The 121896-nt window shown below is 40.7% G+C and overlaps 2 protein-coding genes and 2 long non-coding RNA genes across 5 annotated transcripts; 3 read left to right on the top strand and 1 right to left on the bottom strand.

Annotated features, from left to right (window-relative positions):
- Positions 1 to 6789: 6789 nt before the first annotated feature.
- On the top strand, positions 6790 to 9957 carry dlx5a (distal-less homeobox 5a). Its single transcript, XM_078429038.1, has 3 exons — positions 6790 to 7268; positions 8002 to 8186; positions 9292 to 9957. The coding sequence occupies exons 1-3, from the start codon at positions 6935 to 6937 to the stop codon at positions 9604 to 9606; spliced, it is 834 nt and encodes a 277-aa protein (XP_078285164.1). The 5' UTR covers positions 6790 to 6934; the 3' UTR covers positions 9607 to 9957.
- A 4285-nt stretch (positions 9958 to 14242) lies between these two features.
- LOC144606432 (uncharacterized) lies at positions 14243 to 78487 on the top strand. Its single transcript, XR_013548947.1, has 3 exons — positions 14243 to 14326; positions 15074 to 15178; positions 78241 to 78487. It is a non-coding gene; the product is annotated as an uncharacterized LOC144606432 (long non-coding RNA).
- Positions 19601 to 24828, bottom strand: dlx6a (distal-less homeobox 6a). 2 transcript variants are annotated; one of them, XM_078422489.1, is made up of 3 exons: positions 24104 to 24805; positions 23232 to 23425; positions 19601 to 20259 (listed from the first exon to the last, which is right to left on the bottom strand). In XM_078422489.1, the coding sequence occupies exons 1-3, from the start codon at positions 24390 to 24392 to the stop codon at positions 20011 to 20013; spliced, it is 732 nt and encodes a 243-aa protein (XP_078278615.1). In that variant the 5' UTR covers positions 24393 to 24805; the 3' UTR covers positions 19601 to 20010. The 2 variants fall into 2 exon arrangements, with proteins under 2 accessions (XP_078278615.1, XP_078278625.1); XM_078422499.1 differs by lacking the exon at positions 23232 to 23425 and having other exon boundaries at positions 20092 to 20259; positions 24104 to 24828.
- A 10899-nt stretch (positions 78488 to 89386) lies between the features above and the next one.
- LOC144606438 (uncharacterized) lies at positions 89387 to 113488 on the top strand. Its single transcript, XR_013548948.1, has 3 exons — positions 89387 to 89503; positions 110520 to 110602; positions 113370 to 113488. It is a non-coding gene; the product is annotated as an uncharacterized LOC144606438 (long non-coding RNA).
- The last annotated feature ends 8408 nt before the right edge of the window (positions 113489 to 121896 follow it).

Raw genomic sequence — 121896 nt, 5'->3', positions numbered from 1 at the left:
CATTTGCTAAGAGCATATTAACTGTATAAGATTGTGAAAGTGGCACCATTCATGATCCCATGTTAATTATTGCCACTTTGTATGCGAAGCCACCTCTGCAAAAATGTACTTCATGCATACAAAGAAGCAAATTTGAATTTTCTGAAGAATGTGGTGCATATAGAGATAGCCTAACTACATTCAGAATTCTGGTTTAAAGTAGAATTAAACTGCATAGCACAGAAAAATGTGGAATTGTACACACAATACCTTTAGTACAGGCACATATTTTATTAGCTTTATACAAGTATGTGCTTCATTCAATGTCATGATTATCAGAATATTCAATTTTTAAACTCCAAAGTTATATATTTTTCCTAATCATGCAAGGGAAGTGGGCATTACAGACAAGGCCAGTATTCATTATTCATGTCTAAAAATAGGATTTTGCCCAGTGACGGTGAAAAAACTGCAATAAATGTACAGGACAGGATGATATCCGAGTTGAAGGGGAATTTGGCATCTGTTAACTGCACTTGTCCTTCTAGGCTATAATTTTCTTGGTTTGGGCATTGTTGTAAAGGAGGCTTTGGAAGGTTTTGGCACTGCATCATGTTAATGCCATATATCAGATGGCAAGGGTGTGAATGTATAAGATGATGTATGATTAATGCCAGCCAAGAAGATTGCTTTGTCTAAGAAGATATAGAGTTTCTTGAATGTTGTTGAACTTATTCAAGGCTAGCTGGGTAGTATTCTATCATAACCATGGTGGGTGGTGGAATAACTGTGAGAAGAGGTGAATTGTTCACCCCAGAATATACACCCCTGATGTCTCGCTCCTGTACTTAAGAGAACAGTCCAATTACCTTTCTATTCAATGGTGATCCCTCATATTGTTGACATCGTGGGGCATTTTCAACGATAATGCAATTGAGTGTTAATCAAATTTGGTAAGACCTGCTTTTGTTGAAGATAGTTATTGCCTGGTACTCTTGTAGCTTGTGGTGTTTTAGATTTCTTGTTCACGATATTAGACAATTATAAATGTTTTTGATGAAATATAAAAGAAAATAGTGAAAGTGTAAGAGTGTGGATAATTGTGAATTCCTTATATTTAGGCAACATGGAGACTCAGAATGCATACGAAAAGGAGATCATGGGAGAATAAGATTGCAAAGGAAGAGAGGTCAGAGGAAAAGAGAATTAAAGATGGAGATGGGTAAGGGGAAGGTTGTGGAGAAAGGTTGTGGGGAAGCGATCATGGGTATTTGAAATACTGTGGTGTGCTTGGAAGGAGTTGTACGGAGAATTGTTAAATATGAGACAATTGATTTATCAGACCTAGAAATGGTGGTGGAAGATGAAGCTGACAGCTCCTACATCCCTATAACTGAGGGTGAGGATTACATTTAAATCATTGTCCAAACTTGAGCCATGTTGCCTCATTTTGAAAATCCCAACTATTGTGCCCCCTCTACACATTGGTTTAATTGTCTTACACATAACTTTCAAAGTTAATAGCGAAACCTCCACATACGTGGGCTTTGACACTGGATTTCACATTTACTCAAACTATAATTCCACTTTCCAATTTAATGTTGTTAAATTATTCCCTGGATTTCTAGGTATTTGAAATCAATCCTTTGCACCAGTTATGGTTTAGGAATTGAGTACTTGTGAATACTCTGTATCTTTTGTCCAATTAGATATGGACAAATGCAGAAAATGGGACTAGCTTAGGTGGGGCACCTTGGTCAGCATGGACAAGTTGGGCTGAAGGGCCTGTTTCCTTGCTGTCTGACTCTATGACTGTGCAAATACAATAACTTGTTTGCATTGGTGCCTAGGATTGTGAACTTTCACAAAACGTTACCTGTTTTATCTCCGCAGTCATGTCTGAATGTAGCTGAAATGAGTGTCAGCCTTAACCCTATCACTAAATCTAGCACATCTGAGAGTGGTGCCCACACCATATAGGTTTTATGTTAGTTGGAATAGAACTGCCATCTGGAGTAAATTGATGACATAAACCTTTGGAACAAACAGTACCTCTCCTTATTTTTATAAGCTTGGAATACCAACAATGTGAAGTGGTTTCTTAGTTGATATAAAATAATATGAATTGGAAATCAGGATTTCCAAGTTGGTATTGGTATTGATTTATTATTGTCATGTACACTGAAATACAGTGAAAAGCTTTTATTTGCATACTACCCAATTAAATCAGATAATACTGTCCATGAATATAATCAAGCCAGCAGGTAGAGCAAAGAAAAAATACCAGAGTACAAAATATAGTTTTCAGCAGTGTAACAATAAAGATCCAGACAAAAAGTCCAATGTCTGCAATGAGGTAGGGTGGAAGATTCGGACCGCACCCTAGCTTATGGGAGAATCATTGGCTGCTTTCCTGAGGTAGCGTGAAGTATGGATGAAGTCAATGATGGGGAGTTTAGTCTGTGTGATGGACTGGGCGACATGTACAACTCTCTGTAATTTATTATGGACAAGGGAAGACCGGTTCCCAAACCAAAGTGTGATGCAACCCAACAGTATGCTTTCTATGTTGCATCTGTAGAAGTTGGTAAAAGTTATTAAAGTCATGCCAAATTTCCTTACACTCCTAAGGAAGTAGAGGAGTCAGTGTGCTGCTTTGGCATAGCTGCAATGTAGTTGGTCCAAACTAAATCATTGGTAATATTTACACCCAGGAACATAGCTCTAAACCATTTCCATTTCTGCACCATTGATGCTGATTGGGACATGTACTCCACTAGGCTTTCTGAAGTCAATAACTATCTCTTTTGTCTTGGTGACTTTGAGGGAGAGGTTGTTGTCCGGAGAGGATAGTCAGGTGATTCCAGGTATTTGAAAAGTAGAAATGTTACAGATTATCAAAATCTGAAATAAAGGAATAAAATGAGAAGGTACACAGTATCCGTAGTGAGAGGGGCAGAGTAAATATATCGTCAAAAACTTTATGAGAACTGGAAGAGTGAGAATGCAAGTAGATTGTAATTAGTAGAGAGATTTGAGAAATTGTCAGTGACACTTTGGAGACCAAACTGGAAAGAGTGCAGAGAAGATTTAAGATATTGCCACAACTTGAGGGCCTGAGTTAATGGGAAAGGTTGGCAGGCTAGGACTTTATTTGGAGAGCAGGATGCTGAGGGAGCATCTAATAATAATAATAATAATAATAATAATAATAATAATAATAATAATAATACGTTATTCGTCCCACAACGGGGGAATTTACAGCAGCAAAGTGGATAACAAAAATAGATAAGCAGATGTTCTTCAGATGTTGGGACTACTCAGCAGAGCAGTAAAACAGTTAATGTTATAGTTGAGTAACCTTATATCAAAACTCCGAGATCCCCATCAGTGCTTTTCCTTGAGATTATTTTTGTCGGGATCATGAAGAAGGGTAAAAATATCGAGGAAGGTCTGGATTGAACTGGGGTGTTCTGCAATGTGGTCACCTAAAATATGTTTGCTTTTCCCAATGTAGATGAGACAATATTGTGAGCATCAAATGCAGTACTTGATTGGAACAAAATTAAATTAAATTGCTGCTTCACTTGGATGGGCTTTCTGGGTTCTTGAATGGTAGGAAGGGAAAAGGTAAAAGGCAAGTACAGTACAGTGTTAATTCTTCTGTGAAAATGGGAGTGAGAAAGGAAGTGTTTGGTAGAATGAAAGAGCAGACCATTGTGCAGAGAGGGAATGGTTTCTTTTGAATGCTGAAGGGGGATGAGGGAGGGGAAGAGAGAAAGATGTAAGTGATAATCCAATTTCACTGAACCTGGTAGAAATTACAGAGGATGGTAGAGTCGAAGCTGAGAATGAGAGGAACCCTGCCCTTTCTGTGGCTGGGAGGAGAGCAGTGAGCAGAAGAGCAAGAAGTGAATGCAGCGAATTGTCAATGCTGTCCAGGCCATCACACGAACCAACCATTGACTCCATTTATGCCTTAAGATATCTCGGCAAGGCCAGTAGCATAATCAAGGATGCGTTGCATCCTGGCCATTCCCTTTTCTCCAATCTACCATTGGGAAAAAGGTATAAACGTGTGAAAACACACACCTTCAGATTCAGGGACAGTTTCTTCCCAGCTGTTCTTAGGCAATTGAACCATCCTACCGCAACTAGAGAGCAGTCCTGAACGACTATTTACCTCATTGGGGACCCTCAGACTATCCTTGAACGGACTTTACTGGCTTTATTTTGCACTAAACGTTATTCCCTTATCATGTATGTACACCTCGAATGGCTCGATTTTAATCATGTATTGTCTTTCCACTGGCACGCAACAAAAACCTCTTCACTGTGCCTCGGCAATAAACTGAACTAAACTGAAGTAGGTCACGGCTCAGTCCTGCCGACGATGTAGAAGGGCGATTGGGTTTCCCTCTCCATCGATGCTGTCTTACCTGTTGAATATTCCCATATTAAAAAAAAATGATTTCTGGAACCTACCTCCCCATGAAGAACACAACCCCTTTCTCACGGAGAGCCAGAGAATGAAGTCCGGAAGCACTTCGTCGCCCAGGCTTGCATTTAACAATATAATGAGGTTCATCCCACGCCAATCACTCCCTCCCACCCCGCTCTATTTACAATAATGACGATCTTAAGCTACTACATTCGCCTTTTTCCCCTTAGTTCGTTTGCTTTATTTTCAGATTTTTAAAAAAGTAATACGTCTAAACATTGAGGTTGGGGAGAGGGAGTTGAGATCGTGGGATTGTGCGTTGGAAGTTACCTACGATGCATGTTACACCAAAAGTTTTATTTTAAGCAGAAATGGTTAAACGGTTAAATAAGATGCAGTGTAACCACCATAAGAGATAGCTAAGTAGCTGGGATGCTTTCATAGGGCCACGGGTTAGAATCCACAGAAAGCTGTGTCGTGGGCCGATTGTTGAGGGAAGGACGAATTTGGGCTCTTTGAGAGCCATTGTGTGCTCACAGAACCAGGTTAATCACAACTGAAGCTCGGGTTTCAGTTTGTAGTGATGTCCTGTTGCCTGGAAGCAACCCGCGTTTCTTTTTTTAGTTCAACATTGTTTTTGAACAGCTTTCTTTACTGAAAATAAGTGATTTAGTTAAATAATGATTGCATTTAGATCTTAGCTTAGCAATACCTTTACAGTAGATGGTGGGTCTTGTGTTTTGCCCTTAACGTTAATTAAAAGGAAAATGGCAGACGAACGTATGCCCTAAGCATAAAGAAAATTAAATTCAATTGAGTTTCAAAATCACAATTAGTCAAGTAAAGCTCTATATTGAAAAAGGCTAGATTTGTTCATATGCGTGTGATTTTGTTTTAATGAGGCTAATATATCTCTTCCCCTTTGACGCTGATTGACCCGCTGAGTGCTTCAAGCATTCTTCGTTAATATGGGAAACGACACATTGAAATTACCATGAAACATGTTGTATTAGAGATGACCATTAGATGGCGGTCTAATCCACATAGTTCTTTATATAATATGGACAATTCTGCCAGCATTCTGCCTCAAATGCAAGGAAGCATTTATTTTGTTTTAGTAAATGTGTTCCAACAGATTTTAAACAAGCATGTGTCCAACTCGATTTTAATTTTACATTGTTAGAAAGCCTGTTTCTATCGTGCGCATGTGTTCCCGGTTATTTGCCTTGAGTTGTTTTAACTGCAATGGTATGACAAGACGGAATTGTTGTCTTTTAAAAAGAAAGCGCAGATATTTCGAAACCAGTGTTCCAACGAGTTATAACCATTTGCTCTTGGTCTTGACTTGGTCACCTGCTCTTGACTTAAAGTAATGAATGCGGTCGGCATAAATGTATATTTCCCCCAAACCACTGCAAATGAACCACAGAGCAGATAGCTTTCGTAAGTTAAGGAAAACTTTGACTGGTCTAAGAAACGCATTACAGAAATCTGGTATTTCATTTAATTATTTTTACGTCTCAACGATAATTCCGATTATGCCCAAGTCGTCGTTAACAGTATTATTAAAACGTTATTGAGAATATAAAGCAGGAGCAAAATATTAAATGAAGATCAGACCCTACTTGTGCAAACATACACTTGTAATCATTTTGACTCTTGCCGTTCTGCAATTATGCAATTCGGTCTTTTGAAATCGGGAAAATGAAATTGGTGTAATACGGGGGCGACTGGAGAACATGTGTGTTTATTATGTGTGCGTGTTCGCGTACGATTACATTACCAGTTTAAATGAGTAATAGGTGGTCTGGAATTGTAAATTTACTTTTTTACCATGTAAATTGTAATGCTATACTGTATAGAAATCAGTTATGAATTATAACTTTATATATGGATACCTTAACTATCAAGATTAAAAACTGTGGTATTATGGCACCCAATTAAAAAATCTCGTGGCTTTAATCGAAGACCAGCCGCCAGAAAAACATCAGCTCCAGATCCTGCAGTTGTCGATTTATATTTTTTAAATGTTAGCTGACAAGCAGCGTGGCAGGGACTTACGGTCTGGTTTCCAAGAAAGGCACAAAATGCAAACGGCCCGAAGTGAAAGGTGCCTTTGTTTTTAGATATCGAACTGCGATGTTATTTACAAACAATCGCTGCACAATGGGTCAGTAGTTTTGTATTTTGACTCGTATGTTGTTTTGTGTTTAAGAAACTCTGAGCATGCTGTTAAACGAGTTGGACGAGTTAGGGTGTTACTAATGGCTGGCTGCACTATCCAATGGAACAGTTCCATCTAGTGCGTAATGGCACAATTAAGGATTTAACCAAGACTTTGCTGTGTCTCAGCCACAGTCTGCCAGATTCCCTGCAGCACAAGCAGCCATGTCTACATAGATTACTCTTATCCCCACCCCTCCCCTCCCCACGCACACACGCACGCACATACATACAGACATACACTCGCACAGAAACACAGAGGCGACAAGCCCACCCTCCGCTCCCAGGGCTATGACAGCAATATTCGATCGCAAGGTTTCCAGCGTCCGGACAGATCAGCAGGGCACTCTCCAGCACAGCATGCACCACCCATCGCAGGAATCGCCGACTCTCCCCGAGTCCACGGCCACCGACACGGGTTACTACAGCTCTGGCGCTTCTCACCACGGCTACTGCTCGCCTTCGTCTTACGGCAAAGTTCTCAATCCGTACCAGTACCAGTACCACGGGGGGAGCGGCGCGGCCGCCGGTTATCCCGCCAAAGCCTACCACGACTACAGCTACCCCGGCCATTACCACCAGTACGGCGCGTACAGCCGGGCTCCGCCGACATGCAACCAGGCAGGTAAGGAGCCATTTTTTCACAGTTAACCCCCCCGACACCACCAATCCCTCCGGCGCTTCTGCTTGGCCGGGCAGCCGCAGAATTGCTCCTCCACTGTCAGTAATAGCTGCCTCCGCCACCTCTTCTGGGGACTCCGACAAAGTCGGCGGATCCAGAGACCCGATCCAGCGCCAGCTTCGTAAATGCGATTCCCTGCGGGATTTTCACACTGGAGTTAAAGCGAAGGTTGAAGCTGACCTGTCGAAATTCCTGGCGGTTGGAAGATAGAGAAATGTAGGCAATTTACGGCACAAACATAAATTATCACACGTCCTTAATTCCACACTTGTTCGACTTCAGCGAGGTGAAAGTGTCGATGTTTCCATTAAATGGGTAGATTGTTGTATTTTTCCTGGCGGGAGATTCTTGCAGGGAAACATCAGCTCCGGGTTTTTTTTAACCAGAAGCACGGGCAAAAAACCCACCAGAATCCCTCTATGCGTGTCTAGGGTGTAACTTGTGATTTCAGGGTGTTTCCTTCGTGCGTTTTTAACCGAACCGGGACTAACAGATATCTTGAAGCGCATTCGTTGAGTCGCGGAGCAAAGCACGCATTTTATTTCCCGGTGCACTATCTCCATTTTATCTCCCATTCCCTCTCCTGAACTTATTCTGCCGTCGGGCTGGTGAGTACGTTTCGTTCAAATTTTAAAGACTAAAGCTTTGGGGCGGGGGGGATTATTTTGGATTTCAGAGAAAGAAATTGTCGAGCCCGAGGTCAGGATGGTAAATGGAAAACCGAAAAAGGTCCGCAAACCCCGCACCATCTACTCCAGTTTCCAGCTCGCTGCTTTACAGAGGCGCTTCCAAAAAACCCAGTATCTGGCGCTGCCCGAGAGAGCCGAGCTGGCGGCATCCATGGGGCTCACTCAGACCCAGGTAAGGACAGCTAGTAGCCCAGCAGCGGCTGTTGGGACTCCTGTGTCACACACACACACACACACCCAGCGGGAATAGAAAGCCGCTGGGGAAACGCGCCGGGTTAGAGCCGGTGGTATTCGCGCTGTGTCAACGAGAATATAGAAATGTCAGATTAAACAAGGAGCTGATCCTATCCACGCAATGCCAAGTATAAATCTTCGCAAGGCAGACTCGCTTTCTGCAGTTGATCTGGTTGTCCTTTCCCCCACCGACTTAATGCCGCAGACATACAAACAAAATTCAAATATTTATTTTTGTATGTATGGTCTACTGTCCACGCGGCTCGCCTCCCCTCACACTTGGGCACCAGTGCTCTCCACAGCCTGGAACACCAGCCATCTCTCCCCGCCTCCGTCCGTGTGGCGAGGGTGTGATAATTCCCTCCTGTACTTCCAGCTCGATCGAACCTTAAAGAATCTTTCAAATTAAACAAAATTATAATTTCGGTTATCATATTCTTCATTTCTTCAGAAGTGGCTTGGAAACCATATTGCACATTATGAACGCGATGCCGTATTTATAAAAGAACTTCTGAACATAAAGTTAAAATCTATTCGGCGTCCTAGTGATTAGGTGAGGGAGGGCTTCGTTTACACAAACATGGAGAGGCTGTGGGAAAATGTACTTGGGTATTTTTTTCAAATATAACTTTATACCTACCATAGGTCTGTCTCGGTATTTTTCTTTTTTTTTTAAACTGCTGCTTATAATAAAAAAACTGCCACGAATTCAGCTCGGGAGCGCACTGGTGTGATTGGACCACAATTATACCGTTTGTAGATGAAGCTGGTTTACTTTATATCAAAATAAGCATTCGGGCATTGAAGTAGCTAAGGGAGATAGATTGTGGTGGTTACACGCTTGTGTAAAATAACGTTTTTTTGTTGCCTTGCTATAAAACACCTAAAGAGATGTTATCTTTCATATTTGGTTACAATGTGAAGCGACAACTAAAGGCATCCCGGAACAATGTAATTGCGGCAGTATAGCCCCGTCATTCTGCTTAATTTACCCGTATTTTGTGATCAATTAATTAATCAGTTATACGATTTGCTTTTGACAGGTTAAAATATGGTTCCAGAACCGAAGATCAAAAATCAAGAAGATCATTAAAAGTGGAGAGATCCCTCCAGAGCACAGCCCCAGTTCAAGTGACCCCATGGCCTGCAATTCTCCTCAGTCCCCTGCTGTTTGGGAGAGTCATGGCCCCTCCAGAGTTGTCCACACTCATCAACCCCCCAGCCACAACCTGTCTCCCGCAGGCTACCTGGAAAACGCCGGTTCCTGGTACTCAAATCCCAATTCCATTAATTCCCACCTGCAGTCTACAAGCTCACTACATCATCCACTAGCTTTAGGATCTGGGACTATTTATTAATCTGAAACGCATTCCAAAGCGGATTGATTATTACCGGCCAACAGTGGAAGTATGCAAAGAAATGCACATTTTTATTCACTCGGAATCCAGAGAAACCAAACTCTCCGCTTGTGACATTTCTGACACTGTCCATTTGTTCGGTGAATTTTGGTTCGCTACATTTCAAAGAGGAAAAATTGGCTATTTTCCCAATGGATTTCAGGGCCAAGAAGGATACTGTCAAAGGTGACTTTCAATCGTAGGCTTATGAACCCCTGTCCTTACTGGACTTTTCAGTGGCATCTTTCTCTGTACATACGTGTAGATAGTTGGATTAAACTGTATATTCTGTTTAAATAAAATTATTGACCCTTCAGACAAATTGTTGTTGGAAGCTTATTACATACAAATTGTGTGGTCAAACTGAATTATGTAATTAACAAACACTTAAACGTTAAAAAGTGATGAGTAATCATTGCTATGGCGACTCAAAGGCCTAGCCAAGTTGTTTACTGGAAACTAAAGGTAGAGTTACATATTTTTATGCATCCACTGCGTTTGTTTTTAAGTGACTAAATCTCAAGACAAAATCACAATTGATTAAAAAAAATACTGTCTATAACTTGAAGTGGCCATCACAGGATCCACGTTGAAATAAGTGAATTCTACGTTTTTTAGATATTTTCCGTTCTTATTTTTAAAGTAGAATGAATCCCACCCCTTGGCTATGACTTCAACTTTTTAAAAAATAGACATTTCCTTATTTGCTCGCTTTATTTTGCCTAAAAAACACCAAATCGTTATCAATTTGGGTATCCATTTAACTTACTGATCCTATCACTACCTTGACCTAGAAATGTATTAAAATGGATAAAAGCACCACAGAATTGAATGAAGGATGTCGTCAGAAATCTTGTTGCATATAAACAAATTGAACACATGCGTACAATTAGAATGAAGAAAACTAAAATAAAATGTATCGGACTAATCATAATCTCCAATGTTAAATAACCATGCTGATTTTCGTGCTTAAATTTAAGATTAGGTTAAAGATAAGCGTGGTCTTCTTTAAACTTTTATGATTTGGTCAGACAAGCAATCAAACAATCTGGAAATACATTATCCCAGGTGTAAGTGGATATGATAAATATTTCGTAGGAGTATGGCGATTTCTAACTAGATTTATGTCCGTCAAAACACAGATAATGTTTCCATCGCAACCTTCTAATAGCGAAAGACCAATACATCAAAAAATAAGTTGCTACTGGTTCAGTATCCTAGTATGATCATAAATAATGTATTTTCATGTCTTCATTTTAGTCAGCGCCTTCACAAGATTGTCCCGATTGCGCCGTGTTAACTCGATAACATGTCTCCAGAACCAATTTCGACAAAAACCTGATTTTAAACTCCCATAGCATTGAGCTGGCGTGATAAGTATTCGTTTACATTGCTGATGATCTTTGATTATATTAAAATGGAATTAGAAGTTCATTGAATGCAGCTTTTGTTCTTAGTTCGTACTTAGTTCACTTGAAGAAACCATGCGGTTATTAGTTACGTATCGAGTGTAAGTTAATTTAATTTAAGTAACGGCCCACTGGTACATCAGATCGGCTCAATGATGACGTGGGAACAACTATACAGGGTCAACTCACAGATGCAGTGAAATTTTATGTCATAAAATTGATGGCCGCTGACTTTTTTATTACCAGGCCGACACTTAACAGCGAAGTCCGCTCAGATGCTTTGCACAAGAGAAGCGCTGACTACTTGTTGTTGCTAACATAATTAAAGCAAGACGTATGGTTAGGAATCAGTACAAATATAAAGAATTCAAAAAGATTCTGAAGAAGGGTCGCGACCCAAAACGTCACCTACTCCTTTTCTCAGGAGATGATGCCTGACCCGCTGATTTACTCCAGCGTTTTGTGTATATCTTCGATATAAACAATGTATTACTATTATAATTTATCCATTACTGCTCGGTTTCAACGGAGAGCTGGGATTTGTTGGCGGCGGGGCGAACTTGGTGAGACCTTTATAAATTTTGAGCGGTTAGAGAAAATTTGTATTTGTAGAAAAATTGTATTTTGAGAGAAAAACTACGCGCCCTCAATGGAGCTTGGGGTGAGTGAATATTTAAATGCTATTGCGTGGATGTATAACATAACATGATTAACTGCCCTAACCTCGACCAAAGGCGATAGATGTGAAATATCAGTATTTTGCATGAGATCTCCGCCTATTAGTAGATATATAAGTGAATTGCACCATGAATCAATAACATTAGGTCCACCTGAACTTACATTTATTGGATTGCATTTTCATTGCAGAAATGAAAGTCAATCATGAGTCTCCAACCGAATCTATATTAAGACGCAGCACATATGTTTTAATTAGGGATTTATATTTCTCAGTGAAGACAATATTATATCGAAGTTTTCAAGTTCGGTTTGCAAGCATGGATATCTGCTATTCTGTGAGGCGTTGAGGGAAAAGGTTGAAAGGCGCCTTCGGTGCCTTAAGGCAGTGGTATTTTAGGTAGGATGCGCTCTTGCCGCTGGAATAGGGATGCGTTCGTTTTTCTGGTAGCCGAACTCTCCTGGGGACTGGCTAGCAGACTTCCCGCAGACTCTCTTTCTCTTTGTATTGCCCACAATTAGCAGCTTTGAGTGGCAGAGAGGAGCCGAGAGGGCGGTAGTTGAGATCACAGAGAGCCGCATTCCTGTGGGTGTAGACCGGCTCCAGCGCAGTGCTGCTCCCAGCCGCAGCCCGACTCAACCGACACACGTCTGATTCTTCAGAAAAAGAATCTAAAAATAATAAATCTAACTATTCCTGGGCGCGGAACCTTAACTATATATATGCGTGCGTATATAATCATATTTAAAAGAGAAATACGCACACATAAATGCACACGTATACGCAGACATACAAGTATTGTCTGAACGTATCTATTGTAGACACTCTCGCCCGACATCCATAGATACTCAAACAAGGCACCTGTGCAAGCGAGAGACACACGCCTTTCATCAAAGGGATATATAAATGACCAGGATTAGCTGCATTTCGTCGGAAACCCACAGGACCGAATATGATGGACAAAATAAACACAAACACATACAAAAGCGTTTCGCACTTTTAGTCGTGTTGGACTAATTATTTACTCAAATCATATATTCTTAAAGGATGAGCTGCAAGCATTTACCGCCAATAAAAACGAGTCCGTTTTGTTCATTGTAATTATAATCGGTAAACGCGGTACGGCAACCTTCACTTTCCATTGATGCAGTTTTAAAATGGTAACGTATCTAGGCAAACAAAATGGTAAAACGTGATGTGGGAACATGAGTACAGACGTTGGCGTCTGTGGTTCGCGATTATGGACCCCGGCTTCTGCGTCGTTCGAGTTACTGGGATTTGTGATCGAATTAACTCGTGTTCTACTGCTACATTGTAGATGAGGAAAAATGAGTAACATCCAGTCTGTTGATGTTATTCTATCCGTCTAGCAATCGAAGCATTAAATGCTGTCAAATCACAACCCCTTTTAATTGTTAAGCTGCATGTCCAACGACAAGCTTGGCTTGCTGTAATTTGATACGACATGCAACGGCACTGTTTAAAGCTTGTTGACTGTAGGATTTAAGTATCTAAGAATTATGGAATTGTGCACGTTTTACAGCATGAAATTAAGCCCCGTCTAATTAACTACAGCGGGTACTAAGTAGTCACAATCCACCCTACGTCATGTTTAATATCTCTTAATTGTTTACGAGGTGTGAAGGAGGTGGGGCAGGTATTTTAGCGTGGGCCTGTTTCAAGTGTACTCCGCATTGTTGCGGAATAAACAGAAATCTCAGAAACGTTAACGCTTTATCTACAACCGTTTTGAAACCAAGCTTCGCCTCAAAATCGTTCCCTTTAATCGATCGTGCATTCTAACCTAAAAAATAGTTGAAGCAAATACATTTCCCTGCACCCATTCAAATGTTTCAAAATAGCGACAGCGAAAGGGCCTAGGCAGAAAAATGCGCGCGTGTATGTATATGTGTGCGTGTGTGTGTGTATATACGTGTGCGGTGTGTGTGTGTGTGTGCGTGCGCTGTATGTGTGCGTCCGTGCGTGTGGGAGTGAGTGTGTGTGTGTGTGTGAGAGAGAGAGAGAGAGAGGGGGGGGGGGAGTTGGGGTGGGTAGGTTAAATTATGAAAATCATCACACGTGGTACAAAGAACCACCGGATTACTTATGGGGAAAATGCCCTTGGTTCACTTTTACTGTTCATAGTGTATTTGCATCGACATTCCGTGGTGACCTCCCTAATCAGTATGTTGATGCTCGGGAATCTTTAATTTGCTGGACTGGAAAAAAAAATGCTTGCTTAACAGTATGAATTATTTGTGTGCGGTATTTCTGAAAAATGAGACAACGAGTTGAAAGTATTGAGGAATGTATCGTTCATATTGAGACCCCCCCCCCCCCCCCCGGCTGTACAATGCATAAATACAGTACAGCGTTGCGCAAATCATCACAGTTATAAATAAAAAATGCATTCTATGTGGAAGTCAATGACCGGAGATAAAACTGGAAGCTAGTTTCCAACTTTCAAAACATCCTGACACTAGGCCAGTACATAAATATCAATGCGCGGCAGTATTCGCCTTGTCCAGCTAACAAGGGCTCGATGTTGAGAATTGTTATTTTGTGAGACACGGCGCCGCATCTGTCCTCAAGATGAGTAAGAGACATACTTCAGCTTTCAGAACGCTCGCCGACTCTGCCGTGGAAAGACTGCAGGATATATTGTTTGAATTTTAACTACACGAAATAAGCTTACTCTGTTATCTTTACAAATATGTCGATCGGATCCGGGAACTAACTGCTTACATTTTTTTTAAACCCCCATCGCATACGCTTTCACATGTAAACATGAGTAAGAAAGCGATGCGCTTTGTTATAACATTGCAAATATTATTAATTGAAACATATGCAAGTTTTGTTTAGAGGGTCGCTTTGATTAGTGACTCTGACTTGCTCCGACACAGTTAACTCACACGTGCTCTCGTGAATTGCTGCTTTTGAGATGTCCCTTTCATTCACTTTTTTCCCGTTTTTGTGCTGCAATTTCACCCGCTGAGAACATGTCCGATTAACATTGTGAGTTTCCCACTCAACAGCCATCTGTTCTGTGAAATAACGGAGAAAATAGCCGGACTGGACAGTTACAGCGATGTAATAACTCGTAGTAATTATCCCCCAGTCTCGATTAAGATGTTATTATCATAATCTGGACATTTACAATTGCCTACAATTTGCAAAGATGCGCCTCTTCTTGATTACGGCAGTTTTATCAACCTAGCCATCCCCAAAATACTGACAGTAATAACAGCTAATTTTGCTGGCAATATAAGAAGTGGCGGGGTGTGCAAACAATTTCACACCTGGATATGCTCACTCAACCGATGTAACTAAAGCTTCTGTTCAGTTTTACAGCACAAGGATTGGAATCGTCACGTAAACACTGTTGGCTAACAATGTCCCCCCATGCAAGGTTGGAAGGGTGTGCCCGTGGAACAGACATACCTGGCAGGTGTGAAACTAGCTCTGTACGTACAATTATGTATAGTTATGTTAAGAAATTTTATGACATGATCGGTGTATAAAGGTAAGCGTGTTTATGCCTGAGGAAAAGGGAAAGTGTTTTGCGGTTTTGTGAATGATTCGGGACTTCGATCACTCGTGGATATATATTTCCTCCGGACAACAGGACTAATTGTGGCTGGTTTGATGGATGAAGTGCGTTGAATCATTTAGTCAAAGGATGAGCTCAATGAGGAATGTTTAATGGAATATATATTCGGTCGTGCTCCGTTATGCCGCAGGCACTTTAATTGAATATATTGCTCCACATACAATCTTGGCAAGGGAATCATTGTGAGCCGATGTCTTCAGCAATCCATCTCCTTTCTTCCTATCTCCTCATACATCTATCTGTCTGACTCTCTCACCGTTTGTGTGTGTGTGTGTATGTGTGTGTGTGTGTGTGTGTGTGTCGCGCGCGCGTCCGTCAATAAATAAATCTATCTATCTATCTATCTATCTATCTATCTATCTATCTATCTATCTATCTATCTATCTATCTATCTATCTATCTATCTATCTATCTATCTATCTATCTATCTATCTATCTATCTATCTGTCTGTCTGTCTGTCTGTCTACCAGTCTATCTGTCTATCTGTCTATCTACCTATCGATCTATCTTTTTTGCATGTCTGCTGAGTTGTGAGATAACCATGTAATGATTATACAACCATTAATCATGTAATGATATACAACCATTATAAAAACTGAGATATTGCAATAATTTGGTAACGTAGGCCAAGAGAGCATTATGTAAAACTTACTGCAGATCTTATAAAAACTACTTTTTATTTCGAGAAAACTATATTTAATGCATTAATTATGTTGTAATGTCCAGTTAATGTTATTACAATAGAACATCTTTTCAACTACATGCAAGACGTGCTAATTATTTCCTAACATTCCCAAGCACAATTAATATTTTGTTTTACTTTACGAAACAGTGCTGTGTTGTGTCATTGTGGGTATGGCGACAGGAGAACCAACAAGCCATATTCATGAAAACAGTAAAACCTTACTTTCGAGAAGACGAAGCTAAAGAGTTAAACCATACTTTCCGTTTCGACCAACGTTGGCCGAAGGCAGCTCATTTCCTTCAGTCAGTTCACCTCAAATGATGTGATGTTTCCACTTCCAGCCAAGGTTGTGCGGCATTTTAAAGGGATTCTCTTTGTATGTGTGTGTGTATGTGTGTGTGTGTGTGTGTGTGTGTGTGTGTGTGTGAGAGAGAGAGAGAGAGAGAGAGAGAGTGAGTGTGTGTGTGTGTACATTTCATACTTCACTCCCTAGAGCAGCAAGTTATGATCTATGGCCAGTCCACATGCGGGATTTCAGGCGCTGTTGCGCGTTTGCTTGGCCTACCATTCCCACTCTTCTGTCAAGCGGAAATGCAACTTCAGCCCGGAAAAAAAAGGAAAATTGACTCCAAATTCTCAGATGCAATTTTTATATAGAGAAGCCGACACGCTAGAGGAGATGGGATGTACGAGCTTATGAGTTGGTTCACTGCATTCCTTCAAACATTAACAAAACAAGCAGCTTCCCGCAGCCGGAGGGGCGGATGTGATCGGACAAGCACATGAGAATTTGCACCTCCGCTTAATGTTAAACTTTATCTCCCATTTTTAACTAAAAAGAGAAGGGTTGTTTCCCAGTACTAGGCTGTTTGTACCTTGTGAGTTTCATTGCATCATTCAGATCCGAACAATATCACTTCAGAGGGATGAGGTGAACATATGTTGGGAAAAGTGTGTGATTCTCACCGTCCCCAAGAAGTTGACTTAGTACTCGGATCAAGAAGTATTCTGCGTGTTATCTTTTATTTCCGAATCGAGCGCATTTGCTGTGGGAATTAAGGACAGGAGTGGAACAAGCGAATGTTACATAACCGCTGCTTACTTCATTGACCCAGAGGAGCCGAAAGAAACATCTGCACCAATGAAGAGAGTAAAATGGCCCCCATCTGTTTTCCCTTCGCTGCTTCGTAAAACAAGAGTAAAACTCGCACTAATGTGACTGTCAAAATAATACATGCCATCCACAGGGGCATGAAAGGCAGAAGGTGCCAGATTGCCAGATTTTACAATGCATCAGCATGCAGATTACATTGTATATATAAAGCGTGTTATCGAAATCCGAAATCTGTGAGGTAAACCAAAATTGCTGTATCTTTTTAATGAAGACTATATTATTATTTATCACGGGAAAACAATTATAGCCAAAGGCACGATCGTATTCACAAATATCTCTGGCTGATCGTCCTGCAGAAAATATGTTATAACTCTATTCGCGGTGGTATTTTACATTTAATGTATCAGTCTTTATTGTATATATTAAATAGGTAATTTATTTCTAAAGTAAAGATGTGACCCAGTTACAAATATGAAGATAAATTGAATTAGAATATAATTTAGGGCTCATTTACTTTCTCGTTGGAATCTTCACTAGATTAGTGACTTCAATTTGATCACACCTACTGTTGCCTGTCATATTAAGACACTCGAGATCTTTCCTGCATCATTTCCAAAGGCAATCTCCTAAAGATACTGTTAAAGTATTTGCCTGCGGGATTATATTTCATAAGAGACAAAGACGGATATAGGGGGGCGTTGCGTCGCTTAAGAGAACCACGTATAGGCAGGCAACAGGACGACAGTAAAAACCCCACCATATATGTTGGCCATTCATTGCATAGTTCAGCAACCTGATTGTGCAGAAAAAAATCCCACCAGATAAACTGAAGAGTTAAAATCACACTTGTCCTGTAAACGCGCAGGTGGATATATTTTTCCCAGATGCGTAAAAATGCAAAATAGCTGCTAAACCGAACTCACACCCAGTCAAACGTAATGCATGTATCCAATAAACAGTGTGCACTGTGAACTGAAAAGGTGTAATGTCTTAAAATCGTGGCTTTAATACAAACTTTGATCAGAACGACTTGAAATCGGGGTTGAGATACTTGAAATATGCTCTAACAGCATTAGGGTTAAATATTGATTATTTTAGTCGTTTTTATCCTTCCGATCAATCGAAATTCTGTTTAATTTAAACTACGAATTTGATTTACTCTTTAAATAGTCCTGCAATTAAAATATACGTTGAGATCTCTGTTAAAACCAACGGGCTTTATTTAAATTATGCAAGTGTGGCATGTGCAGGGTTTTTCAGGAATTAAATACACATCCTTTCTCCAAAATCATCGTTTGAAGTTCAGTTCCTTTTGCAGATGTCTATTTCTTTCTGGTCCGTCTACTGGATTGGATTAAAAAGCCCCTTTAACTGGTTTATGAATAACACAACGTTTTATTCTTTCTCTTTTGTTTCATTCTTCTTCTTCCTGCATTTAAATAACGATAGCTCTTTAGTATTAAAAGTGGAAGAAAATTGCATGCAATTACCTTTGACTGTAAAAACGCTGTAATCAGCAGGCTACATCAAAAATTACCCTAATTATAGGCGCTTTTATGATGGTCTAAACCTTTCTCGCGAATAATACCGTAAATTGTACCAAGTATCTGCTTTAAATTGGACGGGGCTGCAGCTGGGGTTTTTTGTTTAGTATTGATCGTGCTGGACTTTTACACCAGATTTGCTCAGTTCGTGAAAAGCAGTCAATATTGCCAGTGGAGTGGCGGCTCCATTAGATGAGATCAGAACCGTGGCTGATAATAGAGCTCTGTAATTTACTTCCTTGTTTGCTCACAAAAACCAAACAACTATGTATCGGTAAGTAATGGTGGTTTTGTACATACTGCGAGTTATTGTCATTTTGGAATCTTGGACATGTCTTGTTTTTGTCAATTGAGATCAATGGGCAAGTTTCAACGGATTTCAATTTGATGTTTACAGGTCCATTGTTGCACAACTTCTGAGGGCAGTCTGACCCATATTTTCACCATTTAGTTATTTCTTGCTCAGTTAAAATATTCACTTGTGAATACATTTTATTCTAACGATAAATGTCTACAAGTAGTGTGTTCTTGGGATTTCGAATAGTACAGCAGATTATATTCCAATACCGTTGTCGCTGTTGCAAAATACTTTACTGTGGATTTCATAGTATTGCTGTAGACTCGAGTATGTTGATGTGGTTGAAACACCAAGCGTGCAACTTGTTTTTAAAATATATTTTGCTGTTAATTACTCATATTACTCAATATTATACCTATTCTGATATTTTCAACCTGCACGACCCCTCAAAGAAAACTGAGCGCAATTTTCTGAATGCAATTGGAAAGCAAGTTTCAAGATTATCCTTTCAAAATACTACAGATTTTACTAAGCGGGACTCATTACCAGTGGTCAGTGTAAGATCGAAGTGAAATTAATTACATGTACTTTTTAACAAAGTTAACCACAAAGCACGTCGACTTTTTATGATTTATTACTCAATATGAAAGAAACTAAAACATATAAACTATATACAACTAAAATTTAATCAATATATACATACAACGTGTCTTTTTTTATCTGTTTCCAGTGCGTCTCAGCATTACCAAGTTGCGCCGTTTTAAAATCGGCATAAAATCTCCCACATTTGCATTTGCGTTTTGTGATCATTGGATCTCATGGACTGTCTGGAGACGGTGGCGGCCCTTTCGTAATGTCTACAATCACCGTCCGTTCCTCCTCTTCGCCCATTACCAATCCAATTTAACGTGGCTGTCAGCAACTGCAATCGCTGCTAGATCTTCCATGCAAAATGGCTCCTGGGTATCTGGGCATTGTCGAACGATGGATTCCCTTTAACCCCACTGAGAGATTTTGGCTTCTGGATGTTACATCATCTGTCTTTGCATGGTGTCTTGGTGGCTCGTGGAGTACCAGGGGGAATAACCAGCCATGTAGCTGTTAGAGGTCATGTTGACACCTTTGGCCGAAGCTGTGATGTCCCATACTGGCGGGATGGCTGGGGAATGAGGGGAAAGACCGGCCGACCCAGAAACAGAATCGTTCTCAAGGGGATTTCCTCCCTGCTTCATCACTTTCTTAAACTTTGAGCGTTTATTCTGGAACCAGATTTTCACCTACAATAAATAGCATAAAAAAGTGAAAACATGACACTTAAACAACGGACAGTATGTCTGTTTACAGTTAGTAAAATGTTCAATGGCACGAGAATGACAGTTTAATATGGTTTAGAAATATAAGCAAAACGATACTGTGAGAAAGACTGCACAAGATAAACCAATGAAGCAAGTGGTCGTTTTCTACAAATAATTCTGCATTAATACTTCTGGCGGTTTCTGTTCTGTATCGTTGTTTGGATTATCCAACCGACTGGATCATTGCATTGCCGTGAGGCAATTACATGACATATTAAATGTTTTCATCATTTTCAACAATAGCACATAGAAAAATCGACTCTGTTCTGTGATAAGCCAACTGTGTTATAAATTGAGAGGTGAACATCATTTAAGGCGAGGATTCATTTGTACATCTACCTTCTGGCTACTGGCGCAGAAAGAAAGGAACATCCTCAGCAACATTTTTTCCCCGTAACTATTCAATCTTATTGGCGTATCTAACCAATTGAAGGACATATATTGAGCTCATTTTCTTATATATTGAGCTCATATATGCACCCCATTAATTCACACCGATTTGTAAACTGTTAACTCAGCCAGTCTGACGTTTCCTTGAAGTTCAAATTCAACATTATGAATGGGATTTTATGAGGCCTACGAACAAACGCTTGATGTGTAAGTTTTCACCTGGTTCCGACGTTTAGAAATGCATTGTGGTCTGCATTAGCAGCTTAAAAATAAAATTAATTGCAGTATTTTACTATCGAATTTGTATCTTTCAAACACATTTTAAACAATCTACTGATTCAACTCTGGAGAGTTAAACGGTGGCAGACTATTATAAAACTCCAACAATGTTGCTAAGACCCTTTTATCATCTGTCTACGATTCCAATTTGTGCCATGCGACTTGTTGTTCATAATTACAGCCACTTTGGGGAAAAATATGTTGCTGAATACGCGGATGTCGTCCCTTTCCTCCCGTTCATCTCACACAATTAACCATGATGCTGTTTTACATCATAATTGTTCCTTGTCAGATCTCTACCCACCCCACTATCCCCATCTCCCAGTCGTCCACCATCATTAGCGACAATCCCAACAAGATCCAAGGGTGAAGTAGAATTTGTTTGTGTTTGACAGGTGGTTCAAAACAGCAGGCACAATCAAAAATGTATTATGAACTTGACTGCTGAGCGTTATGTCTGAATGCAAAATGGGTTTAATCATCCATAAACAAATAAAATATTCTAACTAGACTGCTTTCGAAAGTTTTCAAATCTGGATACCTTAGGTTTATTAGAAGGAGCATTGTTAGAGATATGGAAGAAAAGATGACAACGACTGGAAATATATTTACTTAGATGCCGTACAATTGGTATTGTTGGATATCCGACCCAGTTTTGTAAAAAAATAATATTACATGAAATTTCTTATTTCAATAAATATTACATGATAGACTGACGTCCAAGAAAATTAGTTTGTTTTCGCAAATTAAAATCAAATCAGTCGAGTTAGCAAAATCCAGTCTACGCGCATCTTTATAATTCTGTAATGGTCATGCAATGTAATAAATCATTGCCGTTTCGTTAGTGTGGCTTTTAAGCGGATATTTTTGGGCGAGAACTGAAATGAGCGCGAAAGTTGTTTATTGATATATTTAAAGTGTGTGAACAATGAATTATTTCATTGATTTCTAATAGACAATATTAGAAATATTGCAAGAGGTAGGAGTTAAATAATGCACACGGAACAAAGATTATCCTCACTGGTCTAGAGTCACGTAAATGCGAAATAACTTCAAAATGCTGTACATATTTTCTGGTATACCACTGTACCATTCCAATGTCGCCGTAAATGAATCAAAGGAGCTTATATTTGTTGAGGAAATTCTGGCTCAGAAGTCCAGACGAGAGAGAAAAAAAATATCCAAAGGTTATTTACACAGGGATTGAAAACATTACAGAACCTTTACCCACTTTTCTTGCAAAACGTTTTTTCTGAGCAAATGGAAAATCATAAATTCAATTGCATAATCCTCAGCATATTCAGAGCTTTTAAGTAAGTGTTGGTATTTCCTGAACCCCTGTTCCAAAGAGAACTCAATCGAAATCTGCAAGGAAATACAATTGGCTCATGCCAAAAGGTACTGCAACTTCCACATTCTTTTTTTAATGGTTTATTTTCATCTTTAACTCCGCCAAATAGAAAAGGAGCATCTAAAATAGTAATTCTATCCTCATAATTGCCTACATATAATCAGGGCTTTGAGTTTGATGGACGAAAGAAAGGTTTTATTTTGATATAGTGTACTCTGTCATTCAATTGCACGTGGACTGTACATATGGTCCATTTGTGGTGAGCAAACTTATTCCATTGTGGCGTTGCATGTGTTACGTTTAGAAGTACCAAAGCCATAGACCACAAATCTCTTGCAGGTCTCCGCTTATACCGTAGGGCCAATCATTCTTTCTAAACAAACACCATATAAAACGAGAGTTGCACTTCAACAGCGAATCGTTGTTGGGAACAACGCTTAAATCAAGTTACATCTAATTACCTTATCTCAAAAGTATCCCTATGAAAAGGTAAAACATTCAAAATTGTTGTGATTTGATTAACTTGATATTCGCTGCATGACGGTGGACACGTGGTGCGTTTAAAACTGCAGTTACCATTTTGTTCTTCGGAGGACCGCTTTGAGGTAAGATGAAACTAGGCAGAAAGATAATTATCTTAAACTGAAAGCGCGACTTTTATTGCAACTTGGACAATGTGATCGAAACTGAGTTTCTGTGTCACATTTTCCGAGCCATTTTTGTTTGCAGCGCGCTGGTAACATACTGCCCTGCACCCTCAGCGAATGCTCACGGATGCGTCCTGTGAAATTGGACCTGCATAGTATATAAACATAAGGCGAAAAGAAAGGTGTTGCAGAAAGTGAGATCCGACGTTCGTTGTCGAGCACTGTACCTGCGTCTGCGTGAGTCCCATCGAAGCGGCCAGCTCGGCTCTCTCGGGCAATGCCAAATATTGAGTCTGTTGGAAGCGGTGATTTAACGCCTGCAGCTGGAGACTTGAATAAATGGTGCGAGGTTTACGGATCTTTTTCCCTTTCCCGTTGAAACGGATCTCGCCGTTTTCAATCACTGTCGTCTTTTGTTGCTCTGGAAAGCAAGCATACTCCGACATGTTCCACGGCCCTGCTCACAGCTTAGTCCTACATAGACTTAAATGCATATTGCGCTGGAGTTTTTTTTTCTCTGCTCTCGGCGATGGAAGCGTACTGTATGGACACGGACGGCGTTTAAAGGTACGGACAGTCCCGCTAACAATTCCAACGAGTTGAAGTAATCGGAGGATTCTACTATCTTTAGTTCCACAACACCACCCCGCCCCACAACCCCCTCCCCTCCGCCCCCGGCAAATTACAATGAAAAATCCTAACTGGCGGCTCTAAAATAAGTAATTTTACATTGGGATGCATCAATTAACAACAACTTAGTTTATTGTACATGCAAGTACAATGTGCTCCATATCGACAGAGGTAGCAGCGATATGCAGTTACTTAATGACCAAATTATTATTCCATCAAATAAGAAGACAGTTGTTTGTGCATTGGCATAACATCTCTATTTAAACGTCGCCCAAATAGACAGATAAATTAAAGTTTGAAATGTGAAAAATACGAAAAGGGGTGAAGTAAAGGAAAACGTCAACAGTCGGAACAAGAAATACATGGGTTGCTGAAAGGGAATATTGTATTGTGACTCGGAAAGTTTACGATTTAATCGGGAAGAGAAAAGCCCGAGGAGGTATAACTTTGGGTCTGGTTGAAGACTCACCTGTCTCGTCTAAACGTGTCTGACTGCCAGTGTTGTTGCTGTGGTAGGACGGCAGGTAAGGGCTGTGATGCGAGTGACTCACGTAGGGATAAGGAAGGGGTCTGTTGTAAGTGTTGACGGCCGGGTACGAGCTGTCGTGCTGGTGTGAATGTCCTGAGTGCAGGCAGTGCACTGGGTAGTGACTTTGAGACATGGCCGGAGAACTTTGCTGGGACTGCTGGCCGAACTCCATGAAAGCAGATTTGGAATCCGGGGCTTCCAAACCGTCAGCCATCGTAGTCATGGTCATTATAAAAATTCAACCGAAGGAACAACTTTCAAAAGCGTAATCTCTCTCTTTTTCATGAAGAAGGTAAATCTCCCGAGGAGAAAGCGTGGACTTGCAAGTTCCTATAGTTAGTTTTTTAAAGCAGAAGGTTATATTGGACTTTCAAGTTGTGTGGAGGACGGCTGGAGTTGAGGCGGTCTTTTAGTGGATTCTGCTAAAGTTAAGGCTCGGCTTTCAGACTTGATGCAGATGCTGTAATGTGCCACAAGTCGAATGATTTGTCTCCAAAGGGCAGCAACGTCTGATTGGTCATCTCTCCGCCTCGTCATCCTCCTGCCACTTCCACTGGCTTCAGCGGATGCAGTCAACAATGGGTTAAGCAGACTAACCTAAAGCACAGCCCAAACAATCTTTCGCAACATCCCCCAACAATGGCTTTCCCTTTGCAAAGATCCAAAGGAATTATGAGCCTCAAATCGCGCTGTCATTTCGATAGCACAATACCGAAAGATTATACTTCTAGTATCAGACAATTGAATTTTTAAAAAATCTTAGTTAATCTCATCTTTAATAAAGCCACATGGCAAAAGCAACGCAAACACGATCCACGCAATAATTACATGGGAGCATTTATGTTCGTGTGAATAATACAATAAATTAATGGATATTTTGCACCCCAGATTACAATGTTAATGCAATTAGCGGGAGAACGAAGACAGTTAAACTCAGTGGCTAGAGACGTCCCACTTCTCTCTGATTCGGAAGCACCAGCGCTCTCGGTCACCTCCTCCAGTTGCATGGCAATCTGAAAATCCTCTCCAGATTGAAGATATTGCAAATTATGAATGTGGTTGGCGGTTTGGCAAATTTGTGTTAATACACGAGTTAAAGTATCCAGACGTGCCTTACAAAATTAATTAGATTTAAATTATGAATGGCTTCAGTGCATTATCAATATAATTAAATATGTAACACGGTGTTACATTTAATTTTGGATGATGTGTGTAGGGATAATTATGGGCCTACTTGGAAATACACAAAATTTATCTTAATTATTCTAAAATTGCTACAATGAATTTGCCCACAATTGTCTTGTAATGATTATGACCGCATTTCGAATAAAATAGTGGAAATAGCATAAATTATCCTCTAATTATACGCTACTGTCGCATCAATTATCCTCTTATCAAAGTGGTTGTCTGACTGCAGCCTTTAGTACCAATGCTCATTTCACTATATCAAGAACTTTATAACTGTTATTTACACGATCTTTTAAAATCGCATCGCAAGGATGGCACCGTGGCTTTTCCCGCGTTCAAAGGAGAGTAAAGATTTGAGAAGATTCACTCGGAGACAAAAATACTGACATCTCTATTTACAGTTGTATACTGAAAAGTCGGATATCATACAATTCAGATGGATTTTACAAAAACAGTATTAGGCATTCGAACGAGGTAAGTCAAATTTAAGTTAAAAAAAACAAACAAATGTTAACCTCTCAAAAGAAAATTGATGAACAACATCACTGTTAATTGGAAGGGAATCTGTGCAACAACTCCTTGGCTGGGAACCCGAACTAATTAAACAAGGTATCAACGATATTAAAGAATTCTACCTTGATTGCAAGATTTGAAATTTGGAACAATATATATATATCTTTGACTTGTTGAAACGCACGCTGTGTACTGTCTGTTCATATCACTATTTTATCGCGTGATTACAGCACACCTGTCTATTCGGAGACAGATAAGGTTTCCTGATTTGTTGTTGTCTACGCGTTCAGAGCTACATCATAATATGCATTTTAATAAATGTATTTATTAGCTTCGATTTCGTAATAGCACGAGAATAGGAAATATAACCCACTTTGCACGATTAACAGAATTCAACACAGTGGCAGTTTAATTTACAATAAGACTTTCTCTTCAAACCATTAAGGTTAGCTATCGATTTCAAATCATTTTCACGAAGCGAACACATCGTTGATTTTTGTCTATTCGGGTTCGAGGAGCTTCAGATGAGCACAATAGCGACTGAAATACCACAGAGAAAAGAGAGCTGAAGAGGGGAAACCAAGTGAAGAGTGAAAGCATAACGGCTAGCTTTATCGTTAACAAATCAGCCAGGAAAGAGAGTCACTGAACTTGAAAGCAAGATCTAGGTCCTTTGAGCATTATTGTATAGTGGTAGGTATGTAAAGTTAGCAAAGGGAAAAGAAAACGTAATATTATAACAGTCATATTGCAAATTTTACTAGATTTTCTCTTCAAATTACAGAGGCAACGTCCTGAACAAATGCAGGACTTCCTTAACGTTATTGTACAGTTACATCTTTAGTTTACCGTCGTCGATTTAATAATCGTCATATTCTGTTTTATAACGCTGCAATTTAACATTTAATTGGCTTCTTTAAATGCTTTAAGTTATAGGACAATTGTACAACATAAACAGCGAGATGTTGGAATTATTACCGGCATTGCATTGCCAGCAGTGATTTGCTCCTTTTAGCCTTTTATTAAAGTTGCCGTTGTCCCAAGGAGATTCGTTGTCTGGTGTTATTTTTCCCCACTGTGAAGATAATTCGCATCGATGAATAGGATGGCAGCATTTCAGAAGAGGATAGGGCTATATTCTAAAACCCATGTGTGGTTTGGCAGGTGCAATCGCCCCCGTATCATCACTGAACCAAATATGAGCGGGTAGCATTTTGTTTGTACCCGCATGACCCCTGCGAACAATGTTATATTGTGGGGCAACGTCTCAAATTGTACTGCCATTTATTCAGTAAGTTTTCAGTAAGTATTTTTTTATGTATGGAAATGACGGACTAATCGATACTTGTTGGGAAGCCAGTCATTTTACACGCACATGCCTCTTCTGCCCTACGTAGCATCTGAAGATTTAACGGGCCTACAGTCATTGTTATTTCCCGTTTTTATCATCCTCACTTTTAATTCAAATGGAACGAGCGTTAATCAAATTGAATGATAATGTTTAATGTTGCCGTTAATGAATATTGTCTCAAATTAAAACGAAACATTTATTTTAAAACGCACAAAAAAATTAAGAATAATTCAGTGTAAAAACTCTTTCTTGTTCATTTGATTAGGAATTATCCGAATCGTGGATGTAGTAGGCAAACTTCAGCAAAGAATGAAGAAAATGATAGTTGCCTTGTAAAAGAGAATTGGGGTAGATATTTTTTGAAAACAATTTCATTATGAGGATGATGTTCTTCAAAAGAATTTACCAGCGGCAGTATTTCGACAGCGAATAGGATATCAGCACTACATACAGATAACTCATAAATTTATCTCACGATAACTATATAAATATCTAGGTGGTTACGTATTTAAATAAACTTCTTACAGCTAGATTTAAGTTTTACGTATTGAGGAGAAATAAACACACGGGTTGCAAAATAGTAGTGTACATGCAACACTTTTAAGGCAACATAGTCACTGAAGTATATTGCTGAATGATCAGAACTTGTTAAACAGTGCATGCATTTGTGGAAGATACTGTTTAAATCCAGTTAGCAGGCACTTAATCGTCTAAAGATGCACAACATCTTGCAGACATTATTCTGCTGCCATTGCCAGATGCCATTGTGTTTTGGTTGAAATTTAGGCGGCAGTGGGTGAGACCAATATATATTTTTTCTTGGCGAAAATAACACCATAATTATTATTTAGTTGTGGTAGACGAGCAGCGTCAATGATTTGCGCGCCAATAATGTCAAGGAAATTGTAAATAAAGTATTACATTCGAATTCCGCACCAGCTCCGCTGTGTAACCCGAAGCGACAAGGGTTTGAGATACAGATAGCTATTTTACAGCGCACCAACTACTTTCTCTTGCTATCACATCAAGAATATATACATTTCTGAAAGTGAATCCACACTGCGAACGGTTTCCTTGTTATCCTTTATTATCCTGACATCTCTGTTGTTATACTTGGCACAGCATATTCTAAAACGTACCCACTGAAAACAAAGCAGCACACCTTTGATTCACTTAAGTTAAAAGGAAATTAAAAAAAGATGTTCTGGCCTAAACATTTCAGCAGAATATTTAAAAATGGATACAATCTAAATTAAAATAGATGTTCCTCTTATAACTCAGGAATGACGCGTTTAAAAACATGGCTACACCAGTCTGCTAACACCGAAGCGACTGTTAACCTGGACATTCGCATCAAACTCCTTCTAAATATCGTCTAGTGGGAGAGGTACACGGTAAGTGTTGGCCACAAATTGCACGAGGGTAACGAATGTCAGATGCTTAGCTGTTCCGAACAAATAAACAAATAATAAAGATTAAACACATTATACTTAAGCAAGGATTGGCAAACCAGAATAACCAACTGTTCCATGTAATATTAATTAAAGGTCAACTGTAATGGGATAATTTCGAGGAAGTAAATTTCCACTTCAAATTAGGCCATTTTGGAAAAATATAATTTTAATAGCTGTGGGTTTGTTCAATGTTTCACGCGGAATACAGTGGTCACATAAATCTGGGCGAAGATTCCGAATAAGAGCTCAGCACCTCTCTGGTTTCAATGGATGATTTGAGTTATTTCTTACATTTTTGAGGTTTGGCTGGGAATTTAGCGGTCACACACTTCAAATAATCTAATTTAATCTAATCGAATAATGAATGTCACTGTTTGCTAAGTAGTCAGATATCCGACGCTGTAAATAGTGTACATCAACCTATCCCCCAATTGCTAATCCCACGCCCATTGGGCTCCCACTTCAAAGGAAGCAAAACAAAAAACAGGCATGCAAAAGACAAAATTTTAGACAAATGTTTACAATTAAATTTGGTAGCCGAATAATCGTGGAAAGCATTCATTTCTGAAGATCCACTTATTGGAAATTGCAATTTTAGAAATCAATATGGTGAATTGTGGTTAAATGGATTTCTCGCTCTGTGTGTGTGTGTGTGTGTGTGTGTGTGTGTGTGTGTGTGTGTGTGTTGTGTGAGAGAGAGAGAAAGAAGGGAGAGAGAGCGTGTGTGCATGTGTGTGGATTTGGACACAGCGATGGAAGAGGGTACAAGACGCGAAGGGAGAAGAGCCAAAGATTTCAAATAAATCTGAGTATGTTCAAACCCGTTAAACAAGTAAAATTTCTCCCGCACCGCTTTTAATCTCTTATCATATGTAAATGCATGTTTAACACGAGGTAATTGGCGATTTTAGGAATTCATTCCAAAGCTCTTTATTGCGTTTTTCGATAACCACTGCAGTCTGGCCGATTCATTCTTCTTAGGCGGCAATCATTTCCTATTCAAAATGGTTACTTACGCGGCAAAGGAAAATCATTGGATTTTAAGGATGATCTTACGTGTTATTTATCGAGATTTAAAATCCACCCTCACTATCAAGATTTTTTGACAACTCACTGTGTTAATAACAGACAAGTGCAACCAATTCCAAATCGCCCCGGCACCAGTCGCATTAGATTTGAGAATAGAATTACAACAAAATCCCAGCTAATACTGATACAAACATGAAGCAAGCACGGAAAAGGAGACCCGCATAATGTCACTGCAGCAGCCTAGAACAGTGCGGCTTGCTCTACAGATTTGTAAAAGTCCTGTTGGCATTCTAGAAAAGCAGCAACCTGACTTTGAAAATGCTTACCTTTCTATATCAACCCAAGTAATTCCTGTCCATGTTTTAATGTATTGACGCAGAATGTTCGAAGCCTGATCTGTTCTCATCCTTATTAATTGACGTGACTTTAGAGCCTCTATAATTGTGACATATTATGGCGACGCTTAGTCTATTTTTGCGCCTGTGTAATTATCCAACGTTTTATTTTTAGAAGAACTGGCATCGTAAATGTAACCAGAATGCATGTAATCATTCCGAGGGCTGACATTCAGAACCCCTCGTCCTGACCCCCCATTGCAATCATAGCCGCTAACAACCCTGTTTGAATGACAAATAAAGAAATTCAAATTCAATTCAAGCAAAGGGATCCAAGGGACACTGGCGGAAATACGGTATGCCAATATAGCATGTGAAGTCACCAACGCAGTGAGTCTGTTTGGGCTTGAAAGGGGACACGCATACACACATGTGCACATGTGTACATGTGTGTGTGTGTGGGCCTGTGTTTGTGCGTGTGTATGCGCGCATGCTTGTGCGATGAATGACAGGCAGGGCAGCAATCATGGGGTTTTCTTCTTTTATATCAGAATGCACTGTTCTTTGCCATTTATCCTTGATGATAGAAAATTGCCCTGTTGCCAGGGCGCTGCTGAAACAGAGGCCAAAATGCCACATTTCCATCTGTAGCTTGAAAGCTGTTCAAATTAATCCGCCAAACGAAGATTCGGTGATAAACAAAGAGGTAGAAAGGGATGTGTTGTTTCAGCTATCGTGTATTTCCTTTCTGTTTGTTCGCTCATTTATTTTCCGTAAAGTCAAACTAAAACGATCGCTTTTAACTAATCAAAAGTTTCAGTAAGTATTACAAGCCTGCCCTTTTATGGTTACAGGCTGTTAAGAGAAGCCTACAAATAAATTGCCAGGAACACGAAGTTCCCAATAACACACAACCAGCGGGTGCAAGTTGAAAGTTTACCAATAGTAAACAGCGGTGATATTTTGCGCTCCTTCACTGAGCCAAGTCTTTCTAAAATGCAGTGTTTTGGTCAAACAATTAGGGTGCATTAGGGGAAGTCAGCCTTCAATCTCATTTAATCAGAAGTCCCTCCCGAAGTGAAACACACTGACATTTCCATAGTTGCAAATGAACCAGATTCAATTCCCTTAACGTTATAATGAGTGTGTGGAATATCAGCAAATGTGATCGCACGGTACCACTGTAATAGGAAACTTTGCAGAACCCGTAAACGAAATTGCAAACTGCGAACGCCAATGGCGATGTGGACTTACAATGGAATATAAACCTATTGACAACCCCCCTCGCCCCCCTCACTCTGCTGAAAAAAGAGCCATGTACTATGAAACGGTTCAACATATAACAATATTTGAAGTCTGTATTTATCCAAGATAAAACAATTAAAAATGAATACCAACAACATTAGTATTTTTCCCCAAAAAAATGTCGCCTGGAGAAGGGTCCCGACCTGAAACGTCGCTTATCCATGACCCACAGAGATGCTGCCTGACCTGCTGAGTTACTCCAGCACTCCGTGTTTTGCCCAGAAAGGTAGTCGATCGAAAGATAAGACGTTTTTAACAATACTCTCAAAAATCACATACTTCTAAACGAAGGTTCAGAATTTCTTTAAAGATTCTGTTGGCGCCTTTTCACATGTCCAGTTGAGAACGTCTTGGTATATTTTTCGAGCGTTAATGCAGAAGGTCCATCAACTTCTATTTCAGAATATCTTAGATTGACTTGTCCTTTTCGTCTGAAATGTTACGGGATATCTCTTGACAAATTACGATTATATGGTCTGAAGAAGGGTCTCGACCCGAAACGTCACCCATTCCTTCTCTCCAGAGATGCTGCCTGACCTGCTGAGTTACTCCAGCATTGTGTGATACCTGGTGGAAATCAAAGGTGAGTCAGGCCAAAGATGAACTTGGGGATAGGCACAAAATGCTGGAGTAACTCAACGGGTTAAACAGTATATCTGACAGTGGAGTAGACCCAGGACAGAAAGAGATGCTGCCCGACCCGCAGTTACTCCAGTATTTTGTGTCTGCGTTCGGTGTAAACCAGCACCTGCAGATCATTTCTACACAGACAAACTCAGTTTAAAATGCAGTGCCATGTGTGTTTAGAGTTTTCAATAGGCCCCAAAAAAAAAGCGGAGGCAGTGAATCTGTACAGTTGGAAAGGTTCATAGGTCATGTTCTGATCCAGAAATTTGGTTGTACAAATCTCGGCTCCTACTCCAATGGAGTACTGGGGGAATGTGCTGCTGAAGCACATTAGCATGCAGGTACAGCAGGCAGTGAAGAAAGCTAATTGCATGTTGGCCTTTATGACAAGAGGAGTTGAGTATAGGAGCAAAGAGGTCTTTCTGCAGTTATACAGGGCCCTAGTGAGACTGCACCTGGAGTACTGTGTGCAGTTTTGGTCTCCAAATTTGAGGAAGGACATTCTTGCTATTGAGGGAGTGCAGCGTAGGTTCACTAGGTTAATTCCTGGAATGGCGGGACTGTCGTTTGTTGAAAGATTGGAGCGACTAGGCTTGTGTACACTGGAATTTAGGATGAGAGAGGATCTTATTGAAACATATAAGATTATTAAGGGATCGGACACATTAGAGGCAGGAAACATGTTCCCAATGTTGGGGGAGTCCAGAACCAGGGGCCACAGTTTAAGAATAAGGGGTAGGCCATTTAGAACGATGAGGAAAAACTTTTTCAGTCAGAGTTGTAAATCTGTGGAATTCTCTGCCTCAGAAGGCAGTGGAGGCCAATTCTCTGGATGCTTTCAAGAGAGAGCTAGAGAGAGCTCTTAAAGATAGTGGAGTCAGGAGGTATGGGGAGAAGGCAGGAATGGGGTACTGATTGTGAATGATCAGCCATGATCACATTGAATGGCGGTGCTGGCTCGAAGGGCCAAATGGCCTACTCCTGCACCTATTGTCTATTGTCTATTGTCTATTGCATGTTGGAGACATAGGAAACTGCAGATCCTTCAATCTTGAACAAAAAACAATGTGCTGTAGGAACTCAGTGGGTCATGCAGCAGCTGTGGAAGTAAATAGACAGATGACATTTTGGGTGGGGACCCTTCTTCAGTCTGAATAAGGGTCCTGCCTGAAACATTATTTATCCATTTATCCCCATAGGTGTTGCCTGACCTGACTGCCATGCAGTCTTTCAATTAAACCTGGGCAATATCTGGCCTCTCAGGGAGACACATAGTATTCTATGCCATTAACGAAAGAGCAGGAATATTATCTCTGTTGTTCTGGCTACCATCATCACTCCATCAACTTTCCTAACCTACACTGAAGCCTTTTTAATGGAGAAATGTAAAGCAGATACTGGGTTACTCAATTTGGCTTGACCTGACTTTTGTGTGTTGTTGCTTTCCATGGTAAATTGAGCAAATAGGCTAGTGGAAAAAATTATGGTGAATCAGAACCAGCTGTTACTAAGAGCTAAAAGTTAATGTGCTTAAAAAACAGTCTTGGACAATAGATAAGAACAACACAAAAAAAACTGAGAGGAAAATAGGCAAAATGGTAAATCTTGGTGACTGGGAGAGATACAGGTGACCAAGTAATCTTTCCCTTATCAGGGACGTCTAAATTCAGACAGTTACAGTGTCAAAATAAGTGATCTGCCATTGAGAACAGACATGAGAAGAAATTTATTCATCCAAGGGAGAATGATTTTTAGAATTGTCCTGCATAGGTTCAGATGCATGACATATTCAGGACAAGGTGATCGGTAGGTTTTTGGACATTCAAGGAATCTCGTGATGTTGGATCAGTTTAGAAAAGGAATATCAAAGTGTAAGATCAGGCATGGACAATGAATGGTGGAGTGGGCATATGGGGTTGACTATCCCACACCTTATTTTCTAATGAAAAATCTGATGCACTAAAGAGTGACAAATTTCCCCAGACCAAAAGGTTTCAAGCATTTCAATCCCCCAGACCAAACGGTTTTAAAGGATGATCGCAAATGGTACAATTTTTCACGTTTCAATTCCTCCTTTGGATTCCTCAGTGTAGAATAAGAACATACTGTGGCGGCTCCCAAAGGTCGGGCCATACTACTACCGACCCCTCGGCACGGGAATGGACCAGTCCCGGGAGGCGGTCCTGGACTCAGGAATATAAGGACAAGGTTTGGGCGCCAAGCCATTCCGGCAGACTAGACCCGTCTGAGACCCACGAACCAATAAATATACCTTCCCGAAATACCTGGCTCCTTGCCTTTATCGACGCGCTACATTGGTGACCCCGACGTGGTCCACGGGCTGGCTCACCCATCCATCCGGGCAACGATCTCGTTGGTAGCTGCGCGGTTCATGTGGCATGGTCTGCGCAAGCAGGTTGGCCAATGGGCCCGCACCTGCATTCCGTGCCAGACATCAAAAATTCAACGCCACGTCCGGGCGCCACTCCAAGGGATCGGTCTACCCTGCCGCCGTTTCGACCACCTGCACGTGGACATTGTGGGCCCCCTCCCGCTGTCCCGGGGCATCACCCACCTCTTCACGGTGGTGGACCGCTTCACGCGGTGGCCGGAGGCCATACCATTGGCTGATACGTCTACAGCCACATGCGCTCGTGCGTTGGCCGCGCACTGGATTGCTCGCTTTGGTGTGCCGGTGGTCATCTCATCGGACCGGGGGCCACAGTTCACCTCCGAGCTGTGGTCGGCCATGGCCCACCTGTTGGGCGTGCGGCTGCACCACACCACGGCCTATCACCCGCAGGCAAACGGCTTGGTGGAGAGGTTCCACCGGCAGCTGAAGGCAGCGCTGAAGGCGCGACTCGCCGGCCCCGACTGGATGGACGAGCTACCATGGGTTTTGCTGGGCATCCGGACTGCCCCCAAGGAAGACCTGGCTTCATCCTCAGCGGAGCTCGTATACGGGTCTCCGCTCACGGTGCCCGGGGAGTTCGTGCCCTCGTTGCCGGGGCGAGAGGAACCGCCCTCATCCACCCTACATCGTCTCCGAGAGCAAGTTGGCAAGCTCGCACCCGTGCCGACGTCCCGCCATGGGACATTCCGCCCTTACGTGCCATCGGCCCTCCAGGACTGCGCCTTTGTTTTCCTGCGCCGTGACGCCCACCAGGCGCCACTCCAGAGGCCGTATGAAGGCCCGTACCGGGTGCTGGAGCACGGACAGACAACCTTTGTTTTGGACATGGGGGGCCGGCCGGAGGCCGTGTCAATTGACCGCCTGAAGCCGGCCCACTTAGACATCGACCAACCGGTGCGGGTGGCCCAGCCTCGGCCACGAGGTCGCCCCCCTTTGCGGGTCCCACCGCCTGTCCCTCCAACTGTGCCTCCGCCGGCCCCTCTGTCGACCGATTACCGTACGCGGTCAGGTCGGGTTGTGCGACCACCAGTGCGTTTCGTGCCTCCGGATCTGGGGGGGGGTACTGTGGCGGCTCCCAAAGGTCGGGCCGTACTACTACCGACCCCTCGGCACGGGAATGGACCAGTCCCGGGAGGCGGTCCTGGACTCAGGAATATAAGGACAAGGTTTGGGCGCCAAGTCATTCCGGCAGACTAGACCCGTCTGAGACCCACGAACCAATAAATATACCTTCCCGAAATACCTGGCTCCTTGCCTTTATCGACGCGCTACAATATGCTTGATACTGTTATTGGAGAAAGGTGAAAGAAAAATGCCAAGGAATTACAGACAATTATAGACAATGGAAAGGCAGGCCCGGTGTCCGTTCTTTTGTAAATTACTAGTTTATGAGTGGCTGAATGTCTCAAAACTGTTGAGTTGTTTGGAGAGAGCACCTCTTACACCTATGTAGGTAATGCCTGATCAACCAGTTTGTATTTTTAAAGAGGCAACTGAAGCAGTGAATGGGGAATGTTATGATGTAAAATGTAAGTATTTGGTGTGGAAGGGCAGATGGCAGAGAATGATGGCATTGGCCAAGATTGGCGATACTGATCACAGACTAGGCTGCCACTTTGCCAAACACTTGCAGTGTGGCTGACATGTTGCACCCAGTTGGCAGCCATTTCAATTCCCTTTCCCATTCCCATACTAATCTGCCTGTCCTCTGCCTCCTCCACTGCCAAGATAATGCTGAATGCAAACTGAAGGAACAGTACCTTATACCCAATACCACTGCCAACCCTCACAGCCTCACTAACCGCACCCAGGCCAGACCCACGATGCCACCGCTGACCCGTACCTGTGTGCCGGCCCCTCGCAGACAGGGACAGTGACTGCACTGATCCCCCCCCACCTCCCCCGGATGGTCTACCCAACTGGGTTCCAGCCTGAGGACCTCCACAATGCACCATGACTCTCCTGGGCCCCACTGCTCCCCCTTCTAACAGAGGACTTCAATAATGGCACCTCTGGGTCCTGCTGCCCTTGCCCCTATTCTAGCCATGCTACTTCTAACCCCAACCCCTACACCCAATACACACACTTCCCCTACCCTCGGAGTACCTATAATCCCTACACAGTACTTCCTCCAAACCTCCCTCCACCACTGCTCCCCCCTCTAACCCCAGCCCTTACCCCTATCCAGTTTTCACCAAGCCACCCGACCTCTTCCTTTCTGATGCAGAGTGGTCCACAGCTGTGGCCTTCCCTTTGTATCCCTTCACCCACACTTCAACAATCTCCGAGCCTGCCATCATGTTGAGCTCTTCTTCTGTTGGTTCTGCCTTTGAGTCTTTTTCTCTGGTAAGGAGTCCTCACCATCCAGTGATGACCATCTCTCCTACCTCCAACATTCCTCCTCCTCCTAGACTCACCCCGCCAGCCTTCTACCCTCTTTGAATCTTTTTTATTTCCACCTGCCAGCATGATATGAACTGTCTTGACTTCTCCACTCCCCTTACCCACTCCAATCTCACCACCTCTGAACGTACAGCCCTCCACTCACTCAGCAACAATCCCAACGTTGTTATTAAACCTGCCGACAATGGAGGTGCATTTGTAGACTGGCATGTTGACCTCTACCGTGCTGGTGCCAGGCACCAGCTCTCAGACACCTCCTCATACCAGCGCCTTAACCATGACCACACAGACGAACACCAGGCCATCATCTCCCAGACAGTTTCCAAACTCATCACCTCTGGTGATCTCCCCTCCACAGCCTCTAACCTCATCGTTCCCCTGACCCATTGTTTCTGCCTGCTCCAGCCCCACAGAACTCATCTATACATACCTTGATTACATCCTATTCCTCCCTCCCCTTTCCAGTCCCTTCCGAAATACATATGAGACATCTCATATGCCCTTCATCTCTTCAATAACTTTCAATTTCTAGGCCCCATTGCCTCGTCTTTACCATGGACATCCTGTCCCTTCACACCTCCATCCCCCACCAGGAAGGTCTTAAGGTTCTCTGGTTCTTCCTTAAACAGAGACCCAATCAATTTCTCTCTATTTACACTCTCCTCTGCCTGCCGGAATTTGTCCTCACCCTCAACAACTTCTCTTTTGACTCCTCTCACTTTCTTCAAGGTAATGGTGTAGCCATGAGCACTTGCATTTTTTGTTGGTTACATCAAACAGTTCTTGTTCCAAATGTACACTCACTGGCAATATTCCCCAACTTTTTCTCCGTTACATCAAGGCCTGCATTGGGCCTGCCTCCTGCATCCCGTGCAGAACTCATTGATTTCATAAACTTTACTACTAACCTCCACCCTGCCCTCAAATTCACTTGAACTATCTCTGACACCTCCCTCCCCTTTCTTGACCTCTGTCTCGATCACAGGGGCAGGCAATCGACTGATGTCTACTATAAACCTGCCAACTCCCACAGTTATCTGGACGTCACTTCCTCCCACCCTGCCTCTTGCAAAGATGTTATCCCCACCTCTTCACTTCTCTGTCTCTGCCACATCTGCTCATAAGATGAAGCTTTCCATTTCAGGACATCTGAGATGTCCTCATTCTTTAGCAAACATGGTTTCCCCCCTGCTATTATAGATGTATCCCTCACTCTTCCCCCGGTACTTTCCAGTGCAATCGTGGGAGATGTAACATCTGTTCTTTTATCTCCTCCTTCACCTCCATCCAGGGACCCCAGCAGTCTTTCCAGGAGAGACAGATGTTCACGTGCACCTCCTCTAACTTCATCTACTGCATCTGTTGTTCCCAATGTGGCTTCTTGTGCATCAGCGAGACCAAGCATAGACTCGACAACCATTATGCTAAACACTGGTGCTTGGTCCGCCAAGGCCAACTGGATCCCCATGTTGTTAAACATTTAAATTCTTCTGCCCATTACCCAATGACCATTCTGTCCTCATCTAGTCCATCTACCCTCACCTGCATACTTCTACTATGGGGTCTTCTCCCTGCCACTACTCCCATCTTCCCATGCCACCCCCCTTATTTGGTCCCATACACATCTTCATATCTAATCAGATTCCATCATCCGAAGCCCCTTGTCACCTCTTCCAATCATGCCAAAGCTTCTGTTGCTATCTCCACCTCAGTCTTCTCATCTTACTCCATCCACCACTGGACCCTTCCTTACCTGGATCCAACTATCACTTGTGAGCTCTTGCCACACCTCCTCTCTCCTCTTTATATTGACCATCTCCCCACTTTCAGTGCTGAGGAAGGGTCTCAAAATGAAACATTGACTGTCCACAGATGCGGTCTGACCCGCTGAATTCCTCCAGCAGTTATTGCTCCCAAATCAAGAAATTGTGATTAGTGTTGTGCTGCATGGATTTTGATTGGGGCAGTAACTATTTATTATAATTATAAATAACTTAGATGAGGGGATAGAACACCATCCATCTAAATTTGCTGATAGCACAGATATAGGGAGTGTTGTAAAAGGTATTAATTGGAGTATTAACTTACGGGGAAATTGGGAGAGTAGCTTAAAATGTAATTATGGATTTCAATGCAGGCATTCATTTTGGACCTGAAAATTTACAAAGCCTTTAAAATGGGTAAATGCTAGAAGCAGTGGGATCCAAAGATGCTCAGAATATTTCATGAAGTAATTAATCAATTAATCTTTATTCAATAATAACAGATTATTAGATAACATGCTCGTATTTGATAATTTCATCTATACCATAATTTCAAACAATCTGAAACAAATCTTGAGTCTCCCAGAATTTACATTCTAGAGTTACCTCAATTGCAAGTTTCTGCACTAGAATGATTAGAGATACCACGTGTCTTGATCATTAAGATATTTTGAATAGGTACAATACAATCAAAACATTTGTGAAATGTTGTCCTTTGTTTCAAGCAGAATGGAGCAGAAGGGAAGAGATGCAATGTTACAGCTATATAACACAAGACTACAGCAGAAGAGCTGTGAATAGTTCTAGCCACCATACCTAAGGAAGAATATGTTGGCCTAGGGAGCGTGCAATGTAGATATACAGATAACTGGACTGTAAGGATTAAGTTATAAAGTGAGATTTTAAAAACCAAGATGCATTCTCAGAAATGTGGTTAAAGGATGATTTGCTTCTAAAATCACAATATTAATAGGACATGATAACCTTGTTGTACTTACAGAGTGGAGGTCTGGGGGCAAAGGCTTAAGTACTAAATCCAAGTCTTTTAATACCTCATAGGATGGTAAAAAGATTTGAGCTCACTTCTATAAGTGGTTATTTTGGGCAGGTCGGTTCAGATTGATATATTTTTGATGACTAAAGGGAAATAAGGAAAAGGTGGATGAATGGAGAAAGCTCATAAATCAGCCAAGACATCAGTGAATGTGGGATAGACTCAAAGGGGGCAAAAATCCTTCTGTTCCTCGGTTGCTATGCTGGCTGATCAATGGACATATTTTCTGCTGTGAATCTGACCAAAGGTCCTCATTAGCCACTAAGCATCTCAGAGCAATGTAAAGTTATGAAAAATGCTATGTAAATGGAAGTCTTTCCATATCAGGTTGGATATTGGTTGGGGATTAAGAGTTGGCTAGTAATCTATGTGAACTCATATCCTCTACCATCGGATATTCTGATGTCTAACCAAACAGTTACAGAGGATCTCGGCTTACAGCCTCACCAATAATAAACAGTGACTTTTTTTTAAACTGAAATAGCAGCCACGTTTACGAGCTAATTCTGCAGCAAGAACTTGAACAAATTACTTAACTTGGACGTGAGATTGGTAATTATAAATCACATTAATTAATGAATTAACAAAATAAATAATTAATTAATTAACATTCTTCCTTTTTATTATTTGCAATAAAATCTAGGTTGAGTACTACATAAGTGTTGTATGAAATAAACTAACATCACCTTAGCATAAAATTGTGAAAATTTAGTTCAGGGTTAAGGACAGTGCTTTTACCAGTTCTTATTACACCAAGTGATTATCTTTTGACAAAGATCAGGAATAATGTTCATAGTTTCTAATTTTTGGTTTGGTAAACTTTATGGTATTATATGAGTTCATGCAGTGCTAAGTATTGGATACACCATGCCCTTTATGCAAGTCACGTTATTTAAGCTGGTTGTGGATGTCACACTTTAATGAGAACAGGCAATCTATTGTGCTGGATTTGATTGGTGTCAATCATTCTACCCTGACTGCATGGGAGCTTTGACCCATTAGTACTAAAGTGACCTGCTGGTGAGAGTGGTGCAATGTGAATATGAATAAAGGTTGGTGTATATATGAACATCGACACAGCCCTCTCACTGTGCAATTGCATTGAATAACTTATTCATGTAAGCGTGGAGCGTACTGAACTGCAAGAATCTCGTGTACCTGAACAACATTGATGTTTGCTAGCAGGGAAAACACATACCAGAAAAAGCATGTCATTTTTCAATCATTGTATTCAAAAGTATTTTTGTTTTGCCAGAACGGTTAGATATTAGACTAAATATCTGACCGTTGGTTTGTCTGGTTTGTCTGCTCCTGAAAATAAGCACTTTTAATCGTGTTTACAAACTTGCTATGAATCACATTTAGTCATTTCATTATATATGCTTAAACAGGAACAAAACCTGATAAAACATAATTTGCTCACTTGTCTTCTTGTGTCTTCTTGGTAGCACATCTGGCTTGCAGAAATGAATTTTCATCCATATCCTGACAAACTCAAAAACATCAAAAACAATCAATTGTTAAACCATTTATCCATTCCATTCTATTATGCTTCGTGCATTAATTGGATTAATGAATGTCATTCTCGTTGTCATAAATGCAGAAAAAAATACAGTGTATTTCCAGAGCCAATGAAAGAATAAAACATCTGGGTTGGAAAGGAGTATTTGGAGAGTGGTTAGAATGTCATCAGTGAACATGGCTGATTAGGTAAGTGTCATGTTACAGCAATCAGGGCTTGCAGGTATGTTAATAGAGTCATTGCATCTTAATTAAAAATGGTTATCTTCGGTGGATTGAGTCAGAGCCTAATAGTTCCTATAGAGGCTGGAGTTCTGTAAGTGGAACATGATTCCAGGCATTGTTTAGAAACCATCTATTTCAGGGAGATAGACACAAAATGCTAGAGTAACTCAACGGGACAGGCAGCATTTCCGGAGAGAACGAATGGGTGACATTTCACGTCGAGGCCCTTCTTCAGATCCGAATGTTAGGGAGGCTTGGTTTACAGATTACAGTTTATAATCTAACATATTTGATTAGATATCGAAGGCCAGGTGAATTGTGAAATGACAGAAATTACAATTTACGGTTCAGCTTTCTAAAAAAATTGAGCAAATTCAGGCTGAACGATAATAAGATCAAGTATGTGTGATGGAAAAATGAAATATGATTTACATTTAAATTTAAAATGTTGAAAGCTTATCTCAATGGTTTTATAACAAAGCAAATGCCTTGTAAAGTTATCTTGTATGAGAAAGGGTGGTCCTTTTATCAGTTTTATTATATTGCAAACTTTATCTTTGGAGTTTATCTTATTGCTTCCTTTATCTTCTCTGTGATATCTAAACTAATCATGATTTTCTAATTTGTCTTTCTAATTTGAATGTCTGCTTCATCCATTCATATATGCATTTTGACTTTCTTGTCACATTTTTTGAGGTGGGACATTTCTCTCCTTACTCACCTCTTTCCTGTTGACCAGATATATCTCTTTATTTTCATCTTTCCTGCATATTTTGTAATCACTTTCATTCTTCTATTCCCACACTATGCCTTCCCTTTATCTTCAGAATCACCTCCTGCTCTCACAGCAACCACTCCCTCTGGTTTTCTCCAAGGGTTTCATTCATACAAGTATCAACCCAAATTACCCTATCCTTTCTTCATGCTAGCCTTCCCATTCTAGTAATCACTGAAAACTACTTTTGCTGACATTTTTTTAATCCTGGTCTGTTGATTTCACTACCTGATTAACTGATTAACAGCAATTATTGTCACCGCAATTGCTTCCTAGTTAACAAGATCTTAGCCATCAAAAACCTTGCAAGAAATAAATGAAACAAGATTATGAATTTTGACGACAAGGTAAGAACACAGAACATAAAGAACATAGAACAGTACAGCACAGGAACAGGTCCTTCAGCCCACAATGTCTGTGCCGAACATGATGAAAAGTTAAACTAATCTCCTCTGCCTGTCCAGGATCTGTATCACATCATTCTCTGCATATCCATGTGCCTTTCCAAAAGCCTCTTAAATGCCACTTTCACACTTCTCTCCACCACCACCCCTGGCAGCATGTTCCAGGCACCCACCACTCTCTATATTAAAAAATTGCCCTGCACATCTCCTTTAAACTTTCACCGTTGCACCTTAAAGCTATGCCCTATAGTCCTTGACATTTCAAACTAGGGAAATGACTGTCTATCCTATCTGATAATTTTATACCGTATACTTCATAAGAGAAAGAAACAAGAGAAGCTAGACACAAAAAGCTGGGGAAACTCAGCGGGATAGGCAGCATCTCTGGAGAGAACGAATGGGTGATATTTCGGGTCGAGACCCCTCTTTAGTAACTCTTCAGACTGAAGAGGGATCTCGACCAGAAACGTCACCCATTCCTTCTCTCCAGAGATGCTGCCTGTCCCGCTGAGTTACTGAAAAGGATCTCGACCCGAAACATCACCCATCCCTACTCTCCAGAGATGCTGCCTGTCCTGCTGAGTTATTCCAGCTTCTATCTTCGGTTTAAACCAGCATCTGCAGTTCCTTCCTACACAAGAAATAAGAAAAGGTCATTTGGCACCTTGTTTCTGCTCCAATAAGATCATAGCCGGTCATTTACCTCAGAGCCATATTCCCCCAGTAACCCCATACCCCTTGATTCCCTTAACATCCAACACACGATAAATCTCTGTATTGACTGCCCTCATTAACTGGACCTCTGCAGACACTTTTGACAGAGAAATCTTAATTTTCTCCCCACAAGGGAAAAAAAACCCTGCACACCTCAGTGCTCAATGGAAAGCCTTTATTTTGAGACTTTGACCTACTGGTCTGGATAGCCCAGCCAGGGGAAGCATCATCCGTTCTTTCTTGCCAAGCCCCTCAGATATTTGTATCATTCAATGACATTACCTTTCTAAATTTAGTGAGCATAGAATAGATATAATCTGCCTAATCACTTATCAAAGAACATTTATCTAATCCCAGTGAATGTTTGTTGCACTCCCTTTCCCCCCACCAACATTCTTCCTTGGTCAGGATGACCATCCTGTGCATAGGCACACAGTCTTCCAGACACCACTTCACCACATCTCCAAATAATTGCCATAAGATATCCTCACTTGAGTCTTTTCAATACTCTTGCAGAGGTTAACCTACCACCTGTGTAAGAAGGAACTGCAGATACTGGTTTATACCAAAGATAGACACAAAATGGTGGAGTAACTTAGAGGGTCAGGCAGTATCTCTGGAGAAAAAAATAGATGTTTCGGGTCGGGACCCTTCATCAGACTGATGAAGGGTCCCGACACAAAACATTACCTATTCCTTTTCTCCAGAGCTACTACCTGACCCGCTGAGTTACTCCACCATTTTGTGTCTGTCTTAACCTATCACCTACTATCCTAATTGCATGTTTTGAGAGAATCTTAACATGATTTATTTTTCACCGCTACCCGTTTCAACTACCAAAGTGCTTTCTCTTTTATGCACCTGATCTTGTTCACTCCTCTTATTCTTCCGATTTTCCTCAGAGTCTACCATCTAAGCCCACTTAGAGTTTCTCAATACCAGGTCTTCATGCTTGTCCACATTCACACTGCACAGTAAACAACCTTTCGTGGTAGGTGATATGTTCGAGTTAAATTTCATCCATTGCTTGGCCTACTTCCCCAGTTGATCTAGATCCCATTGTAATCTTAAATAAATTTCTTCACTATACCACCAACTTTGGTGTCATCTGCAAACTTACTAATCTAAACAATATTGACATCCAAATCATTATTATAGATGATAAACAACAGTGGACCAAGTACAGTTCCGTGCAGCACCCCACTGGCCATAGGCCTCCAATCAGAAAAAAACAACCCTTTCTCTGATTCCCTCCTTCAAGCTAATTTTGTATCCAATTGGATAACTCACCCTGGATCTCATGCAATCAAATCTTCTGGATTAGCCTACTGCACAACATCTTGTCAAAGACCTTGCTAAAGTCCATTTTGACAACATCCACCATCCTACCCTGGTCCATCCTCTTTCTCACCAAAAAACTCAGTCAAGGTTGTGACATATTTTCCCCATGCATAAAGCCATGCTGACTATCGCCACATGCCATGCTTTTCCAGCTGGTAGATTTTGTCCCTCAAAATCCCTCCAGTACCTTCCCACCATTACTCTATGGTTCAAATTGACATGAAAGATCCAGCTCCATTATTTGAAGAACAGCAGTTCTTAGGATCTCCTTTCTTAAAAAGCCATTAGCTGAAAGCCATTGAAAATGCCATTAGTTTCATATTTGTTTCCATGATCTCGCTGTGTGGGAGTCTACTTCCTTATCCTGTTGCCATACTTGCATTGTGGCAGTCACTGCACTTCAAAGTAATTAATAGCACATAAAGTACTTTGACATATATCTAAGGGAATAAAGAGAACGTCATAAAGACGTCTTTATTTCACTGTTCATTTTTAACAGTAATACAATGAATGGTACAAGATTTTGAGAGTTCCACCCCAACCATTAATCACTAGTATAAGAAGCTTTGTTGAATAATCAGTAATTGCTCCTGTCTAATTAATGGTTTTAACTTGCTTCACAAACCAAGGAAAGGAAACAATAGACATTTTTCATCTAAACTGAGATAGTTTAAGATAAATACAATTTCCCATAAATAAAATACTTCTTTATCCATCTCCATTGTTAAAAATGACATGTTACGAATAAAGAGTGACTAAAGCTGCAAACTTTGAGGTACTGTTTCTAAAAATGTTTGCATTACTGAGAATAGTGTCGTGTGATGTCATTGCTGTATCGTCAGTGGACTGAAAGTCTTGTTTCTAGGCTCTCTGGTCCTGTAACTCTATGACTAATTTGGGTCTGCCTTTTATACCTTATAAGGCTCAATAACTTTGGTCACTTCTAAGAATTGCCTGAGCATTACATTTTTTTAATAGAGGTTGATTTGTACTGCATTACCTTCTCATTTTTAAGCAGTCCCCTATTGTTGAGAATTACTCTCTTTCATTGCGGTTCTGAGGAGTGAGAGATGCCTGTATATGAATTATTTTAGCATAGATGGTGTTGACAGAGCAAGGAGACTCAGACAACTGGAGACCATATGAATATTCAATTTAGAAGCAGAAATCAGTATTTTACAGAGCCTTCTCTGCCCTTTAATAAGATCATAATTGAAGTGATTGTGAATTTCTGTTACCTTTCACCCACGTGCTTATAAATGATCTCTCTGCCCCACCTTAAAAAAGCATTCAAGGTGCTCCATCACCTTTGAGGAAGAGAGTTCCCAACACAATGGAACTCTGAGAAACAAGTTTATGAATCACTTCTATCTTAAGTCGGTGGCCTCAAATTTTTTAACTAATTTCTAGCTGTGGATGTGGATACAATCTCCATGCTGCAAGACCCCTCAAGACCTTATATACATAAATCAAGTACCCTCTCATTCTTATAAACTCCTTGTGAATACAAGTCTAGCCTGTCCAAACATTCCAGATAAGACAACTCATCTATTCCAGGTATTAGTCCAGAAAACCTTTTCTGAATTGTTTTCCATACATTAACATCATTCCTTCAAGTTCAAATTTCAAAAACACTTTATTTGTCCCCGTGGGGCAATTTACAAAGGCACGTAGAGTAGTACAAAAACTATTGGGGGGGGGGGGGGGGGGTAGGGCTTAGCAGGGTGGGCAGCGGGACAGGGGTGGTTGGGAGTTGAGGAGCTGAACAGCCTTGGGGCCAAAGGTTGCCCTTCTCCTCTGTGTCCTACAGCCTGGGCAGCGAAGCCGGCGTCCTGAGGGGAGCCACTCAAATGCAGAGAACAGGCATGTGAGAGGGTCCTGTAAAATCCTGCCAGCTGACCTTAGCATCTGCTGGTCGCATAGGGTGGAGAGGGGTCTGACAGGGAGTCCAATAATTTTGGAACAGACTTTGGCTGTGCTCTGCAGGCGGTTTCTGTTCTGAAGGCTGATGGAGTGGAACCAGCAGGTGAAGGAGAACGTGATGACGCTCTCAATGTAGGAGTAATAAAACGTTATGAGGATGTCCTTGCTGACCCCAAAGTAGTTGAGCTTCCTCAGGAGATACTGCTGCTGCTGGCATTTCCTGAGGAGGCGAATTTCAGCAGGTTGTCGAAGACTGTGCCCAGGTACTTGTGTTCCTCAACAATCTCCACAGGCTTCCCGTGAATAGTGGCGATGACTGCCGCAGCCGGTTCCCTCTGCTTGTTGGAGAAGGTCACTACCAACTCCTTGGTCTTGTTTGCATTTAGTTCAAAACAGGAGTTCTTGCACCAGTCGACAAACTCATGAAGAGCCGAGCTGTGGTGCTGTGAGGGGCCTGAGAGCAGAGATAGGAGAACTGTGTCATCAGCGTACTTGACCAAATGACAGTTTGGCTGGGTGGACCTACAGTCATAGATACATAGACGATAGATGCAGGAGTAGGCCATTCGGCACTTCGAGCCAGCACCGCCATTCAATGTGATCATGGCTGATCATTCACAATCAGTACCCCGTTCCTGCCATCTCCCCATATTCCTTGATTCCGCTAGCCCTAAGAGTGCTATCTATCGTGAATTCATCCAGTGAATCAGTGAGGCAGAGAATTCCACAAATTCACAACTCATTGTGTGAAAAAGGTTTTCCACTGTGTCATCAGTGTACAGAATGAAGAGCAGGGGTGAGAGGACACAGCCCTGTGGGGAGCCAGTTGATGTGTGAAGGAGGTTGGAGAAGGTGTTATTGACCAGCATTCTCTGTGACCTGCTGGTGAGAAAGTCCATTATCCACAGGATTAGTCGGTCATCTAGGTGAGAACGGGTGGTGAGTTTCTCTGCAAGAATGTGTGGTTGCAGGGTGTTGAACGCAGAGGAGAAGTCTGCAAACAGGAGTCTGGCTGTAGTGTTGGGGAGTTCCAGATGTTTATGTATGGTGTCTATAATGAATGCTCTATAATGAATGCTTTTGCGTCGTCAACCCCTCTACCCGCACAGTATGCAAACTGGAGTGGGTCCATCTGTGAGTCTGCTGCTTTAATGATTTGGTTTTTGACGACCCTCTCCATAGCCTTCATCACAAGAGAGGTGAGAGGCACAGGCCTGGGGTTATTCAGGACCTTGATAGTGCCCTTTGTTGCTATGGGAATAACTGTGGAGTGTTTCCACAGCTGGGGGACTATGCCACTGGCCATGGAGCTCTGGAACAGGAGCTGGAACACGCCCCCCAGCTGCTCAGCACAGCACCTCAGGGTACGGCCACTGATGTTGTCTGGCCCAGGTGCTGAGTTCGCTTTGGTCTTTTTGAGGGCTCTTACCACATCCTCTGTGTTAATAGTGAGGGCAGAGTCTCCAGGTTTGAGTGCGGAGATGGTTGTATCCAGCTGGGTGCTGTTGTCTGTCTCGAATCTGGTATAGAAGGAATTGAGGTAATCAGGTAGTGATGCTGGGCTGCAGCTTGCAACTTGAATAAGCTTGCGGGTGGTAAAAGCCGTATTCACAGCTGCCATGTTCTTGAGATCCTGCCAAGCTGAGCAGAGGTTCCCTTAGTTAAGCAAGGAGACCAAATCTATAAATAATATATGAGCTGTGGCCCTGTGTAATTCAAGCATAATTTTCATATTCTATTCAATCAACAATAGCATTGTTTACTAAATACTTACCTTGCCTACACATCAGTCATCTGTGAAGAGTGCACCAGGACCCAGGTACTTCTCAGACACCTCTACATCGTAGACCACCCCAACCCCCCACAAAAGCCTGAATTTCCACACATTTCTCTCAGATCTCCCCCTTTCCCCACCTTTGGTCACTTCACAACATCCACAATCCCATCCTGGATTCTCCCACCCTCCCCCCACACCGAGTTCCCCTACTGCCCCACCATATATACCTTCCTCCACTCTTACCACACTGGTCTCCAACTGTACCAAAGCACAAGGTGGGGTTGTAACAATCATTGTGACCTGAACCAGATTTTAATTTCCTTTGCATGTGTTTATGTTTCAAATTCCCCAATGGTGAGAAGGAATTGCCTTTATTTAACACCTTCTACAGACTCAGGAAATCCCAAATTGTTACATCCAATTTAAGCATGTGGCGACTGTTGTAGTGCAAAATATGGCTACTGTTGTAGTGCAAAAGTGGATTTATCGGTGGATAAAGGCAAGGTAGGTTGATTTGAAATGTTCAGCAGCTTTATTTCACAATAGCAACATCTAGTTTAAAGTTTTCTATTTGGAAAGTTATAAAATAATCAATATACAACTCCACTTACATGAGGCATTGTACTTAATGTAAACAGAATAAATATGCTACATAATCTATAGTGCTGATGTAAACCTTCTCTGACTACAGTTCCATCTATGTGACCACGCTTCACTGGCTTTCTGCTGTCTGTTTCTCTATTCTTAATCCATGATTTCACAAAGAAACGGGCGAAGCAGAGAGTGGAGGTGGGTTCCTATCACACAGATAAGTTAATATGCCGTTTAATCTTTAGGATAAACAACTGTAGTTTAGCGTATTAACCATTCTTTATGTACGTATCATTTTTAAACAAAGCACGCCTTAGAAAACACATTATTTTAAGAAGCCAGCAATCGCCTGAACCATTATCCAAATCTCTTCTGTGGAAAATTGTCAGAAATTTGTGAACATTTAACTATGAAAGTTAAAGCTGGACATAGGACGGATAGAAGATTTAACTCTTGGTAATTTATGAGAAACAATCTAGAGTTGATCATCTGGTAATGCATGCTTAGTACATATAGTGACTGTCTACAGCAGACATGCCAAACAGCTCAACCACTTTCACTTGAGCTGCCTACGCAGACTCCTTCACATCAGGTGGCAGGACAAAATTCCCGAACGGGCCGAAATCCCCAGCGACCACACCTTCCTATGGAAAGCCCAAGCCAGATGGGCAGGCCATGTCGTCAGGCCATGTCGTCAGAATGCTCGAGAGTCGACTGCCAAAACAGCTTCTGTATGGAGAACTGTGTCAGGGCAAGAGCTCAGTAGGAGGACAGAAGAAACGGTTTAAGGACTGCCTCAAAGTGTCCCTCAAAGACTTGGACATCAACCTCAGCACTTGGGAGTCTCTTGCTCTGGACCGTCCAACCTGGCGTAGCAAGTTCACCACAGGAGCACGTGCAGCAGAGAACAGACGCACTGCAGAGGCCCAGAGGAAACGCACCGCTCGCAAGGCCCGGGCTACCTCCACTTCCACTGCAGCACCCATCCACTTGTGTCCTACATGTGCGCATGCCTTCCAGGCCCGGATTGGCCTCACCAGTCACTTCCAGACCCACAGTCACCAATCCTCCAACTGAAAGTGAAGTCATGGTCATCTTCGAACCCGAAGGATGAACAACAACAACATATAATGACATCTCATTGTAATTCCATAATTCTTTGGGAAGTTTCAAGGTAGGGTGCCCATCCTTCCCCACTTGTAGGAATGTATTTTATGTGCTCCTATCTGTCTTTTCCTTGAGAGCCTCCCATTACCTATTCATTGTTTTGCTTTATTACTTTTACTTCCATTCTGCCTTTACCACTCCCACATGACTTTTTGAATTTGAGCATGCCTGTTTGTATATGTTGTGCCTTACACTTCCCCTGATTACATATTGCGGTCATTGTTTCGCTGAAACATACTTTACCTGCCCACTTAATTCCCCGAGAAACATTGGAAAGGCTTTCACTCAGATAAATGTACACTTGGTTACCAAACAGTGAAGCAGATAAAGCAGATAAAGTGAGGCAACGTGTATGGTAGTGTAAGGCGGATTTTAATTATTTTAAATTGGGTTGGGGAACATAAAATCTTTAAAAAGCAATTTTGTTGGACTGCAAATATCTTAATCAAGAACATTCTCCTGTATATACTCAGGAATTTCTTCTTGTTGAATTCCTTGCAGACATCAGTGTCCTTAAATTCATTGCCATCTTACCCAGCTCCAACTTATTATGTGATTGTATTCATTCAGCTTTACTAAAGTACTGTGCTTTGGACAAAGCAAACTATTTGTTCTCAGTTATGCTGTTATAGGATTGAAGACTTAGAAAGTGCCAAAGTGTAATAAACTAAAGTTGATTTACCCTTTGAAACGTACTTTTGCAGTTTTGACAATGATTAAAATAACATACTTATTGGAAAATGTTCCCCAGGAGTTTTGCTGTTGGGATTGTTGACTAATTTGCAGTCAAACTGGCTTTGTCGCCAAGTTTTTGCTTAAAAGACAGTGGCTACAGGCATTTTGGTTTCAAGATACTAATTCCTGCAGTCTTAGAATTGGAAATTGCACAACAGGATTGAAATCTTCCAAATGCTTAACCACTGAAAAATAGCATGCAGAAGTAAATTGCATTTGTATACTTCAGTAGTAATACTCTGAATATCATTGTTATTTTTACAGTACATGTCTTCTCTGGGTAATGAGTGGGTTCCATTTTTACAGCCATCCATAAGTCGATTATGTCCGTAAGTTGGAAAATACACAAAAATCACCCAAAGTGATAACCATAAATAATAATGTATCCCAGAGATGTGGTAAGTTCTTTAAGTATGCAGATAGATTCTTCCCCCAGATGCAGGGGCCCCACTTGGAAGATCTGAACAGGAATTAATCACCAATTTGCTTATTGAGATGGGGAGTTCCCGGAAAGGCCAGTATTTGTCGTCCCTTTTAAGAAAAACAAATGATGCTTAGCATTTGGTAGTCCCATTGAGTAAGTACTGAAAAGTCTAAATGAAGGAAAAGCTCGCCCAAGAGATAAGTATTTGTTTTCAAAGAATACTTTCCTGGAGCCATGAGTGATCTGAGGCACTGACAACTGTTCACTATCTGCTTATGGAGGAAGCACTGCCTCTGTACATTAGGTACAGGTCCTCCCTAGGTTACCAACACCCGGCATATGTACAACACTCACATACAAGTAAGTGGTTGGGAGTTTACAGGAATGGATTTTCCGGCTGCTGCGGACAGCTGGCAGCTTCTGCTGTGTGAGAATATAGTCTGTGGCAATACCTGGATGGTTGAGTTAAACATCCTAGTCCTTTTTCTTGTTTGTCTATGTTTTTATTTAAATATATTGGCGGACAGCCAATTTGGCAATTGCTTTAAAAATATCATGCAGAAGTATAATTAAATCCAACGCCAACCTTGTTTCTGTTTCTCCATTATGACTTACCCCTTGATATTGCACGCTGTTTAAAAATAATATCCGTGCATTCGTTAGAATTCTAAATCTATAACCATCTTCTTTTGATTTTGTAGCAAGCAAAAATTAAATAAGGCTTTCTTTTTAAATCCAACAAGTCTAAATCTCAAATAAAATCAAAAGTCTCAGAAACATTCAGCAGATCAGAATTAATGAAGGGGCATTCTCTTGCAATATTAACTCTGTTTCTCTTTTCATCTAATGCTGCCTAACCTGCTGAGTATTTACAGCCCTTTCTGTTTATATTTTTAAAACAATTATTATGAATTTCCAACATCCGCAGTTCTTTTCATTTTCCGTTGCTAAACCTTACTTGGAAATAAATGTTGAGAATAAACACTTCTCTTGGCCTTTAATACAAAAGTTAATGTTAAGTGCAAATAGCTCAACTATTGTTCCCTTCATTTGGCCTGAATAATGATTTTGTCCAGAATTAACAATCAGTAAAAATAAACAACTTGCTGAAGAAACTCAGCAGGTTGAGCAGCAGCAGTGGATTGGATGGAACTGTTGATGTTTCAGGTTGAAACCCTGCATCAGGACTGTCTCTCGTGCCTCCATTCATTGTTGCATTTTGGACAATTATGTGTTATTGTTTGCATTTTTATGGGAGCATGTCCAAACCACAAGCAGCTGATTTGAGACTCACAAATTGTTTTTTTTAGTAGAGTACTTGAAACAAAGAGAGGGGAAAAAATTATCTTGTGGATTTGGTTTGATCCTGTTTGCGGGGGAAATGATGTGCAGTGTCAACCTTCATTACTCATCAGAGCATCCTCAGAGGAAGTTGCCAGGTACTAGACTCAACAATTACCATGGCAGTTATCTCAGACATATGAATGTCCAACCAATTAAATGTTTTAATTTCACAATATTGTACTTGTTGAATCACATTAAATCTGTGGTGATTTTAAGGCATTTTCTATCTAATCCTTCACTCCACATCAATCTGGAGATTGTAGGGACAGGTTGTTAAGCCTAAACAATAAAGGATTATATTTCAGATCCACAATTATTTAAATATCTACAGACTGATATTATTTGAAGCTAAAAGAAATGCACATTTCATTTAACTCACAGGTCAATTTGTTTGTTCATTTTTTTCAGATCTTGATTTGGGATTAATTGTCATTCATTCAATTAATGTCTCTTCCACCAAAATAGCTGGCGTGGGCAGTACATGAATAGCAAGTTGCATGTTTTAAATTGAAAGAGAGTAGGAAGTTGATTTGCATTGCTCGAATAGTTTGGGAATAACAGAATGAAGGAAATGAAGGAGAATGAAGGAAAAGAAGACAGATAGAGAGAGGGAGCAGAGAGAAAAACAGGAAACAAAGACGAGAGATGTATAGGTTTGGGTTCATTTTTATTGCTGTAATATTAGGGTGAAATTGTCAACATCAACAAGGGTGTAAAATGGGCAATAGTGATGGGACGAAAATCCAGCAGAGTGTATAACCATCAGCAGATCAATTGCCTCCTGTTTTACAATCCCCAGAATAACGTTTCACCTCATATAACTGCAGAAAACCCCCCCAAAAAACAAGGAATAGCTTTGACTGTGATATTTATAATGAGACACGCACAGGCTAGAATAACAGTGCATTAATAGTAAGATCAGAATGGATGTAGTTTAATCACTATGGAATTAAGTTCTTTGTTGAGTGGACTGAGCTGCCCATTGATTTTTAGGCTGGACCTGACAAAAGACATTTCGTAATATTAAATGTAATACATGACTGAATGGCACAGATCCTTTTACTTTCAGTCCTATTGGTACATCTTCTTTAACGAGGTCTGTATAATGGAATGAAAATCATTTGAATTATGTTTTCACCCTTGTAGATCTAAACTGAGACCACCTGGGTTTCCATTTTAGCCACAAAGGTTTCTAGCAGAATCCTTGTCTGCACTCGACATGTTACTAATAATCAGTGGCTTGCCACTGAGCAGAGTGGAGGCAGCTAAATGTCTTACTTCACAATGCCAATGTGGGTTTAAATCTGCTGTCATCAGCCATTCCTGATTTTCAACAACACTTCCAGTTTTAAGCATCCAGAGAAAGCAATGAAAATTTTAACATGCTCCAACTATTTTATGATACAATTAAGCTTTTGAAGAATTTAAATATACAAAAATAGAAAACCATTCTCTCCCCAAAACCATTATTTCAATTTGAGTGTCTCGTGTGTTTCACATTAAAAGAAGTGTTTGAATTTATAAACAGACTTGAATGTGTGTGCAGCAGATTTACTTAGCTTTGAGTTTCTCTGAGTGGACTGGGCATGCATTGTTACCATAGCAACGGCTCAGTTCAGCCTATTATCGATATATTTCTTTCTTTGCACTATTGCCCTTGGTATCATTTAGTACCAAAACCAATTATTTGAATCCCTTGGATTTCCTGACAAGTTGCATCAATTCTCAGCAGTGCCATGGTGGTATTCTTCACATTGGCTGATCTTGTGAGGAAGTGGAGATCTTAATACCTCTAATTAGTCAACCTCACAATGGCATTGGTATCAATGCGATGACCCCAAATTTTCTACTTGACATACAAGTGGAAGAGACATACAAGCTCGCACAGAATAAAAAATGTGATTAATATTCACTCTTCACAGTCTGAACTCTTGCAAAACTTATATATTCTTTTCCGATCTCTGGATATATTTTCTAGCCTGCTTCCCATCTTGTACCCTCTATAAAGTTGAGATAACTTAAAACATTGGTGCCAATGTCCTAACTCACACTAAGTCCACTCACTCAGCACCTGCGTGCCTGTTGATTTTCTCTGGCCTTTGGATAAGAATTGATGATCTGATTTTCTGATCTTACCCAGCCTCCCACATCCTATGCCTGTAGTCTCCCACATCTCTATATCATTCTCTCCACTGACAATGCTTCTCCTGTTGTGTGTTCCCAGCACTTTCTGTAGTCCACAAACTCTAGTGTCTTGAGCTTCCTCAAACACTGCACCCGACCCAAAACTTCACCTGTCCCTGTTCCCCAGAGATGCTGCCTGATCGCTGTTTTGTGTCCTTTTGTGTCCTTTTGTCTTCGCCATTGCTCACCATCTTTCTTCACTCTATTCCTTTATAATACTTCTTAAAACCCTCCAAGCTTCCGGCATTTACGCAAATATCTCATCATCTGACTTGGTGTCAGATTTTCTTTGATATTGCTCTAATGTTGCACCACAGGATGTTTTGCTGCATAAAATGTGATGCATACAAAAAAAAATGTTACTGTTGTTATAACAACCATTCTGACAAAAATAATCCAGAGAAGTGCCTTGACTATTACATGGCTTTTTCTGTTGGTTTACACACAATTTTAAAAAGATAATTTTTTTGAAAAAAAAGTGGAAGACAACACGGTCATGATGGTAATCATCTAATGGGACTTTCTTCAATTTTTTTTGTTACATCGTCATGAAACTATATATTTTCAAATCAAACCTATTACATTTCCCATGTAAATAATACATTTTATTCTGAAAAAAGATATTTCAAAACAGCCCCAGCTGCAAACAGGGTAGAGGAGTTAATTAAATTTGTTTCAATATTCCAATGTTTTGTTTTACATTTATATTGCAAGATAATCAATCATACAGAATGTTAACATTGGAAAGGGAACCTCTCAGACAATGATTATTCCACCTATGGTGGTAATTCAGACACACAGAGATTTTAATCTTAAATTGAACAAATTACATAGAAAGAGCTTTAGTGGCGTTTATTACATAAAGGCTTGAGAACAACATTTCACGTAAGTTCAGATGAATGAATGATAAACTTTAGCAGTATTGCACATTCTGGACCATCATTTCATAAAGACACATTTTAACGTGTTCTGATTCAAATGTGGCAGTGATGAAGGAAAGGTGGTATATTTCCAACTTGGAGGGCATGTGGTGGTGTTCCCAGGTAGCCTCTGCCCTCATCTTTCTTGGTGATAGGGATTAGGGTTAGGGAGGTGGAGTTGTCTAGTTCAGGAGAGTAAGGACAGGACATTTGTAGCCAAGGTGCACTTGAGGTTGATGAGATCTACAATCAGAGTCAAAGGCATGTCCAGTTGAGTTTCATCTTTTGAACTAACTAAAATGCTAGCATTAAACAAACCTGCTCATAGCCCACATAATTGGCGTTGTGTTCTCATCTGATGCGCTCAACTTGCTCCGTTGTTTATACATGGACAACCTGACTAAACCTTGACATACCCATCGGAAATGCAACAATAACACAAATTAGCTCAACAAAATCACACCTTGTGATGTGAATAGAGGAGTGATAGAGTCATTGAGTTTAACAGCACAGAAATATGCACTTCTGCCCACCGTATGCGTGCTGATCCTTTTGTCCATCTGCATTGATCCTATGTGCTGCATTAGCACTGCATTCCACTGAGATTTTTTCCAGTCTAAGTGCTTGTCTAAATGTCTCTTAAACTCAATTACTATATCTGATTCCACCTCTTCTGACCGCAAATTCCAGTCACCTACCACTCTCTATGTAGGAAGTGCAGGAAGGAACTGCAGATGCTGGTTTAAACCGAAGAAAGACACAAAATGCTTGAGTAACTCAGCAGGACAGGCCAAATCTCTGGAAAGAAGGAATGGGTGATGTTTTGGGTCAAGACCTTCAGTCTGAATTTTTGTGTCATTCTCTATGTAAAAAATGTTCCCCTCAAATCCACTTTAAAACTCCCTCGTCTGATCTTTTACCTATGCTTTCTTGATTATGATAGGTCCTATCATGGGAAAGAGCTTCTGATTATCTACCCTATCTATGCCTCATCATTTTATATACCTCTATCAGGTCACCCCTTAGACTCTTTTGCTCCAGGGAAAACAAACCCAGCCTATCTCATCACTCTCCATAACTACAGTCCTCCAAATCTCCTCTGCATTTTGTCCAATAAAGCGATAACATCCTTGGCTACAAGGTTTTGGTAATCAGAACATACAAAAAAGGAAACACCGAGTGAATACCAGTAGAGATGGAGTCATAGAGTTTTTGACAGCCCTTCAGTCCAACCTGTCCACACCGGCCAACATGTCCCATCTGCACTAGTCCCTCCTGCTTGCGTTTGGCCCATATCCCTCTAAACCTGTCCTATCCATGTACCTGTCTAAATGTTTCTTTAAAGTTACAAAAGTACCTGCCTCAACTACCTCTTCTGGCAGCTGGTTCCATACACCCACCACCCTTTGTGTGAACACTTTAACAGAGGCACATGGAATTTTATTGTTTGTGATTTCACAGCTGTAGTCATGTTAATCGGACAGCAGAGACTCCAGGAAAGGAGGTGGATTAGTGTGGGTTGTGTAGTATCTACTTGCTACTTTTCCAGTGACAACTGTTCATGTTTCGAATCAAGTGGCCACTATGTTCAATCCAACTGTCACTTCTGAGAGGATGTGTTGCTCCAAAATATTTCTGAATATATTTAATTATATATTTTACTTGTTTATTGAAGTTGACTTCATTATTTTTTATTTATATATCACCCTTTCAAATTTAATAGATTAAAAATACATTTATTTATAAACCAACAATAACTTCCTTTTGGCGACACAAGAGATAGCAGTTGTTGAAATCATGAGCAAAAATCAAACTGCATCTGAAACTCAACGGGTCAGGCAGCATTTGTAGAAAGATATGGACCGTCAACGTTCCCAGTTGGAATCTTACTTCAGCCAACTTCCTTTCTCCTGGCACACGTTAACAGTATTTAATCTTCAAAAATTGTTCAGTGACTAGTAATCAATTATGCAGCAATTTCTATGCCACTTCTTCTCCCTCCTTTTTTTGATTATGTATTAATACCTCCTTTACCCAGGTCATGGCCCCATTTTTCATTTCAAAAATATACCTTATTCGTTAAAATATAAACAGCTAATATAATCGGTATATGTCATTTTCTACATTCACTGCACCATCAAATCAATACATTCTGTTACAATGTGTTAATGCAGCTCACGTTGGAACTTCCCCACTTCTTTCTGACGTAATGGTTGTTATAACAACAATAACAATTTATTTTTACATGCAGTACCTTTTATGCATCAAAACATCCCACGGTGCATCTTAGTTGCCTGAGAGGCTGTTACACAGGACTCAGTCACTCCGTGTCCAATGGCAGATGGACTTTAGGCCAGGCTTCAGTGTGTCTCTTAGCATGTACTCTTGTACCCTGGACTGTGCGAATCAACAGCATTATGTTCATATATCTCTGTGCACGAAACATACACCCATGTTTTAGTTGGAATAACAATGCACTTAAGTCTACTTTATGATGGCACATACAATCAAATTTCTATTTCCAGAAGAAATTAATGAATGGTAATCTTGAGCAGAATATCATCCTAATTATTTTAATTCATTGGTATCCCAGCAATCCTTTTTCCATCTTGCATGAAGCTAGGTGAAACTATCCATCACAAAATATCTATGATTTGCTGCAAGGTACACCTGTATACGTACCCTCAGAAGGAACTCTCCATGCCAATATCCGATAGTATATTAGTGCAATCAGTGAAAGGACTGGTACAGAAGAAAAGCAGGATCAGCAAGAATAGTTTACAATAGACACATAACTGGTTGACTGACAAAATGCAGAAAGCAATCGTAGAGGAATTACCATCTTTTTAGCTAAGGTTTCAAGTGTGTTCTAATGAGAATCTGTTTCAGTACTTATTTATGCATGTGTATTTTTGGAAAACGATGATGATCTGGAGCAAGTGCAAACAAATAAAACTGATGAGGTTGGTAGACTGAATGGTTGAACCGTAAAGCTGCAGGAAGATTTGAATAAACCTACGAGATGGGCAAATAGGGAGATGAAATGCAGTAAAGAGAAATGTAAAGAGCTCCACATGGGGACAAACCGTCCTCTTGTTACTTACATAGAACGAAAAATAATGTGCACGGATAATGAAAGACATGAGGATCCTGAATGCAATTAATTGAAGCCATCACAACAATGCTTGGTGATAGTGTGCGAAAGAAATAAAGTATTAAAAGGCAAGTATTGGAAATTGTGAAGTAATGATCCAGCTTCATAAATCATTAGTGTCACTGCACTTTGAATAAAATGTACACTTTTATTCGCCACAGTACAGGAAAGCTATTGTCACTATTGAAAGGATACAAAAGAGTGCAGCCAGAATAACGAAGGAGAGAGATGAATTGGATTATGAGGGTAATTATGTAAATAGGGCATGTTCTCACTTGAAAAGAGAAGGTTGAGTGGTTACATGATTGCTGCTTTCAAAGTGCTAAAGGAACGATGTGATGTAGACCAATGACAAGCTGTTTCACTTTGTCCAAAACAGTAGGACCAAAGATTGCAGCCCCACTTGAAGGGGAGCAAATTCAGTGCTAAACTGTGGGATCAACATTTCTGTGAGGGAGTGGTAAAACTGTGGAACAAGCTCCCCATGGAGGTAGTGAGAATAGTTAATGTTGATTCATTCAAATGCAAACTAGATTTCTTTCAGGAATAAAATATTTTGATATGCCATAGAGGAGAATCTTGCAAAATGACAGAAGGCAGGTGTTGCACATATAGGAAGAACAGATAGGTTTGTGTCCAGGATTAGCCGAACAAAACATCAGGCAACTATTTTTCTGATATGGAATTATGGACATATTAGAATCATTAACTGTTCTAGTGACAATTCCAAAATCTCTTTGAGCTTTAAACAAATTAATGTAAGCATAAGAAATAAGAACGAGTCATTGACTGAAACAAAATGACTTTACAATATGGCTGCTTCTGCTTCAGGTAATTAGATGTATCTGGGTATATAATTCCAAGATTATTTCAAACGCAAGAAAGGTAAGAGGGGTAAATGGAAATAGTATCATTGTGCTACAAGTGAAAATAGATCAAATTAAATCTCCTGAGATTGAGTTGAGATACAGCAAAGATTTTATTCAGTTTTGGCTCTAGGTAACGCTGACTCTCAGTCTGAAGAAGGGTCTCGACTCAAAATGTCGCCTATTCCTTCTATCCAATCAATTTCTGGTCTTGAAAATTGCAGTCTGCTACAAAGCTTGAAGGTTATGAAGATTCAAAAATGGGTGACGATTTTAAAAGTGGAATGGCCCTATGGGCGAACCTTTGGTTACTTAAGTAAACTTAGGTCTGTTGTTCTCACAGCAGGGAAAGTTGGGAGGTGATTAATCAGGATTCAAAATCATCAAGCAAATAAAGAGATAAATAGAGAGCTTCGTTGGGGGAAGAATGGAGGAATGGAGATGATTCTGTTCAAAAGCAAGTCAAGGTTGATCTGAGTAAAATCTTCTCTACCCAGCAATCTAGAATTCACTACCCAAAAAGATGGTGGAAGTACATTCGTGCGGATTTCAAAAGGGAATTTATATATATTCGAGGGAGAATCATTCCAGGCATAAGAGCCAGGGTAAGGAACAAATGATCTAAATGACCTCCTTCTGTCAAGACTTTATGTTTGAGCGATATGCCAATTACTAAAACCTGTTGTTTAACTCGGTCGTATCAGAGTCTACACTTCCAAAACTAGCTATTTTTTAAAATGAAGCGTTTCCTCGCAATTAAAGTTTGAACAGTGATACCAGTGTGCTATGCAGTACTACCCAATGATTTAATCAGAACCATCTGTTTTAATACGATCCAACTATGACTAGAACTCTTATTCTGTTCTTTAGTTGGGGAATCGCATATGTTCAATTATCTGACCTCATCACGTATCTGTTCCTGGCAGATTTGGATAAGCAATTCCTCAGCAGTGGCACATTGGCCAGCGGCCAAAATAATGTTGACTAGTAGTCCAAAACATTAAATTTAATCTCTTTATATACATGAAAGAAGAAGCACTGAATTTAAAGAAATCTGTTGCATAACTCGTCAGGGTTGTACTTTGCATTGAAAAACATTTCCCTTTTTCTTTAAACTGTTTCATTGTGCTTATATTTATTTGGCATAAACTGCCTACCCCCTCAAGAGTATTCTTCCCAAGAGTTAGCTACTACATGTTTACCCTCCGGGTTCATGCATGCAGCTCCCCACATGTGCCAAAGGTAATTCAATGGAGTATAGATTCTATTTGTGTCATTTTTGATATTGTCCCTTTAAGCACAATAAAATATTTGCGAAATGTTTTTAAATGTTCTGCATTATTTCTGAATCTAAAAATACCTTGTAATGATGAATACTTGAAGAACTCTGACTCAATCAGTTTACCATGCAACATACTATTTGTATGTGTAAGATGGAATTGCAGATGCTGGTTTACATCGAAGAAAGACAACAAATTCTGGAGTAACTCAACGGGTCAGGCAGCATTTCTAGAGAAAAGGAATAGGTGATGTTTCGGGTCAAGACCCTTCTCCAGGTCTGAAATGTCACCTATTCCTTTTCTCCAGAGATGCTCCCTGACCGCTGAGTTACTCCATCATTTTGTGTCTATATACTATTAGTATGGTCCTATTTAAAATGCTGGATTGACTGAATTTCAAACAAAACAATTTCAAACTTGGAGGAAAGTAATATTGTTTTTTTTATTAACAGCAGAAAATTGCAAAGATCAATAGGTATATTTGTTTCTGGGAAAGGAGGTGCACAGGCTAATATGGTATAAATGCCACCTGCTAGTAATGGTGTTGTCTTGTGGGTCCTGTTGAGAACCAGCTGTTGTGTTGTTCAACTGTTAGCCATCTTTTATCCGTCACGGTGGTACTCCACAAAGATGGCCCAGAGGAGTGAGGAGCTGTTTTGCTTCATCTCACATCTGTGCATTGGACGGGGTGGCCTCAACACTCAACCTCATCCAGCTCCAGGAGATACATCAACTACCCCTCACCAATAGGGTCGGCTGACTCCCCGCAAACATTTGTGGGCAGAAAACATTTATTCCCACTCTCTGACAGTCACTGACCTGGGCCCCATATACAGTGATCCTGCCACACACTCCCCCATAGTAATGCCATTGCTGCCTTTCTGCCATCTCTCTTCCTCTCCCTGCTGCTCCTTTCTGGATTAGGCCTCTAGAACAGCCTGAACCAGGGTGTGAGGGAGTGAGCTGATGTCAGGGGTTATGGGAAGAAGGCAGGAGAATGGGGTTAGGAGGGAGAGATAGATCAGCCATGGTTGAATAGCAGATGGGCCGAATGACCTAATTCTGCTCCTATCTCTTATGAACATGAACTTATGAACTTGGCAATGATAGCAAGGGCAAGATGTTGTTGTAGAAGCCCAATATAAATTTAGTAAGTCCACAATTCTCACAAAATTGCTAATTAGATTAAAACTTTATAAACAAAAGAGGCCGCGGCATTAATTTTACAATAAAGTATTCATCATATCACCTTTTTAAATCCTGAAATGGAAAATGGCTTTTTTTTTCAACAGGATTGTTCTCCATCTAATGGCAACATTTCATTTTTTTTGTTCTGCTGAGAACATTTGTATAAAGGACCAAGCTTTTAATAGCAAACAAACAGTGGAATTTATATTGGCAAGAAAATCAGAGCAGATTAAGCATGATTTGAAGTGCTGCCTGGAGCTCCTTTGCTGTTTCTTTTTACTGAGATATAAATTGGTTAATTTTCTTTACGTAGCACTAGCTCAGCAGAATAGAATGGTCCACATGTTTCACTTAGTTGTAATTCCAGCACAAATCATGAATGGGGGTAACTGGATAATCGTATCCATTCACAATTGCCTCACGAGCACTATCAGAGCAGTTTTGATCCTGTGTTAAGTCAAGGAGATATTAGAACTGGTGAGCAAAGATTCGATCAAAGAGATGTTCAGAGGATTTGGGGAAATGCAGAGTTTTCAGAGGGTCTTGGGGCTACTATAAAAGAGTGGGATGAGACCATAGTGGATTTGAAAACAAGGATGAAACGGTATACAAGGCATAATTGGGTTAGGAACCATTGAAGTTAGTGGTGATATGTGGACTTGAGCAAAGGTGTTCTGGTGGCGATCAAGATTTTGGTGGAGCTCAGTTTTTCCTGGTTCCAGGAATATTTTGTGGTATTCTCATAGGGAGAGGTTGAGGGAATAACTCAGGCTTGGAGATTAATTTTTGCGTGTACTTTTCCAAACTTGCAATGGTGTAAGTTATTGACATCCATGCTTTATGCACAAATAGAAGGTTGACTAAGGAGCATTGTTAACATAGAAAACAATAAATTACCAGAGGAATAATTGTGAGCTGACAATAGTCTATCAATGCTCTCAATGGAAAACACCAAGACTGTTCTCTCTGGGCAGTCCAAGACACATTGCACCTGTCTCTGTCTGTGTGTGTGCACACACAACCCTTTTTCTCTATTATGCTCATTGGACACAGTGATGATTTTAGTAAGTGGATTTAATTGAAGCTGGATTTTGGCATTTTTGCTACCTTTAATGATCAGCAAAATATTATTTCTTTATTTTGCTGATTCTGCATAAATGAGCAAATGACCAAATCATTGGGGCGAATGTTGGGGATCTGCAGCAGGCTTGTACTCTGTCGCTGGACTCCATAAGCAATTCAATCCTTGTGCAGTCTGAGAACTGCCTAAAGGAAATTCCAGCAAGTTTGGGAATTTCACTTTTCACTCCAGAATCCTACATTTTGTGGCACTCGATATGGTGAAATGCTAACAGTGCAGTATGGAACTACTGCCATTTGCCAACAGGTACAGAACAATTATTTACTATTTTTCCAATGGCGAGTTATCACGATGAAATATTTCTGTGATTGTAGTCAGAGGGCAGAACAATTCTGTTAGTTGCAAAACAAAAACTGTTGCTGAAAATTTAATTTCACCCTCTGGCCTCTAGTTGCCACAAGTACTGCTGATCTATTGTGTGACACATATTTAGCTCGGCAGAAGTAAAAGTTAACATGCATCCAATTTCCCAGCTCTGTTTCTGGGTAGGTACTTTCAAAAAAGGTAATAATATTCCATTGAGTTACTGTTGGATTGGAATGGAGAAAGTTAGACATTGTCAAAAGCATACGATACAATATGATAGAACTTTATTTATCCCAGGAGGGAAATTGATCTGCCAACAGTCATAAAAAACACAAAATACATGAAACATGAAATTAAAGTGACGAGTGGAAAGGCTTGGGGGATGTGCAAAGATTGAGGAGGGGGGTGGGGGTGGGGGGGGAATTAGTCTCAGTCTTAGTCTACCCCACGATAGAAGGGGGAGGAGTTGTAAAGTTTGAGATGTTTAAAGAGATACAACATGTCTTTGAATACTCCAATAAACTTTTACAGATGTACCATAGAATGTATCATGACATTGCATGATGATCTGTATGGTAATTCAAACACATGGGAAAAGCAGAGGCTGCAGAGAATGGTGAACTCAGCCAGGCCCATAATGGGCACAGCCCCCCTGGCCATCAAAAGCATCTATATTAGATGCTACCTCAAGAAGACAGCGCCTATCATCAAGGATCCCCACCATGGGGGTCCATACCTGTTCTCATTGCTACCATCAGGCAGGGGGTACTGAAGTCACACACTGACAGGTTCAGGGACAGCTACTTTCCTACAACTATCAGGTTCTTGAACCAACCTGCATATCCCTAAACCTGCCTCAACAACTACAGTACATTTCTTGCACTAGCATGGATTTGGTTATTTTTCAAATTACTTTTTGCACAAATGTCTTGTTTGTTTACTCATTTTCATTTTCTTTTAGCGATTTGAGTAATTTAGGGTTATTTTGTGTGTAGTTTGTTTTTGTGTGATTATCTGAGTCAATGTGCTGCCTGTGATGCTGCAACTAGCAGACTTTTCATTGTAGTTTGTTTTTGTGTGATTATCTGAGTCAATGTGCTGCCTGTGATGCTGCAACTAGCAGACTTTTCATTGTAGTTTGTTTTTGTGTGATTATCTGAGTCAATGTGCTGCCTGTGATGCTGCAACTAGCAGACTTTTCATTGCAGCTCGACCTCACCATACTTGTGCATTTGATAATAGAGAAGAAACTGCAGGAGTCCTGGCTGAGATGTGAATGAATGAATGAATGAATGAATGAATGAATGAATGAATACGTTTATTGGCCAAGTATGCATATACAAGGAATGTGCCTTGGTGCTCCGCTCACAAATGACAACACAAACATACAGTTAACAATTAAGAATAAAGCATAACACATCAAAACAATAAGGATACACCATTACGGTCAAAACATATGGGTGAAAATATACCAGAGCAAAAAAGACACCTCAGACTTCGGGAATCATTGTTAGACACAACGAATGTGCCAGAATTCTGGAAGGTAGCTAATGTTGTACCTCTATATAAGAAAGGCTGCAAAGAAAAACCTGGGAACTTTCAACCGGTAAGTTTAATATCTATAGTAGGAAAGTTACTGGAGAGGATTCTGAATGATAAGATATGTATGCATTTGGATAGACAAGGGTTGATTAGGGAGAGTCAGCATTGCTTGGTACTTGGGAGATCACATCTCACAAATTTGATTGCATTTTTTAAAGAAGTAATCAAGAAGGTTGATGAGGGCAGAGAAGAAGATATTGGCTATATGGTATTTACTAAGGTTCCATATGGTAGTGTGCTTTGGAAGATTAGATCGCATGGTATCCAGGGAGAGCTAACTGGATGCTGAATTGTTTCATGGTAGGAGGCAGAACGTGGTGGTGGAAGATTGTTTCTTGGACTAGTGAATAGTAAGCACCTCGGGGATCAGTGTTAGAGCCAATTGTCATCTATCAATGATTGGGTTGAGAATATACAAAGAATGATTAGTAAACTTACAGATAGCACTAAAATAGGTGGTATTGCATTTGTACTGATAGTTATCAAATAATACAGTGGGATCGTGATCAGCTTGGCAAGTGCACCGAGGAATGGCTGATGGAGTTTAATTCAGATAAGTGTGAGGTGTTGTATTTGAGATGTTGAATCAGGGCAGGACCATCACAGTGGAATTTTCTCTTTTCTGCACATTGGAAACGTTATTTAGATTTTAGTAAGTGGATTTAATTAATACTGAATTTTGGCATTTTTGCTGCCTTTAATGATCTTCCCACAGAAGTGGAGTTAATCTTCAGAATTAATGAGCAATTTTCAACCTACAGCACCTATACTCCAAAACCTCAGTAGTCAAATGCACCATGCAGACATTTCATGTATATGTGCACAGGTACAAGAATTGTCAACTCATTTTCCAAAGCATTTCAAGAGATGTCTTATGGTCAAAGGTAGACACAAAATGCTGGAGTAACTCAGCGGGATAGGCAGCATCTCTGGAGAGAAGGAATGGGTGACGTGTCGGATCGAGACCCTTCTTCAGACTGAAGGTCTCAACGTCTGTTAGGTTCTATACCAACTCTCCTCTTGATTACAAGATTGTTCTCCAGCAAGTTTTACAGTGACATCCTGACCTTAGGTGCTGTCTGTGTGGAGTTGCCACACTCTCCCTATGTCCGCATGTGTTTCCTCTGGGTGCTCTGCTTTCTTCCCACATCCCAAAGACCGGAGAGTTTTTAGACTAATTGGCCTCTGTAAATTGGATCTAGCGTGGCAGGAAATGGATGCAAAAGTGAGATAACATACTGCTTGAACTGATGATCGATGGTCAGCATGGTTTCAGTGGGCCAAAGAGCCTGCTTTCATGCTGTATCTTTCAATTCAATTATTTAATCAATTCTTATATCTTGGGATCACCTCTCAGTAAATGGATTATGTGTTGGCTGATAAGAATTGATCTTGGAATCATGTTCAGCACAGACATTGTTGGCCGAAGGGCCTGTTATTGTGCTGTATTGTTCTATGTTCTATGTAACAAGGCAGTATGAGTGGCTTGTATATACTGCCTGAGGAATGCCAGAAGCAAAGTGGCTAACAGCATTTAAGAGAAAGCTCAGGTGAGTACTTGGATCAGGTATGGAAAAATATGGAAGAATTGCTGGGGGATGGAATTAATACCATTGGTGCCCGCTGGGCCGCATGGAAATGGTGGGCAAGACCAAGCGCAGACCATATCTTTCATTCATTTGTTCTTTGAACCTTTTCATATCTTTAGTTTCCCTTTCCCCTGAATCTCAATCTGAAGAACTGTCTCAATCCGAAATGTCACCTATTCGTTTTCTCCAGAGACGCTGCCAAACTCGCTGAGTTACTCCAGCATTTTGTGTCTATCTTTGGTGTAAACCAGCATCTGCAGTTCCTTACTACACATGGTGGGTTGAATGGCCTGTTTCCTTGTTGTGTGACTTTAAGATTCTATGGCATACTACATTATAGCAGAAACAAAGGGGTCGCCTGTTTCCTACTTTTCCAAACTTGAGAAATAAATGAAAATCATCCTCTTGACAAAAGTTCGTTGTCTCAACCAAAACATTTAAAAATTACTCTGAAATTGTTAATGATCTTAAAATCAATCACTGATCTACTTTCAACATAAATCAGATATATTTCACTACATTAAAAAAATGCAAATGCACCTTTTTAAGAACTTTAACAAGGTATGGATTTATGAAGGGATACGCTAACAGCAAAAATGAGTAAGGGATAGATTACATCAAGTCTCTTTTTCAATTTTAAGCTAATCATATAATTTTGTCTGCTACATCATCACATGATATTAGACGTCTTCTGTTGCAATTATGGACAATTCTCTTTGGTCTTGCAGGCAGTTGTGTTAAAGCATTGGCTGCAAACAGTGAACACTGCCCTGCTGCTTATTATTGATGTTGGTTGTATCAATTTGTATGGTTCCCTCTAGCACCAGGGCAATAAAATGAGGCCAATGTGCCATTAACAGCTCATTCACAGTAACATCCTCTACGATTTACATGTGTGCTTGACCAGATTAAGCAATATACCTTCAGAGCCAATAACACTCAACTGCACAGCAAAATCATAATTTTATGCCAAGAGAAATGCTGCTGATTTTAGTTTGTGGCTAACGTTACTTCAAGAAAAATGGAAACCCAAGCCCCACAGCTTAAAATTTAATCAGAACATTTTAGTAGACTAAATAATGCTTCATGTATATTTGGTCTCAGTAATATGAGAATAGTTTACTGATATTAAGCTTCAACACTTTAATTAGGATTGATAACAATGTACATTGGTCTCCTCTGGCTGTAATACTGGTGTTTAGAGCATTAAATTATGTGTGCACAGGTTGCATCTTTGCTTGAATTTCCTCACGTGCAGAAGATTTAAGAGCGATTAACATGTTACAAGAATTCATACGAGCAGATGCTAAGAAAATTTTGCATCTGATGTTTGAATCAATAATAAAAGGATATAATCTTAAAATAACTAAGCTATGTAAGTGAGAAAACAATGTACATTTTTTAAATTCACTGGATAATGGAAATTTCTCTAGGCCAAATGCTGTGACCACTCATATAATTGTAGCTTTCAAGATTAAGATTGATAGATTTTTTGTTTGTTCGCGCTGTCAAGGGATACAGACTAAGACACGTAACAGAAATTGAAATTCAATCAACCATGATCTAGTTACCTGAACCTTTGTTCTTCAAGCACATCAATATTCCATACACATATACACTGGAATTTATTTGTGTGAGTTAAAAATAAAAATAGACCTATCTGAATATCAGATGACTGGGACTATCCCCTTGAAAAATTCAAATAACATCACCACACACATTGCAAGAGAATAAATTCAAGCTAACTATAAAAATCATTGGCAATCATATGCTTGGATCATTGTCTCAGTTATTTCCACTTAAATTTATAATTTCCATCTTTGATAAGTTTATTTTACTTCTCACGACTAATAATGGTGGTCATCATAAGCAATTAGTTTTGATAAGACTCACCATATCAAGTGACTGAATATGGTGTGTGGTGAGAAAAACATGTTGCACAAAACTGTATTTAGAAATAGAGGTTTTAGATAGGCTTAATATTTATCTAAAGCCCATAAATATTTTGTAGGCTTTATAAAATATTTATGTGATGTTTTCATTCTCTATTTTTCAAATTTTCTGTATGCTTGGACAATTATTTGAATGCAAATGAAAGGAAAAGAAAGTAAATTTCAGAAATCAGGTAAAGCATATTTTATTTTATAGATGTCCTGTTATGAGGACTGCTTGTAGCTAAATGAAAAAAAATTGCTCTGCTCAACAGAATTTGTGGAATTTGTTGCCATTCCAAAACTAAAACAGTAAACTAACCCTGAAAACCTTTGAACGAATAATGGAGAAAAAATGCTTAGAGAATTAAAGTGACTTACAATTTGTGGACAGAAATTATTCCATCTCGGTATGGAACCCAAATACATCTTGAACATTTCCAACATAATTTAACCAGTTGAACCTACTGAATGTAATGATGCATCACTGTATGTTGTATTGTCTGCAACTTGCAATTCTATAATGGTAACAAAACTGGATTGAACCCTCAGTTTTATTCACTGTAAATGTATTATTTTAATATGACTGATAGGTTTCTGTATGTTGTTAATACTCAGATCTAAATTAAGTTGCAGGGAACACAATGAAACTTTAGTGCGTCTCTTCCAAGCCGCATTGACAGAGCCAGTTTTAACTACGGTTAATAGCGTATAGCAACAGCACTTGGGTAAATGCTGGCAAATGATTACTTTAAATTGCTTTAAGTGCTTTCCTAACCTAGTTTCTAGAATTTGGAGCTGGAAGAATTTTGATGGTTTCTTAATTCTCCAAAAGCTTTTGACACGCTTACTCAGGGAAACCGAGAATTGAGAAAATAAAACAAAATGGTGCTTATGTTTAATGTTTCTCTATTTGTTGAAATAGGATTGTATGCTTCGTCATCATGGTTAATAGACAATCTCAAAATTATTACAAATGACTATGCCTTTTTCAGTGGTGGTTGACATCTGTGTCCATTTAACAAGAAAATATCTGAAAATAGCAAAAGTGCAACACAGGGGTGGTGTGAAACTGATTTATATAACCAGTTACTGGGCATCTGGACATTGTCAGTCAATTGTAAAGCATGTTCAATGGTGACTGATATTTATAGTCACCATGTGTCTTTTAAACAAGAACTAAATTGTCTGGCGTGGCCTTCACAACACTTCAATTAGTTTGCAACTTAAGTAAAATCTAAAATGCTGTTATACGTTAACACAATCAAGGCTTCTTAAACACGGAATATAGAAAACAAAAACATATTCCTAAACCTTATAATCCCATTCACAATATTTTATTTTTCAGTGCCACTCTTCCGACAGACTTGGCATAGTTTCAGGTTGCGAGAACAGTGAACCAATTGAGGCAATGGTCAACAGCTGGAGAGGTGGACCCTTCTCTGCCAGTGCCTAAAATTGGCGGCTTTTAACGTCTATTACAAATTTCACTGAACATGATGAACAGCCTACCTATGGAGTAATGTGTTTCACAAATCTGCACAGAACCTGCTGAAACACTGAAAGGCGATGTGTTTTAAATTCTCGTAATATAGTAAAGAGTTATAGAAATTGTATATTTTCCTTTAGTAAGCTCTTTTTCCAATAAGAAGTGTCAGCAATCTTGTTGACATGTTTATGGTTTCTAACTACCCCATGGGATGCAGAATAATTTTACTCTCTACTAAATCTTGAAGGTAAATCTTTATCCTTAATTGCTATATTTTTGACACGTTCCATAAAAAGATAATTTAAAATCTTCCAGCATTTTCAATTATGATTGCGTATAGGGCCTGTTTCAGGTACACTCACAGAGGGTAAGAGGAAATCGGAATAGGGCGACCAAGTGGGAATAAGACGGTGAAATTCAACACATTATAGAATTTCCACTGGATCTGAATCACCCGAACTCCATCACCTGACAAAGTAACTCGGGTAACTTTTAATTTTCCCTAAACCTGCCTGAAACAAATGTTAAACTGTAAAAATCCGAAATGTGTGATCCTACATCATTTGCAGAAAATGGAATGCAAAATTCAGGGCAGATGGACAAATCAGCTTAGGAAGTTGTATCTACATGAAATGTTGTTGATAGCACACCAGTGAAAATGAAACTAGGCCTTCCCATGTATGTTTTTGATTTTCTCACTGCTTGGGGACATCCACGAGTGGGTTGAGGATGAATATTCTGAAATGCAAAATGCAGCAGATGCCGGAAATCAAAAATAAAAACAGAATATTCTGGGAGTAATTCAGTGGGACAGGCACCATCTCTGGAGAGAAGGAATGGGTGATGTTTCGGGTCGAGACCCTTCTTCGGGCTGAGAGTTAGGGGAAAGGGAAACAAGAGATATAAGCGGTGATAGAGTTTTAGAACAAACTAGACCAAATGGACCCGTTGGGCCCAAACCTCTCCTGCACTGGTGCAGCACATTCTCCCCCCCTCCACCCACTGCCCACCCCTCCCCCCTTCCCCCCTCCCCTCTCCCCCTCCCCTCTCCCCCTCCCCCCTCCCCGCTCCTTTCCCCCCTCCTCCCTCCCCCCTCCCCTCCCCCTCCTCCCTCCCTCCACCCCTCCTTCCCCCCCTCCCCTACCCCTCCCCTTCCCCTCCCCCACTTCATCCCCCTCAACCCCCCTTATCCTCCTTCCTCCCCCCTCCCCCCCCTCCCTCCACACCCTCCCTCCACACCCTCCCTCCCTCCCGCCCTCCCCCCTCCCTCCCGAGAAGATTGATTTAACTTTAAAATGTGAATAACTTTAAAAATACAACACCGATTTCAATGAAACCTCTTCCATCAGCACCAAAGGGATGACAGTGAGTAAGGTGGGCCTAAAATTGCCACGCTGTCGTGTACCGTTTTGGCTGTAGTTCAGGAACAAACAAACAAACAAACGAGTTTTAGTGCCAAAGTAATGATGATCGAGGAAAGGAGGAGCCCACAATGGTTCATTGTTGGCTGTGGGCGAGGTGAGAACAAGTTATACAGACAGTGAAACTCAACAGGACAATAGTGAAACTAGTATGACGACTAAGGTGGGGTTGGGGGAGGAACAGAGAGAGAGAGGGGATGGAAGGGATACTTGAAGTGAGAGAAATTAATATTCATACCGATGGGTTGTAAGCATGCCAAGTGAAATATAAGCCTCATAAAAAAACATGTGGACAGATCATATCATATCATATATATACAGCCGGAAACAGGCCTTTTCGGCCCACCAAGTCCGTGCCGCCCAGCGATCCCCGTACATTAACACTATCCTACACCCACTAGGGACAATTTTTACATTTACCCAGCCAATTAACCTACATACCTGTACGTCTTTGGAGTGTGGGAGGAAACCGAAGATCTCGGAGAAAACCCACGCAGGTCACGGGGAGAACGTACAAACTCCTTACAGTGCAGCACCCGTAGTCAGGATCGAACCTGAGTCTCCGGCGCTGCATTCGCTGTAAAGCAGCAACTCTACCGCTGCGCTACCGTGCCGCCATAAATGGATAGGAAAAGTTTAGAGGGATATGGGTCAAATGCAGAGAAATGGAAACTAGTATAGATGGTTATCTTGGTTGGCAGGGAGGAATTGGGTCGATGGGCCTGTTTCTGTGCTGTTAGATACCCTTTATGACCATCTATTTGTAATCTTTAACAACTGTTTGCATTTACAAAGTGTTTCTAACATAATAAAAGATCTCATTCTCTTCCTTGGACAAATAAACATTTGAAAATTATTTCTCACTTATTTACATTTTGCTGCTTCTCTTCTTGTCCGAAGAGGCAGTGGTACAAATGCTGGTTGGCTTTGGTTGACTTGGCCTTGACCTAATCAATCTTGTGTATATAGTCTGTGTAAGTATAAACTGGTCAGGAAGATTATTTTAGTAGCATTGTGATTAATGAGATTTCACCACCAGAGATGAAAATATCAGTTTATGGTACTATCTGTTCGGTACTCTCTCCTATTCCAACTCTTTGCTTTTTGTAGTCTTGGCTCAGGCGGGCAATTTTGGAATATAAGAAAGAATAACTTGATATTTTTAATTTTAACTGCTCTGAAAGAAGATAACAGTATAAATTGGAACACAAAACATATGTTAACTGCAGCATTAATATTTGAGCGTGAATCTATACAGTCTCCCAGTCTCATCTACTTAACTAATGAGCAAAGCCAGGTTTGCCCACTGCCACACCGTTGATTAGAAAGTATTGCTCGCATGCATGGTTGATTGGCTTCTTGGCCTTTAATTAGCAGGTAGTGGGAAATTATTTGGAATAGTCTTGTTTTGGACCAGAAATAGTCTTAATGTCATCTCATTAATTTGAGTTATCTTCTTTATGGGAATGGATAAATTATACATTATTGGATACTGTTGCAGAGTTTTTTTCATGGAAGCATAAATTAGCTAAAGCTATGTTATAACATCCAAGCGAAATTTGATTGTAAATTTAATTTCACAATTATCACTATTACTCATCCCAAAATGACAATGTATCTACTCCGTCAGCCCTATTAGGCTGCATTTTAATTGTCAACTGCATGGAAGCCCTATCCTAAATCTCAGTTAAGAGATTGCCTGCTGGGTATTTGCGTCCAGTGACATCTACCCTGGCAAGGATGACAGGGCACGAGGAGATCATTCCATTCCCCACTTTCTGGAATTTGAAAAAACTGTTCTAAATGGAAAAGACTGCATGTAGTTAAAAGTCACTTGGACAGGTGAAAAGATAGGAAAGGCTTAGAGGGATATGGGCCACACAGAGGCAAATAGGACTGGCTTAGATGGGGCATCTTGGTCGGCATTGACATTTGATCGAAGGGCCTGTTTCCATGCTGTATGACTGGATGACTCTAGTTAGAATGTCGCTTTCACCACCTTTGGAGGGGACATTTTAACAGATAAGTTATGAGGATACATATGTTTAATGTTCATTGTGATTTGAGGAATGGCTTGATTGTGAGTGTGGGGCAATGGTGCAACTGGGCCCATTCTCTGGGACTTGCAATACTCACTTCTCCCTGACTTTGTTAAGGTTTATTTTTCAAGAAATCATTACTGAAAATGTTTACTGAGAACTGGTAAAACATCCCCCCTCTTTATGATCATATAAATAGAAGGTCTGGCCTTATTTTCCAGCATATTTCCTGACTGTGTCTGTAACATTCTACCAGTCCCTTAATGTATTAGCATTGTAGCAGTGAGCCACAAACAAGGAGATGTTTTACTTCTTAAAGGTCACAGTGGTAAAATGGAAAAAGTTACTCCTTGTAAATACTACCATTGTTTGGTTTGTCAGTCATTAAGTTAGATCCAAAAATTAGTTCTAATTATGGCTACTTACAAAAATTGGTTCTGCAAAACCAGTTTAGACTGCTATGTTAAATGTTTGAAAGATTTTATATCAATAGACACCGCAGCTCAACCTCTGTACAGCTGGGCACAGTTTGCAGAAAGATCTCAGGGTATCTGTATTTGTAAACACGTAAAAAGGCAGCAAAAGAGAAAATGTTATATCAATCCCATTCTGTTCCAACGTTAGGCTATTCACATGGACTTTCAATCATGTTTTCTTAACACGGTCACCACTCCCATTTCAATAATCCACCAGCTACGTAATTTTGTGGGTAGGGCAAAAAATAAGGAGAACGAATCGCTGACCAACTTAAGAAAGGTTCTTGGAATTTCTCGTCTGAACTCCGGGCAATTATGTATGCTCCAGTGGATCACAATTAATGTCATCACTCGACCCATTGATCACCTGTCAAAATGTGAAATATTGCTACCACAGGGAGACTAGACAAGCACATGAGAGAAAAAAAGATTGAGGTTATCCTGAAATAGATAATGGTCGGAGATGTAAGGGCTAAATTGATCGGAGATATATGGCCCAGATGTATGATCCAATGTAAATCCCTTTAAAGAAAGATTCATGATGCGTTGTCAATGACAGCACTGTATTGCTAACTTCATTACAATTAAATAAAAACAAAAACAACTAGATTGTCCCTAATTAGAGTAGTTAGGACCGATAAATCCTAATTTTAGATCAATGAAAGTGATAGAAGCATGTGACCATTGGTCTTTTGCAAAGGGCATATCCAGGAAAGCTGCAGATACAATATTGCATTTGAAAAGGGCATAAATGAAGAATAAATCATCAATTAGTCAGAATTTCAGCATTCTCCATGTTACTCTGTAGAAAGAGAGAGTGAGTGAAGAAAGAAACACCAGGATTGGAACAGGCAAATAGTTCAATACATTGTCCTACGTTTATTTTTGTACTATGTTAATTTAGACAATATCACAGTTACCGTTCCTTAATTTAGATTTAGATTTAGATTTTTTTAGATTTAGAGATACAGCGCGGAAACAGCCCTTCGGCCCACCGGGTCCGCGCCGCCCAGCGATCCCCGCACATTAACACTATCCTACACACACTAGGGACAATTTTTACATTTAATTAACCCAGCCAATTAACCTACATACCTGGCAAAGTCAGCATTCATCTTGATTCCCAGCTGCCTCTAAGGAGGTGGTGAACAACCATCTTCTTGAACCAGTGCTCCAACAAGCTTCATTTGATGCTTGTAGATGGTTTAGAGACATAGAGACATTAGAAAGGGAATTATTTGCTACAGACTATTTCTGATATCTTCTGCACAGCCAAAGTATGATGAAGCAGCTGATGATGATTGGGCCTGGAGCACAGCTCTGAGGAACTCGGAAGGCATCATGGTGGCGCAGCGGTAGAGCTGCTGCCTCAACAGTGTGAGAGATCCCAACTATAGATGCTGTCGGTGTGGAATTTGCATGTTTGAAGGTTAACTGGGTTCTGTAAATCGTTTCTAGCATGTGGTATGCGAAAGTGGAATAACATAGAACTATTGTATGTGTGATGGATGGTCGGCGTGGACTCGTCAGGCTGAAGGGCCTGTTTCTTTGCCATATTTGAAAGAAATAAAGAAACAAACTCCTGTTGCAAAGCACTGGAGCTAAAATAATTTAGTTTTTGGGTTAGGTTTGATTCCAGCCAGAAGAGAATTTCTCCCTTTAGTAACTTTAGTTATGACTTTAGTTTTACCAGACCTCTATCATACCAAACTCAGTTAAATATTCACTTGATGTCAGAGGCAGCCAAACTTCAATTGCTTCTGGAGTTCAGTTCTAAGATAGTTTTAAGGCAGAACCTGCCCTCCAGAACCTGCCCTGCAGAAAGCCACACTCACTATCCCTTACAAGCCCATGATTTTTCCAAATATGAGCAATAGACAATAGGTGCAGGAGGAGGCCATTCGGCCCTTCGAGCCAGCACAACCATTCAATGGGATCATGGCTGATCATTCTCAATCAGTACCCCGTTCCTGCCTTCTCCCCATACCCCCTGACTCCGCTATCCTTAAGAGCTCTATCTAGCTCTCTCTTGAATGCATTCAGAGAATTAGCCGCCACTGCCTTCTGAGGCAGAGAATTCCACAGATTTACAACTCTGAGTGAAAAAGTTTTTCCTCGTCTCCGTTCTAAATGGCCTAGCCCTTATTCTTAAACTGTGGCCCCTGGTTCTGGACTCCCCCAACATTGGGAACATGTTTCCTGCCTCTAACGTATCCAACCCCTTAATAGTCTTATGTTTCGATAAGATCCTCTCTCATCCTTCTAAATTCCAGTGTATACAAGCCTAGTTGCTCCAGTCTTTCAACATACGACAGTCCTGCCATTCCGGGAATTAACCTAGTAAACCTACGCTGCACGCCCTCAATAGCAAAAATATCCTTCCTCAAATCTGGAGACCAAAACTGCACACAGTACTCCAGGTGCGGTCTCACTAGGGCCCTGTACAACTGCAGAAGGACCTCTTTGCCCCTATACTTGTTATGAAGGCCAACATTCCATTGGCTTTCTTCATTGCCTGCTGTACCTGCATGCTTCCTTTCAGTGACTGATGCACTAGGACACCCAGATCTCGTTGTACGTCCCCTTTTCCTAACTTGACACCATTCAGATAATAATCTGCCTTCCTATTCTTCCTATCTATAGGTGTCCTCTCCAATAGCTTCCCGACCACTGATTTAATTAATTGAATGTTAATTTAAATGTTCCAGCTGCCACAGTTGTTTTGAATTAATTTGTTTCATAGGTCAAGTAAAATAATCATCTCCCCACTGCTACTTCAATATTGTAAACTTAATTTTATTCACACCATCACAATTTGGTTCAGGATTATAAACTAATAAAAATGAATTAAAATACATGCTCAATAAAATTAGCTTAAACATCATATCTTAAAAATATATAAAATCTAAAACCTAAGTCTGTTAAGAGTGAAATCTGTGGATATGACTGAATTTTGACAACAATCTTAAGGTCTCTGACTCCATAGGGAAGTGAAAAGGCTACATTACTTTCTATTATCGTTTGCACTTTTATTGCATGAGAGAAATAGATTGATTCAATACCACACCCTGCTGTGGGAGACATTTTATAATATTATCTTGGTGTATTTGCAGAAAATGGATATCCCACTGATCAGCTGTGAGATTACATTCCAAACAAAAAAGAAGTACAATACAAGTTAGATAAAATTCAAATCACACTCCAGGACGTGGGATGTTTATTCTAAATATTTTGTTAGAACTGGGCCAATTTTATTAAATTATGTTAGAAATGCAACTTTATGACAAGATGGTTTATCCCTTTTTCTCAACAAAATCAGAATCCAGGTAAAGTAGAGTATGTAATTTTTCACTGTTCCATCTTATGATTTAATACTGATTTACATCATTACAACCATAAACATCTTCACTCTGTAACATGATTGGATCACACAAGGCACACCACCTTGCTTGACTTCACCCAAGGAACGTATAATAAACAAGAGACTGCAGATGCTGGAATTTGGAGTATAAAAGCAAACTGCAAGAATTTAGAAAATCAAGTAGCATCTGTGAAAGCAAAAGGATTATTAACATTTCGGGTGAATGTCGCAACCTGAATCATCGACGATCTCTTTGATATCACAGATGCTGTTTAACTCACTGATTTCTTCCAGCAATTCTGTTTTGCTCTGAAAAACCAGGTTAAGTTGAAATTTAATATTGTGTTTATTTCAAATAATGAGTGTCTTTTCTAGTGTATCTCTACCTGCAAATAAAGTAATTAAATTATTTGTAACTCTTATCACATCTCTTTCTTGCTTTGACCCCCAATATGTAATTATGGCTGATAATGATTTAATTTTATAAATAGAGAGCCAGGCTGAAAAGAAAGATAAAAAATAAGGCTCCATCTTCCATTTGAATAAAGAAACTGATATATTTCCCCATTTGTGTTACATCAAAATTTAGAGCACTGCTTTTTTAACAGTCCCACATATTCAATCCACATAAAAAATGAATTTTCATTCTGTTTAAATGAAAGTTGAGAAATATTAACATTTAGCACCCTCCTTAAAATTGAATATAAATTATGGTGGCAGTTACAAGGCTAATTATGTCTCTGTTTTGTTTCAGGAAAAATTAACTTGTTTTTAATGGTTACTGCATGTTATTTTACAAACTGATGAGCAAACCTACTCCACAAGCAATCGGGAGAAGTTCTTCTGCTTCTGACATTGTCAGTAATGCTGCTGAGACAGTGTATTACGGGACTTTCCAGCGCGGCGCGGCCGCGGGACTTTCCATCGCCCGGTGCGGCTCGGCCGCCTGGACTTTCCATCTCCCTGCGGGGGCTGTGCGGGTCGGTCGCCTCGGTAGGGGTCGAGTTGTCTGTACGTGGGAGGGGCATGGGGGAAGAGAGAGGGGAAGTTTTTGGCCTCCATCACAGTGAGAGGGTGTTTGGAGTCACTGTGATGGATGTTTGTGTTGGGGTTGTGTGTTGTGTTTTTTGTACTGCTGGCTAAGTAATCTCGTTCTGAACGAATGACAAATAAAGCTATTTTGGATTTTGGATTTGGATTTGGATTTGGTATGATTAGTGCCCACAGGTGCAGTACAAACATGGCCCTGGACACCCTTCAGCAATAACTTTACTTTTCAGCTACTTAAGTTAGCAGCAAAATCATCAATGTGAAGCTGTCAGGCATTAACCAAGTTACCATAACAGATCTACTAATTATACTTGACTCTTGAATTAGCTGTGGAGAATGGATTAAAAGGAGAGATTATGGGATCTACACATGTAACAGTTTGCAGTCTGATCGAACTGCTAAATCGGATGAAGGGCAGCTTGACAACAGCATATAATCAGGTCAATTGTTCATCCATCAATGTTTTGTATGGTAGCTGTAATGTATTTATAATGAGGGTAATGTAGATATTTTCAGTCAGGAAATAGTACAGAGATCTGTCTAAAGCAGATAGAAAGTTATTTCTGATTTTCAATTGAAGGGTAATTCTTGCAAGGTCCCATGCCAGGGATTGCAGATGCTGGTTTAAACCAAAGATAGAACAACATTCTGGAATAACTCAGTGGGACGGGCAGCATCTCTGGAGAGAAGGAATGGGTGACGTTTCGGGTCGAGACGCTTCTTCAGACTGAGAGTCATGGGAAAGGGAAACGGGAGATGTAGATGATGATGTAGAGACATAGAACAAATTAATGAAAGATATGTATAAAAGGGATAATGATACGGGAAACAGGCTGTTGTTAGCTTTTTATTAGGTGAGAATGAAAAGCTGGTGTGACTTGGGTGGGGGAGGGATGGAGGGAGAGGGAATGCATGGGTTACTTGAAGTTAGAGAAATCAATACTCATACCCCTGGGTTGTAAGCTGACCAAGCAAAATGTGTGTTACAGGTGTTTGATGGATAACTCTGCCTTCTCTGGCCAGAAGGTGACATGCAGACAGTCTCGTCCAAGGAGCTTTCAGCTGCCAACTATTCTACTCATGCAACTGCTGTCTCCATAGAGTAGTCAGTCAACATGTTTAGTTTAGTTTGAAGATACAGCATGGAAACAGGCCCGTTGGCCCAATGAGTTCACACTGACCATCAATCACCTGTTGCCACTAGTTCTATGTTATCCCATTCTCATCTACTCCCTACAGATTAAGCACAATTTTACAATGGCCTATTAACCTAGAAAACCCACACCTCTTTGGCTTGTGGGAGAATAATATAATAATAATATATTCCTTTATTTGTCTCACACCAGGGAAATTTACAGTGTTACAGCAGCAAAGTGGATAGCAAGAGATTATTCATTATAAATAAAAGTAAAGACAAGGATAAATTGTCATCAGTTTACTGTGTATTCCTTAACAGTTACCATTGACACGTCTGCTGGGAGCAGTGCTGGTTGTGCAGTCTCACAGCAGCGGGAAGGAAGGACCTCCTATATCTCTCCTTCACACACTTGGGGTGAAGGAGTCTGTCACTGAAGGAGCTACTCAGTGCAGTGACAGTGTCCTGCATGGGGTGGGAATCATTGCCCAGCAGCAATGTTAACTTTGCCATCGTCCTCCTCTCTCCCACCGCCTGTACTGAGTCGAGTGGGCAACCCAGGACAGAGAAAACTGGAGCACTAAGAGTAAATGCATGTGGACAGAGGGAGAATGTGCAAACTCTACACTGACAACACCAGAGATCAAACCCGGATCTCTGGTGCTGTGAGGCCGAGGATCTGCCAGCTGTGCCATTGTGCCGCCCAGCCTTAAAGTTTAATTGAGTGAAGTCACCAAGGGAGAAGCACAAGTGTAAGAAGCAGATATGCCCAGTTTGCAGCTTTAAGAAAATAGTGAAACTTTATTTCGTTTTTGTTAGATGTTTTACTGACATTTAAAGGAGTTTAACTTATTTGAAGGGAATGCAGGGCGACCTGCCACATTACCATGACAGGAATGTGTTCACAGTTTGATGAAAAAATGCCAAATGGGAGCAGTTTGTGGAAGTCATAATAATTTACTGTTTGGGACCAACCTTTCAGTCTAAAAGTTATGACTTTCCATTATTAGTCCCCTTCCTCCCTTCAACTGATTCTATTAACTGCAGCTGTATGCTTTATAATTTAGTTTATTTAAGAGATACAGTGAGGAAACAAGCCCTTCGGCCTATCGAATCCATGCCAACCAGCAATCCCCGTACATGAGCACTATCCTACGCACTAGGGCCAATTTTTACCATAGCCAATTAACCTACAACCCTGTACGTCTTTGGAGTGTGGGAGGAAACCGGAGGACCCGAAGAAAACCCACGCTGTCATGGGGAGAACATACAAACTCCATACAGACAACATCCATAGTGTGGATCGAACCTGGGTCTAGGGAACTGTAAGGCAGCAACTCGACTGCTGTGCGGTCCGCCATCTTAAGTTGAAAAACTGTGTTCCAAACAGTCATGGCTTTGTGGCTTAGATGAACTATACACCATAATTGCATTTTATGGATCTATCAACAATTTAATTACTACAATGGTGAACTTGCTGATGGCAGAGAATTCTTTGTATCTATGCTCTGTTTTAGATCCTTCAAATTCAGGCCAAACATTTACTGAGATTTATTTCTGGAGGAAAACAATACAAAAGCACAGTTGTAATGTAAAACCTGCAGAGAACTTAGATGGGCAACACATGTAAAGTTCTCAACATGTCTATTTTACATGTGAAAAAAAAACTTGAAGGCACTCGAGAAACCACAGATTCAGATTTACTAAAATTAAACAAATGAGGATAGATTGAGGAGACTGGGTTCTTTCGGTAATGAAAGGCTATGGAGATCTGATCTAAGTATCTAAAATTGTTAAGGACATGTGGGGTGGATGTGGATCGACATATCCCTCAAAATTCAAATGCAAGAGTATGATTTTCTCAAGAGATTAAGTTTATTACTCTGAAGAATATTTTTTTTGTTTCCCAGAGTGAAACATATATATATATTTCGCAACCTTTTCTGGGTTGTTTTGCATTGTTTAGAAAATGTGACCAGGTACTCACTGTTAATAGTTACCCTCATGACTGCAAAATTATCTCCGAGTCAGGGAAACATTGTAATTCCCCATGCTAACAACATTTCAGAGGAACCAGGACCATTTCGTTGAGGGGTATTTGCCCACGAGAAAGAAGACAAAATACGAAGAGCTGGTCATAGACTGCCATAAGCAGGACTGGAAGGCAGGGTGTAAACCCATCGAGGTTGGCTGTAGAGGTTTTGCAGGGCAATCGCTCTACAAGGCCTTGAGTGCACTGGGCATCACCGGGATGGAGAGGAGAAGAGCCATCAAGAACACCACAGAGGCAGTGGAGAAAGCCTCGAGATGGCTCTGGATCAGGAGAGGAGGTCCATGGGGAGGAGCGAATCCCACCTGAACACAAGTCGTGGTCTGAACAACCAAGGTCTGGTTGCCCGGGTGTCTTATGTTGAAAGACCCGAAACATCAATGACCTCAGGTTACACTACTGATGATGCGTTCAGGAGCATCAAGAGATGTATTTTATTAATCAGGCCTGTCCCAGCCTCAAGAGGAAAGGCCAGGTGAGTGCATTTTCAGCTCTAAATTGTGCAACATCTAGCATGTTGCAACTGAGGCATTGGGCATCAAACTCAACTGATGTTTCATGGTGTGGAAAATCAACCAAAACAGTCACTAGTACCAAATTTCTGCACCATTCCAGCTCACTCTAATCAGTGCACTCGAATTTCTAGACAACTATTTTAATGTGTGGGGCGGTATACAACAGGAGGCATTATTTCATGATAGATAACTAATTAGATATTTTTTGTGATTTTCAGTACTGTAATGTAAACGTGAATCATTGCACCTTTGAGTGAATGAAGCAGATAGTTTTGATGTATTCCGTGTGGGCTTTATTGCTATAATGGAGAATGGAGCAAAGGGAGACGTAGTCCATGTGGGATGTGGTAATGAAAAAAGTAGGAAGGTAGAAATTAAACAGTGTGTAGAAAGGAACTGCAGATGCTAGTTTATACCAAAGATAGACACAAAATGCTGGAATGGGCGGCACAGTGGCAAGTGGCAAGTGATAGAATTGCTGCCTTATAGCGCTTACAGCGCCCAAGACCCGGGTTCAATCTTGGCTCTGGGTGCTAGTGTGACCTGTGTGGGTATTTTCCTCCCACACTCCAAAGACGTACAGGTTAGTAGGTTAATTGGCTTGGTATAAATGTAAAAATTGGTCCTAGTGTAGGATAGTGTTAGTGTGCAGGGATCGCTGGTCAGCGCGGACTCGGTCGGCCGAAGGGCCTGTTTCTGCGCTGTACCTCTAAACTAAACTAAACTAAACTAAACGAAGCGGGTCAGGCAATATCTCTGGAGAAAAAGAATGGGTGACGTTTGGGGTCGGGACCCTTCTTCAGACTGAAAGTAGCTGGGAGGGAACTGGGAACTGGGAATAGGGCTACCCCCCAGTTCCTTTTCATACTACTTTTTTCTACCTCCAGTCCTCTCCTCTCTACTCTGTCTGAAAAAGGGTCCCGACCTGAAACATCTTGTGTCTGTCTGCCAATTAAGCAGAGTGGCTTGCTTCTCTGCAGCTTGTGCAAATAATGAATCCGAGATGCAATAAATGGCCTTGGTTCTCCCAAGGCTATTTATTTCAGCACAGTAACACTCCTTAATTAGAGTCATAAGGTCATAAAGTCATATAGCACAGGAACAGACCTTTGTGTCCAATTTGTCTGTGCTAAGATACCTAGATCATCTTTAGATTGTAGTAGTTTTGTGATCAAGTTGAAGTTGGTTTATTTTTTCCATCAAAGAAGTGGGAGTGGAGCTCGAAGACCTTGCTAAACTTGAAAGGCAATTGTGCTAAGCCTTGGTTTGTGTTATTTCTCTTTTGTTGAACTTGCTCTATAAATTAGGAAGTTTGAGGGTGGGCCTATATTTCTGACATGTCCCAGCCAATCCTTTCCTATATAATTCGTGGTTTTTGAAGACATTAAAAACAGACAACAGCTCCTGGAAAAGAAGGGAACATACATCAATGCTCCCGAGGGCCTTGCCATCAGACCAGGGGACAATAATAAAAAAGTACAAATGTTAGTAAACTGAAACAAACACAGAAAATTCTCGATGAACTCAAAAAGTCAGGCAGCATTTGTAGAGTTAACCTTGGATCAGAACGAGACACAATTAGAGATTTTGAAACCAGTAAGAAGGGACAATATATGCGATACAATATGTTATTTAGTTCATTGATGTGTAAAGATTTATGACTGACTCCAAAAAGCAATAACTGAAAAAGTATAGGGTGCTGGCTACATTTACAAGACCTTCCAGTGATCACATTATTTTGTTTTATTTAAAATCTCAGTTAAGCCCCTTTTTTAATATCCTGCCGAGTTCTGGCATTCTCACCTTCACTACCCAGTGAAACTTAAAAGCCGAAGTGATTGATTTGGGACCATAATATATTGAAGAGAGTGGATATTGTGCAATCTGATGAATTATTTTAACTTGACTGGTTTGGAAAGAAAGACAACATACGTTTAAATTAAGTAAAAGAAGAAGCTGAATTAAAATTGCTTCATTATTCTTTACCTGAAGAATAGTAAATCAGAGGTATAAATTCATAATCGTATGGTCTCTTGAATTACTTTCCAGATTTGCTTTCCAAGAATGGACCTTGAGTTTTTGAAGGCAGCAGAGTAAATGGATATCGAGGGCTGGGGAAACTTGTCAATTTATTTATGCACTTCATAATTGGTTAGATGGACTGACCAACATTTTCCTGCTCATTTTTTGATTTGGACAATTTTATAATGTACCATGTCAAAACACTGTTTTTTCTGAGTTGGTTCTATTGTGTGAGGAAGTTAGATTAGAATCCAACCCAGTCTACACAGACACTTTAATCATGGTTTTGAATTAAGGCTAAGTTAGAGTACAGCTTCAAAATAGATCCAAAGCAAGTTGTTGACCCTGAATTTTAGACTTTACTTTAGAGAAATAGTGCGGAAACAGGCCCTTCAGCCCACCGAGTCCGTGCCGACCACCAATCATCCCGTACACTAGCACTATCCTGCACACAATGGACAATTTACAATTAAAGAACATAGAACAGTACAGCAGAAGAACAAATCCTCACTTGATACCACGTTCTTCCTATAATGTGGCAACCAGAAAAGTATACAATTCTCCAAGTTCGATCTAACCAATGTTTTGTGCAATATGACATCTCAACTACTATTTTCAATGTCTCTGTCTGTGAAGACGAGCTTACCAGGTGCCTTTTTCACTACCCCATCTACCTGTGTTACTACTTAAAGGGAAATGTAGACCTGTACAGATGAGGTCCTATCTATACACTGACACTCCTGTGATCCCTGCCATTTACTCTATATCTCCTTCCAGAATTTGACCTCCCAAAGTGTATTACCTCATACTTGTCTAGATTAAATCTCATCTGCCACTGCTATGCCCTGCTGCACAGCTGATCTATATCCTGAAGCGTCCTTAAACAACTTTCTTTACTGTCTATGACACCACTAATTTCCCTATTAGGTTAGGTTTGGTTTATTGTGTAGGAAGGAACTGCAGATGCTGGTTTAAACCAAAGATAGACACATAAAGCTGGAGTAACTCAGCGGGACAGGCAGCATCTCTGGAGAGAAGGAATAGATAGAAGCATAGAAAAATAGGTGCAGGAGTAGGCCATTCGGCCATTCGAAGCAGCACCACCATTCAATATGATCATGGCTGATCATCTAAAATCAGTACCCCGTTCCTGCTTTTTCCCCATATCCCTTGATTCCTTTAGCCCTAAGAGCTAAATCTAACTCTCTCTTGAAAACATCCAGTGAATTGGCCTCCACTGCCTTCTGTGGCAGAGAATTCCACAGATTCACCACTCTCTGGGTGAAGAAGTTTTTCCTCATCTCAGTCCTAAATGCGTGACGTTTTTTACGAACGGGTGACCTTTCGGTTCGAGACCCTTATTATTATTATCACATGGTGCAGTGATACTGTGGTACAGTGAAAAGTTTTGTTTTGCATGCTATCTAATTAAAGCAAATAAAACTATAGATAAATACAATCAAATCAAACTCGAGTACAATAGGTAGAGCAAATGGAAAGATACACTGTGCAGAATATAGTTCTCAGCATTATAGTGCAACAGTTCCAGAGACAAAGTCCAATGTCTGCAAAGAGATAGAGGAGAATTAGACAGTGCCTAAGCTTATGGATCACTCAGAAGCCTGATATCAGAAGGAAATTAGCTGTTTCTAAGACCAAACTAAGCTCTGTCCTCTGAATCATCAGGTATTGGTGTACTGTACCAGTAATTTAACGACCATGCTACACCATTAAATTGTGGGGATGTTTTGTGAGGCTCAGTAAATTTGGAAAAAATTGAAAAGCAGCAGCTGAAGAATTGCTAATAGAATTCCCTCATTTATAATTAATTTAAAGACACTTCTCAATTTTATGTACAATTCACTGGGATTTACATATTAATAACCGCTGATTGTCATATGATATCTTAAAATAGTAATGTCTTCCCTGAAGCTTAAGGAATTTAGGTGGAATGTTTGAAACACAAGCAATGTATTCATCAAAAAATATCTTTAATGAAAACCCAGTCTCCTCCCAAAGGAACCCTTCAGTGTTCTCTTGGACAAAGGCCAGGAGGAAAATAATGACCGAGAATGTTTAAGACATTTGGCAAAGACACCTGTGACATTATGGAATGTAAATCTTCAGCAAGATTTTCAAAGCAATTTCAGAATCTAAACAAGAAATAAGTATGTCAATTGTGGTGTTATTTATAAACTGATGACTGTTTCATGCCTTTATTCACAAAATGCTGCAGCAGGTCAGGCAGCATCTCAGGAGAGAAGGAATGGGTGACGTTTCGGGTCGAGACCCTTCTTCAGACTGTTTCATGCCTAGTTATTATTAATCTATGCAGAGTCACACATGACTCAGGGATTACTTTAATTCAATTGATGTGATCACATTTAAAATAAGAACATCATATTTATTATTTCTGCAACTAAACAATGTAATAAATCTATACTGGCCTGCAATGCTTTCATATCAATGTTGCTGATTGTTATTTGTCAGGATCTGTAAAATACATCCAGATTTTGTGAGATATATTGAACGACTGAAATAAGCCACTGGAAATTGTTCTCCAAGAATTATTAAGGATTTTGTGGTTTAACACCTGCTGTAAGTAGTTCCTGCAAGAACCTAAAAACAAGGTCCAAATCCCAAATGGAACTAAAATAGTTACTTTCTTTTGCTCCAGGAAGTGTAGGAGATAAAGGTTAATGCACAAATTAGTTGCTCCGAATGAAGAAGACAATAAATTAATCTTTATATCATCATATCATCAGGAGAACTAATTGCTCTTTAAGGGCAATAACTTACATTCATGATTGCAGTCGCTGTTCTTGCAGAGACAATATTTTTCAGATGTTTTTTTGAGAGTCAAAGAGTCATACAATATGGGCATAGGGCATTCAGCTCACCACAGCCACCCAACCAGTGGGCATCCAACCTCAATAACCCCATCTTCCAGCATTTAACAGAGTGGCACAGTGATGCAGCTGGTAGAGCTGCTACCCTCAAAGAAACCTGAGTTCACTGTTGACCTCAGGTGCTGTCTGTGTGGAGTTTGCACATTCTCCCTGTGACTGCGGGTTTCCACCGCTTCCTCCAATATCTTCCCACATCCTAAACACTTTCGGCTTTGTAGGTTCATTGGCCTCTTTAAAATTGCCCCTAGTTTGTAGGGAGCAGAAGTGGGATAACATAGAATATAGAGGTGTAGTCAATGACTTTGTTGAGTGGTGTGGGCTGAATCACCTGCAGTTCAACACTGACAAGACTAAGGAGTGGGTGGTGGACTTTAGGAAGAGAGGAACACCCCTGTCCCCTGTCTCCATCAATGGTGCGGATGTGCAGTTTACCAGGGAGTACAAATACTTTGGAGTGTACTTGGACAGTAAACTGGACTGGTTCAGGAATGCTGGGGCCGTGTACAAGAAGGGACAGAGCCGGCTGTCCTTTTTGAGAAAGCTCCGCTCCTTCAACATCTGCAGTAAGATGCTGCAGATGTTCTACGAATCGGTGGTAGCCAGTGTCATCCTCTTCGCTGCCCTGTGCTGGGGCAGCAGCGTAAAGGCTGCGGACGCCAATGGGATCTACAAACTCATCAGGAAGGCTGGCTCCGTCCTGGGGGCACATTTGGATTCATGGGAGGCGGTCTTGGAGGGGTGGATGCTCCTCAAACTGCAGAGCATCCTGGACAATATAGCTCATTCCCTCCATGACACACCGATCAACCTGAGGAGCACCTTCAGCACCAGACTGGTTCCACCAAGATGCAGGACAGAACGCCACAGGAGATCCTTCATCCCCATGGCTATCAAACTGTACAACTTCTCCCCCTTCTGTCATGGGGTAGTCTGAGACTGACTCCCCCCCCCCCCCCCCCAATCTTTGCACATCCTCCAAGCCTTTCCACTCGTCACTTTAATTTTATGTTTCATGTATTTTGTATTTTGTGTTTTTATGACGTGTTTTTATGACTGTTGCCAGATTAATTTCCCTCCTGGAATAAAGTTCTATCGTATCGTATCATATTGTAACTAGTGTGACTGGGAGATCAATAGTCACCATGGACTTAGTCGGCCAAATAACCTGTTTCTCTAAAGCCTAAACTCTCAACTTGGCCCATATTTTTCCATTCCTCATACGCCTTAAATGCTGTCAGTGACTGTGCTGCCACCATTCCCTCACATGGAATGCTCCAAGTTACCACACCTTTGGGATAAAAAGGATCCCACTCAGATCCTCTCTAAAACTCTCCCCACTTACTCCAAATTTATGTCCTCTACTTTTATTTAAGACTGATATGCAGAGAGGTTTCCTGCAATCTAGTCTATATGCTTCATAATTTCATTATCATAATCCCACTTTATTTCCTCCGTCAAAGGAGAACAGACCCAGCCTCTCCAGTCTCTCCTCATAACTCAAATGCTTTGCCCCAAGGGAAAATCCATGGTCAGAGTCTCAGGAGAATTCTTTTTAGATAGTACCATGAGAAGTTTTACATCGTCCACAATAGTGCAGGTTTTCACTTTAGAAAAAAACAGACCATATCTATCCACTCTCTCCTTATAACTAGCTGTACAATCCAGGCAACATCCTTGTGAAGAAAAACACAAAACGCTGGAGTAACTTAGCAGGTCAGAAAGCATCTCTGGAGAAAAGGAATAGGTGACGTTTTGGGTCGAGACCCTTCTTCAGACTTTAACTTCTAAGCAAGCCTCAAATTCTCTAAGACAGTTAATCATTACTGCAGTGCATTTCCCGGCTTTTTTTTAAAGAAGACTGTATCTTTTGTGAAAGGTAGATACTGGTGGTTCAAACAGCGATATTGTTTTCCTACATAGCCAGAAGAAGGGATATAGGTGGAAGGGGGAGAATTAAAGTGTTTAGCAACCGGGAGATCAAGTAGGTTCAGGCGGACTGAGTGAAGGTGTTCAGCGAAACGATCGCCGGGGGCGAGGATGAAGGGGGGAGTGGGATTCTGGGAGAAATGGATGCGAATCCACGTGAGGCATAGTGAAGAGAGGGGGGAAGGGTATGTGTGGGCGGGGGGTTGTTTGTTGGTTATTTATTTAAAATTTAAGAATTCATTGTTCATTGGGTTGTAATCTACCTAAACGGAATATGAGGTGCTGTTCCTCCAGCTTGCGTGTGACCTTGCTCTGGCAATGGAGGAGGCCCAGTACAGAGCTGAGCTGAAGAAGGATCTCGACCTGAAACGTCAACTATTCCTTTTCTTCAGAGATGCTGTCTGACCCCGGTGAGTTACTCCAGCTTTTTGTGTCTAGCTGCATGATTATTGTATTTGTTCACTGATTAGGAACTTTGCGCTGTCTTTATGTCGAGGCTATCTGTCTGATGCTTGTAGGTCCGAAATTTGGAGCTACCCCTTAATTAGTTCTGGATTCACATTTCACCCCTCTTCTCTCCTTATCTCACTACCTTTTGTTTATTCACACAAACAATCCTGCCTATAACTGGGCCACCAGAACTGTACTTCGTACTCCAAATTAGTCACACCAATGACTGGTACAGTTGTAATGTGATGTTTCAACTCTGATGCTCAGATGCCCTGACCAAAGAAGACAAGCGTGGCAAAGCCTTCCTCACCACCTTGTCTACCTGTACTTCCACTTTCAGGAAGCTATTTCCTGCATCCCCAGGTCTCTCTGCTCTATACACTCTATGGGGCTCTGCCATTTACTATATATGTCATACCCTACATATAAGGCAACTGACAACATCATACATTGAATGATCCAACAGCTACTGAATGGATATTCAGGGTCCCTGGTTTATGACTAGTTTATCCATTCTCTTTACTTCTCCAACTAAGAAGGTTGAAACTGCAATTCAGGTAACTCTCCTTCTCATAGTCATGAAGAGATACAGCATGTAAAAAGCTTCCAAGTCCATGCGAACCACCATCCATGATGCCTACTTTAATCCCTTTCTTTCATTCATCCACGTCCTCATCAGCTGTCCCCGGATTCACCACTCACATACAATGTAGGGGCAATTTACAGCATCAAATAGCTGACCAACCCACTTATCTTTGGGAGGAAACCAAAGGAGACCCATACTGTGACAGGAAGGAAGTGCGAATTCCACACAGACAGAGCAAGGTCGGGATTGAAACAGGGTCTCAGTGAGGCAGTGGTTTTACCAGCTGCACCACTGTAACCTGGAACCCAGTTTACTTTACTTCAATGAATGTGCACATATCAATTGGTCCTACTGAGGTCATGGGAATGGGAAAAACCCAAATATGAGAAACCTCTATCTTAGCCCTGTCTCGTTGCTTCACTTTCTTAGCATCACTAGGGCGGCAAGGTAGCACAGTGGTAGAGTTGTTGCTTTACAGCGCCAGAGATCCAGGTGCAATCCTGACTATGGGTGCTGCCTGTATGGAGTTTGTACGTTCTCCCCGTGATCTGCATGGGTTTTCACCGGGATCTCCGGTTTCCTCCCACACTCCAAATACGTACAGGTTTATAGGCTAATTAACTTGGTAGAATTGTAAATTGTCCCTAGTGTGAGTGTAGGATAGTGTTAGTGTATGGGGTTTGCTGCTCGGTGTTTCCGCACTGTATCTCTAAACTAAACTAAACTAAATTAATTTAGATGGGATGAATGGCTGGCTCACATCTTAATCAGGAAATTCAGTTTTAATCCAGATTCGCTGTTCCCAGCTGAGTGCCTATTTGTATGACTTTCAATCAAGCCCTGTAAGAGTTTTGGCTGGAGTCTGTTAACATGCCCAAATAACTCCAGACCCCCTTCCTTCAAAAATAAATTATTTCCAAAAAAGAAAAGATTAAAAATAAAATCACTTTGAACCGTAATACGACTTCTTAATTGAAAAGTATATTTTAAAAGATTTTATTGTTCAGAATATATGGATGAAACATCTAAAACACCACTTCCGTTGTTCTAGATTGGGCCAAGAGCAGGGAGACAGTATCAATTCTACCCGCAAATTATTTTCCTTACTTACTTTCAAAATTGCTACTTGTTTAGGAAGAGTGATATTCTGCTGCTAATTAAAAAAATATATAGGCAGTGGTAAAAGTTACTGTATGTCGCCAGCAACTTTAATGAAAGCATAATAGTTCTTAAAAGTGCAGCTTCATTAGTAGATTAATAAATTTTGTGTGCAGCAATGGCCTTCAGATCTCTGTGAATTTAGCAACAGAGTTGCCCTAAGCAATCACAAGCTTTTTATAAGGCACTTGTTCAAACAAACCCACTTTTTATGGCATCATAAAACAGCTCTGCAAACATATTAGTGCCACTAAATGTCTTAACCATCTTAAATAAATTGCAACATAGCACTATTAATTATGCCCATTTGTTTGGTGTTGAGTTGTAATGTCTAAAAGGTGAGAGAGGGATAATTTTAAATCCCTTCACCATGTTAAAGTCCGGTCAGTAGACTTTGTGTCATATGTAATTTAGCATTGCTTCTTTGAGTGTGCTTGTCTCAGGAGGATCATAGGACATGGGAAATGGCTCCATTGCTTTCCCAGTGCCCTAATGGATGTTGTGATTGTCATGAAGACCCGTTCAGTTTAGTTTAGTTTGGTTTAGTTTAGTTTAGTTTAGTTTCATTTAGAGATACAGCATGGAAACGGGCCCTTCTTCACACCGAATCAGCGCCGACCAATGATCGCCTGTACATTGGTTCAATGTTATCCCAATTTTTACATCCTACACACTAACAGCAATTTACAGAAGCCAATTAACCTACAAACCTGCTTGTCTTTGGAATGCGGAAGAAAACTGGAGCACCCAAGGAAAACCCACGCGGTCACCGAGAGTACGTACAAAATCCGTACAGACAGCACCTGTAGTCAGGGTGGAACCCAGGTCTCTGGCACTGTAAGGCAGCAACTGTACAGCTGCGCCACTGTGCCGCTCTCTGTTCAGTAAAACTAGTGAGTGCAGAGTGAAATCCAAAAATGTTTTATGTGAGATCAGGAGAAGAAGGAATATCACTCCAAATGCCAATAAGAAAGTTTGTCCAGTTACCACTCTGTCTCTTAGAAATCCTGCATTTGTAAAACATTGCAACTGGAATTGGAGGGGAATCCAGGGCCATCTCGAAGGATCGTATTTCAGGGAGATTTTGCTGCTTCCCCTCTTAATCAGCCACCTTGCGACATGTTATAATGACCAATTGTCTGAGAATCAAATTTCCCCTAATAGGAAAGTTATGAACCAACTACTCATCTTTTTAACAAGTAAGTACAGCTAACAGCATATTCTGAAAAAGGTCAATTTTATCAATAGAATCTATAAAGCATTGAGTTACAAAATTCCAAGCAATTCGCCAAAGCTCTTCAAGTAACTATTAAAGTTAACAATGTCATCACAATAATGAAAGACAGACACAAAAAGCTGGAGCAACTCAGCAGGCCAGGCAGCATCTCTGGAGGGAAGGAATAGGTAACGTTTCAGGTCGAGACCCTTCTGCACACTGCTCAGTCTGAAGAAGGATCTCGATCCGAAATGTCACCTATTCCTTTTCTCCAGAGATGCTGTCTGACCTGCTGAATTACTCCAGCCTTTTGTGGTTTTTTTCGGTTTAAACCGGCATCTGCAGTTGCTTCCTCTCATCATAATAATGGTCCTGTTGACCAACATTTCATGATAGTCATATTAACAGTCAGCATTAAATCATGTGTGTAGGAAGGAACTGCAGATGCTGGTTTAAACCAAAGATAGACACAAAACTTTGGAGTAACTCAGGAATAGGTGACGTTTCGGGTTGAGACCCTTCTTCAGATTGAAGAAGGCTCTCGACCCGACACTTTACCTAATCCTTTTCTCCAGAGATGCTCTCTGACCTGTTGACTTACTCCAGCTTTTTGTGTCTAACATTAAATCATCTTCTGGGTAGTCATCCAAAAGGACTGGGGGCAAATAGAATTTTGGAGGGGGCAGATAGAGCAGGAATCTAACCTGTTTAGGCAGCAACAGGGTTTTATTTCATTTATTCAGTTGTTTGTCTGGACATTGTAGTTAACGCACAAGTATGCTAGCATACAAATTACGAACAGGAATATGCCACAGGGCCTTTAAGCCTGTTCCATCATTTAATAAAATCATCAGTTTAGCATTCCTGTCTTTCCCTGACAACCCATTACCGCTTTGTTTATTGAGTATCTGTCTGAAAGATATATTCAAAGTCTCTGCTTCCATTATCCTTTGATGGTCATTTCCAATAATACACAGCCACCTGAAAGACAATTATGTGTCTCATCCTGAGCCCATGTTATCTTCACTGGCAAATTCTGCATTTATTGTCCCTCAACTATTGAACTTCAGAAGTGAGAGGTGAGCCATTTTCTTAACACTCTGTAGTTCTTAAAGTGAAGGTACATCCACTATGTTTATGGGCAGCTGCTTAATAGTACTGTAGATGATACCTTCTGTCATTTACCTAATAAATTAATGTAGACTGACTGGGTGATCCTTCGCTAGATTGGATTTGAGGATTTTTTTTGTGGAATAGGACTCTCTGGTTAGTTCCCCATATTGTCAGTAAATGACAAAGTTGAAACTATGCTGGAACAACCCATTCTCTCAGCCATTTCTTGATATCAGCTGGAGTGAATTGTACTGGCTGAATTGGCTGAAGACTAGTTTCTGTATTATGAGGGATCTGGAAAAGAGGCTTATAAAATTATGAGGCCAATGATAGAGTAGATAATTAGTCTTTTTTTGTATGGTAGGAGCCTAAAACTAGAGGGCATGGTTTTAAGGTGAGAGGGGGGAAATTTAAAGGGAACCCGAGGGGTATGTTTTTTCACACAGAAGTGATGGGTATAGGAAACCCAGAGGAAGTGGTTGAGGCAAATACAATTGCAAGAATTAAAAGCCATTTGCATAGGCACATGAATACGAAAGGTTTAGAAGGACTTAGGCCAAATTGAGGGAAATTCCAAATATTCTAAACATGGATGTAATGCTGAGACTTGTTTAGGTACTGGTCAGGCTGCACTTGGAGTATTCTGAGCTGCTTTGGGCCCCATAGCTGAGGAAGTAGGTGTTGGCATTGAAGAGGATCCAGAGGAGATTTATGAGAATTATCCTGGGGATGATTGAGTTAACGTATGATGAGCGTTTGACGACACTGGGCCTGTACCTCGGGACAGGTGACAGTAAACTAATCTGAACTGAACTGAATTGAACTGAACTGTGCACACTGGAGTTTAGATGGATGAGGGGGGACCTTATTGAAACTTGCTGAAGAGTGAAAGGTCTGGATAGAGTGGACGTGGAGAGGATGTTTCCACTAGTGGGCGAGTCTAGGACCAGAGCCCAAAGCCTCAGAATAAAAGGACGTACCTATAGAAAGGAGATGAGGAATTTCTTTGGTCAGATGATGAAGAATCTGTGAATTCATTGCCATGGAAGGCTGTGGTGGCCAAGGCAATGTATACTTTTAAAGTGGAGATTGACAGATTCTTGATTAGTACATGTGTCAGGGGTTATGGGGAGAAGGCAGGAGAATGGGGTTGAGAGGGAAAGATAGATCAACCATGATTGAATGACTGAATAGACTTGATGGGCTGAATGGCCTAATTATGTTCCTGTAACGTATGAACTAATGAACTTCTGAAATGAGAACAGCATAGATTAGCATTTTGGTCAGCATGTACAAATTGGGCCAAATCCATGCTGCATAACTCTCTGAATCTAGAAGGCTGACGAACCATCCACTTAGCACTTTTGGCTCAACACAATCTCTCACGCAGGAGTGTGGACACTTAGTGTGCCTGGCCGCTTCAGAACTGTTACAATTGAAAGAAACTGGTTGAGCGGACTGTCATTATCCACAGGAGAGCCACCCATTTCCTCCTCCATTAATGCTAACGTAATGGACTCATGTCTGAAGCAGGCTTTCAGAACCTTTTACACACATTCAGCAGCAGAATGGACCTCCCGCTTGTGCTATTTAAAGAGATCATCAACTACTTAGAAGTTAATAATTGATCGATCCTGTTCCCTGGTGCTATGATTCAAGCAAGATGTGGTGCTGGACTGCTCTGTGCTCCCTGACACTGCAGCCCGCCTTTCTCACAGGCCTGTCACCGCACCAAGCATCTTATTATGCATATTGATCAGCATTCTTGTGCAGGCAGCCCCTGTTGAAATCTCCTTAATGTCTTCAGCAACAGAACTAATATGAGACTTCACCTTTCGGAGAGCAGATAGTTGTGTGAAAGTCCTTGCCTGAAAGTCACATGGGAAGTTAAAGTGTTTTGCAACCAGGAGATTGCGTAGGGCTGTTTGAAAAGATGAAGTCAACAGGGTTGGGTTGCCGTTAGAGGAGGAGAGGAGAGCAAGAGGTTCTGGCTTAAATCAACTGGTGCCTTTAAAGCAGAGGAGATTGTGGGATGTGAAAAGGAAGATTAGAAATTAGGATTTAATTATCGTCCATGATTTCCACAGCACAGTTAGTTATAAATTCAATCAAATACTCCAGTGATAGCAACCTCTTTCCTTCCTGATAATAAAATGATTTTGTTTTTCTTAATTCCCTTGCTCTCCAATCCTTTCTCCATACCCCAATGTTCTTCCACATTAGTCTGATCTTTCACCTCCACATCAGTTTCATGTTTTCTCCCCACTTATCTTGATTCCTTTACTCTCAAGAAATCTATAAACATCCGTTTTGAATGCAATCAATTAGCCTCTGCTTTCTGGGGGAGGGAAATCCAAGGATTCTTCGTGTTCTGAGTGAAAGGATTTCTCCTCATTTCAACCCTCGATTGTGAGCTCTAGTTCTTGCTTATTAGCCAGAGAAAACATTCTTCCCGCATCTTGATGTTGGTATTGGTTTATTGTTGTTACGTGTACTGAGAAACAGTGAAAAGATTTTGGTTGTATGCTTTCCAATCAAATATGTATGAAAACAATTAAACCAGTTCCAGTGAAAAAAGTCCAAAGTCTGCAATGAGATAGGTTGGAAGATTGGGATTATACCCTAGATTATGAGACGACCACTCAGAAGTCTGAAAACAGAGGGGAGAGGCTGTTCCTGAATCTGGTGGCAATTTATCCTGTCGAGTTCTCTAAGAAGTTTCCATATGATAGACATATGTCTAAACTCTCATAGTAGAGGCCTCGCCTACACTGCTCCAGGGATGGACTCAATGAGGCCCAATATAATTGATGTTGATCTTCGCTTCGATGTTCAAATCCCATGAAATAAAGGATAACATACCAATGGCTTTCCAAATCGCAAGTTGCACCTGGATTTTAGCTTTCAGTGAAATCTGTACATGGACACACAGTTCCCAACGTCTCACCAAGAAAAAGTATTCAGCATTTCCATTTTGTTCCTACTAAAGTGGATATGCCATGCTTTTCCACATTGTACTCTAAATGCCATGCTCATTCACTCAGCCTGCCTTTACCTACTTGATATCTCTTTCTATCCTCACCGCTTTCTATCCTCACATTTCTGTTTAGTTTCATGTCATCAGCAAATTTGGAAATGTTACGTTTTGTCTCCACAGCTAAATCATTGACATTGATGCCACTGTCTTACACACCTCTACTCTGCTAGTTACATCGTCAAGGAAATGTGGGTGACACAGTGGCACAGCTGGTAGAGCCGCTGTCTCACAGTGTCAGAGACCCAGGTTTGATCCTGACCTCTGGTACTGTCTGTGTGGAGTTTGCATGTTCTCCCTGTGACCATGTGGGAGTTTTCTGGGTGCTTCGGTTTTCTCCCACATCCCAAAGATGCCCGGTTTTGTCGATTAATTGGCTGCTGTAAATTGCCTCTAATGTGTGTGGAAAGTGGGATAACATGGAACTCGGACTCGGTGGGCCAACGTGCCTGTTTTCAAGCTGTATTTCTAAACTAAATTAAACTAAACCAAACTCTAATAGTGAAATATGATTGAAAAAGAACCTCTCCTTCTCGTCATCAAGGTTTTAATTGCAGAATGGAACAGGGCAGCTCTCCATTCTTGGATGTTTCCAAGGTCAACCTGGATTCGATCATCAAATTATTCTACATTCTTTTCTTGTCTCAATTATGTTTGGTATTGGCATTGATGCTGCTTTTATAATTCTCACACATACCAAGATACAATGAAAACCTTTGTTAGCATGCCATCCAGTCAAGTTATACTGTACATGAGTATAATCAAGCCATACACATGTACAGCAAATGAGAAGAAGAAATGAGTGTAATGAGAAAAATATCAGGGTGCAGAATATAGTGTTACAGCTTTGTAGTGTTACAAACACAGAGAAAGTACAGATAAGAAAGTGCAAGTGCCACCATAAGGTAGGTTGGGAGATTGAGACTACACCGTTAGCTTGTGAGAGGTCCATCAGGTAGCCTGATAGCAGATATGGAGCTGTTCCTGAAACTGATGATATGTGGTTTCAAGCTTTTGTATCTTCAGACCAAAGGGAGAGGAGAGAAGAGGGAATGTCCAGGGTGTAAATTGTTCTTGATTATAGTGGCTGCTTTCCTAAGGTAACATGAAATGTAGATGGAGTCGATGGAGAGGAGGTTGGTTTGTGTGATAGACTGGGCCACATACACAACTCTCTGAAATTTCTTACAAACTTGGGTAAAATTGTTGCCAAAGCAGATTGTGATGTATCTGGCTAGTATGTTTTCTGGGGTGCAACTGTAGAAATTGCTAGGAGTCATTGAAGACCAACCAAATCTCCTTAGTCTTCTGAAGAGATAGAAGCAGTCATGTATTTTCTTGACCGTAGCGTCAATGTTGTTGGTCCAGGACAAATTGTTGGTGATGTTTACACCTAGGAACTTGAAGTTCTCGACCATCTGCACTTCAGCAAATTTGATGCTGACTGGAATGTGTACATTAGCTTGTTTCCTGAAGTCAATAACTAGTCCCTTGGCTTTCCTGACATTAAGGAAGAGGTTGTTGATACCTAAGGAAAATATCCAGTGAAACATTTGTGGACATAATTTTACAAAGGTACCCTTTGTTTTTGAATTTATTTGACCATCAGCAGCTTTTCACAGCTAACCCACATATTTTCTGAAGAAGTGTTCCGACCAAAAACATCACCCATCCTTTTTCTCCAGAGATGCTGCCTGACCCGCTGAGTTACTCCAGCACTTCGTGTCTATCTTTGGTATATCGTTCCTACACACAGATTTCTAACCTGATGGACAGACTGTATTAATTGCAAGCACGGCAGCAGAGATTGAAGATTACACTCAGTTTTGTAAATTGCTGTCCTTTGCTTCATCCAACTAAATGGTGCCCACAAATATTATCCCTCATTTGACATGTTTGGTTGATTACTAAATGGAACAGACTTTAATTCTGTGACCGAACAACCCTCTGAAGGCGATGTGGAGTGTGGCCAATGGAGCTTGTTGACTAGCATTATATCTTATTTCCCTTTGTCTGCAATCCATTTTTCAGCACATATTTCAGCCATAGAATTTGTCAGTAATAAAATATTAAGATGTGCCTCCTACAATCAGCAGTGGAAAGTAATGGTGACAATGAACATAACTATTATAATTTTGTAACAGAAAAACATATCCTCTCTGGACCTAATAGCTTGCTGCATGTCAAGTGTATTGCCTGGAGAAATGGCAGCTGCTGCATTCAAGCTCACATTAATTACAAATAATACCATTACAGTTAGGTGTTTTCCGAAGGGCAGAGTCAGATTTTTAATCACAATTTTGGTCTTCATCCATTTTGTCGACCTCATTGTTGGAAGTTGTTGCAACGATATTTTGACATGAGGTTCAAATATCAAATATCATGAAGCAACGGAATTAATTTCACTAATAAGAGTTGAAAGTTCGGTCATGCAAAGCAATTTTCCTTTGCAAAATTGTCACTATTTGAGCAACATTTTAATCGTAATAATGACTGACACATTAGTAAGAATCTTGAATCATGTGCGCGCTCACACACACGCACATAAACATACACATATGTACATGCACACACACACACGCCATGCGCACAAACACACATGCAAACACGCACTCACGCATACACAAGCAAAGCAGACAGAACATGCGATTATCAAGCCCATTTTAATGGCGTCTCCTATGAATTATGCAGATGAGACTAATATACAGCATGGGCTGTACACAGGAAATCAGCTTTCAACAAGCAAAAGCTCCACATCAGTGTTAATAAAAAAGATATTTCATAATTTGCATGCTTATTGGGGTTTGATTAGAGCAGAGTTTGCACTCTGTAGAGCCTCAGAAAAGATTGCTAATTTGATGCTGAACATTGGTGAACATTGGTGCAGTTGTCCAGCTCAAAACCTACACATCATCCTTATCTGGAAATGATATAGTTCCGTTTATTTCAGCTTACTCATTCACAATGACAGCAGTGATGCACACAATAGCACAGTGGGAATTATTTCATCACAGACATTGCAGCTGGTCAAAATGATCTTCAATAGAAATTAGAGTTGTTCCTTAAATGTTGTCAACCAAGCAACGCCTGGTGTGAATAATATAACATAGAACGGTGCATAGGAACAGGTCCTTAGGCTCGCAATGTCCATGCCAACCATGATGCCACCTTAAACTAATCTCCTCTGCCTGCTCATGATCCATACCCCTTCATTCCCTGCATATACATGTGACTATTTAAAAAGTCTCTTAAATGCCATAATCATATATTATGTGAATAGCCATAGTCCCGCATTTCCCAGGGTAGGGCAGTCTAAAACTAGAGGGTGTAGGTTTAAGGTGAAAGGGGAAAGATTTAAAGGAGACCAGAGTGGTGACCTTTTCACACATATATTTCATACATATATGGAATGAGTTGCCAGAGAAAGTGGTAGAGGTAAAAACATAGAAACATAGAAAATAAGTGCAGGAGTAGGCCATTCAACCCTTCGAGCAGGCATCACCATTCGATATGATCATGGCTGGTCATCCAGAATCAGTACCTCGTTCCTGCTTTCTCCCCATATCCCTTGATTCTGTTAGCCCTAAGAGCTATATGCCCTAAGAGCCCTAAGTGATGGATATGATTAAGACATTTAAAAGACACTGTCAGGTACCTGGATAGGAAAGGTTGGGTGGGATATGGGCCAGGCACAGGCCAATAGGACTAACTTAGTTAGGCAATTTGGTTGGCATGGATGAATTGGGTCAGAGAATCATAGAGGAATTCAACTCAAAAACGGGCCCTTCAGCCCAACACACCCATGCCGACCAGGGTGCTCATCTACATTAGTCCCATTTGCCCGTGTTTGTCCCATAACATGTCTCTAAATCTTTCCTATTCATATGCTTTTCAAAAGTTGCTGAAGTACCTGCCTCAACCACTTTTTCTGGCAGTTTGTTCCATACCTGTACCACCTTCTGGGTACATAGGCTCCTATTTAATATTTCCCCCTCACCCTAATCCTAAGCCCTCTAGTTCATAAGTTTGTGTCATAGGATCAGAATTAGGCCATTCGGCCCAATTAGTTTACTTCACCATTCAATCATGGCTGATCTATCTTTCCCTCTCAACCCCATTCCTGCCTTTTCCCCATAACCCTTGACACCTTTACTAATAAAGAATCTGTCAATCTCCGCTTTAAAAATACCCAATGACTTGGCCTCCACAGCCATCTGTAACAATAAATTCCACAGATTCACCATCCTCAAAAAAAAAATCCTCCTCATCTCCTTTCTAAAGTTAGTCCTTTTAATCTGAGGCTATGGCCTCTGGTCCTAGACTCTTCCACAAGTGGAAACATCCTCTCCACATCCACTCAATCCAGGCCTTTCACTATTCAGTAAGTTTCAATGAGGTTTCCTCTCTTCCTTCTGTATTTCAATGAGTGCAGGCCCAGCACCATCAAACACTCATCCTATGTTAACCCAATAATCCCCGGGATCATTCTCATAAACCTCCTTGGATTCTCTCCAATGCCAGCACATCCTTCCTCAAATATGGGGCCCAAATCTGTTTATAATACTCCAAATGCGGTCTGACCAGTGCCTTATGAAGCCTCAACATTATTTTTATATGCTAGTCCTCTTGAAATAAGTGCTAAGATTGCATTTGCCTTCCTTATTACTGATTCAGCTTGCAAATTAACCTTTTGGGAATCCTGCACCAGCACTCCCAAGTCGCTTTGCACCTCCGATTTCTGAATCTTCTCCCCATTTAGAAAATAGTCTATGCCTTTATTCCTACTACCAAAATGCATGACCACACTTTGCTAAGCTATATTCCATCTGCCACTTTTTTGTCCATTTCTCCGGGTGCTCCGGTTTCCTTCCACACTCTAAAGATGTGCAGGTTTGTAGGTCAATTGGCTTTGGTTGAAAAATGTAAATCGTCCCTAGTGTGTGTAGGATAGTGTTAAGGATCATGTGGTTTTAACTGATTTCAATGTCTTCAGTACAAGGATCTGGTGATTAATTGGACTGCCTGGAAACTTACCAGAGGCAAAGTAATTTGTTCTGTTGCAGTAATCAAAGGCTTAATCTTAAATACCTCTGAGTCATCTACATGGCTCAGTGTATGCAACCTTGTCAGTAAGACAGTGACAGATTGACAAGGATTATTAATACAGCATAGGTATGGCTTCATAACAAGGAAACAGTCCTTCTTATTTAACTAAATGCAGACTTGGTCCTTTTCATTCAAGTTGTTGTTGCTTATGGTGACTGCTTTTTCAACGATAGGAACATTTTTTTAAATAAAACATTTTCAAAAATATTTCCAGATTTTGAATTAAAATATTTTTATTAAGCAACATTTTACTGTACTGTTCTCTTAAAATATGGACCTTCAGGGCATGCATAAGTTTTGTAGAAGCAAACAGTGCATAATGGCAAGCATCCAAAGTGAATCGGTTCCCTTTTCCGTTCAGTAATAGTGTTCTAATTGGAACGTACAAAAAATGCATTATAGTGATGGGCATATCAAGAAAGTACAGATGCATTTATTATAATCAGGGAGATAAAGACAATAGTTCAGTTTTATTGGATTTTGTGCTACTTGAAAGTGTATATATTTTATTTGCAGGCAACACAAGCTCACTACTTGTTGACAGAACAGTAGGGCATTCAGCCCATCCTGATTGCTTTGAAAATCCAACTGTTCAAATAATTATAATGCTTTGCTTTCATCGCGCTTTTGGGAAGTTTATTCCATGTGCTCACTGCTCTCTGTGCGTAGAAGAATATTCTAATTGTATTCCCAAGTTGCCATTTAGTAATTTGAAAATGAATTTTTAAGTAATAAAGCAAAAAAACATTGTTTGATGCTGTAACTCTGAGATAACGAAAACAGAAAATGTTACAAATACTCAGCAGGTCAGAAAGCATCTGTGGAGAGAGAAATGGAGATAATGATTCTGATCAGATCGAAACTATGAAAGGCATTGTCCAAGAATATTTATTTTGCCGGCTGCAGTGGGCATTATTAGCATTGTCTGTACTTACCTAAGTTTAATGTAATATTAGCTTCTTCCATATCTGTAATAATATTTTAACTCTCTCTTAAGCTTCACCTTCCTCCTTGTCAGATCAAAAATCCCACCTTTGGCATCTTAGCTCAAATATCAGATCTTTAACGTAATGAAATACCTACTTAAATATCTGAATTCAAACTGCTGACTGACCAGGAAAGTTTCAAGTTTGATCCCAGCTTCTTTTGACTTGCACCTTGTTATCAAACAACACAGATCGTAAGAACTACTTCCTTTTTTTATTTTTCAGACAACTGCTGATGATTATATTGTTCACATGTTTATGGCAATAAGGTATAGTAGAATTAGGCCATTCGGCCCATCAAATCTATGCCATTCAATCATGGCTGATCTATCTCTCCCTCCTAACCCCATTCTCCTGCCTTCTCCCCATAACCTGACACCTGTACTAATCAAGAATCTATTTATTTCTGCCTTAAAAATATCCATTGACTTGGCCTCTACAATGGCAAATAATTCCACAGATTCACCACCCTCTGACAAAAGACATTTCTCCTCATCTCCTTCCTAAAAGAATGTCCTTTAATTCTGAGGCTATGACCTCTAGTCCTGGACTCTCCCACTAGTGGAAAGATCCTCTCCACATCCATTCTATCCAAGCCTTTCACTATTCTGTATGTTTCAATGAGGTCCCCCCTCATTCTTCTAAACTCCAGCAAGTACAGGCACCATGCTGACAAACGCTCATCGTAGGTTAACCTACTCATTGTTGTCACTTGCACCTCCTCTGGACCCCTTTGCATGAACACCATCCAATTTTGGCTTGCACCCCAGTATCCTTATTGTGATTTATTCTCCTCTGCCCCATTGCTAATCCACGGCTTTATTTGCTCTTTCCTTCCATCACCCTCATTCTGTTCCTGTATGTTCCCAAAGCCAGTAACATCACTAAAATTTCTGAGTTCAAATGAAAGGAAACTTTATTACACTCAGCAAAGTCATGGCTTAAACTGGTGAGCATTTCCAACATTCACTGTTTTCATTTGAAATTACCAGCATTTACCATATTTTGCTTTTGCATTAGTTCAATATACTTAATAGACTTGTGCAGCTCTTTTGACTGAGAATGACCTGTTAGACTCCTCAGACTTTTTCAACTTTATCCTTTACAATTTTAAAATCATTCTTGGAGTACCTCTGTCTACTTTTACACATCTATACCACTTTTCATCCACGGTTAAATTTCACTTGGCATTTTCACACAGCTTTGCACATTGGAATGTTTGGGCCCTGATGCACACAAGAAAGGCATGTGTCTTGATAATGCGGTTTGCATGTAAACATATTAATTGTCAGCAGTAAGCACAGCTGACATAGTTGAAGGCAAACAGTGCGAAACATTACACAGCATGAAGGACCCATACATAACCAAATTATGACAGTAATTAACATGGAAGATCACCCCTGCCCCATCTACCAAATTCCCCTCCCTGAATCTACCACATTCCCCTCCATCCCCCTCAACCGCTTACAATCATCGCTTGTTTCCACCATTGCAATTTTGAAGTTTTCATGGATTCAAAAATCAGTGGAAAGCTCTGGCTGATACTTCTACTGGGTATAAATGCTTGTTTTGAATCAGACATGCTTCAGGACATGAACGCATAGTTGAAATTGAACTCTACTGAGAAAATGAGGCAGCATGGATTTGGACAAGCTGCCAGATGTTGTGTGGGATTGGCAAAGGAGAGTTCGAAGGGTTCTCAGCGGGAGCTCATCGGAGCCTCGCAGGAGCAGCAGTGAAGCCATGCGGGTCGGTGGGAGCTTCACGGGTCAACCCATGGTCGGTGGTCGATGAGGGCGCGGGAGAACCACCGTGAGGGGGGGAGAACAATGGAGGACAGACGTGGGGGACCACCATGAGAGAGGGGGAAGAACAATTAACAATGGAGGACCACAGCGTGGAGGAACCGCTGTGAGAGGGGAGGTGGGGGAGAACAAAGGAGGCGCCTGCTTGGGCGTACTTTGTAACTTTGGCAGTACCGTATGTGGCGACTATTTGCATACCTTGGGTATGCAAGCAAAGAATTTCACTGTGCCTTGTCCATTCCATTCCATTCCATTCCATTCCATGTTGACAGAACGTCTTCTGTAAGTACAGATCTAAGTACAACCCCCCTCGTGTTTTTTGTACACAAGCTCCATCTGAAGAAGGGTCTCGACCCGAAACATCACCCATTCCTTCTCTCCAGAATGCTGCCTGTCCCGCTGAGTTACTCCAGATTTTTGTGTCTATCCCCTTCAATGAATACTGACATAACATACATTTTTTAGTAGCTTGATGTACCTGCATATTTAGTTTCCAGGCCCTCCACTAAATGGCACACGCAGATTTCAATGAATGCAAAAGTTCTCTGGTTTCTCATCCTTTAAATAATATTCAGCTTTTCTCTTCTTCTTACCGCAGCATCCCTCGCATCAGTCACGCAACTGTCTGAAATAGTCATACTCAGAAAATTAATCCTTTCCATCAACATTCTGAAACTCCTATTTATTATTACTACGTGCCATCCGAACGCTGGGACAGATCCCACAATGGCGACAATGCAGTTGCGTGCAACCAAAAGGAAGTATCTCTGGAAGACCTCGCCCTCCAGTGAGATCCCAGGAAGTCTTGGAACATCAGGTCAAATGTAGCAAAGAAGACAATGTGCTAATCAACAGCTAACATTTGATAGCTGTTAGATGAAAAGTATGGGGAATAAGCACGAAAGGTAGCAAGTACAGAAAATGTTGTGCTGTGTAATGTTCATGCTGTGTAATGTTACGCACCGTTTGCCTTCAGCTATGTCAGCTGTGCTTACTGCTGACAGTTAATGTGTTTACATGCAAACCATATTACCAAGACATTACCATGCCTTTCTTGTGTGCATCAGGGCCCAACTTTTCCGATGTGCAAAGCTGTGTGAAAATGCCAGGTGAAATTTAACATCATGGATAAAAAGTGCTATCGATGTGTAAAGGTAGACAAAGATTGTACTCCAAGAATGATTTAAAAATTGTAAAGGATAAAGGTGAAATAGTCAGAGGAGTCTTAACAGATCATTCTCAGTCAAAAGAGCTGTACAAGACGATTAAGTATATTGAACTAATACAAAATCAAAATATAGTAAATGCTGGTCATTTCAAATGAAAACAGAAAATGTTGGAAATGCCACCAGTCTATCACCAAGTGTGTCTCAATAACATCACCATTCTCCAGGATAGTTGAGTCCTGGGTTAGGGAAAAAAGCCTGCTTGACTTATTCTCACTGACCAAACTGTCAGGAATATATCCAGCCAAGATATTATTTGCAGGAGGCACCATTCTGCAATCCTCTTGTAGACAAAGTTCAATAGAGCTGAGAAATCCTCTATCCTATCATGTGGTATGATCACTGTGCTGTGTAGGCCAGATCCAGATTAGATATAACAGCCTAGTCAGATTTGGTAGCCTGGAGTTGGTAGACTGGGCAATGTTCAAGAACTCGACTATGAACTTAGACGAATTTGCCATGGTTTGTTGGAGGAGTGACTTTGGAATGACTACGAGGTCTACAATCTTCTAACCAGATCTTAAGTATTCGCGTCTGGCAGCGCAGGTTCAGTCAGTAAAATCAAGGAACTGAATGGTGACTTTAGAAGGCCGAGAATCCACAAACATGTCTTATTTAATGGATCAGAGGTGGATAGAATCAACAACTTCATGTTCCTAGGTGTGCATATCTCTGACGATCTGTCCTGGACCCAATACATTGATGCAATCCTGAACAAAGCCCATCAATGCCTCTACATCCTGAGAAGATTGAGGAGGTGGCATTAGAAATCGTGATCATTTTCCTATGTTCTACAGATTCTGGATCAGTTCCTGTGGATTGGAGGGTAGCTAATGTTATCCCACTTTTCAAAAAAGGAGGGAGAAAGAAAGCAGGGAATTATAGACCAGTGAGCCTGACATTGGTTGTGGAGAAGATGCTAGAGTTAATCATCAAAGATATAATGGCAGCGCATTTGAATAGCAGTAACAGAATCGATCCAAGTCAGCATGGATATAGGAAGGGGAAATCATGCTTGACAAATCTTCTGGAATTTTTTGAGGATGTAACAAGTAAAATGGACAAGGGAGAGCCGGTGGATGTAGTGTACCTGGACTTTCAGAAAGCCTTTGATAAGGTCCCACACAGGAGATTAGTGGGCAAAATTAGAGGACATGGTATTGAGGGTAGGGTATTGACATGGATAGAAAATTGGTTGGCAGACAGGAAACAAAGAGTAAGGATTAACGGGTCACTTTCAGAATGGCAGGCAGTGACTAATGGGGTGCTGCAAGGCCCGGTGCTGGGAGCACAGCTATTTACAAAAAAATTAATGATTTAGATGAAGGAATTAAAAGTAACATTAGCAAATTTGCAGATGACACAAAGCTGGGTGGCAGTGTGAACTGTGAAGAGGATGCTATGAGGATGCAGAGTGACTTGGACAGGTTGGGTGAGTGGGCAGATGCATGGCAGATGCAGCATAATGTGGATAAATGTGAGGTTATCCACTTTGGAGGCAAGAACGGGAAGGCAGATTATTATCTGAATGATGTCAGGTTAGGAAAAGGGGAAGTACAATGAGACCTGGGTGTCCCAGTACACCAGGCACTGAAAGTAAGCATACAGGTACAACAGTCAGTGAAGAAAGCTAATGGCATGTTGGCTTTCATGACGAGAGGAGTTGAGTATAGGAGCAAAGAGGTCCTTCTGCAGTTGTACAGGGCCCTGGTGAGATTGCACCTGGAGTATTGTGTGTAGTTTTGGTCTCCTGATTTGAGGAAGGACATTCTTGCTATTGAGGGAGTGCAGCGTAGGTTCACAAGATTAATTCCCGGAATGGCGGGATTGTCATATGATGAAAGAATGGAGCAACTGGGCTCGTATTCACTGGAATTTAGATGGATGAGAGGGGATCTTATAGAAACATATAAAATTATTAAGGGATTGGATACGCTAGATGCAGGAAACATGTTCCCAATCATATCATATCATATCATATCATATGATATGTTCCCAATGTTGGGAGAGTCCAGAACCAGGGGCCACAGTTTAAGAATAAGGGGTAGGCCATTTAGAACTGAGATGAGGAAAAACTTTTTCACAGAGAGATGTGAATTTGTGGAATTCTCTGCCACAGAAGGCAATGGAGGCCAGTTCACTGGATGCATTCAAAAGATAGAGTTCTAGAGGTAGATAGAGCTCTTAGGGCTAGTGGAAACAAGGGGTATGGGGAGAAGACAGGAACGGGGTAGTGATTGTGGATGATCAGCCATGATCACATTGAATGGCGGTGCTGGTTCGAAGAGCCGAATGGCCTACTCCTGCACCTATTGTCCATGTATCTATATCTATGTATGAGATTCGATATGTTGGCAAAAACTTGCTTGAACTACTACAGATGCACATTGTCCGGTTGCATCACTGCCCAGTTCCGCAACTCGAACACCCAGGAATGAGGGTGATTACAAGAAGCAGTGAACACAGCCCACTCCATCAAGGGGACTGGCCTCCCCATCATTGAAGAGATCTACAGGTGCTGACTCAGAAAGACAGCGAGCATCATCAAGGGCCCGTACCACACTTGTCACACTCTCATTTCATTCCAGCCATTGGGAAGAAGGTATAGGAATCTGAACATTAATATGCAGATTCAAGAACAACTTCTTCCCAACAACCATCAAGCTATTGAACACCATGAACTCCAACTAAATTCCACATTGCAAGCTACCTTGGTTGCACATGAGACTTCGGGCTTTATTTTGCTTTGCACCCTTTTGGACTTTTTTTATTTATTGCACTTCTTTTTTTGTTTGTTAATTATATTATCTATTGAGTACTGTGCTTACAAACTTGTGCTGCTGCAAGTAAGAATTTCATAGTACAATTTTGATACATATGACAAAACACTCTTGACTTGGCTCTTGATCAAAGGCTTCTTCATTCTTTGGTGGTCTATTTATTTTAAATAGATACTTTATTCATCAAAATATATCCGCACTAAATACAACTGGCACGTTTTTTGCTTAATTCATTATATCATCAAATCAATACAATTTCTTAAATGTGTCACTGCCTCTCATGTTTCCTCCTTAAACTATACACCCATGAATCGTTTCAGAGGTTGTTACGCCAGGCCCAGTCCCTCAGTGTTTGGTGGTGGCAGGCCCTGGACTGTGGTCCTCCCCCACAGATTCTTTGTAGTAGCTGCACCGAGCTCCAGTGCGCCCTGCAGTGCATACTACCGAAGCTTAGAGTGTGCTTGTTGGCAGCATTTAATTATGGACATCTTGTTACACAAGGTTTGGGCATGAGTACCTTTGAAGATCAAAAGTTGGAGACTATATTGTAGTCATACCTATAATTTGCAGATTCTGATCTAAATTAATTTAGCTGACAGTGTTTATTTAATCTTTATAATTAATTTTAAGTAATAAACTTAAACATTGCTGTGGCTCAAGTGGCAACGATCTAACTTTTGATTCTGGGTCAATACAGACCGTTCGGTAGCTGAAAGGGGGAGGTCAGGGGGGGATGGTGAGTGTGGGGGTTGGGATCACATGTAGGCAAGATTCAGTAGTTTATGTGTTTAAACTGTGTACAAAATTCTAGGTTGACATCAGTGGGGGGAACAGTAGAATGTTTTGATTGAGATTTTAATCTACTATCCTGTGTCATTGCTAACTTAAAATCATACTTTGGTACCAAAGCACTGTTAAGGGCCTATCCCACTTAGGCAATTTCTTAGGCGACGGCCGGCGACTGTCAAAGTCGTAGCAGATCGCCGAAATCTTCTTTTACCCACCAACAATGACCACGACAATGCCGAGTCAGGTCGATACAAGTTACTTTTTTTATGAAACTAGCACCTGGCTAAGAGATTACACCGTCTTCGAAAACATCGGAAAATTCCCACACTTACCTGACCGTCAAACTGTCACCTCCAATCTACCTGTCAAATGTCCTGACGGTAAATAAATTGGTCAAACAAAACTATCTTTTGGTATCTTCAAATGCCTTTTCTTAATTTAATATTACATGCTTCTAAATGCATCTGCGACAACCTAACAAACCTGGGGACAGCATGTGACAGCGCCCGCAATAAGCTGCGATACCTGGCGACAAGCCAGCTGTCGCCGAGAAATTTCTATCTGGAATTTTTTTCCGCGATGCGCCAAGAACCACTACGATTCATTGAAGACTCCTCACAATCATGCCTGCGACACCCTGGCAAACGTTCGGCGACAGGTTTAGTCGCCGGCAGTCGCCTTAAAATCGCCTAAGTGGGACAGGCCCTTTAGTTGTAAAGTCTTTGGATTATGGTGGTGCAATGGTAGAGTTGCTGCCTTACAGCGCCAGAGATCCGGGTTTGATCCTGACTACGGGTCCTGTCTGTATGGAGTTTGTACATTCTCCCTGTGACCTGCATGGGTTTTCTCCAGGTGCTCCGGTTTCCTCCCACACTCCAAAGACGTACAGGTTTGTGTGCAAATTGGCTTAGTAAAAATTGGAAATTGTCCCTAGTGTGCAGGACAGTGTTAATGTGCAGGGATCGCTGGTCGGCACAGACCCGGTGGGCAGAAGGGCCTGTTTTCGTGCTGTATCGCTAAACTAAATTAAACTATCTCAGATTAGTTTCCACTTTCATGATGTAATGCTCATTTTGTCAGAGGTGATATGTTGTACAGAGAGAATGCACATTCTTACAAGCAGTAAGTGCTTCACTCAAAGATTTAAAGACATGTACTTGTTCTGTAACCTTAACAGCTTCCTGCTTCTTCGTGATTAACCTGCTTCCCAGAGAATCCAGTGGCTAAGGTCAGAACACCAATTACAGTCAAATTTATGAGGTAAACATGAGGATAAGTTAAGTTTTGTTTAGCTCATTCTAAAAAGATGTGTGTTCCTCCAATGACATAATACTTAATTACAATAAATTAAGAAGACCCCAGCCTACAGTCGGCCCTCAGTTTAAACCTGGCTTTAGTTTATATCACCGTGGCAGCAGGGGAGGACTGCAATTGCCACAATGCCCCCAAGCTAGGAAGGGGAGGTTAAAAATAAGTCAGGCAGCGTTTTTATTCCCACTGTGCTTAACCACAGAGTGAAATTGCCTGTTTATATTCACCACCTCCACCCTCACAAAGAACAGCTGAATACCTAAGGAAGCAGGGAGGGTTGAGAGAATGAGGGATTGTGTGGGGGTGGAATGAAAGGTGCAATTGGTATGTGGAGTTATCACCTTTGGTGCAGAAGCACAAAGGGAGCAGAAAATAAGGAAAGTCTGATATATATATATATATATATATATATATATATATATATATATATATATATACATATATATATATATACACACAAAATCAATAGATTTTTATCTCTTCCTATACTGTTACATCCCATCCATCAACTGACCCCCAATTTCAAACATAGAGGTATACTTGGATTTAAACTTAAACTTTAAACTTTACATTTTCAGCAACACGATTTTCACGAGAAAAAAGTCACAAGGTGAATTTCTCATTCACGTGCCGAAATATCGATTTTGTTATTGTCTTTTAAAAATTCAAAATGTGTCCAAGTTTACAAACTTGTCATATAGCAGAAGTGGAACTATAATCAAGTGGCGTATCCAGGGGAAAATTTGCTTTACCGTTTTGCCTTTGTCTTTGTTTGTGAAACTCTCAAAATGGTTCCCATGTTGCCTGGGAAGAATGAGTTAAATAGATTATTTTGCCCTTCTCTTTATACCTACAACGCCCTTCCCCACACCCACCACCTGCTGTTAAAACCACTCTACACAATGAGCCACAGCCCCAGACTTGGCAGATGTGAAGATGCCCAGGGGTCTCTCAGATGTTTTGCTCCTGGGTCACGTGGGGGCACCAGGAAAAGGGGGAAAATTATTGAGGAATTTCAAAGGTCACTTCTGGACAAAAATAGTGAAAATTGCCCACATGTCAAGTAATAACAAAAGTAATGACTTGTCTGAAGTCTGACTCTTGGGCCTCTGAAAACGGGGGAAATCGGTTTCAAAGAGGTCTTGGGTGGGGGATGTAAAAATAGGACTTCAATGGAAAAGGAAGCCTTTTGGGTTTTAACCAGTTTGAATATACTAAGCACTGCCTAATCCATCCTTTGCTAAATGGCTAGTTACAATACAGCTTGCATCCATGCAAAGAAAGTTGTTTGAATCTGCTTTGAGTTAAAATGTGTTACTCATTTAAGTGTGAAGTCACCAGACTGATAATATTTAAAGTTTTAGCAAATGCAATGAGATCACTTTGAGGAGGCCGGCTAAAAAAAAATCTTCAATTGAACTCTAGATTCAGCATGAGTGATGCACAATTTTGAATGTTGCTTTTAACATTTTTATATCTACTATACGTTTTCACCAATGTTAAAGAGGATGTGAAATTTTCTTGCTGACCGGAGAAATAATTCACTTTTGAAACATAGTCCTGCATAATTACACAGTGACTTTCCAAGCAGGTACATTTGACAGACCACTGCCATTAGTCTTATTGAACCATCTACCAGCAACCAGGATAAGTACTTTCTTACAAACAGTACTGATTGTTTAATAACACTGAATATTTTTATGACAGATTTTTCATTGGAAGGTCAAGTAATTAATCCAGAAAAGATAACGCAGGGAAATATGCAGGGGGGAGGGGGAGTGGGGGAGGGGGGGGAGGGGGAAGGGGATGGAGGGGATGGGGAGGGTTGTGAGAGGGGAGGGGAGAGGACAGGGGAGGGTGGAAGGGGAGGGGGAGGGGGAGCTTACCTACATGTAAGAGGTGGGATAGTTTTCAATTTCTTTCTTCAGATTGTAGGCATTGCTAACAAGGCCACCATTTATTGTACATTCTAATTGCCCTGGAGAAGTGGTGGTGGGCTACAGCAGTTCTTGTGATAAAGGTAGTGCCACAATGTGTTTGAGTAGGGAGCTCCATGATTTAGACCCATTGAAATATATTTCCACATCACGATGTTGTGCATCTTGGAGGGCAGCTTGCAGGCGGCAGTATTCCTATTCCTATGTTGCTGCTAACCTTGTTTTCCTTGTGGTCGAGGCCATTGATTTGGGATGTGCTGTTTCAAGCAGCCTGGGCGAGTAACTGCAGTGCATTTTGATGAAAGTTCGCAATGCAGTCATTGTGTGCTAGTGGTGAAGGAAATTATGGCGCTGCAGACAAGGTACCATTCAAGCGAGTGGCATCAAGTTTTTGGAGTGTGGTCGGAGCTGCACTTATCCAGGTATCATGCTCCTGGTGTGTTCTTGCAGATTATATCAAGAGGTGGGTCTCTCGCCACAGAATACCCAGCCTTAGACCTACTTTTGCATCCACAGTATTCATAGGGCTGGTTCAACTGCGTTTCAGGTCGCTGGTAACCCATGAGGAACCTGATGGTGAATAATAAAGCTGGTGATTATCAAATGTATGCAGAGATAACAGAATGGGAAATGATGGTGGCTACAGAGGGAAGATCAATGTCAAGACTGGAGCTTGAAGTGACTGGAAGTGGTGAGGTTGGAATCTGAAAAAGAGAAGGGCAGGATAGGTATTGCAATCCCAGGTCTAAAATAAGTAAAGGAGAGTTGTTGCCTTACAGCGAATGGAGCGTCGGAGACTCCGGTTCGATCCTGACTACGGGCGCCGTCTGTACAAAGTTTGTACGTTCTCCCCATGACCTGCGTGGGTTTTCTCCGAGATCTTTGGTTTCCTCCCACACTCCAAAGACGTACAGGTATGTAGGTTAATTGGCTGGGCAAATGTAAAAATTGTCCCTAGTGGGTGTAGGATAGTGTTAGTGTGCGGGGATCGCTGGGCGGCGCGGACCCGGTAGGCCGAAGGGCCTGTTTCTGCGCTGTATCTCTAAATCTAAAAAGATCTTTTTAAAAAGTGTTAAAAAAAAAAAGATCGTAAAGATTTAGATGGATGTCATCAGTCGTAGTTAAGATTAATCTATGTTGATTTTTGCTAACTACATATAAAAGCAATACAATTTTTCAAGTTAAACCCAAAGGGTTTAAACTATGAATGACAATAAAGGAATGAATCAATAATCTTATTGACCATTTTTTCTGCTGAAGGATGAATATAATACTTAACATTAATAGCCAATAATTAATTGCAGCAGGAAATCTAATAGTACCCTACATAAAGTTAGTTAGATGTGCAAATATTAATTGCGTTTTGGAAATTTTTGGTTGGTTATTTGCTTAACATAAACTAATAACGTCACACTGAAGGAATCAGGTCACTGGGACCTGAGTGAATGGGATAAGCAACTCTTTATATCTTTTATCAATCAGATTAAGGAATGGTGCAGACATCAGCACGGAGACTGAGAAGGAAGTGCAAACTAAAGAAAAGGGAAGAATTCAAAAAAATTGAATTAGGTGGAGAAAGAGAAATGAAAAGTGGAAAAGAAAGATTGTTTTAAAGGAAAGAGAAAAAGAGATAAAAAGGAAAAGTGGAACAAAGTGGACTGGAATTAATTCACCCAACTCTGAAAAATGTCATTGTACTGTTGAAAGTTGGCTTACTCTGGCTTAGAGTAATTGTGTGCACATTGCTGGCTGTTTAAAAATTCAGCTCTTGAGCTTTTAATGTGATTTTCAATCTCCCGACACTTTGTTTCCAGTATAAAATTCCCACAAGTGATGTCAATGGTAGTCCAATACGCAAAATTAATCTCTCCTGGAATATACATCCTCTTTGGCCTGATGCGTGGCAGTTCTTATTTACTTGCTAAGCAATTGGGTTTTACTAACTCCATTTCTTCAGAAACCGAACTGTTTAGCTACAATAACTGCATTCTTTGTCTACAGAGGGTCCTGTCCCGATACGTCACCTATCCATGTTCTCCAGAGATGCTGCCTGACCTGCTGTGTTGCTCCAGCACTTTGTGTCATTCCTTGATAAACCCTGCTTCTACGTCTTTGGGCATCTGCGACCTCTAATCCGATCTTGTTTATGTCCAGCCTCCTTTGCCCAGGAAAATCAGGATCATGGTCTTTCTCAGCTTCCTGTGCTCAGGATCATTCTTGACTGTTGTTGCTGATTCCTGCTACATTTCTGAATTTGCAGAATTCCCAAAACCCTGCTTTCACGCGCAGTCAGTATTAATGGAGAATCTCTTTGTATTCCTTACTAAAACAAGCATATCTCCTGTGGTCTCTGTTCTTTACCAGCCTATCTGTGACTCTCGGATTTGTCGGGTGTACTTTCTCACCTCCCCCACCCAACTCCATCCTCAGCCTTGCAGCATCCACTCAGTCAGGACCAGCAATCCCTTGAAGTTGCAAGAATGAAACGTGTCACAAAAAAACCTCACAACACTTTTCCACGAACTTTGCCATTGAAGTTATTTAATAAACACCATTAGGCTGATTCATGATGCTGTCTTAATGCCAGTCTTAATTCCAGCTTAATTCCAGCTTAAATAGTTTTTAAATGTTATTACTTTGTAATCTCTAAGAATCTTCATCTAAGAATTCTTCATCTCTAATGAAGAAATGAGACACAGACTTTGAATAATTAATTGAGGGTATCAGGAATCACATTACTGGATGTAGCACAGACTGAAATGGTGAAGAATAATGGTTCTATGATGGGAGTTGTTCCTACCTGCAGTAAAACTCTAATTATCTGCTTTCCGATCATTCATAAATCCTGATTGTTTGGCATCTGGGTCACCGGTTAATGTCTACTCCATTCCATTCTGGCTCACTAGGCCCCCAATACCCACATTCCCTTCCAACTCACCAAAGTCTCGGTTCCCACCCTTCCAACTTGACAGGCCCCAGTTCCCAGGTTCTCTTCTCACCTGCCAATGTCCCTGTTCCTGTACCCTTTTCCAACCTGTTCAGGACACACTTCCTAGGTTTACATTAAAGTTACCAGGTTTACTGGCAAATTTAGTATTTACAACATAACTAAAATAAAGTAAACTAAAATATGTGTTGGTAGGTTATTAATAAGGAATAACAACCAATAGTCCATAAAATCATATAATCAGTCTGAAGAAGGGTCTTGACCCAAAATATCATCTATTTGTATTCTCCAGAGATTTTTGCCTGACCCGCTAAATTAATCCAGCACTTTGTGTCTTTTTTTTCACCAGGGATGATGTCTCACGTGCTGAGCTGCTCAAGCATTTTGTACCTCTTTTTGCAAACCAGCATCTGCAGTTCCTTGTGTGCTCATAAAATCTGTTAGTCTGGCACCACCGATGTTCCAGCTCTTCACGGTGATTCAGGGAGCTAGTTCATTTTTATGACGATAAAAGGACATCAGTGTAAACTGGACAACAATATTATAGTTTTGCTTTAAATCATCCATCCTTTTTCATTAAAGAACTCTGTAGCTTTTGCACAAAAACAAGCTCGTTGCGTTTACCATTATTTTAACTATTAATCACGGGGCAATGAAGGCATATGTGGATAATGTAAATAGGAAGAGTAAATACAGTCCTGATTTTAGCCCAGCATGAACAAGGTTAGTAGGTAGTAGAATCACAATGGGTCCTTCCTCCATTCTTGATATTCATCTGTCCCATGCAATTTTAACTGCTAAGATTCTGAAACAATATAGGGTCCCAATCCCTGCCAAATCCCGGCCTAATGGGAAATCTTTAACATAGTGGCATACTTTAGCTAATAAAACAATTTTAATAGCATTTTGAGCCAAGGAAAAGCTGGCAACACTCAGCCAGTTGTCCCTGGTTATCCCTAGAACCCTAATTGGCCTGATAATGTTCATATTCAGTTGTGGTTCAGAAGGAACAGGAATGATCCACATGCATCAGTATGAAAATACTAAATCACCTCAGCTTGGGTTTTGTCTCCTTGTTACTCCTTACCCAACATTCTCACTCTCCTTTGGATATCAAGTCCTTTGCTTCAAGTCTTAGTGTTCAACTAGTTGAGTTGCACAAGATATTCAGCTGGTCAGAGAGCAACAACTAACATGAAGAGAAGCAAAACAGTATTGACTTACGGAGCAGCAGTGAATGCTGCAACTGATAAATTTATGAATTTATGCAGCAGCAATCCTCTTTCAATAACTTTTCCCACCTTGGAAAGGGTTTCCTATTTTTCCCACCTACCTTAGGCTCTCTCTCAAATTTTGCTGGTGTCCCCTACAGATTGACCATTATTGTTATGTCGACAAATGCCACTATTTTGAATGTTAATTGTGAGGGTAACAGGGATAAGAATTTATTTTGAAGATTATTTCATTTCTATCTTGTTGGACCTTGAATATATAACCAATTGAAAGTTGAATGTGAGCAGGAATTACATCAAAATTCATCTGTTTCACAATTTGTGCAAGGAATGCTCATTTCACCCTGCACTACTCTGGGATCTGCAAATCCTGCTGATCTGCTGACAACTGACAATTGATAATAGTCAGCAATCTGAAAATTCACAAAGAAAAGTGAGAGAGGACAGATCACCTTTTACGTAAAATCTATCAGGAATAGATCAAAAGCATGACAGCATTGCTTTGTCCAATATCCACACATGGACACTGTGTAGAAAAGAATCCTGGATAAACACCAAGAACATGGTTGATTTTTCCTTCCCTGTACTCAGTCAGGCACTCAGATCAATTGCAGTTTTCCATCTGTTGACTCTGGTATACAATACTAACAACACCAATCAAACCTAGTATATGAAAATATCAGAAAACAAAATCCAAGAAGGACCGTGCCATATATCTGGGTTGTACATTGCTTTCATATTTAAACAATGTGTTAAATTGCTTTCATATTGAAACAACAGTATTAAATTGTGTCATCCAACTGCCCATTCACCACGTACGTGCCCTTAGAACACATTGTGCACTTGAACACAGTGTTCATAAGAAATGCACAGCTTCGTCAGAAAGCCAACACTCTATTAAAGAATCAGCAAAGTGCGGGTGAAATCTAAGTTAGAATTCATTGGGAAGATGAATGGGAAGTATTTTTTTGTAACCTTTGAAAGGAAATACAATCGAAAGTGTGCCACCAACCCATGAGCATTCATAATATCAGAAGAAAACTTCTGAATAAATCCCAGGTGGAAAAAATGTTTAATTCAACAAACATCAAAAGTTTAACCATTAATAATACAGAAACATCAAAACCATTTATTAATTCAGGAAAATGAAGCAGAATTAGGCACGGTAAGAATAATAAATAAAGAATAAAGAATAATCCCTCACTTCTCCCTTCCCTTTTCCCATCCTCCTTAGAGTTAAATACTGATGGAGATTGTCAATAATCTTAATCTTACTCTAGGGCTAAAATTGAAGTGCCCTGAGCTATTCCACACCATGAAAAGAAATATTATTGAGGTATATATGTCTCTTTACAAACCTCATCGGTTTCATCCTGAATACACTGAATATGCAAAATCTGAACTGAAATTAAATGCAATAAATTCAGCCATACTTGAAAGAAACAACAGCACATACAAAAATGCTACCTATAAGATCCATGCAGAACAGTTTTAATTATATTGTGAATATATATATATCAACCTCGAGTTTTAAAATATAACTACTTGTGAAATTATTAATATAATTTTTTCAAACATTCAAAAAGGGGACATTTGCGCGTTATTTTGCTGAGAAAAGAATCGATCAGAAACCAGGAACTATTATTAACCTACAATAAGAATGAACATCCGCTGTGTAATCCTGTTCATTGTTACTGAGAAAATATCTCGTGTGTGACTTAGAAACAAACCAGACAGTCAGAATAACGTTAACCCTCATGGTGACACCATCCACAGTGCTACCATATGCTGGGAATATACTCACTTTCTCTGCCTCTGCAGTTGAGGCTGAAGGATTGTATTATGATCTTGGGCAGAGCATATCTGAGGCCTATTTAGAACATCAACACCATCAATCACATCATGCAGCAGAGACCAGCTGGATGAACCTTGGCTGTCATGCTGGGTTATTTGTCATCTGGCCCTGTCTGCTGTGCACATAACACTCCTTCAGTCCCAGAACAATTTTCTTTGCTCCAAAATATCCCGGTTGATTCAGGAAACACGTGATTAATAAAGCAGAAGAGTTTAAACATGTAGGTCAAAGCAAAGACTCTGAACCAAATACAATATTCATGTTTGATTCAGATCAGTTTTCATTACTAATTTGTGAAACTATTTCCTTCTATTGTATCTAAGCATAGTGGGGGAAAGCATTTTTTACCCAAGTAATTTGTTAGAATTAAATGACAAAACAATATTTTCCACCAATATTTTTAAACCTCCTTTCACGTGTTATGCTGTTTAATTGAGTTTAATTCAAAAAGCCTATTACAAACTTAATCAACGTGATTTAAAATCCCTAATTAACTTCACCTTGTTTCTTCCACTGGAATAGCTCTCAGTGGGAGGGCCAGCACTTATTGACCACCCAAAATTGCCCTTGAAAAGAATGGCTTGCCAGGCTTTATCAAAGTTAACCACGGTTCTGTTGGTATGGCATCACAGAGAGAGTGAAGGCAACAGGTTTCCTTCTCTGAGGAACATCAGTGATTCAGATAGGATTTAAAGAAAATAAATGTCAGCAAAAATGATAAAAGTTACTTATGGGTGCAAATTAACTAAATTTAATTTGTCCTAATTTCATGGTGTGATTTGAAACGATCTCTTCAGATCATTAGCCCAGGTTCTTGAGTTCTCTCAGTCAAGTCAAGTTGAGTTCCCTCAGTCAAGGATGAATTGCTTCCACTCCAGTCCAATGAGTGCTGAGTTATGTGATGAGGCCAATAGGAGACCTACAGATCAGACAGGGGCTGCTTGAAGTCACAGGCGGATGGGTGATTTGGGATCGTGGCTGTTCCTTCCACCATTTAGACTGGGCTTCTGCGCTCTTGTTGTGGTTTCAAGATTTTTAATGATATCCAAGCACTTCTTTTCTATTTTGTGCAGTCATAGGGCAGCGATTCCTTGGCGTCAGTGGGGAAGTTACAGATTTTTCAAATATGCTTTGAAAATATATTTGGAATTATATCTTCAGTTCACCTGGTAAATTCTTGTCCTGAGGGAGCTCATGGTTGAGTGCTTGCTTCATGTGTCAGGTCTCAGGCGACTAAATGATACAGACTGCCAACCGGAGCCGACTGACGATATTGTGGCTTCATTGTTGTGGGTTCGGCCTGGAGAGGACATTGACATTGACTTAACTTGCGAGTGAATTTGATGGGTTTTGCAGAGATGCTAAGGATGAGCTTTTGAATTTGAGATGGATATTGCTCTTTGCCAAGTTTTCAAATCTATAACAAAGACGCCAGCTACTCTGGAGATCTTGCTGTTTTTCAGTGAGGAATACAACCTCTTGTGGGTTTGGACCGGTGGGTAAACTGGACTGAACCTTGTGCTGCGAGAGGGATTCAGGGTTAGAGTTATGGTTAAGGATCACTTTGCGGTGTTCCATTCAGCAGGAATTGACTGCCTGCCCATCCCTGAAAAGCATTCATCCATGCTTGCCTCTCAGTGACGTTGGGCCTTGATATTTCAGTGAATAGATGGCACTAATAGTGCTGAAGAATCTCTACATGTCATGGTTATCAGTGGGTTGCTGGATCACCAACTCTCTCTCTGTTCTCCATCGCTTGTTGGGATTCCAGGGCTTTCTGCTGCCCCTCTAACTCTGTTTTCTTCTTCAGAGTATGTTTGTACTTTCAATCCAAATATGCCCTGCATTTGCATTTAATTAACTCCTGGATCTGCTGGTCATTTTCATCAAACCAATCCAGGTGTTGACTGATACAGGAGCTAAGGGTAACTTCCCTGGTACTGCATTGGTGTGATTCAAATATTGCTGCCACTCTCTACCTTCTTTTGTTTTGGGGGTCATCTGTGTGCCCCAGAGCATTTCCTGAAAAGATCCATTCTTTCACATTGAAATCTTCAGCGTTGATTTCTTGTGCAATGTTTCTGTTGCTGAAATGATATAGATTTATTTATGATTTTTAGCTTGTACTGTGACATAACCCAACAGGTGCCAGGGTCTGAATCAGTGACATGAAGAGTTCTGCTTATTTGCACGTCAAAACAGTGTTTGTGATGACAGCACCCTTTTCTGGGCATTTGTCAGGAGAAGGATTCTGTTGGAGTTCTCGACTCCCTCATTGTCAAACACATCTTTCCAGGGGATCCCATCCTTTCTAGCCCTGGGATTGAGGTTGTCCACGATGTTATCTCCCTCTGGCCAGGGGCAAGAATGGTTTCAAGAGCAGATTTGAAGTCCCCTTTTGTCCTATCCAAAACATCAAGACAGCATTGATACACTCAGCATGTCAGCTCTGTGTTGGATTGGGTGAAATATTCGCTTAACCTACCCATAAAGGTCCTCCAGCATACGAGGCCTTGTTCTTTGTGCTGCCCATCTCCTGTCCATCATAAGTACAGAGATTTTTATTGCATACAATCTTGCTATACATTACGCACAATCATACTAAGTATAATATTCAGGTTCAGGTTCCGGTCATGTTCAGAGACTTGTTTAGGTCTGTCATTGTGTGCGTTCTCCATGAGGATTCTGATATTCCAGGTCCCACATTTTAGATTAAGGGACGGAAGTTACCTGTGCACTGCACTTTTAAACTTTAATGGTCATTCCATGCCATCTGACACACGGACTTTACAGACAAATTCATGTCTTAGGGGCAAGGGGACTGAGACAACAGGAGAATAGGCTCTGGTGCATGGACATTAACACATACGCAGAAGAGCCTATTGGACCACACACATACACATAGTTACAAGTAGACTCAGACAACAAAGCCCTTGATCACTGCCGCCTCCCAGCACCATCTTCACTCATCTATACTTCACCTCATTGTTGAAGCTCCCTGTCCTCAATCTCTTCCTTTTCAGTGTTCCCCCATCCCGTACCCATTAACCTACTCCAAACCCTCTTTCATCCTTCCCCTCCAACCTCAGTCCTCTCCACCTATGTGAGGTGTTGCACTTTTGTGTGTCAAACCACATAGTAAATGGAAGAACTCTGGAGAGTGCTGCAGAGCAGAGATCTGGGAGTACTGGCGCATGGTTCCATTGAAAGTGGCGTGTCAGGTGGCAAGGTGGTGAAGGCAGCAGTTGTCATGCTCGCCTTTAATGGAAGGG

Source organism: Rhinoraja longicauda, chromosome 2, assembly GCF_053455715.1.
Source record: "Rhinoraja longicauda isolate Sanriku21f chromosome 2, sRhiLon1.1, whole genome shotgun sequence".
NCBI classification, from domain to species: Eukaryota; Metazoa; Chordata; class Chondrichthyes; order Rajiformes; family Arhynchobatidae; genus Rhinoraja; species Rhinoraja longicauda.
The sequence above is the reverse complement of the archived record's forward strand: the minus strand, read 5'-3'. Positions and strand labels throughout refer to the sequence as shown.

Coding starts and splice junctions, on each gene's coding strand:
- dlx6a (XM_078422489.1), bottom strand. CDS start 24,392: ATGACCATGACTACGATGGCTGACGGTTTGGAAGCCCCGGATTCCAAA. Junction 23,426..24,103: donor GACACGTTTAGACGAGACAG/GTGAGTCTTCAA, acceptor CTTGCTTTCCAG/AGCAACAAAAGACGACAGTG. Junction 20,260..23,231: donor TGGGACTCACGCAGACGCAG/GTACAGTGCTCG, acceptor TATTTATTGTAG/GTGAAAATCTGGTTCCAGAA.
- dlx5a (XM_078429038.1), top strand. CDS start 6,935: ATGACAGCAATATTCGATCGCAAGGTTTCCAGCGTCCGGACAGATCAG. Junction 7,269..8,001: donor GCCGACATGCAACCAGGCAG/GTAAGGAGCCAT, acceptor TTTGGATTTCAG/AGAAAGAAATTGTCGAGCCC. Junction 8,187..9,291: donor TGGGGCTCACTCAGACCCAG/GTAAGGACAGCT, acceptor TGCTTTTGACAG/GTTAAAATATGGTTCCAGAA.